At 43.6% G+C, this 144,179-nt stretch overlaps 2 protein-coding genes, 1 long non-coding RNA gene and 1 other non-coding gene across 6 annotated transcripts in view; 2 read left to right on the top strand and 2 right to left on the bottom strand.

Moving 5' to 3' along the window:
• Positions 1-5,092, bottom strand: part of LOC138665346 (oocyte zinc finger protein XlCOF6-like) — a 16,313-nt gene extending 11,221 nt beyond the window's left edge. Inside the window, exon 1 of one of the 2 annotated variants that reach the window (XM_069752742.1) lies at positions 4,850-5,092. The gene's annotated coding sequence lies outside the window, so the exon portion shown is untranslated. Of the gene's footprint in view, positions 1-4,838 lie in introns of both variants that reach the window. The other variant, XM_069752741.1, reaches the window with a different exon arrangement.
• Positions 5,093-53,114: 48,022 nt separating this feature from the next.
• LOC138665345 (oocyte zinc finger protein XlCOF7.1-like) lies at positions 53,115-128,478 on the top strand. Of its 2 annotated transcripts, none has more exons than XM_069752739.1 (5): positions 53,115-53,167; positions 104,355-104,468; positions 104,907-105,101; positions 105,187-105,310; positions 126,007-128,478. In XM_069752739.1, exons 1-5 carry the CDS (start codon positions 53,153-53,155, stop codon positions 127,968-127,970), a joined length of 2,412 nt encoding a protein of 803 aa, XP_069608840.1. In that variant the 5' UTR covers positions 53,115-53,152; the 3' UTR covers positions 127,971-128,478. The 2 variants fall into 2 exon arrangements, with proteins under 2 accessions (XP_069608840.1, XP_069608841.1); XM_069752740.1 differs by lacking the exon at positions 53,115-53,167 and adding an exon at positions 82,334-82,559.
• Positions 61,354-61,426, bottom strand: TRNAT-UGU (transfer RNA threonine (anticodon UGU)). The gene has a single exon. It is a non-coding gene; the product is annotated as a tRNA-Thr (tRNA).
• On the top strand, positions 62,859-67,976 carry LOC138665349 (uncharacterized). The gene is made up of 2 exons (XR_011318451.1): positions 62,859-62,961; positions 66,591-67,976. It is a non-coding gene; the product is annotated as an uncharacterized lncRNA (long non-coding RNA).
• Positions 128,479-144,179: the final 15,701 nt, after the last annotated feature.

The raw sequence follows: 144,179 nt of genomic DNA, 5'->3' as shown, positions 1-144,179 counted from the left end.
TATGTCTTTTTACATCAACTAAGGAACTTGCCCCTCAGACTATGAGGGGTCATCACAACAGAACCAGACCCCAATCAGAGGACAATAAAACATTCCTTATCTAAGAACTGGTCCAATATTTATGGACATAACTGTTTATCACTCATGGTAATTCTGCTTCATGTCACCTGTCTTATCCATGTTTGTTTGTTTTTTTTCTGTGCTATGTTGTGCATAAATATGCGATTCTTCAGAATTTCTTTTAGTCTTTGCCTGATGAAGAGACCTTTATAGTCTCGAAAGCTTACAATTTCTTACCATCTTTTCAGTTAGCCATTAAAAAGGTATCAACCACTGAGGACTCGCAATTCTAAATATTTTTCTATCTACTGGCTAACACGCTACCAAGATATATATCTTTCCTGTGGCAATTATCAAGACACACTCAATAGAGGAGTGGTTCTGCAGGTGGGGACCACAGACAACATCTCAGTACCAATGCTTTCTGGCTGATGTTTTAGTCACTTTTGAATGTTGGTTGTGCTTTCACACTCGAGGTAGCATGAGACGACTCTACCACCCACACAAGTGGCTCAGATAGTGCAGCTCATCCAGAATGGCACATCAATGCGAGCTGAGGCAAGAAGATTTGCTGTGTCTGTCAGCGTAGTGTCCAGAGGCTGGAGGCGCTACAAGGAGACAGGCCAGTACACCAGAAGACGTGGAGGGGGCCGTAGGAGGGCAACAACCCAGCAGCAGGATCGCTACCTCAGCCTTTGTGCAAAGAGGAACAGGAGGAGCACTGCCGGAGCCCTGCAAAATGACCTCCAGCAGGCCACAAATGTGCAAGTGTCCACAGATGGGGGTTGTGCTCACAGCCCAACACTGTGCAGGATGCTGAGCATTTGACAGAGAACACCAGGATTGGCAAATTCGCCACTGGTGCCCTGTGCTCTTCACAGATGAAAGAAGGTTCACACTGAGCACATGTGACAGACGTGACAGAGTCTGGAGACGACGTGGAGAACAATCTACTGCCTGCAACGACTTCAGGATGACATGTTTGGCAGTGGGTCAGTAATAGTGTGGGGTGGCATTTCTTTGGAGGGCTGCACAGCCCTCTATGAGCTCGCCAGAGGTAGCCTGACTGCCATTAGGTACCGAGATCAGATCCTCAGACCCCTTGTGAGACCATATGCTGGTGCGGTTGGCCCTGGGTTCCTCCTAATTCAGGACAATGCCAGACCTCATGTGGCTGTAGTGTGTCAGCAGTTCCTGCAAGATGAAGGCATTGAAGCTATGGACTGGCCCGCCCGTTCCCCAGACCTGAATCTGAGCACATCTGGAACATCATGTCTCGCTCCATCCATCAATGTCACGTTGCACCACAGACTGTCCAGGAGTTGGCGGATGCTTTAGTCCAGGTCTGGGAGGAGACCATCCGCCGCCTCATCAGGAGCATGCCCAGGCGTTGTACAGTAGGGAGGTCATACAGGCACGTGGAAACCACACACAATACTGAGCTTCTTTTCCTTGTCATGAGGCATTTCTACTGAAGTTGGTTCAGCCTGTAATTTGATTTTCCACTTTGATTTTGAGTATTATTCCAAATCCAGACCTCCATGGGATATTCATTTTGATTTACATTGATAATTGTTATATTTTATTGTTTTGAACACATACCACTATGCAATGAATAAAAATTTGCAACTCGAATATTTCGTTCAGAGATATCTAGGATGTGGTATTTTAGTGTTCCCTCTATTTTTTGGGAGCTGTCAGTGTGATTTTACTGTACACCAGCGCTGAATTGCCGGCTTTTCTCTCTAACACTGCTGCGTATTTCTCGCAAGTCACACTGCTGGTCTGTGTGTAATCCTTATTTTTCTGGCCCCCATAGACTTTCATTGGCGGATTTTTTGCGCAATACGGTGACAAACGCAGCATGCTGCGATTTTCTACGGCCGTAGAAGACCGTATAATACTGATCAGTAAAATACGGCTGATAGGTGCTGGGCCATAGAGAATCATTGTACCGTATGCAATCCGTATTTTCTGCACCTCTCTTACGTCCGTAAAACTTGCTAGTGTGAGGCCGGCCGTACATATACGAGCAGGGATTTTTAGGAATAATATACTAGTTATACTGAATGATTCTCACAAGGCTATGTATAATTCTGCTCAGCTTCTTCTCTACACCATGATGGCCACCGGTCAGAATCATGTGTAACCTGACAGCTTTCCATCAAGTACACTGATGTTTGCTCTGGGTATGGTATGGGACAGATAGCAGTACCTGTTGGGGAGCAGGGTGGCATTACTTTGCCAGTATGGGGCATGAGACACCATAGCAGTACCTGTTGGGGAGCAGGGTGGCATTACTTTGCCAGTATGGGGCATGAGACACCATAGCAGTACCTGTTGGGGAGCAGGGTGGCATTACTTTGCCAGTATGGGGCATGAGACACCATAGCAGTACCTGTTGGGGAGCAGGGTGGCATTACTTTGCCAGTATGGGGCATGAGACACCATAGCAGTACCTGTTGGGGAGCAGGGTGGCATTACTTTGCCAGTATGGGGCATGAGACACCATAGCAGTACCTGTTGGGGAGCAGGGTGGCATTACTTTGCCAGCATGGGGCATGAGACACCATAGCAGTACCTGTTGGGGAGCAGGGTGGCATTACTTTGCCAGTATGGGGCATGAGACACCATAGCAGTACCTGTTGGGGAGCAGGGTGGCATTACTTTGCCAGTATGGGGCATGAGACACCATAGCAGTACCTGTTGGGGAGCAGGGTGGCATTACCAGTATGGGCAGCATAGCAGTACCTGTTGGGGAGCAGGGTGGCATTACCAGTATGGGGTATGGGCAGCATAGCAGTACCTGTTGGGGAGCAGGGTGGCATTGCCAGTATGGGGCATGGGCAGCATAGCAGTACCTGTTGGGGAGCAGGGTGGCATTACCAGTATGGGGCATGGGCAGCATAGCAGTACCTGTTGGGGAGCAGGGTGGCATTACCAGTATGGGGCATGGGCAGCATAGCAGTACCTGTTGTGGAGCAGGGTGGCATTACCAGTATGGGGCATGGGCAGCATAGCAGTACCTGTTGGGAGCAGGGTGGCATTACCAGTATGGGGCATGGGCAGCATAGCAGTACCTGTTGGGGAGCAGGGTGGCATTACCAGTATGGGGCATGGGTAGCATAGCAGTACCTGTTGGGGAGCAGGGTGGCATTACCAGTATGGGGCATGGACAGCATAGCAGTACCTGTTGGGGAGCAGGGTGGCATTACCAGTATGGGGCATGGACAGCATAGCAGTACCTGTTGGGGAGCAGGGTGGCATTACCAGTATGGGGCATGGGCAGCATAGCAGTACCTGTTGGGGAGCAGGGTGGCATTACCAGTATGTGGCATGGGCAGCATAGCAGTACCTGTTGGGGAGCAGGGTGGCATTACCAGTATGGGGCATGGGCAGCATAGCGGTACCTGTTGGGGAGCAGGGTGGCATTGCCAGTATGGGGCATGGGCAGCATAGCAGTACCTGTTGGGGAGCAGGGTGGCATTACCAGTATGGGGCATGGGCAGCATAGCAGTACCTGTTGGGGAGCAGGGTGGCATTACCAGTATGGGGCATGGGCAGCATAGCAGTACCTGTTGTGGAGCAGGGTGGCATTACCAGTATGGGGCATGGGCAGCATAGCAGTACCTGTTGGGAGCAGGGTGGCATTACCAGTATGGGGCATGGGCAGCATAGCAGTACCTGTTGGGGAGCAGGGTGGCATTACCAGTATGGGGCATGGGTAGCATAGCAGTACCTGTTGGGGAGCAGGGTGGCATTACCAGTATGGGGCATGGACAGCATAGCAGTACCTGTTGGGGAGCAGGGTGGCATTACCAGTATGGGGCATGGACAGCATAGCAGTACCTGTTGGGGAGCAGGGTGGCATTACCAGTATGGGGCATGGGCAGCATAGCAGTACCTGTTGGGGAGCAGGGTGGCATTACCAGTATGTGGCATGGGCAGCATAGCAGTACCTGTTGGGGAGCAGGGTGGCATTACCAGTATGGGGCATGGGCAGCATAGCGGTACCTGTTGGGGAGCAGGGTGGCATTGCCAGTATGGGGCATGGGCAGCATAGCAGTACCTGTTGGGGAGCAGGGTGGCATTACCAGTATGGGGCATGGGCAGCATAGCAGTACCTGTTGTGGAGCAGGGTGGCATTACCAGTATGTGGCATGGGCAGCATAGCAGTACCTGTTGGGGAGCAGGGTGGCATTACCAGTATGGGGCATGGGCAGCATAGCGGTACCTGTTGGGGAGCAGGGTGGCATTGCCAGTATGGGGCATGGGCAGCATAGCAGTACCTGTTGGGGAGCAGGGTGGCATTACCAGTATGGGGCATGGGCAGCATAGCAGTACCTGTTGTGGAGCAGGGTGGCATTACCAGTATGGGGCATGGGCAGCATAGCAGTACCTGTTGGGAGCAGGGTGGCATTACCAGTATGGGGCATGGGCAGCATAGCAGTACCTGTTGGGGAGCAGGGTGGCATTACCAGTATGGGGCATGGGTAGCATAGCAGTACCTGTTGGGGAGCAGGGTGGCATTACCAGTATGGGGCATGGGCAGCATAGCAGTACCTGTTGGGAGCAGGGTGGCATTACCAGTATGGGGCTTAGTGTCTGATTTCAGCACCATGTATTCAGCACTACTAACACAATAGAGCAGACATGCACGTTAGTTGGTTACAGTGTCACATGATCATTCTGGGGCGGATTATATGAGGCACGGAGGTGATGACAGGGACATAGCAGTAGAAACCATACACGTACGAAATGAATAAAGCAGGACCGACCCGCTCTCTACCTCCAGTCCGTGCACTGCCATTCTAGCTCCCGGAAGTACTTCCTTTCACTCCTCCCCGGCACTTCCTGTTTGCGTTCCAAGCCTCAGTGTTGCATAGGTGCTGCGTTCCAACAGTAATGAGCTACTGGTTATAGATCCGCGATAACGATAAGCAGAGGAGGAGCAGTCACTATGGGAACCGGACATTCACAAACATTGGGTAGGATGTTAGCGCCAGCTCTCCCCTTTCCTAGGTCATGTGACGAGTTGGCGCAGGTGATGTTCTTCCTAAAGCCCCACCCCTTTCCCGTGACGTCATACCCAGGAGAACCATAGACGAGGAGGTCAGGATAGAGAGTCTGGGGTCAACAACTTGGGACGTTATGGTGGCACACACAGGCAGTGGCCGCAGATGGAGGTACATGGCCCCTATTGTCCCACTTGTTGGCCATGATACATGACAATGTGGCCTTATCACAACTTCAGATTTCCTTGTAATAACAAACCTCACAAATGTATGTCTCTCAGACATCAGCGGCGTCTAATTTTTGTAAAAGTAGCAAAAAAAAGTCAATTTGTCTCTTTACTAGAATGGCCAAGAAGGTTAATGTGTTTTAGTGCATAATGAAGGCTGCACATATGGAACCTGGTCAGAAGGATTTGTTACACTGCCCTATATTTCTATATTCGAAAATGACTTATGCAACTAACGAGCCCTCATACGGGTAAGGTGCGGAAAAACCCAATTATCATCGTTTGGAAAGATGGGATGGAGAATAACAAACTGGCTGTCACAGAAAGGGATCAAAGCTTTCCTGTGTAAGGGAAATTGTAAGAAAGCATGTTTCTGTTCATTTCCAGCAAAATCTAGGAATGTATTGTTAATTATTCTGGAGAAAGGAAGCGTTACGGCGACGTAATCCTGTGTGTGGCTTTCCTGGATCAGATTAAAGTCTGGTTAAAATCCATAGAGCAAAGTGGACAAGTGTTCAAGAACATTGACAAAATGGCTATGGATGGACTAGAAAAGAAGACGCACCTCACCTGTGGAGTTGGCTGTGAGCATTTACCAAGAGGATGTTCTATAGAGAGAGGAGAGAAGAGCATCATAAAGACGGACCGAGCGAAAACTTACTCTCCGGGAGAGAAACAAGAACTGTCCAGAGTACCGGTAAGTTGTGGAAGGCCAAGGATTGTATTACATAAGTATGTAAGCATGGCCATGAAGACGGGTCATGTCACAGAAAGTCTCCTATGAAAGCTCTAACCCTTTAACCTTCTGGCTATTACAGAAACCTGGATCCAGCATTCAGACACCACCGCCGCATCCGCTTTCTCGTTTGGTGGGCTGAAATTTTCACATACCACCAGACTTGAGAACAGACAGGGTGGAGGTGTTGGTTTGCTCCTTTCATCACAATGTGCTTTCCAGGTCATCCCCCTGGTTCCCTCACTTACATTTCCTTCCTTCGAAGTCCACGCCGTCAGACTCCTTAAGCTCTTCTCCTTGCGAGTGGCGTTTTTTTATCGCCCTCCAGGCTCCTGCATCCAGTTTCTAGACTTTGCCACCTGGCTTACTCACTTTCTATCCTGTGACATCCCCGCCCTCATCATGGGAGACTTTAACATCCCCATCAATGATCCCCTCTCCCAATCTGCCTCTCATCTTCTCTAACTTCTTCATTCGGCCTCTCACAGTTTACTAATTCTCCTACGCATGAGGACGGGAATACTCTGGACCTGGTTTTCTCCCGTCCCGGATTGCTGCACGACTTTACTAACTCCACTCTCCCGCTCTCGGACCACAACCTTCTTTCCTTCTCTGTCAAGAATTGTCTGCTCACCCGGGACACCCCCAGCTACCACACTTATCAGAATACACGTACCATTAATACCCAGCAGCTTATGGACAACCTCCACACATCTTTAGCCCCCATTTCCTCACTCTCCTGTCCAGACTTAGCATTGTCACAGTTCAATATTACACTGAAGAATGCCCTGGATGAAGCAGCACCTTCTACACGCAGAAAGACCCAACACAGACAACGGCAGCCCTGGCACACTATGCAAACACTCTTTCTTCAGCATTGCTCAAGGTGTGCAGAGCGTCAGTGGAGAAGAAGACTTAATTCCACTATAAGTTCATGCTCAAAACCTATAACTCTGCCCTTCATCTGGCCAAACAATCCTACTTCACCACACTCATCACCTCACTATCCAACAACCCAAAACGACTTTTTGAAACCTTAAACTCCCTCCTGAAACCTTAAGTACAGGCCCCCATCACCAACCTCAGCGGTGAGGATCTGGCCACTTATTTCCTTGAAAAAATCAACAACATCAGTCATGATATCTCATCCCAATCTCCTTGGGCATCTTTGAAGCTGCTTCAGAAGAAGAAGTTTCCAAGCTCCTAGCTTCTGTTCGGCCTACCACCTGCAATAGTGACCCCATTCCTTCACATCTCCTGCAGTCTCTCTCACCAGTGGTCACCACTCACCTGACTAAAATATTTAACCTCTCTCTTTCCTCAGGCATCTTTCCCTCCTCATTTAAACATGCAATCATAACCCCTTTACTTAAAAAGCCATCCCTGGACCAGAACTGCACGGCTAAATACAGACCTGTCTCTAACCTTTCCTTCATCCCTAAACTCCTGGAACGCTTGGTCCACTCCCGTCTGATCCGCTATCTCTCGGATAACTCTCTTCTTGACCCCTTACACTCTGGTTTCCGCTCTTTACACTCCAATGAAACTGCCCTCACTAAAGTCTCTAATGATCTAATAACAGCTAAATCCAAAGGTCATTGCTCTCTGCTGATTCTCCTGGATCTCTCTGCCGCATTTGACACTGTGGATCTCCAGCTCCTCCTCACTATGCTCCGCTCCATAGGCCCCAAGGACACAGCCCTCTCCTGGTTCTCCTCCTACCTCTCTGACCGCTCCTTCACTGTATCTTTTGCCAGCTCCTCTTCCCCTCCTCGTCCTCTTACTATCGGGGTTTTGCAGGGTTCAGTCCTGGGCCTCCTCCTCTTCTCTTTATACACTACCCCTATTTGACAAACAATCAGCAGATGTGGGTTCCAGTATCATCTCTATGCTGACGACACCCAATTATACACTTCTTCCCCTGACATCACCCCTACCCTAATTCAAAATACCAAGGATTGTCTGTCTGCTGTTTCTAACATCATGTCCTCCTTCTATCTGAAACTAAATCTCTCCAAAACGGAACTTCTTGTGTTTCTCCCTTCTACTAACCTCACTCTACCCAACATCGAAATTACCCTGTAGGGTTCAACCATAACTCCCAAGCAGCATGCCCGCTGTCTTGGGGTCATATTCGACACCGAACTTTCCTTTACTCCCTATATCTGATCACTCGCTCTTCTCACCTGCATCTTAAAAACATCTCCAGAATCTGACCTTTTCTCACCTTTGAAACTGCTAAGACTCTTACTGTTGCTCTCACTCATTCCCGTCTGGACTACTGCAACTCTCTTCTGATCGGTTTCCCTCTTTCCAAACTTTCTCCTCTCCAATCCATCTTGAATGCGGCAGCCAGGGTCATATTTCTGTCCAGCCGCTTCAACGATGCCTCCATCTTGTGCCAGTTATTACACTGGCTTCCCAATCGCTAGAGGGTCCAGTATAAACTCATCTCCCTCACCCACAAAGCTCTCCACAGTTCTGCACCGCCTTATATCTCCTCTCTCATCTCCGTCTATCGCCCTACACGTGCCCTTCGTTCTACAAATGACCTAAGACTAACATTCCCCGTAATCCGAACCTCGCGCCTCCGTCTCCAAGACTTCTCTCGTGCTGCGCCAGCTCTCTGGAATGCACTTCCCCAGACAATTAGACTGATACCTAGCCCCGACCTATTCAATCGCGCTTTAAAAACCCAACTCTTCAAACAAGCCTACCACATCAACTACTCAGTAAACTAACTTTGCCCTGTTCCCTCCTTCCAAATATTATTCTGAATCTGCACCCTACTATTCGGCCGGCGTCACACTAGCGAGTTTTACGGACGTATGAGCGCATAAAATACATCCGTAAAACACGCATTACACACGGCCCAATGCTTCTCTATGCCCCTGCTCCTATCTGCCGTATTTTACTGATCTGTATTATACGGCTTGCTACGGCCGTAGAAAATCGCAGCATGCTGCTTTTGTCACCGTATTGCGCAAAAAAAACGCCAATGAAAGTCTATGGAAGCCCCAAAAATACGGATTACACACGGACCAGCAGTGTGACTTGCGAGAAATACGCAGCGCTGTTAGAGAGAAAAGCCGGCAATTCAGTGCGGTGTACAGTAAAATCACACTGACAGCTTACAGTAGAATAGGTGGAATAAATGTGTACACATAGAATAGGTATATATATATATATATATATATATGTGTCAGTGAGACACATATATGTATATATATTAATATTTCATACAGCGCTAGATAGCTTTAAAGCCGGTAATTCAATTGCCGGCTTTTGCGATCTCCTTCCTAAACCCGACATGATATGAGACATGGTTTACATACAGTAAACCATCTCATATCCCCTTTTTTTTGCATATTCCACACTACTAATGTTAGTAGTGTGTATATGCAAAATTTGGCCGTTCTAGCTATTAAATTAAAGGGTTAAATGGCGGAAAAAATTGGCGTGGGCTCCCGCGCAATTTTCTCCGCCAGAGTAGTAAAGCCAGTGACTGAGGGCAGATATTAATAGCCTGGAGAGGGTCCACGGTTTTTGGGCCCCCCCTGGCTAAAAACATCTGCCCCCAGCCACCCCAGAAAAGGCACATCTGGAAGATGCGCCTATTCTGGCACTTGGACACTCTCTTCCCATTCCCGTGTAGCGGTGGGATATGGGGTAATGAAGGGTTAATGTCACCTTGCTATTGTAAGGTGACATTAAGCCAAATTAATAATGGAGAGGCGTCAATTATGACACCTATCCATTATTAATCCAATACTAGTAAAGGGTTAAAAAACACACATTATTAAAAATTATTTTATTGAAATAAAAACAAAGGTTGTTGTAATAATTTATTCTACGCTCAATCCTTCTGAAGACCCTCGCTCTGTAACAAAGTAAAAATAATAAACCAACAATATACATACCTTTCAAAGATCTATAGAGAACTATGAAGACTCTGGATCACAAGATAAATTCTGAGTGGAGGGAAATATCGGGTGTCCTGAGGAAATATTGGCCAGTACTATTGGCAGATGAGGACGTGGCTTCACATATTTCGGATTATCCGTCTGTGACCTGGCGTAGATCAAAGAATCTGAAAGACATGTTAACCAACAGTCATTATGTGGCACCCCAAAAAACATTCTTTTCCGAAAGGATTGGACAAAGATGGGGCTCATTCCAATGTGGTGACTGCTCTGCATGTCAATTTATGGAGAGAATCTCCACATTTGGGAATAGTAGTGGCGATAAGATGTTTTCTGTTACCCATTTCATCAACTGCAGGACAAATAATGTAATTTACTATGCCACATGTGCATGTAATTTAATATATATCGGTATGACTACACGTGAATTACGTGTACGTGTCTTAGAGCATGTGCGGGACATCAAAAATGGGGCCGTGGCAGAGGATGTGGAGGCTTTGAAAACTATACCTAAGCACTTCAGAAAACACCATAATAGCAATCCAAAATATTTCAAAGTGAGAGGGATTGACCGGGTGCAATTAGGTATTAGGGGGGGCAACTACAAGAAGGACCTACTGAAAAAAGAGACCAGATGGACGGTTGTGTTGGACACTGTGGCCCCCAAAGGGTTAAACGAATATATTAGCTTCAAATCCTTCCTAAGCTAGCGCGAATTTTATATTGTTTTATTGGTGTTGTTGTTCATTTGTTTTTATTGTTAGGCCCGTGTCCCATTCCCCTGTTCCTTCCCCTCTTTCATTTGTATGCCCCTGGTGACTAAGATGCACCACTGGCTGTAGTGGTCAAATATATATATGATTTGTGAATAATTACAACTCTTTTTCTAGTGTTCGCTACAGTTCTTTTTTGACATCTTTCGGTGTTATCGGTCAAGCTCCATCTGATCAAGGGTTACCCTACAAGTGCTGACTGTACGACGGCCACCTTTGGACGATCGAGGCATACTCAAGGAAGACTGAAGAAGTCCCCTATGATTATATCATGATATGTCATGCCTTTGTATGGGGGCTGTATGACTTAAGATTGTATTATTTTATACATTTAGTATTATGTGCAATATCATTCATGCCTCTAGGATATTTCCGCAGGTCAGCAGTAGTAGTAGTTTATATATATCCCGTTTTGGTAGGGCATTTTTACATATTATTTCCTGTTTACTATTCCCTTTATATATCCATATGGTCCTGTCTGGATATGGGTCCTATTTCGTGTGTGCAGTTTATGGATTACTCATGGGTTAACATTTTGTATCGGGGGGAGGATCTTAGTTCTGGTGTTGCTGCGTTAGATTCACTATTTTGTATAGGCTTTTACACTATTTCCTATCGGTACCTGTGAGCGACGCTTAGCGCGGTCCCCTAGGTGACGCCGCAACATAGCGCCGGTGCGCCGCTGTACAGGTGCCGAACATTCACTCATTAGATCTATGATATAAGGGCTTTAACAACAATGGTACCTTACCTCCTGACGAAGCTGCTGTCGCAGTGAAACGCGCGTCGAGGTGCGCTCAGTCGGTACGACCCCTCTCTCCCTGGTTCCAACATGACCACAGGTAACTACCGCTCCTACCTGGGACTTACCATGTATTTAGTAGTACTAGGGAGTTGTTCACATGTTATGGTCACTTGTATGTTATGGTCATTTGTCATTTGACTTCTGATACATATTAGGGGTCCTACCAGTGTGTAGCTTCTGTTTCGATCCTGTATCCGTTTATTATAACGTCTCACCAGTGTGTTATTCAATTTATATGTATTTTTAGATGTTTTGTAATAAAAGTTGTGGTTTTAATATTTATCTTGTGATCCAGAGTCTTCATAGTTCTCTATTGGTGTGCAGTATCTACTTGTGAAGGGATCCTGTCATTAGATATGAGGGTGTATTGTTTTGTTACCTTTCGAAGATCTGTAAGGTCCCACGATGTAAATCCATCTGAAGGGGTTAAAACATTTTGCAGCCAGGAGCTCTGCTAATGCAGAGCTGCTCCTGCCTGCAAAACCCCGGAGAATGAAGGTAAAGTAGGTCAATGACCTATATTTACCTTCATTTGCGGTGAGGCGCCCTCTGCTGGTTGTTCCTGGAGCGTGGGAACTTTGCTAGAAAGCTCCCAGGCTCGAGTTCATATGAGGACAACCAGCAGAGGGCGCCTGTTGTGAATTCTGTTGTCGGGCTCCCTCCTGTGGTCGTGAATGGTACTTCGGCGAGTTCTGTCCATGGACTCCCTCTGGTGGCTGTGAGTGGAGCTGCTGCTTCTGAGGTTCCTTCCACAGGTGACGTGATTTATCCTTTGGTTGGCTGCTCTATTTAACTCCACTCAGATCGTTACTCCATGCCAGCTGTCAATGTTCCTGCATTTGTTCAGTTCGCTCTTGGATCTTTCTGGTGACCTGTCTACTCCAGCAGAAGCTAAGTTCCTGCCAGTTATTATTTGTTCATTGTTGCCTTGTCCAGCTGGATATCATGATTTTGCCTTACTAGCTGGAAGCTCTGGGATGCAGAGTGGCATCTCCGCACCGTTAGTCGGTGCGGAGGTCTTTTTGCACACTCTGCGTGGTCTTTTGTAGTTTTTTGTGCTGACCGCAAAGATACCTTTCCTATCCTCTGTCTGTTTAGTAAGTCTGGCCTCCCTTTTCTGAAACCTGTTTCATTTCTGCGTTTGTGACTTTCATCTTTACTCACAGTCAGTATATGTGTGGGGGCTGCCTTTTCTTTTGGGGAATTTCTCTGAGGCAAGGTAGGCTTTATTTTCTATCTCTAGGGCTAGCTAGCTCTTAGGCTGTGAAGAGGCGTCTAGGGAGAGTCAGGAACGCTCCACGGCTATTTCTAGTTGTTGTGATAGGATTAGGGGTTGCGGTCAGCAGAGCTCCCACATCCCAGAGCTTGTCCTGTGTCAGTTTAACTATGAGGTCGTGCCGGGTGCTCCTAACCACCAGGTCCATAACAGTACAGCTGGCCCAAAGTATTAATGCATCTCAATAGAGGGATAAGAGAAGTTCTGAGACCATTTTTTTTTTCTTTGCACTGTGTTTTGTCTTTCTTTTCCCCTAAACCTTTGGGTGGTTCAGGACACAGGTGTAGATATGGACATTCAAGGTCTGTCCTCTTGTGTGGATCATCTCACTGCAAGGGTACAAAACATTCAAGATTTTGTGGTTCAGAATCCGATGTTAGAGCCTAGAATTCCTATTCCTGATTTATTTTCTGGGGATAGATCTAGGTTCTTGAATTTCAAAAATAATTGTAAACTGTTTCTAGCTTTGAAACCCCGCTCCTCTGGTGACCCCGTTCAACAATTAAAAATCATTATTTCTTTGTTGCGTGGTGACCCTCAAGACTGGGCATTTTCCCTTGCGCCAGGAGATCCTGCATTGCGTGATGTTGATGCGTTTTTTCTGGCGCTTGGATTGCTTTATGATGAACCAAATTCAGTGGATCAGGCAGAGAAAATCTTGCTGGCTTTGTGTCAGGGTCAGGATGAAGCGGAGGTGTACTGTCAGAAGTTTAGAAAGTGGTCTGTGCTTACTCAGTGCAATGAGTGTGCCCTGGCGGCAATTTTCAGAAAGGGTCTTTCTGAAGCCCTTAAGGATGTCATGGTGGGATTTCCCACGCCTGCTGGTCTGAATGAGTCTATGTCCTTGGCCATTCAGATCGATCGGCGCTTGCGTGAGCGCAAAGCTGTGCACCATTTGGCGGTATTCTCTGAGCATAGGCCTGAGCCTATGCAGTGTGATAGGACTTTGACCAGAGCTGAACGGCAAGAACACAGACGTCGGAATGGGCTGTGTTTTTACTGTGGTGAATCCACTCATGCTATTTCCGATTGTCCTAAGCGCACTAAGCGGTTCGCTAGGTCTGCCACCATTGGTACGGTACAGTCTAAATTTCTTTTGTCGTTACTCTTATTTGCTCTCTGTCATCCTATTCTGTTATGGCATTTGTGGATTCAGGCGCTGCCCTGAATTTGATGGACTTGGAGTTTGCCAGGCGCTGTGGTTTTTTCTTGGAGCCCTTACAGTATCCTATTCCATTGAGAGGAATTGATGCTCCGCCTTTGGCCAAGAATAAGCCTCAGTACTGGACTCAATTGACCATGTGCATGGCTCCTGCACATCAGGAGGATATTCGCTTTTTGGTGTTGCATAATCTGCATGATGTGGTCGTTTTGGGGTTGCCATGGCTACAGGTCCATAATCCAGTGTTGGATTGGAGATCTATGTCTGTGTCCGGCTGGGGTTGTCAGGGGGTACATGGTGATGTTCCATTGTTGTCAATTTCGCCTTCCACTCCTTCTGAAGTCCCTGAGATTTTATCAGATTACCGGGATGTATTTGAAGAGCCCAAATCCGGTGCCCTACCTCCTCATAGGGATTGCGATTGTGCTATTAATTTGATTCCTGGTAGTAAGTTTCCTAAGGGCCGACTGTTTAATTAATTTATCTGTGCCAGAGCACGCCGCTATGCGGAGTTATATAAAGGAATCCTTGGAGAAGGGTCATATTCGCCCATCGTCGTCACCATTGGGAGCAGGGTTCTTTTTTGTGGCCAAGAAGGATGGCTCTTTGAGACCTTGTATTGATTACCGCCTTCTCAATAAGATCACAGTCAAATTTCAGTATCCTTTGCCGCTGCTGTATGATTTGTTTGCTCGGATTAAGGGGGCTAGTTGGTTCACCAAGATAGATCTTCGAGGGGCGTATAATCTTGTGCGAATTAAACAGGGCGATGAATGGAAAACAGCATTTAATACGCCCGAGGGCCATTTTGAGTACCTGGTTATGCCATTCGGGCTTTCTAATGCTCCATCTGTGTTTCAGTCCTTTATGCATGACATCTTCCGAGAGTACCTGGATAGATTCATGATTGTATATTTGGATGACATTTTGGTCTTTTCGGATGATTGGGAGTCTCATGTGAAGCAGGTCAGAATGGTGTTCCAGGTCCTTCGTGCAAATTCCTTGTTTGTGAAGGGGTCAAAGTGTCTCTTTGGAGTTCAGAAGGTTTCATTTTTGGGTTTCATTTTATCCCCTTCTACTATCGAGATGGACCCTGTTAAAGTTCAGGCCATTTATGATTGGACTCGGCCGACATCTGTGAAGAGCCTGCAGAAGTTCCTGGGCTTTGCTAATTTTTACCGTCGCTTCATCGCTAATTTTTCTAGTATTGCTAAACTGTTGACTGATTTGACCAAGAAAGGTGCTGATGTGGTCAATTGGTCCTCTGCGGCTGTAGAGGCTTTTCAGGAGTTGAAGCGTCGTTTTTCTTCTGCCCCTGTGTTGTGCCAGCCAGATGTTTCGCTCCCGTTTCAGGACGAGGTTGATGCTTCTGAAATTGGAGCAGGGGCTGTTTTGTCGCAAAGAAGTTCTGATGGCTCGGTGATGAAACCATGTGCCTTCTTTTCTAGAAAATTCTCGCCTGCTGAGCGCAATTATGATGTTGGCAATCGAGAGTTGTTGGCCATGAAGTGGGCATTCGAGGAGTGGCGACATTGGCTTGAAGGAGCTAAACATCGCGTGGTGGTCTTGACGGATCACAAGAATTTGACTAATCTCGAGTCTGCCAAACGGTTGAATCCTAGACAGGCTCGATGGTCACTCTTTTTCTCCCGTTTTGATTTTGTGGTTTCATACCTTCCGGGATCTAAGAATGTGAAGGCTGATGCCCTGTCAAGGAGTTTTGTGCCTGACTCTCCGGGTGTTCCGGAGCCGGCGGGTATTCTTAAAGAGGGGGTAATTTTGTCTGCCATCTCCCCTGATTTGCGGCGCGTGCTGCAGAAGTTTCAGGCTGATAGACCTGACCGTTGTCCAACGGAGAAACTGTTTGTCCCTGATAGATGGACTAGTAGAGTTATCTCTGAGGTTCATTGTTCGGTGTTGGCTGGTCATCCTGGAATCTTTGGTACCAGAGATTTGGTGGCTAGATCCTTTTGGTGGCCTTCTTTGTCACGGGATGTGCGTTCTTTTGTGCAGTCCTGTGGGACTTGTGCTCGTGCTAAGCCCTGCTGTTCTCGTGCCAGTGGGTTGCTTTTGCCCTTGCCGGTCCCGAAGAGGCCCTGGACGTATATTTCCATGGATTTTATTTCTGATCTCCCTGTTTCTCAAAGGATGTCGGTCATTTGGGTGGTTTGTGATCACTTCTCTAAGATGGTCCATTTGGTACCCTTGTTTAAATTGCCTTCCTCCTCTGATTTGGTGCCATTGTTTTTCCAGCATGTGGTTCGTTTGCATGGCATTCCGGAGAACATCGTCTCGGACAGAGGTTCCCAGTTTGTTTCGAGGTTTTGGCGGTCCTTTTGTGCTAAGATGGGCATTGATTTGTCGTTTTCTTCGGCTTTCCATTCTCAGACTAATGGCCAAACCGAACGAACTAATCAGACTTTGGAAACATATCTGAGATGCTTTGTTTCTGCTGATCAGGATGATTGGGTGTCCTTCTTGCCTTTGGCTGAGTTCGCCCTTAATAATCGGGCCAGCTCGGCTACTTTGGTTTCTCCTTTTTTCTGTAATTCTGGTTTCCATCCTCGTTTCTTTTCAGGGCAGGTTGAGCCTTCGGACTGTCCTGGTGTGGATACTGTGGTGGACAGGTTGCAGCAGATTTGGACTCATGTGGTGGACAATTTGACATTGTCCCAGGAGAAGGCTCAACATTTCGCTAACCATCGGCGCTGTGTTGGTCCCCGACTTCGTGTTGGGGATTTGGTTTGGTTGTCATCTCGTCATGTTCCTATGAAGGTTTCCTCTCCTAAGTTTAAGCCTCGTTTCATTGGGCCATATAAGATTTCTGAAGTTCTTAATCCTGTGTCATTTCGTTTGGACCTTCCAGCTTCTTTTGCCATCCATAATGTATTCCATAGGTCGTTGTTGCGGAGATACGTGGCGCCTATGGTTCCCTCCGTTGATCCTCCTGCCCCGGTGTTGGTCGAGGGGGAGTTGGAGTATGTGGTGGAGAAGATTTTGGATTCTCGTGTTTCGAGACGGAAACTCCAGTACCTGGTCAAGTGGAAGGGTTATGGTCAGGAAGATAATTCCTGGGTTTTTGCCTCTGATGTTCATGCTGCCGATCTAGTTCGTGCCTTTCATTTGGCTCATCCTGATCGGCCTGGGGGCTCTGGTGAGGGTTCGGTGACCCCTCCTCAAGGGGGGGGGGGTACTGTTGTGAATTCTGTTGTCGGGCTCCCTCCTGTGGTCGTGAATGGTACTTCGGCGAGTTCTGTCCATGGACTCCCTCTGGTGGCTGTGAGTGGAGCTGCTGCTTCTGAGGTTCCTTCCACAGGTGACGTGATTTATCCTTTGGTTGGCTGCTCTATTTAACTCCACTCAGATCGTTACTCCATGCCAGCTGTCAATGTTCCTGCATTTGTTCAGTTCGCTCTTGGATCTTTCTGGTGACCTGTCTACTCCAGCAGAAGCTAAGTTCCTGCCAGTTATTATTTGTTCATTGTTGCCTTGTCCAGCTGGATATCATGATTTTGCCTTACTAGCTGGAAGCTCTGGGATGCAGAGTGGCATCTCCGCACCGTTAGTCGGTGCGGAGGTCTTTTTGCACACTCTGCGTGGTCTTTTGTAGTTTTTTGTGCTGACCGCAAAGATACCTTTCCTATCCTCTGTCTGTTTAGTAAGTCTGGCCTCCCTTTTCTGAAACCTGTTTCATTTCTGCGTTTGTGACTTTCATCTTTACTCACAGTCAATATATGTGGGGGGCTGCCTTTTCCTTTGGGGAATTTCTCTGAGGCAAGGTAGGCTTTATTTTCTATCTCTAGGGCTAGCTAGCTCTTAGGCTGTGAAGAGGCGTCTAGGGAGAGTCAGGAACGCTCCACGGCTATTTCTAGTTGTTGTGATAGGATTAGGGGTTGCGGTCAGCAGAGCTCCCACATCCCAGAGCTTGTCCTGTGTCAGTTTAACTATGAGGTTGTGCCGGGGGCTCCTAACCACCAGGTCCATAACAGTACAGCTGGCCCAAAGTATTAATGCATCTCAATAGAGGGATAAGAGAAGTTCTGAGACCATTTTTTTTTTCTTTGCACTGTGTTTTGTCTTTCTTTTCCCCTAAACCTTTGGGTGGTTCAGGACACAGGTGTAGATATGGACATTCAAGGTCTGTCCTCTTGTGTGGTTCATCTCACTGCAAGGGTACAAAACATTCAAGATTTTGTGGTTCAGAATCCGATGTTAGAGCCTAGAATTCCTATTCCTGATTTATTTTCTGGGGATAGATCTAGGTTCTTGAATTTCAAAAATAATTGTAAACTGTTTCTAGCTTTGAAACCCCGCTCCTCTGGTGACCCCGTTCAACAAGTAAAAATCATTATTTCTTTGTTGCGTGGTGACCCTCAAGACTGGGCATTTTCCCTTGCGCCAGGAGATCCTGCATTGCGTGATGTTGATGCGTTTTTTCTGGCGCTTGGATTGCTTTATGATGAACCAAATTCAGTGGATCAGGCAGAGAAAATCTTGCTGGCTTTGTGTCAGGGTCAGGATGAAGCGGAGGTGTACTGTCAGAAGTTTAGAAAGTGGTCTGTGCTTACTCAGTGGAATGAGTGTGCCCTGGCGGCAATTTTCAGAAAGGGTCTTTCTGAAGCCCTTAAGGATGTCATGGTGGGATTTCCCACGCCTGCTGGTCTGAATGAGTCTATGTCCTTGGCCATTCAGATCGATCGGCGCTTGCGTGAGCGCAAAGCTGTGCACCATTTGGCGGTATTCTCTGAGCATAGGCCTGAGCCTATGCAGTGTGATAGGACTTTGACCAGAGCTGAACGGCAAGAACACAGACGTCGGAATGGGCTGTGTTTTTACTGTGGTGAATCCACTCATGCTATTTCCGATTGTCCTAAGCGCACTAAGCGGTTCGCTAGGTCTGCCACCATTGGTACGGTACAGTCTAAATTTCTTTTGTCGTTACTCTTATTTGCTCTCTGTCGTCCTATTCTGTTATGGCATTTGTGGATTCAGGCGCTGCCCTGAATTTGATGGACTTGGAGTTTGCCAGGCGCTGTGGTTTTTTCTTGGAGCCCTTACAGTATCCTATTCCATTGAGAGGAATTGATGCTCCGCCTTTGGCCAAGAATAAGCCTCAGTACTGGACTCAATTGACCATGTGCATGGCTCCTGCACATCAGGAGGATATTCGCTTTTTGGTGTTGCATAATCTGCATGATGTGGTCGTTTTGGGGTTGCCATGGCTACAGGTCCATAATCCAGTGTTGGATTGGAGATCTATGTCTGTGTCCGGCTGGGGTTGTCAGGGGGTACATGGTGACGTTCCATTGTTGTCAATTTCGCCTTCCACTCCTTCTGAAGTCCCTGAGTTTTTATCAGATTACCGGGATGTATTTGAAGAGCCCAAATCCGGTGCCCTACCTCCTCATAGGGATTGCGATTGTGCTATTAATTTGATTCCTGGTAGTAAGTTTCCTAAGGGCCGACTGTTTAATTTATCTGTGCCAGAGCACGCCGCTATGCGGAGTTATATAAAGGAATCCTTGGAGAAGAGTCATATTCGCCCGTCGTCGTCACCATTGGGAGCAGGGTTCTTTTTAGTGGCCAAGAAGGATGGCTCTTTGAGACCTTGTATTGATTACCGCCTTCTCAATAAGATCACAGTCAAATTTCAGTATCCTTTGCCGCTGCTGTATAATTTGTTTGCTCGGATTAAGGGGGCTAGTTGGTTCACCAAGATAGATCTTCGAGGGGCGTATAATCTTGTGCGAATTAAACAGGGCGATGAATGGAAAACAGCATTTAATACGCCCGAGGGCCATTTTGAGTACCTGGTTATGCCATTCGGGCTTTCAAAAGCTCCATCTGTGTTTCAGTCCTTTATGCATGACATCTTCCGAGAGTACCTGGATAGATTCATGTTTGTATATTTGGATGACATTTTGGTCTTTTCGGATGATTGGGAGTCTCGTGAAGCAGGTCAGAATGGTGTTCCAGGTCCTTCGTGCGAATTCCTTGTTTGTGAAGGGGTCAAAGTGTCTCTTTGGAGTTCAGAAGGTTTCATTTTTGGGTTTCATTTTTTCCCCTTCTACTATCGAGATGGACCCTGTTAAAGTTCAGGCCATTTATGATTGGACTCGGCCGACATCTGTAAAGAGCCTGCAGAAGTTCCTGGGCTTTGCTAATTTTTACCGTCGCTTCATCGCTAATTTTTCTAGTATTGCTAAACTGTTGACTGATTTGACCAAGAAAGGTGCTGATGTGGTCAATTGGTCCTCTGCGGCTGTAGAGGCTTTTCAGGAGTTGAAGCGTCGTTTTTCTTCTGCCCCTGTGTTGTGCCAGCCAGATGTTTCGCTCCCGTTTCAGGACGAGGTTGATGCTTCTGAAATTGGAGCAGGGGCTGTTTTGTCGCAAAGAAGTTCTGATGGCTCGGTGATGAAACCATGTGCCTTCTTTTCTAGAAAATTCTCGCCTGCTGAGCGCAATTATGATGTTGGCAATCGAAAGTTGTTGGCCATGAAGTGGGCATTCGAGGAGTGGCGACATTGGCTTGAAGGAGCTAAACATCGCGTGGTGGTCTTGACAGATCACAAGAATTTGACTAATCTCGAGTCTGCCAAACGGTTGAATCCTAGACAGGCTCGATGGTCACTCTTTTTCTCCCGTTTTGATTTTGTGGTTTCATACCTTCCGGGATCTAAGAATGTGAAGGCTGATGCCCTGTCAAGGAGTTTTGTGCCTGACTCTCCGGGTGTTCCGGAGCCGGCGGGTATTCTTAAAGAGGGGGTAATTTTGTCTGCCATCTCCCCTGATTTGCGGCGCGTGCTGCAGAAGTTTCAGGCTGATAGACCTGACCGTTGTCCAACGGAGAAACTGTTTGTCCCTGATAGATGGACTAGTAGAGTTATCTCTGAGGTTCATTGTTCGGTGTTGGCTGGTCATCCTGGAATCTTTGGTACCAGAGATTTGGTGGCTAGATCCTTTTGGTGGCCTTCTTTGTCACGGGATGTGCGTTCTTTTGTGCAGTCCTGTGGGACTTGTGCTCGGGCTAAGCCCTGCTGTTCTCGTGCCAGTGGGTTGCATTTGCCCTTGCCGGTCCCGAAGAGGCCCTGGACGTAAATTTCCATGGATTTTATTTCTGATCTCCCTGTTTCTCAAAGGATGTCGGTCATTTGGGTGGTTTGTGATCGCTTCTCTAAGATGGTCCATTTGGTACCCTTGTTTAAATTGCCTTCCTCCTCTGATTTGGTGCCATTGTTTTTCCAGCATGTGGTTCGTTTGCATGGCATTCCGGAGAACATCGTCTCGGACAGAGGTTCCCAGTTTGTTTCGAGGTTTTGGCGGTCCTTTTGTGCTAAGATGGGCATTGATTTGTCTTTTTCTTCGGCTTTCCATCCTCAGACTAATGGCCAAACCGAACGAACTAATCAGACTTTGGAAACATATCTGAGATGCTTTGTTTCTGCTGATCAGGATGATTGGGTGTCCTTCTTGCCTTTGGCTGAGTTCGCCCTTAATAATCGGGCCAGCTCGGCTACTTTGGTTTCTCCTTTTTTCGGTAATTCTGGTTTCCATCCTCGTTTCTTTTCAGGGCAGGTTGAGCCTTCGGACTGTCCTGGTGTGGATACTGTGGTGGACAGGTTGCAGCAGATTTGGACTCATGTGGTGGACAATTTGACATTGTCCCAGGAGAAGGCTCAACATTTCGCTAACCACCGGCGCTGTGTTGGTCCCCGACTTCGTGTTGGGGATTTGGTTTGGTTGTCATCTCGTCATGTTCCTATGAAGGTTTCCTCTCCTAAGTTTAAGCCTCGTTTCATTGGGCCATATAAGATTTCTGAAGTTCTTAATCCTGTGTCATTTCGTTTGGACCTTCCAGCTTCTTTTGCCATCCATAATGTATTCCATAGGTCGTTGTTGCGGAGATACGTGGCGCCTATGGTTCCCTCCGTTGATCCTCCTGCCCCGGTGTTGGTCGAGGGGGAGTTGGAGTATGTGGTGGAGAAGATTTTGGATTCTCGTGTTTCGAGATGGAAACTCCAGTACCTGGTCAAGTGGAAGGGTTATGGTCAGGAAGATAATTCCTGGGTTTTTGCCTCTGATGTTCATGCTGCCGATCTAGTTCGTGCCTTTCATTTGGCTCATCCTGATCGGCCTGGGGGCTCTGGTGAGGGTTCGGTGACCCCTCCTCAAGGGGGGGGGTACTGTTGTGAATTCTGTTGTCGGGCTCCCTCCTGTGGTCGTGAATGGTACTTCGGCGAGTTCTGTCCATGGACTCCCTCTGGTGGCTGTGAGTGGAGCTGCTGCTTCTGAGGTTCCTTCCACAGGTGACGTGATTTATCCTCTGGTTGGCTGCTCTATTTAACTCCACTCAGATCGTTACTCCATGCCAGCTGTCAATGTTCCTGCATTTGTTCAGTTCGCTCTTGGATCTTTCTGGTGACCTGTCTACTCCAGCAGAAGCTAAGTTCCTGCCAGTTATTATTTGTTCATTGTTGCCTTGTCCAGCTGGATATCATGATTTTGCCTTACTAGCTGGAAGCTCTGGGATGCAGAGTGGCATCTCCGCACCGTTAGTCGGTGCGGAGGTCTTTTTGCACACTCTGCGTGGTCTTTTGTAGTTTTTTGTGCTGACCGCAAAGATACCTTTCCTATCCTCTGTCTGTTTAGTAAGTCTGGCCTCCCTTTGCTGAAACCTGTTTCATTTCTGCGTTTGTGACTTTCATCTTTACTCACAGTCAATATATGTGGGGGGCTGCCTTTTCCTTTGGGGAATTTCTCTGAGGCAAGGTAGGCTTTATTTTCTATCTCTAGGGCTAGCTAGCTCTTAGGCTGTGAAGAGGCGTCTAGGGAGAGTCAGGAACGCTCCACGGCTATTTCTAGTTGTTGTGATAGGATTAGGAGTTGCGGTCAGCAGAGCTCCCACATCCCAGAGCTTGTCCTGTGTCAGTTTAACTATCAGGTCGTGCCGGGTGCTCCTAACCACCAGGTCCATAACAGGCGCCCTCATATGAACTCGAGCCTGGAAGCTTTCTAGGAAAGTTCCCACGCTCGAGGAACAACCAGCAGAGGGCGCCTCACCGCAAATGAAGGTAAATATAGGTCATTGACCTACTTTACCTTCATTCTCCGGGGTTTTGCAGGCAGGAGCAGCGCTGCATTAGCAGAGCTCCTGGCTGCAAAATGTTTTAACCCCTTCAGATGGATTTACATCGTGGGACCTTACAGATCTTCGGAAGGTATGTATATTGTTGGTTTATTATTTTTACTTTGTTACAGAGCGAGGGTCTTCAGAAGGATTGAGCGTAGAATAAATTATTACAACAACCTTTGTTTTTATTTCAATAAAATAATTTTTAATAATGTGTGTTTGTTTTTTTTAACCCTTTACTAGTATTGGATTAATAATGGATAGGTGTCATAATTGACGCCTCTCCATTATTAATTTGGCTTAATGTCACCTTACAATAGCAAGGTGACATTAACCCTTCATTACCCCATATCCCACCGCTACACGGGAATGGGAAGAGAGTGGCCAAGTGCCAGAATAGGCGCATCTTCCAGATGTGCCTTTTCTGGGGTGGCTGGGGGCAGATGTTTTTAGCCAGGGGGGGGGGCCAATAACCGTGGACCCTCTCCAGGCTATTAATATCTGCCCTCAGTCACTGGCTTTACTACTCTGGCGGAGAAAATTGTGCGGGAGCCCACGCCAATTTTTTCCGCCATTTAACCCTTTATTTTAATAGCTAGAACGGCCAAATTTTGCATATACACACTACTAACAGTAGTGTGGAATATGCAAAAAAATGGTGATATGAGATGGTTTACTGTATGTAAACCAGGTCTCATATCATGTCGGGTTTTAGGAAGGAGATAGGAAAAGCCGGCAATTGAATTACCGGCTTTAAAGCTATCTAGCGCTGTATGAAGTAATAATATATATACATATATGTGTCTACTGACATATATATATATATATATATATATATATACAGTATTTATGTTGTTTTTTTGTTGTTTTTTTTACACATGGATCTCTTGTATAGCCGTATGTCGGTTTTGCAAGCCTGCGAGAAAAACACGCAGTACGGATGCCATACAGATTACATACCGAGGATGCCTTGCGCAAAAAACGCTGAAACACCCTGCCTACGGAGGAGATACGGACCACTATTTTGGGGACTTTTCAGCGTATTACGGCCGTAATATACGGACCGTATTGTCTTACGCTGAGTGTGACGCCAGCCTTCTTCTGTCTCCACACCCTCCATGCACACGATAACTGCACTTGATACTTGACTATTGCACTTAAACACACGGGCTGATGACCAGATCATGCAGCTTTATATGAAAATCCCTATCTACTATATAATTGTCTAAGGGTCACTTCCGTCTGTCTGTCTTTCTGTCACAGATATTCATTGGTCGCGGCCTCTGTCATGGAAATCCAAGTCGCTGATTGGTCGTGGCAAAACGCCCACGACCATTGCCACGACCAATCAGTGACGGGCGCAGTCCGGCGGCAACATGGCCGCTCCTTCCTCCCCGTATTCAGTGCCCGCTCCATACTCCCCTCCAGTCAGCGCTCACACAGGGTTAATGGCAGCGATAATGGAGCACGTTATGCCGCGGTGTAACGCACTCCATGAACGCTGCTATTAACCCTGTGTGACCAACTTTTTTACTATTGATGCTGCCTATGCAACATCAATAGTAAAAAGATCAAATGTTAAAAATAATAAAAAAAATAAAAAATCATCATATACTCACCTTCCGGCGCCTTTCCTGCTCGCAACGCTCCGGTGACCGGTCCATGCATTGCGATCTCGCGACATGATGACGTAGCAGTCTCGCGAGACCGCTACTTCATCATCTCGCGAGATCGCAATGCACTCCTGAGACCGGAGCGCGCGAGGTGCGTCGGTAAACGCTTCCTGGATCCAGGGGCCAACGGAAGGTGAGTATATAACTATTTTTTATTTTAATTCTTTTTTTTAACTGGGATATGATGCCCACATTGCTATATACTACGCGGGCTGTGCAATATACTACGCGGGCTGTGCAATATACTACGCGCGCTGGGCAATATACTACGCGGGCTGGGCAATATACTACGCGAGCTGGGCAATATACTACACGGGCTGTGCAATATACTACGCGGGCTGTGCAATATACTACGTGGCTGTGCAATATACTACGCGTGCTGGGCAATATACTACGCGCGCTGGGCAATATACTATGCGGGCTGTGCAATATACTACGCGCGCTTGGCAATCTACTACACGGGCTGTCCAATATACTAGGCGCGTTGGGCAATATACTACGCGCACTGGGCAATATACTACACGGGCTGTGCAATATACTACACGACTGGGCAATATACTACGTGACTGGGCAATATACTACGTGACTGGGCAATATACTACGTGGCTGGGCAATATAGTATGTGGCTGGGCAAAATACTACGTGACTGGGCAATATACTACGTGGCTGGGCAATATACTACGTGTCTGGGCAATATACTACATGGCTGGGCAATATACTATGTGGCTGGGCAATATAGTACGTGACTGGGCAATATACTATGTGGCTGGGCAATATACTACGTGGCTGGGCAATATACTATGTGGCTGGGCAATATAGTACGTGACTGGGCAATATACCACATGACTGGGCAATATAGTACGTGACTGGGCAATATACTACGTGACTGGGCAATATACTAAGTGGCTGGGCAATATAGTACGTGGCTGGGCAATATACTACGTGGCTGGGCAATATACTACGTGGCTGGGCAATATACTACGTGGCTGAGCAATATAGTACATGACTGGGCAATATACTATGTGGTTGGGCAATATACTACGTGGACATGCATATTCTAAAATACCCGATGCGTTAGAATCGGGCCACCATCTAGTTTATTATAATTGCCAGACCTGAAATAAGCACTTTTCACCTATTGTGTCCCCCCCATTTCCTTGTAGATTGTAAGCTTGCGAGCAGGGACCTCACCCCTAATGTCACTCTTTAAATTGTCTTAACTTGTATTGCATTTATTGTGTGTACATGTCCCCGCTTAACTGTAAAGTGCTGTGGAATATGTTGCCGCTATATAAATAAAAATTATTATTATTATCACATATTAGTTAATAAGATAAGACGAGCATGGTCATCTTATGTTGCTTTAATTATTGTATTGTTAACCCCTTCCCGACCCATGACGCCACGTAGGCGTCATGAAAGTCGGTGCCAATCCGACCCATGACGCCTATGTGGCGTCATGGAAAGATCGCGTCCCTGCAGATCGGGTGAAAGGGTTAACTCCCATTTCACCCGATCTGCAGGGACAGGGGGAGTGGTAGTTTAGCCCAGGGGGGGTGGCTTCACCCCCTCGTGGCTACGATCACTCTGATTGGCTGTTGAAAGTGAAACTGCCAATCAGAGCGATTTGTAATATTTCACCTATTATAACTGGTGAAATATTACAATCCAGCCATGGCCGATGCTGAAATATCATCGGCCATGGCTGGAAATACTAATGTGCCCCCACCCCACCCCACCGATCGCCCCCCCAGCCCCCCGATCTGGCCGGTACACTGCTCCGGCTCCCCTCCGTCCAGTGCTCCGCTCCCCCCCGTGCTCTTGTCCGCTCCCCCCGTGCTCCAATCACCCCCCCGTGCTCCAATCACCCCCCCTGCACTCCGATCCACCCCCCCGTGCTCCGTTCCACCCCCCCGTGCTCCGTTCCAGCCCCCCCGTGCTCCGTTCCACGCCCCCCGTGCTCCGTTCCACGCCTGCCGCGCTCCGATTCCCCCCCCATGCTCCGATCCCCCCCCCCCGTGCTCCCCCCCCTACCCCATCATACTTACCGATCCTGCGGGGCTCCGTCCGTCTTCTCCCTGAGCGCCGCCATCTTCCAAAATGGCGGGCGCATGCGCAGTGCGCCCGCCGAATCTGCCGGCCGGCAGATTCGTTCCAAAGTACATTTTGATCACTGAGATAGATTATATCTCAGTGATCAAAATAAAAAAAATAATAAATGACCCCCCCCCCTTTGTCACCCCCATAGGTAGGGACAATAAAAAAATAAAGAAATATTTTTTTTTCCACTAATGTTAGAATAGGGTTAGGGTTAGGGGTAGGGTTAGGGCTAGGGTTAGGGTTTCGGTATGTGCACACGTATTCTGGTCCTCTGCGGATTTTTCCGCTGCGGATTTGATAAATCCGCAGTGCTAAACCGCTGCGGATTTATGGCGGATTTACCGCGTTTTTTTCTGCGCATTTCACTGCGGTTTTACAATTGCGATTTTCTATTTGAGCAGTTGTAAAACCGCTGCGGAATCCGCACAAAGAAGCGACATGCTGCGGAATGTAAACCGCTGCGTTTCCGTGCAGTTTTTCCGCAGCATGTGTACAGCGATTTTTGTTTCCCGTAGGTTTACATTGAACTGTAAACTCATGGGAAACTGCTGCGGATCCGCAGCGTTTTCCGCAGCGTGTGCACATACCTTTAGAATTAGGCTATGTGCACACGGTGCGGATTGGCCGCTGCGGATTCGCAGCAGTGTTCCATCAGGTTTACAGTAGCATGTAAACATATGAAAAACCAAATCCGCTGTGCCCATGGTGCGGAAAATACCGCGCGGAAACGCTGCGTTGTATTTTCCGCAGCATGTCAATTCTTTGTGCGGATTCCGCAGCGTTTTACACCTGTTCCTCAATAGGAATCCGCAGGTGAAATCCGCACAAAATACACTGGAAATCCGCGGAAAATCCGCAGGTAAAACGCAGTGCCTTTTACCCGCGGATTTTTCAAAAATGATGCTGAAAAATCTCACACGAATCCGCAACGTGGGCACATGGCCTTAGGGTTAGGGTTGGAATTAGGGTTATGGCTACAGTTGGGATTAGGGTTAGGGGTGTGTTGGGGTTAGGGTTGTGATTAGGGTTATGGCTACAGTTGGGATTAGGGTTAGGGGTGTGGGGGGGTTAGTGTTGGAGTTAGAATTGAGGGGTTTCCACTGTTTAGGCACATCAGGGGGTCTCCAAACGCAACATGGCGCCACCATTGATTCCAGCCAATCTTGTATTCAAAAAGTCAAATGGTGCTCCCTCAATTCCGAGCCCCGACGTGTGCCCAAACAGTGGTTTACCCCCACATATGGGGTACCAGCATACTCAGGATAAATTGCGCAACAATTACTGGGGTCCAGTTTCTCCTGTTACCCTTGTGAAAATAAAGAAATGCTTGCTAAAACATCATTTTTGAGGAAAGAAAAATGATTTTTTATTTTCACGGCTCTGCGTTGTAAACGTCTGTGAAGCACTTGGGGGTTCAAAGTGCTCACCACATATCTAGATTAGTTCCTTGGGGGGTCTAGTTTCTAAAATGGGGTCACTTGTGGGGGGTTTCTACTGTTTAGGCACACCAGGGGCTCTGCAAACGCAATGTGACGCCCGCAGACCATTCCATCAAAGTCTGCATTTCAAAAGTCACTACTTCCCTTCTGAGCCCCGACGTGTGCCCAAACAGTGGTTTACCCCAACACATGGGGTATGAGCGTACTCAGGAGAAACTGGACAACAACTTTTGGGGTCCAATTTCTCCTGTAACCCTTGGGAAAATAAAAAATTCTGGGCTAAATAATTATTTTTGAGGAAAGAAAACGTATTTATTATTTTCACGGCTCTGCATTATAAACTTCTATGAAGCACTTGGGGGTTCAAAGTGCTCACCACACATCTAGATAAGTTCCTTTCGGGGTCTAGTTTCCAAAATGGGGTCACTTGTGGGGGGTTTCTACTGTTTAGGCACATCAGGGGCTCTGCAAACGCAACGTGACGCCCGCAGAGCATTCCATCAAAGTCTGCATTTCAAAACGTCACTACTTCAATTCCGAGCCCCGGCATGTGCCCAAACAGTAGTTTACCCCCACATATGGGGTATCACCGTACTCAGGAGAAACTGGACAACAAATATTGGGGTCAAATTTCTCCTGTTACCCTTGGGAAAATTAAAAAATTCTGGGCTAAATAATTATTTTTGAGGAAAGAAAACGTATTTATTATTTTCACGGCTCTGCATTATAAACTTCTGTGAAGCACTTGGGGGTTCAAAGTGCTCACCACACATCTAGATAAGTTCCTTTCGGGGTCTAGTTTCCAAAATGGGGTCACTTGTGGGGGGTTTCTACTGTTAAGCCACATCAGGGGCTCTGCAAACACAACGTGACGCCCACAGAGCATTCCATCAAAGTCTGCATTTCAAAACGTCACTACTTCACTTCCGAGCCTCGGCATGTGCCCAAACAGTGGTTTACCCCCACATATGGGGTATCAGCGTACTCAGGAGAAACTGGACAACAACTTTTGGGATCTAATTTCTCCTGTAACCCTTGGGAAAATAAAAAATTCTGGGCTAAATAATTATTTTTGAGGAAAGAAAACGTATTTATTATTTTCACGGCTCTGCATTATAAACTTCTATGAAGCACTTGGGGGTTCAAAGTGCTCACCACACATCTAGATAAGTTCCTTTCGGGGTCTAGTTTCCAAAATGGGGTCACTTGTGGGGGGTTTCTACTGTTAAGCCACATCAGGGGCTCTGCAAACGCAACGTGACGCCCACAGAGCATTCCATCAAAGTCTGCATTTCAAAATGTCACTACTTCACTTCCGAGCCCCGGCATGTGCCCAAACAGTGGTTTACCCCCACATATGGGGTATCAGCGTACTCAGGAGAAACTGGACAACAACTTTTGGGGTCAAATTTCTCCTGTTACCCTTTGCAAAATAAAAAATTGCAGGCTAAAAGATCATTTTTGAGAAAATAATTATTTTTTTTTATTTTCATGGCTCTGCGTTATAAACTTCTGTGAAGCACTTGGGGGTTCAAAGTCCTCACCACACATCTAGATTAGTTCCTTTGGGGGTCTAGTTTCCAAAATGGGGTCATTTCTGGGGGATCTCCAATGTTTAGGCACACAGGGGCTCTCCAAACGTGACATGGTGTCCGCTAATGATTGGAGCTAATTTTCCATTTAAAAAGCCAAATGGCGTGCCATCCCTTCCGAGCCCTGCCGTGCGCCCAAACAGTGGTTTACCCCCACATATGGGGTATCAGCGTACTCAGGACAAACTGGACAACAATATTTGGGGTCCAATTTCTCCTATTATCCTTGGCAAAATAGGAAATTCCAGGCTAAAAAATCATTTTTGAGGAAAGAAAAATTATTTTTTATTTTCATGGCTCTGCGTTATAAACTTCTGTGAAGCACCTGGGGGTTTAAAGTGCTCAATATGCATCTAGATAAGTTCCTTGGGGGGTCTAGTTTCCAAAATGGGGTCACTTGTGGGGGAGCTCCAATGCATAGGCACACAGGGGCTCTCCAAACGCGACATGGTGTCCGCTAACAATTGGAGCTAATTTTCCATTCAAAAAGTCAAATGGCGCGCCTTCCCTTCCGAGCCCTGCCGTGTGCCCAAACAGTGGTTTACCCCCACATATGAGGTATCGGCGTACTCGGGAGAAATTGCCCAACAAATTTTATGATCCATTTTATCCTACTGCCCATGTGAAAATGAAAAAATTGAGGCGAAAAGAATTTTTTTGTGAAAAAAAAGTACTTTTTCATTTTTACAGATCAATTTGTGAAGCACCTGAGGGTTTAAAGTGCTCACTAGGCATCTAAATAAGTTCCTTGGGGGGTCTAGTTTCCAAAATGGGGTCACTTGTGGGGGAGCGCCAATGTTTAGGCACACAGGAGCTCTCCAAACGTGACATGGTGTCCGCTAACGATGGAAATAATTTTTCATTCAAAAAGTCAAATGGCGCTCCTTCCCTTCCGAGCCTTACCATGTGCCCAAACAGTGGTTTACCCCCACATATGAGGTATCGGCGTACTCAGGAGAAATTGCCCAACACATTTTAGCATCCATTTTATCCTGTTGCCCATGTGAAAATGAAAAAATTGAGGCTAAAAGAATTTTTTTGTGAAAAAAAAGTACTTTTTCATTTTTACGGATCAATTTGTGAAGCACCTGGGGGTTCAAAGTGCTCACTATGCATCTAGATAAGTTCCTTGGGGCGTCTAGTTTCCAAAATGGGGTCACTTGTGGGGGAGCTCCAATTTTTAGGCACACGGGGGCTCTCCAAACGTGACATGGTGTCCGCTAAAGAGTGGAGCCAATTTTTGATTCAAAAAGTCAAATGGCGCTCCTTCCCTTCCAAGCCCTGCCGTGCGCCCAAACAGTGGTTTACCCCCACATATGAGGTATCAGCGTACTCAGGACAAATTGGACAACAACTTTCGTGGTTCAGTTTCTCCTTTTACCATTGGGAAAATAAAAAAATTGTTGCTAAAAGATAATTTTTGTGACTAAAAAGTTAAATGTTCATTTTTTCCTTCCATGTTGCTTCTGCTGCTGTGAAGCACCTGAAGGGTTAATAAACTTCTTGAATATGGTTTTGAGTACCTTGAGGGGTGCAGTTTTTAGAATGGTGTCACTTTTGGGTATTTTCAGCCATATAGACCCCTCAAACTGACTTCAAATGTGAGGTGGTCCCTAAAAAAAATGGTTTTGTAAATTTCGTTGTAAAAATGACAAATCGCTGGTCAAATTTTAACCCTTATAACTTCCTAACAAAAAAAAATTTTGTTTCCAAAATTGTGCTGATGTAAAGTAAACATGTGGGAAATGTTATTTATTAACTATTTTGTGTCACATATCTCTCTGGTTTAACAGAATAAAAATTCAAAATGTGAAAATTGCGAAATTTTCAAATTTTTCGCCAAATTTCCGTTTTTATCACAAATAAACGCAGAATTTATTGACCTAAATTTACCACTAACATGAAGCCCAATATGTCACGAAAAAACAATCTCAGAACCACTAGAATCCGTTGAAGCGTTCCTGAGTTATTACCTCATAAAGGGACACTGGTCAGAATTGCAAAAAACGGCAAGGTCTTTAAGGTTAAAATAGGCTGGGTCATGAAGGGGTTAATATTGTTACCTATGACTGTTGTGTTTGAAACTGTTAAACTGTAAAGCCCTGCGGAATATGTTGGCGCTATATAAATAATGATTATTATTATTATTAGTTATAGTCTATGATTTCATGATTTGGCTGAGAATACGGAGATGGGGAGCACATTCTCATCTCCCCCTTTATCAGTCAAGTTATTGAGCAGGATAACTTAACCCCTTAACGACCACCGATACGCCTTTTAACGGCAGCCGCTAAGGGTACTTAAACCACAGCGCCGTTAATTAACGGCGCTGTCGAAAAAGTAAATAGCGCCCCCCAGAGTCGGATTTTCTCCGGGGTCTCGGCTGCCGGGGGTAGCCGAGACCCCAGAGAACATGATTCGGTGTTTTTTTTACCGACCCCGCATTTGCGATCGCCGTTAATTAACCGTTTTTCCGGCGATCGCAAAAAAAAAAAAAAACGCGATATCTTTTTAATTTCTCTGTCCTCCGATGTGATCGCACATCAGAGGACAGAGAAATGGGGTCCCAGGTAGCCCCCAATACTTACTTGTCTCCCGCGGTGCTCCTCGTGGCTCCCGATGGGCCCCGCCATCTTCAAAATGGCGGGCGCATGCGCAGTGCGCCCGCCGGCCGGCACCGGGAGAATCTTTGGGGTCTCGGCTGCCGGGGGTAGCCGAGACCCCAAAGAACATGATCGGGGTCGGTTTTACCGATCCCTGTTCTGCGATCGCCGGTAATTAACTGTTTACCGGCGACCGCAAAAAAAAAAAAAGCAAAGTGTAATTCTCTGTCCTCTGATGTGATCGCACATCAGAGGACAGAGAAATAGGAGGATTCCGAGACCCTATTATACTCACCAGTGTCCCTGGGTCCTCCTGCTGCTCCTCCTGGTCTTCTTGGCAAAAGAAAATGGTGGGCGCATGCGCAGTGCGCCCGCCATCTGTCGCCATCTGCCGGCCGGCGGAAGAAGAGCAATTGGGGCTAAAATTAGGGTTAGGGTTAGGGCTAGGGTTAGGGCTAGGGTTAGGGTTGGGGCTAAATTTAGGGTTAGGGTTAGGGTTGGGGCTAAATTCAGGGTTAGGGTTGGGGCTAAATTTAGGGTTAGGGTTGGGGCTAAATTTAGGGTTAGGGTTGGGGCTAAATTTAGGGTTAGGGTTGGGGCTAAATTTAGGGTTAGGGTTCTTTCACACTTATGTCGGTACGTCGCAATGCGTCGGCCCGACATACCGACGCACGTTGTAAAAATTGCACAACGTGGGCAGCGGATGTAGTTTTTCAACGCATCCGCTGCCCAATCTATGTCCTGGGGAGGAGGGGGCTGAGTTACGGCCACGCATGCGCGGTCAGAAATGGCGGACGCGACGTACAAAAAAACGTTACATTGAACGTTTTTTGTGCCGACGGTCCGCCAAAACACAACTGATCCAGTGCACGACGGACGCGACGTGTGGCCATCCGTCACGATCCGTCGGCAATACAAGTCTATGGGCAAAAAACGCATCCTGCGGGCACATTTGCAGGATCCGTTTTTTGTCCAAAACGACGGATTGCGACGGATGCCAAACGACGCAAGTGTGAAAGTAGCCTTAGGGCTAGGGTTAGGGTTGGGGGCTAAAGTTAGGGCTACGGTTGGGGCTAAAGTTAGGGTTAGAGTTGGGATTAGGGTTAGGGTTTGGATTAGGGTTGGTATTAGGGTTAGGGTTGGCATTAGGGTTACGCTTGGGATTAGGGTTAGGTTTGTGATTAGGGTTAAGGTTAGGGTTGTGATTAGGGGTGTATTGGGATTAGGGTTAGGTTTGAGGTTAGGGTTGAGATTAGGATTAGGGGTGTGTTGGATTTAGGGTTTTGATTAGGGTTATGGTTAGGGTTGACATTAGGGCTGTTTTGGGGTAAGGGTTGTGATTATCGTTAGGGTTAGTGATTAGGATTATGGATCGGGTTGGGATTAGGGTTAGGGGTGTGTTGGGGTTAGGGTTTGAGCTAGAATTGGGGGGTTTCCACTGTTTAGTTACATCAGGGGGTCTCCAAACACGACAGCCAATTTTGCGCTCAAAAAGTCAAATGGTGCTCCCTCCCTTCTGAGCCCAAACAGTGGGTTACCCCCACATATGGAGCATCAGCGTACTCGGGATAAATTGGACAACAACTTTTGGGGTCCAATTTTTCCTGTTACCCTTGTGAAAATAAAAACTTGGGGGCTACAAAATCTTTTTTGTGGAAAAAAAAAATATTTTTTTATTTTCACGACTCTGCATTCTAAACTTCTGTGAAGCACTTGGGCATTCAAAGTTCTCACCACACATCTAGATAAGTTCCTTGGGGGGTCTAGTTTCCAAAACGGGGTCACTTGTGGGGGGTTACTACTGTTTAAGTACATCAGGGGCTCTGCAAACGCAACATAACGCCCACAGACCATTCTATCTAAGTCTGCATTCCAAAACGGCGCTCCTTCCCTTCCAAGCTCTGCCGTGCGCCCAAACAGTGGTTTACCCCCACATATGGGGCATCAGTGTACTCGGGATAAATTAGACAACAACTATTGCGGTCCAATTTCTGCTGTTACCCTTGTGAAAATAAGAATTTGGGGGCTACAATATCTTTTTTGTGGAAAAAAAAATATTTTTTATTTTCACGACTCTGCATTCTAAACTTCTGTGAAGCACTTGGGCATTCAAAGTTCTCACCACACATTTAGATAAGTTCCATGGTGGGTATAGTTTCCAAAATGGGGTCACTTGTGGGGGGTTTCTACTGTTTAGGCACATCAGGGGCTCTCCAAACGCGACATGGCGTCCGATCTAAATTCCAGACAATTCTACATTGAAAAAGTAAAACGGCACTCCTTCTCTTCCAAGCTCTGCGGTGCGCCCAAACAGTGGTTTACCCCCACATATTGGGTATCGACGTACTCAGGAGAAATTGCACTACAACTTTTGTGGTCTAATTTCTCCTGTTACCCTTGTGAAAATAAAAATTTGGGGGCAAAAAGATCATGTTTGTAGAAAAAAATGCGATTTTTTATTTTCACGGCTCAACGTTATAAACTTCTGTGAAGCACATGGGGGTTCAAAGTGCTCACCACACATCTAGATAAGTTCCTTAAGGGGTCTAGTTTCCAAAACGGTGTCACTTGTGGGGGGTTTCCACTGTTGAGGCACATCAGGGGCTCTCCAAACGCGACGTGGCGTCCAATCTCAATTCCTGCCAATTCTACATTGAAAAAGTAAAACGGCGCTCCTTCACTTCCAAGTTCTGCGGTGCGCCCAAACAGCGGTTTACCCCCATATATGGGGTATTGGCGTATTCAGGAGAAATTGCATATCAAAATTTATGGTTACATTTCTGTTTTTACACTTGTGAAAATAAAAAAAATGGTTCTGAATTAAAATGTTTGCAAAAAAAAGTTAAATGTTCATTTTTTCCTTCCACATTGTTTCAGTTCCTGTGAAGCACGTAAAGGGTTAATAAACTTCTTGAATGTGGTTTTGAGAACCTTGAGGGGGGTGTTAGGAGTCAAGTTTCCTCTGCTGCACAGGGGGAATCTCGATCCGTGTCTGCTGCGGTCTCCCATTCAGTATCGGCCGCAGTGGGCTCTGCTCAGCGGAGACGTCGCTCCCAGCGTCTCGCTGGGGCTGATTCGGTGCATAGGGTCACTACTGCCTTTTCTGGCTTTCCTATGGTACCCTGCACTGATCTGCGGCGAGCGAGCCTCTCTGGGACTAAGTCCTTGTTTACTCACACTGAGCATGCCCAGGGCAGGGTCTCCCATTGGAGGTCGAGGGCCACATGTTCGGTCACATGCTCAGGTGCTGCAGTACATTCCATTGGTCCTTCTGGAAGGTCCTGAAAGGGCAAAACATGCTCAGGTACTGCAGCACTTTCCATTGGTCCTTCTGGAAGGTCCTGAAAGGGCAAAAACTTCAGTAGCGGCTTCCTGTGCTGCAACTATATAAACTGCGCATGACCGCACGGCCATGCGCTAGTATTGTCTGAAGTTATGTGCTTTGCGCCAGTGTGGTCACATGTGTGTGTGTTCAGGGACCCGGCTGAAATAAGCCCCTAGAATGCTGGCTCCTCCGGCGAGGAGATTGAGTCTGTTTGTATTCAGGGACCCGGCTGAAATAAGCCCCTAGAATGCTGGCTCCTCCGGCGAGGAGTTTTGTGTATTTGTGTGACCACTGACTGCTCTCTGTTTGGGCAGTTAGCCTGTGCCTCTGTGGAGTCTAACAGGGCACAGTGCTTTCCTTTCACGGCTACTCAGTGAGTTAACTGAGTTAGTCTATACCGCCATATAGCTCCGCCGTTTGCTAGCAGCAGGTACTCCTGCACGGTGGACCCCGGGCTGCGAACGCACCAATATCAATAAACATCTCTATTTATTCGGTGCGTTCCGCTAGCCCTAACAGGGGGTAGTTTTTAGAATGGTGTCACACTTCATTATTTTCTATCATATAGACCCCTCAAAATGACTTCAAATGTGATGTGGTCCCTAAAAAAAAAAAGGTGTTGTAAAAATGAGAAATTGCTGGTCAACTTTTAACCCTTATAACTCCCTAACAAAAAAAAATTGATGTAAGGTAGACATGTGGGAAATGTTATTTATTAACTATTTTTCGTGACACATCTCTCTGATTTAAGGGCATAAAAATACAAAGTTTGAAAATTGCAAAATTGTAAAATTTTTTGCAATATTTCTGTTTTTTTCATAAATAATCGCAAGAAATATCGAAGAAATGTTACCACTAACATGAAGTACAATATGTCACGAAAAAACAATCTCAGAATCAGCGGGATCCGTTGAAGCGTTCCAGAGTTATAACCTCATAAAGTGACAGTGGTCAGAATTGCGAAAATTGGCTCGGTCATTAAGTACCAAATTGGCTCTGTCACTAAGGGGTTAAAGGAGACTGCTTTGAATGCCATATTCTTAGAACAGGAATTTTATGGCATCTAAGGAGCACAGTTGCACAGACTCATCCAGGCTTCAATAAATATGGAACAGATAGACAGCACACCCATCAGCTGTACAGTCATGGACAAAAATTTTGAGAATGAGACAAATATAAATTTTTCCAAAGTCTACTGCTTCATTTTTTCTAATGGCAATTTGCATATACTCCTGAATGTCAGAGTGATCAGCTTAGCAGCAATTACTGTACTTGCAAAGTCAATATTTGCCCAGAAAATGAACTTTAACCCCCAAAACACGTTTCAACATCATTGCAGTCCTGCCTTAAAAGGAGCAGCTAACATCGTTTTAGTGATTGATCCATTAACACAGGTGTGGGTGTTGATGAGGACAGGGCTGGCGATCAATCAGTCATGATTAAGTAAGAATGACATCACTGGACACTTTAAAAGGAGGCTGGTGCTTGGTATCATTGTTTCTCTTCAGTTAACCATGGTTATCTCTAAAGAAACATGTGCAGCCATCATTGCACTGCACAAAAATGGCCTAACAGGGAAGAGTATCACAGCTACAAAGATTGCACCTCAGTCAACAATCTATCGCATCATCAAGAACTTCAAGGAGAGAGCTTCCATTGTTGTCAAAAAGGCTCCAGAAAGACCAGCAAGCGCCAGGACCGTATCTTAAAACTGTTTCAGCTGCAGGATCGGACTACCAGCAGTGCCGAGCTTGCTCAGGAATGGCAGCAGGCTGGTGTGAGTGCTTCTGCACGCACTGTGAGGCGGAGACTCTTTGAGCAAGGCCTGGTTTCAAGGAGGGCAGCAAAGAAGCCACTTCTCTCCAGAAAAAACATCAGGGACTGACTGATATTCTGCAAAAGGTACAGGGAGTGGACTGCTGAGGACTGGGGCAAAGTCATTTTCTCTGATGAATCCCCTTTTCGATAGTTTGGGACATCTGGAAAACAGCTTATTCGGAGAAGAAGAGGTGAGCGCTACCACCAGTCTTGTCTCATGCCAACTGTAAAGCATTCTGAAACCATTCATGTGTGGGGTTGCTTCTCAGCCAAGGGAATCGGCTCACTCACAGTCTTGCCTAACAACACAGCCATGAATAAAGAATGGTACCAGAATGTCCTCCAAGAGCAACTTCTCCCAACCGTCCAAGAGCAGTTTGGCGCCCAACAATGCCTTTTCCAGCATGATGGAGCACCTTGCCATAAAGCAAAGGTGATAACTAAATGGCTCATGGAACAAAACATAGAGATTTTGGGTCCATGGCCTGGAAACTCCCCAGATCTTAATCCCATTGAGAACTTGATGTCAGTCATCAAGAGACGGGTGGACAAACAAAAAACAAAAAATTCTGGCAAAATGCAAGCATTGATTATGCAATAATGGACTGCTATCAGTCAGGATTTTGTCCAGAAGTTGATTGAGAGCATGCCAGGGAGAATTGCAGAGGTCTTGAAGAAGAAGGGTCAACACTGCAAATATTGACTTGCTGCATTAACTCATTCTAACTGTCAATATAACCTATTGGTACTCATAATATGATTGCAATTATATTTCTGTATGTGATATAAACATCAGACAAACACTAATAAAAACCAGAGGGCAGCAGATCATGTGAAAATATAATTTTGGTGTCATTCTCAAAAATTTTGGCCATGACTGTAGTTATACCTTAAAGAAGTTGTCCACTATTTGGGCAACTTCTTCTCATACCCTGCGCTTGGCCCCATAAAATAATAAAGCCTATAATCACCTCCCGTGCTGGATCCGTTCCCACAATGTCTGCAGTCTGTCTCCCAGTCCTCCCATGCTGCTGTTGTGACACGTTATGCTGGTGTCACTATCCCCACCTCCTGTCAAATTGAGCAGGAAGAGGAAGTCCAAGATCAGGTGGAGCCCGGACTTCCGCTTCATGTACAATTTGTCCGAAGGTGGAGACAGTGACGCCAGCACTGATTGGGGTCACATGTCACAACACCGCTCAGGACAGTGACTGTCGACACTTCCGGAACGGCGCTGGCCCGGGTGGTGACTATAGACTTTATTATTTTATTGGCGCCAAACATTTGATCATGAAGGTGGTAAGGATGGAAAGAATTAATGAAATGGTGCTGACATCCAGAGCCACGCCGGTGTTATACTGGAGAACTCATGAGGCTTTTGTGGACATTAACCAGTTTGCTCAACTTGTCCTGCTTTTGATAATAAAGATGAATAATAATTACTGCTTAGCTACAACTGACAGAACAATAAAAGGCAATGACTATTGATTGAACCCTGCACCCTGGAGGAGAAATTACATTTTTTAGCAATGATCTTGAAGATGAGCAATTGTCTATATAAGTACAGGTGCTTCTTACAAAATTAGAATATCATCAAAAAGTTAATTTATTTAAGTTCAATACAAATAGTGAAACTCATTATATAGAATCATTACAAAAATGTCATCTATTTCATGCGTTTATTTCTGTTAATGTTGATGATTATGACTTACAGCCAATGAAAACCTAAAAATCATTATCTCAGTAAATTAGAAAATTAACAAAGAAATACCTGCAAAGGCGTCCTAAGCATTTAAAAAAGTCCCTTAGACTAGTTCAGTAGGCTCCACAATCATGGGAAAGACTGCTGACTTGACAGATGTCTAGAAGGCAGTCACTGACACACTCCACAAGGAGGGTAAGCTACAAAAGGTCATTGCTAAAGAAGCTGGCTGTCCACAGAGTGCTGTATCCAAGCATATTAATGGAAAGTTGAGTGGAAGGAAAAAGTGTGGTAGAAAAAGGTGCACAAGCAACCGGTATAACCGCAGCCTTGAAAGGATTAAGAAAAGGCCATTCAAAAATGTGGGGGGAGATTCACAAGGAGTGGACTGCTGCTGGAGTCATTACTTCAAGAGCCACCACACACAGATGTATCCAGGACATGGGCTACAAGTGTCGCATTCCTTTTGTCAAGCCACTCATTACCAATAGACAATGCCAGAAGCGTCTTACCTGGGCCAAAGAGAAAAAGAACTGGACTGTTGTTCAGTGGCCCAAGGTGTTGTTTTCTGATGAAAGGAAATTTTGCATTTCATTTGGAAATCAAGGTCCCAGAGTCTGGAGGAAGAGTAGTGAGGCACACAATCCAAGCTGCTTGAGGTCTAGTGTGAACTTTCCACAATCAGTGATGGCTTGGGGAGCCATGTCATCTGCTGGTGTAGGTCCACTGTGATTTATCAAGACCAGATTCAGCGCAGCCGTCTACCAGGAAATTTTAGAGCACTTCATGCTTCCCTCTGCCGACAAGCTTTTTGGAGATGGAGATTTCAGTCTCCAACAGAAGATGGCACCTGGCCACACTGCCAAAAGTACCAATACGTGGTTTAAAAACAACAGCATCACTGTGCTTGATTGGCCAGCAAAGTTGCCTGACCGTAACCCCATAGAGAATCTATGAGGTATTGTAAGAAGGAAGATGAGAGACATCAGACCCAACAATGCAGACGATCTGCTATCAAAGCAACCTGGGCTTCCATAACAACTCAGCAGTGCCACAGGCTGATCGACTCCATGCCACGACGCATTGATGCAGTAATTGATGCAAAAAAAGCCCCGACCAAGTATTGAGTGCATTTACTGAACATACATTTCAGTAGGCTGACATTTTGGATTTTAAAACCATTTTGGAAGCTGGTGTGCTAAAGTATTCTAATTTACTGAGATAGTGTCACCAGAATACTTGAATATGCAGTTGTATGATCTTTTCTACTATATGATGCATTATTTCAGTATTGCAATATTTAGTACAAATAACGATCTATTGATATGTTCTATTTAAAGGGGCTGTCTATGCTTGGGACAGCAGTTTACAGTCACTCTTTGTGACTGCAGATTGTGGGAATCATGACTGGGTCCAATGTGCACGGTGTCAAGATTTCCCAGTATCACCAGGACAAGTGGGCAGTCACGTGAATGGGTATATGCGATTTGCATAGTTACGGTCACGTGCCAACTAGATGTGTTCAGCTTCTCTTAATAGGACGAAATTGAGAGAGACTAGGTGAGACTAGTTGGCATGTGACCACAAGTATGGAAATCGCATACATATGGCGTGCCCACTGCATGCTGTCACAGTTCAGCAGTCTGAAGTCACTCTGTTTTGTCCTTAGCCTGTAAAACCCCTTTAACTGCAACTGACAAAAACTTTTAAAGAGTGACATATAAGTGGTTAAACAGCAGCGTTTAGGGCTAGCTTTGATCACAGATGTTAGCGGCAGGTGCCGATTGTATAACAGAGCTGGTACCTGTGCACTATAGAGCAGGCTCCAGAGCAAAATCTGTGACCTACTATTACAGCTTTGAGGATGGGGGGAGGTATTAAAGGGGTTTTTAAGTCTTAAAGTGGTTATACAATTTAGTAATTCTACTACACAAAGTTTGCCTGCAATCTTCATTACTTCATTCATACTCAGACGCCCTCATATGTAGTTGCAGCCGGATCCAAGTTTTAGATTTTTCTCTTGTGTTAGTGTCTGTATGTATCTCAGATGCTACTGTCTTCATTAGCACTTTCTTGCACTTAGTTCCCCTTAGAGTACTTTTCTCCCAATAGGTAGCATCCTGACATAAATTTTTCGCTTTGCATTCGATCACTGCATTGTAGAGATATTCACATTAGTTGCTTTTGGAGCGCAATATGTGAAATCTCTACTTGCAATTCAACTAAACATTTCTTCTGAGTTTTCTGTAGGTTCATTTGTGTTTACCCCTCCCAGAATCTGCCAATCACTGTTCTGCAGCATTTTAGATTACTAGATCAGTTGCTGAGCTGTGATTGGCAATGTCTGGGAGTGAGGGTTGAAATTGCAATATCCACAGAGAAGACTCTAAAGAAATGCCCAGTTGGTCTACAAGCAGAGATTTCACATACTGTGCTCCCGAAGAAATAAATGTGAATATCTCTGCAATGGAGGGCAGCTCCTCAGGAATTTTTGCAAAGTATTTAAATTACAGTAAATTTGTTAGACAAGGCACAGGTCCTATTTATGAAAGGTTTTATATTGTCAACTGCCAGTGGGGAAAAGAGGCTGATTCTGGCCACAACCCACAGCGCAGATTAGCAGCTTCACCAAGGCAAAGCAGAAAACCATTACATTTTTTAACCCTTTAACAACCATACTGATTTAAATGGCGGCAGTTAAAGGGTCTTATTCCCTCATTGCCGTTTTAAAACGGCGATCAAGAATAAGTGTATAGCGTCTCCCAGTGCCGGAAATTCTTCGAAGTGTCAGCTACAGAGGTAGCTGAGACCCTGGACAGCATGATCAGGGCCGTGTTTTCCAATCCCCGATCACTTGATGGCCATTATTCAATGAATAACAGCGATCGAGTAAAAAAAAAAAAGTGTGCTAGCTATTAAAACATCTCTCTGTGTTCTGACATGAATATATATTTCAAAGGAGAGAAATATGAGGTTCCCTGATCTCTTCAGCTCTTCCTGGAAAAAAATATTGGTTCATATTGATCACTGTGATAGGGTCTATCACAGTGATCAAAAGCCAATAATTAGTACATCATTCCCCCCTGTGTCATCCCCTTAGATTAATTTTTTATTTTAATTTTAGAATTTGTATTTCTTTCATTCATTTCCGTTAGGGGTAGGGTTAAGGTTGGGAGTAGGTTAGGGTTTTTTCAAAAGTTTAAAAAAAAAAATTATGACGACTAGTGTTGAGTGCAAGTGCTCATTACTTGAGTTTGCATCAGGGGCGTTCGAGCACCTATGATACTTGGCACATACCGTAGTGAGCACTCGCGCTCAACACTAACGATATATTCAATATGATGACCTAATGTTATCAAATTCTGTGTAGTATATCTTGGTTAAAATTCCTCACCATGCCCTGGATAAGATCTATGCGGGGTGTAGTTTCCAAAATGGAGTTAATTGTGTGGGGTTTCCACTGTTTAGGCACATCATGGGAGTTCCAAATGCGACATGACATTAACTCTTGATTCCAGCCATTTTTCCAACTAGTCAAAAAATTAAATGGCACTCCTTTCCTTTTGAGCTCCGCCGCGCACCCAAACAGTGGTTTTCCCCCACATCTTGGTTATTGCCTTACTCAGGAGAAATTGCACAACACATTTTGGATTCCATTTTCTCCTGTTACCCATGTGAAAATAAAAATTTGGAGCTAAAGCAACATTTTTTTTCCTTCCACGTTCCAATAATTCCTGTGAAGAACCTGAAGGGTTAATAAACTTCTTGAATGTGGTTTTGAGGGGTGCAGTTTTTAGAACGGTGTCACTTTGGGTATTTTCTATCAAATAGACCCCTCAAAGTGACTTCAAATGTGATGTTAATTATTTCGTATGGTATAACTATTAGTGATGAGCGAGTACACGCATTGCTCGGGTGGTCTCCGAGTATTTGTCAGTGCTCGGAGATTTAGTTTTCATCGCCGAAGTTGCATGATTTGAGACTGCTAGACAGCCTGAATACATGTGGGAATTCCCTAACAAACAGGTATTCCTCACATGTACTCAGGCTGTTTAGCAGTCGCAAATCATGCAGCTGCGGCGATGAAAACTAAATCTCCGAGCATGACGAAATACTCGGAGACCACCTGAGCGTGCTCGGGGAAAACCCGAGTAACGAGTACACTCGCTCATCACTAATTACTATCTGATTTAAGGGCATAAAAATGTAAAGTTTGAAAATTGTGAAATGTTCAAATTTGTTGTCAAATTTTCACTATTTTCATAAATTTAAGCAAGTGATCATATCGAACAAAATTTACCACTGTGTCACGATCTGTTGAAGTGTTCCAGAGTTATAATCAATTAAAGTGACACTGGTCAGAATTCAAATATTTGGCCTGGTCTGGAAGGTTAAAATTAGCTCCATCACTATTAAAGCTTTTTTGTTTTTGATTTTTTTGTTGTTGTTTGTTTTTAAACTACAGCAAGGAGCCATACTGAAAAGAGCAGAAAGAGAGGTACAGTATGTTCACCCCAGAAATCGGCTCTAGCACTAAAACTGCGATGGTCTTCTACGGACCACGAGTGATGATGTCATGACCACCAGTCATCTGACCTCTGCAGTCACTGGTTAGCAGCCTGGTAGTCAAGATGCCGCTGCTTCCAATCTGATGGAGACCGTTGGAGTTTTTTTTGCAGGGAGCAGATTTCCTTAAAAAGTAGCACTATACAAAACTGATATAGCGAACTGGTGCAAGCCTCAGGGTACCGACCCAGTATTATCCATATACACAAAGCAAACAATGTCAGCACTCCAGATGTGGGATAGTGACAAAACTGTGGTCTTTATATACCAATGTATGTGCGACCTTTTCGGCTCTTCAGCTACGGCTTGAGAAAGGCTCACAGGTTGAAGAGCCAAAAACACCACAGATACATTGGTGAATAAAGACCACCCATTTTCACTATCCCAAGTCTGCAGGGCTGCCGTTTTTTGCTGTATGTCTGCAGGGGTGTGCATAGCTTTTTTTCTTATTTCATCAGCATGTCTCCTATGGTGAATTAAAAAAAATATTAACCCCAATATTAGCCCCAAACCTCCTTTTTAACTAGATGCACTGTAATTTATTTTGGACAATTATTAATATTGTTTGAAGACTTTTTGAATGATTCACCTTATCCACCTTTCTCCAACACTTAGACCAAGGAATTTGTGAAGAGGACATCCACTCAAGACACGGAGCAAAGATTGACAGTCAGTGACTGGGAAGCGTTAAACCAGAAAGTGTTGAAGCTCGCCCTAGAGATCGTCTGCCTGCTAACTGGAGAGGTGGGGCAGTCTGGGAATTCTGACCCCACTATTATCAGTATGATCGATGGAGTGACATAAGTAGAGAGATGAGAGAGTAACGACTCGTCAATGTTTCATTAGGGATGTGAGGCACATTGGGAAATGTAACATGACCTCACTATTTAGCATTTCATTCTTTTAGACATTTTTAAACATTAAGACCCTGATTTAGACCCACCCTACACTCACACACACTCCCTTTCTTTCATCTTGTGGCATTCGCTGACTTTTTTCACCAAATTCTTCAAAAGGGCAAACATGGTTCATAAATTTGGTGCAAAATAAAAAATGCCTTTTACTTTCTGGTTATCTGTCAGCAGGTTTTTGCTATTTGAGAGCAACATGATTTAGTGGCTGAGTATCTGATTCCAGTGATGTGTCACTTACTAGGCTGTGTTTTGTTGGTTTCAATAATATCAGTGTTTTATCAGTAGAAGATTGTCACTAGAGAACTGGATTTCTCATTTCTCTAACTCGATCACACCCCAAGCACCGATTGGCAGTTTTCTGTGTTCAGTGTATATTGACTGAAAGCTGCTAATCATTGATTTGGGAGGGGTTATTCACAACTCAGCATTCCGAGCTCTGCTAGATCTGCAGCAGAGAAAACAGTGATTGTGTCTCAACTGCTGCACCCAGTAAACTAAGTTTAGACTGACCGACCAGCAGCACAATCATTGGTTGTTTGAATGCCTGGCAAATGAAAGCAAACGATTCTCACTGGGCGATTTATACAAAATCACTCAGTGTGCATAGGCTGCCATTGTTCTCGGCAGTGCAAGTCCTGTTTACACAAAACTCCTTTAAAAAAAACTGACCGTCACATCAAAACATAGACTAGGTGTGAACAGGTGCTAACCTAGAGTCACCAACTCATAAACAATCAAACAAAGCAGCACTCTGTAGCGTCATAGCTTGCAAACATGAAATATGAAAATTGAATTGCATTACTGCACTAGAAATATGAAAAATTGAGAAAGTTTAGCGCATAGATTGGGCAATTCATGTGTACCTGGTAGCCACAATAAGGCATTTCTTGTTACCGCCCCTTAGCTTCAGGCGTTTTTAATCAAAGCGGGACCACTACCCTTCCACAGAGATATAGATTTCAGTCTAAGAGAGGACTCACAGGTTCCCATACAGATGAAGACTTTATTCTAAGAGAGGATTGGCATTGATAGGTCCTGGTAACGAGAAACGCCTTAATGTGGCTACCAGGTACACATGAATTGGTCAATTTATGCACCAAGCTTTCTCAATTTTTCATATTTCTATTGCAGTAATGCAATTCAATTTTCAGATTTCATGTTTGCAACCTATGGAAAAGTTAGCTTGCTACATCAGACCTGTTACCAATCATACTTAATCCTTAGTATTCATAGTGTAAAACAACTATTTGGAATGAAATTACATTTATTCTAGTGGTTTTTGTTGTTAAAATTATTTTTCTCTGGATTTTAGATCTAAAAATTGACCGCCAGTACGAGACCTGCTTTTACATTCGACATGCCAACAATGATAATGAATTCTCTGTGCTTATAAAATAATGAATTTGAAATGAAATTTAATGTATTTTATATAACTTTTTTGCTGCTACTTTCATGTAACAGGATCTTGGATCCAAAAACTGCTTAATACTGTGAACAATACATCGTTTATATTGTATTTCTATCCAGCCAAAGTACCTGTTTTTAATCTGTATCACTCTCATGTGTTTTCAACTTGTTCAGCAATCATGTTAATTAATTACTATACCGGTGTGTTTACCGGCTCTTAGTATAAAAGTGTAAGACAAGCTACACATTGGATATCATGACTAAGGGTGCTTGGTCACCAGAAACGCGTTGATATCGCATTTTATTCTTTGTTATTGCTGATGTTTTTATCCTCCACTGAGCACATTTTCTAAGTGAAATAAAGAAAAGGTTTTTTTCACTATCTCGTTGAGCTGGATTCCTCATCATTCCTTTGATACTTCTACGCCCTGACACAGCGGCTCCGTGCTCCGGGTTTCCAAGGATGTCGACCATGGTGAGCTGGACTTTGTTTGATTTCGAACCTATGGCGCTACAGAGTGCTGCCTTATTTATTTGACTGTTTACACAAAAATACACACCGCCGAAAATTATCTTTTATGCTGTATAAAACATTTTTCAGCCGGACTTAGTGACAGAGAGAGTTTATGTATAGAGTTCATCCATTATTATTATTATTTATTTATATAGCACCATTGATTCCATGGTGCTGTACATGAGAAGGGGTTACATACAAATTATAGATATCACTTACAGTAAACAAACTAACAAATACAGACCGGTTACAGAGGGGTGACAACCCTGCCCTTGTGGGCTTACATTCTACAGGATGGTGGGGATGGAGACAATAGGTTGAGGGTTGTAGGTGCTCCGGTGTTGGTGAGGCGGTAACTCCGGTAGTGGTGAGGAGGCAGCAGGGTTAGTGCAGGCTGTAGGCTTTCCTGAAGAGGTGGGTTTTCTGGTTCCGTCTGAAGGATCCGACTGTGGTTGATAGTCAGACGTGTTGGGGCAAAGAATTCCAGAGGATGGGGGATATTCGGGAGAAGTCTTGGAGGCAATTAGGTGATGAGCGAATAAGTGTGGAGGAGGGAAGAGAATGGCACTCCTCATTCCCAGTCTGTGAAATGTAAGGACCACATGCATGGCACAGAGCGACTTTGTCGATGCTGCTGTGGACTTTCCTCGTAGAGTAGTCTCACATGTCATGACTTTAGCGTGGAGGACCTCTGTACAACGTATGGGGGAGGTGCTTAATTTAGTGGACATAGGGAAGGGGGCACTCTTGATTTAAAAATAAATAAATAAAATAGACCCTATGTCAAGATGGATTGCTACTGGGATCCTAGAGCATCTGTAACAGTCACAATCTTGACATTTCACAAATGTAGACTCTGACACACAGTTGACAAGGGCTCGCTCACTAACAGTAATTGATCCCAACCATCGTGCTGGAGCCTGGTAGTAGTGGCAAAAAGTAGGTCCCAAACCTTGCCTGGGCTCCTAGTAAGTTGCAATCTGCATTGCTTTCACTGCAGGCCGCCTGCCAATACAGAGCACCTCTTTAATACTAAACCTACCAGATACAGTACTATTGATAGCATAAAATAAAACCTTTTTTTGTGGACGGAAGGCATTCTGGGAGCAGGGTTGCCAACCGACCAGAAATTCCATGACAATCCATAAAAATAGTGCACTTTTTTGCCCTGTTCATCACATTTTTTTTTAGCCCCTTAACAGTCAATGGGCTCCCTCTCTCACCTCCATCGGCACTCCTGTGACAAAATCACAGGGAACCATCGATTGTCATGGCACCCGGAGGTTCAAACAATGGCCTGGTGTGCCAGGTATGATGGCCTGTTAGACCCAGCCATAGGCGGGGTTTAACAGACGATCTGCCTGTTTAACCCCTTCCCAACATGCGCAGTATGTGTACGCCGCTGCAGGAGCTGCGTTCCTGCAAACCGTTTTAAAAAGAAAACAAAGTAATAGAAACATTTACTGAGGGCATGTTCTGTAAGTGCTTTGTAATGTAAGAGTATGAATGTAGAGATTAAGCACGTCACCTTATAAGTGGATGAACTTATGGGCAGGAATAGTTGAATAGCTTGGAAGTGATATTGATGAGAATGTCTCTTATTTAGGATTATATTGTTGTTAAGAAGACCTCTAACCAACATCTGACACTGAGCTCTACCAAGAAGCCGTCATCTCAATCACTGATCCATGAGAAGAGCACTGACCTGAAGATTCTAGACCTCACTAACAAGATCATTGAGCTGCTAACTGGAGAGGTGAGCGCTGCTGGGAATACTGGGACATTATACAGTAACACAATAGTTAAAGTGGTTGTCAACTTGTTTTAACTAATCACATGTCCTCAGAATAGGTGATAACTTACTGATCATTGCAGGGAGTTTGACTGCTGGAACCTGGACCGATCATTACTCCATTCATTCTCTTCAATCAGTCCTGCTGATCAGTGTGGGTCCCAGCAGAGTAACCCCCACCGATCAATAAGTTTTTTTATAGGTGGCCCACCTATTGAAACTCCACCACGTACCTGGAAATCTTGTCCTGACAATGAGAAACTGAACCCAGATTTTTCCAGAAAGTTAAAGCTCTTCAATGGCAGAGAGTTCAGCAATGAGTTTCCTAATACAGTAAGAAATATCACCAAGGTCTCTTGTGATGATGATGGAAGTATCCAAGGAAATACAGATCTAGCACAACAATCATCTTTATATATTAAAAAGGGACAGGAAGAGTTTGAGTATACAAATGTTTCAGTAAATGAAGAATTGTGTTCTGATGAAGAAGGTGTTACAGACTGTACATCCAGTTATATGTCCACAAAGTCCACACAACATCCAGATGCTCATACTAAGGAGGAACCACTCTCACTTGATGACGAACAGCTCATACATAATGCATATATACCTACAGATCATACTTACCATATAACTACTCAGCTAAGGTGGAAGCATCCTCATGTGATATGGACTACAACAGTGATAAAACCACAGATAATACACAGCAGTGCCAAACTACACATATTACAGAGGGACTGAACCTCACAAACCCCAACAATGATGCACTCATAGACCATAGACTACATCCTCCAACTGTCAAGGAAGAACCTGACCCATGTGATGGAGAAAACACCACAGATCCATTCGTTAATCCGTGTACAAATTGTTCATCTCCTCATATTAAAGAACCAGTTTCATGGGATGGAGGACTGTTCATAGATAACTCTTACATGTCTACAGATCATACTTACCATATGACTACTCAGTTTAAGACAGAAACATTCTCATGTAATGAGGGGCAATTTATAGACTACAACAGTAATACAGCAACTGATAATATACACCAGTGCCCAACTACACATGTTACAAAGGGACTATACTCATTAGAGGGCATGAACCTCACAGACCCCAACAATGATGCACTTATAGACCCTACATTAGCTCCTCCAACTATCAAGGAAGAGCCTCACCCATGTGATAGAGAAGACATCACAGATCATTCCTTTAATCTGCCTACAAATTGTTCTTATCTTCATATTAAAGAACCAGTCTCTTGGGATGTAGGACAGCGCATAGATAACTCTTACATGCCTACAGATCATACATACCGTATGACTACTCAGATTAAGATGGAAACATTCTCATGTGATGAGGGGCACTTCATAGACTACAACATTAATACAGCCGCGAATAATGCACACCAGTGCCCAGCAACATATGTTAAAGAGCAACTAGCCTCACTTGATGGCACAGACCCTTACAATAACACACCCATAGATGATACACAACATCATCCAACTATTAAGGAAGAACCTGATTCATCTGATCGAGAAAACATCACAGATCCATACTCTAATCTGCCTACAGACTTTTTATGTCCTCATATTAAAGAGCCAGCTCCATGTGATGGAGAACAATTCATAGATAAGTGCTGTATGATTAAAGATCATGCATATCATAAAACTACTCAGATTAAGATGGAATCATTTTCGTTGGATGAGGGACATTTCATAGACTTCAGCATTAATAAAGACACAAAAAATTCACAGTGGTGCCCAACTACACATTTTAAACAGAAAAAAAGCCTCATTGGGTGGAGTGAACCTCACAGACCCAACCATTGATAAACTCACTGATCCTACACAACATCATCTAACTACTAAGGAAGATCCTGGCTTGCGTGGTGAAGAAAGCATCACAGATTCCTTCTGTAATCTGCCTATAAATTGTTCATTTCATGCTAAAGAAGAACAGGTTTCAGGGGATGAAAGAAACCCCACAGACTCCAACATTTACCATCCCCAAAATTATACACCACAATATCTGCCTAATGTTAAGGAGGAACCAGACTCATGTGAAGTCACAGCGATGGAATGTAACATGGTTTCCATTAAGGAGGTAAAAAAGGATGTTCTAGACAACGACCACAGAAATACTCTCAGAAATCCTGTACATTCACCATCTATAGGTCAAAGTGATGAAAAACCAAACAGTATATCCTTTGTGAGGAGCACAGAAGTGGCACTAGGTCACTTACATCCGATGGCTCAAAAAAAACAAAGTAATGCAAACTACACACACACTAATTCTCAAGGTCAGTCTTGTGCTGCGAGCACATCAACTTATATGCATGACCTTTGGGAGAGCAGACTGAAACATTTATCTTTCCAAGATAATCCTGAAAAAACATTTGGTAATATTTCCAATCTTACAAAATACTTATGGGAAAACTGTAGTATGAAAACCCCCCAATATTGACAAATCCTCAACTTTGAAGACCATATAAGAATCCACGCAGGACAGAATCTATTTGTGTGTGTAAACTGCAGCAAATATTTTTTGAACGGTGATCAACTTGTTGAACATTAGAAGACCCTCAATGGAAGTTTTGAATGTTCATTTTGTGGGACAGGAAAGAACCACTGAGGACTCTCAATTCTAAATATTTTTCCATTTTGTGGGAGAAATTTCGATAATGCGACAAGTGTTGTAAACCATCAACTGGTTCATGACAGAGAGAAGCCATACCGGTGTCCTGAATGCGGCAAATGTTTCAGCATTTACTATGAGCTCTATCTACATAAAAAGACTCACACCGCAGAAAAAAATATCAATGTTCCAAATGTAGGAAATCCTACAAATCAAAAGTCCAGTTTGATTTACACATGAGGACTGACACTGTAGACGCTTTAAGGACAGAAAGATGTTGTTCGCACATCAAATGCTCCACACTGGGCTAAAACTTCATGGATGCCCTGACTTCCTTGTGGATAAAACTACAGTGTTTTGATACATTTCAATCTATTGTAAAATAAAAATTGCTGCTTAGTTTTAACCATACAACTTTCTATATGTTATTATAAGAAAGCTCCATCCAAGAGATGCTTACTAGTGATGAGTGAGTGTACTCGTTGCTCAGGTTTTCCCGAGCACGCTCGGTTGATCTCTGAGTATTTGTTAGTGCTCAGAGATTTAGTTTTCATCGCCTGCAACTGAATGATTTACAGCTACTAGCCAGGCTGAGTACATGTGGGGGTTGCCTGGTTGCAAGGGAACCTCCACATGTAATCAAGCTGGCTAGTAGCTGTAAATCATTCAGCTGAGGTGATGAAAACTAAATCTCCGAACACTAACAAATACTCAGAGATCAACCGAGCGTGCTCTGGGAAAACCCAAGCAACGAGTACACTCTCTTATCACTAATGCTTACTTTCTGGGGCACCGCAGATGACTGGGCTGTGTCTCTCTTCCTGAACAGAATTTCTGAAGGGGTTCTATGAAAAAAACATATGAAAATTACACACTGGAAAAAAATCACAGTCATATAGGCACATAAAAAAAATGCAGACACAGAACAGTACCCAAACAGAAAATTGTGCTTACAGAAAATTAACTTTTTTCTTAGTTACTTCTACGGGTTCTTTTATATAGTGCTGTAGCTAAGTTGTGTATTGCAGGGTTAACTAGAAAGAAACACATATGTAAAAGGCCACATAAACAATCCGCACAGAAAAAAAGCTATCGTTTTTCCATGCAGAATTTGTTTTGTGCACATATGCATTGAAATTTTGGGGGGTCTACGGTATAATTTTTATTGTGGGATTTTTTCATGTTTTCTTTCCCATGACAGCACCACCTGAGAGAGGGTATCCGCCCGTCAAAGACCGTAAACCTACTTAATAAAAGGCTGGTACCTCTCCTCTGCACCAGTTTTGGTTTCCTGTCCATGAGGCAACCTAGAAGAGCCTTATAGTTTGGACTTACTCTGGTGAGTAGGGTGTCCATGGACAGGATGCTTTCCGAACTAGAGATGCCACTGCTGTCCCGGAGATCGTGGTGTGCAGCGTGTGCAGGCAGAGACCTCTTGGTAAAAGTCTATTGCTGACACGAGATCCTGGGTCTGCACACGCCACTAATGCTGAAATGCTGAGTGCGCCGGGACATGCTACCGGGCTACACACACGGAGTGTGTTAGTGAAAGATCCAGCGTGACCCTGTGACAAGCACGCTGGAAAGCAGTGGGGCGCCCGGGTCTGTGCATGTGCAGGGAGCGTGAAGGAATATCTGGTGTACCCTGAAAACGCAGCTTGCCAGAAAGTAAGTGACAATCCGAGTCTGCGTATGGGCAGGGCTACGAAGCTCCCTGCACACAGGGCGCCGGACCAAGTCTGACAGGGAAGGAGCCGGAAGAGAAGTGATGTGGCAGGACCGTCCCTCAAGTATATATGGAGGAATGGTCACAAGATATGGAGGCTTGCAGCAGCTTCATCCTGGATAATGGATGCATTTCAGGAACAGCAGCCACCCAGCCAGAAGAACAGAGCAGGACATGAGTCCATCACCTCCAGGGTAGAATGATCATGTAAACTGATCCAGCCTCCATATCCGGTACCCTAGAATGAACGACAGAGTGGTGAGTGATCTTTGTGAAAGTTTACCATGTTATTATTATTATTTATTGCTATAGCGCCATTTATTCCATGGCGCTTTACATGTGAGGAGAGGTATACATAATAAAAACAAGTACAATAATCATAAACAATACAAGTCATAACTGATGCAGGAGGAGTGAGGACCCTGCCCACGAAGGCTCACAATCTACAAGGGATGGGTGAGAATACAGTAGGTGAGGATAGAGCTGGTCATGCAGCGGTTTGGTTGATCGGTGGTTACTGCAGGTTGTAGGCTTGTCGGAACTGGTGGGTCTTCAGGTTCTTTTTGAAGGTTTCGATGGTAGGCGAGAGTCTGATGTGTTGTGGTAGAGGGTTCCAGAGTAGGGGTGATACGCGAGAGAAATCTTGTATACGATTGTGGGAAGAGGAGATAAGAGGGGAGTAGAGAAAGAGATCTTGTGAGGATCGGAGGTTGCGTGTAGGTAAGTACCGGGAGACGAGGTCACAGATGTATGGAGGAGACAGGTTGTGGATGGCTTTGTACGTCATGGTTAGGGTTTTGTAGTGGAGTCTCTGGGCAATGGAGAGCCAGTGAAGGGATTGACAGAGGGGAGAGGTTGGGGAATAGCGGGGGGACAGGTGGATTAGTCGGGCAGCAGAGTTTAGAATAGATTGGAGGGGTGCAAGAGTGTTAGAGAGGAGGCCACAGAGCAGGAGGTTTCAGTAGTCAAGGCGAGAGATGATGAGGACATGGACTAGGGTTTTTGCAGATTCTTGGTTGAGGAATGTACGGATTCGTGAAATATTTTTGAGTTGAAGTCGGCAGGAAGTGGAGAGGGCTTGGATATGTGGTTTGAAGGAGAGATCAGCGTCAAGGATTACCCCGAGGCAGCGAGCTTGTGGGACTGGGGAGAGTGGGCAGCCATGCACTGTAATGGATATGCTCGTTGGGGGGGTCGCGTGAGATGGGGGAAAGATGATGAATTCTGTTTTGTCCATGTTAAGTTTCAGAAATCTAGCGAAGAAGAAGGATGAAATAGTGGACAGACATTGAGGGATTCTGGTTAGTAGGGAGGTGATATCTGGTCCAGAGATGTAGATCTGTGTGTCACCAGCATAGAGGTGATACTGCAAGCCATGAGATTCTATGAGCTGTCCCAGGTCAAAGGTGTAAATGTAGAAGAACAGGGGCCCAAGCACTGAACCTTGTGGGACTCCGACAGATAGGGGGCGAGGTGAGGAGGTGGTGTGTGAGTGGGAAATATAACCAGCAGAAAGAAAAGTATCACTCCAGTTATGCACACCACGTATAAACAATGAAAACATAATGTAGGAAAAAACACAAGATTTTATTGACACACAGCATAATAAAACATACTTAAAAACAGAAAGGCAAGGCCCTGTCCATAACACTCAGTAAATACAGAGTACAATAATATATATAACCCATAATAAGCATACTGATAACCAATACTATAAGCCTGCCTGTACCCTAGGACTAGATGCAGACCATACGTGGCCAGCTCACAGGACAAACTAACCAACCCAGGCGGATGTATACAAAATCCTAAGTGGCCAGTAAACATCCAAATAGTGCATTTAGCCTGAACGGCTCATGGGACAAAAATATCTACCCTAAGCCAGTAAGGCAACAGGATCCCAAAATAACAGTGGGAGAAAAAAAAAAAAAAAAAGCACTGGAACCGCCAGGAAAAACCTCAGAGCACTAGAAGAAGGGGTTACCCAAGTGGTGACCAGAGCGGAGTCCGTGGGCAGCCAGGCAAGCAAGACAGGAACCAGAGCAGCTCTGGTTCCTGTCTTGCTTGCCTGGCTGCCCACGGACTCCGCTCTGGTCACCACTTGGGTAACCCCTTCTTCTAGTGCTCTGAGGTTTTTCCTGGCGGTTCCAGTGCTTTTTTTTTTTTTTTTTTTTTGTGGTTATCAGTATGCTTATTATGGGTTATATATATTATTGTACTCTGTATTTACTGAGTGTTATGGACAGGGCCTTGCCTTTCTGTTTTTAAGTATGTTTTATTATGCTGTGTGTCAATAAAATCTTGTGTTTTTTCCTACATTATGTTTTCATTGTTTATACGTGGTGTGCATAACTGGAGTGATACTTTTCTTTCTGCTGGTTATATTTGGTCGTTTTGTCACTCGCTTGCACCCCGTATTTATGGATATATTTTTTTATATTAGATTTATATGTTGGTAGTGCGCCCTATTTCATTGCTTATTCCAACGTGTGTGAGTGGGAGACGCTGAATGTCCGGTCTGTTAGGTATGATGAGATCCAGGATAGGGCCAAGTCTGTGATGCCAAGGGATGGGAGGATCTGTAATAATAGGGAATGGTCCACTGTGTCAAAGGCAGCCGACAGGTCGAGGAGGAGGAGGACAGAGTAGTGTCGCTTGCTCTTGGCGGTTAAGAGGTCGTTGGTGACCTTATTTAGGGCAGTTTCAGTAGAATGGTGTGACCGGAAGCCAGATTTAAGCGGTCAAAGGGGGAGCAAGAAGAAAGATGGGAGGACAGTTCAAGGTAGACGTGTTGTTCCAGTAGTTTGGAGGCATAAGGGAGAAGTGATATAGGGCGATAGCTAGATACAGAGGATGGGTCTAGAGAGGGCGGTCCTGCTCCGATGGGTGTCTCAGGTCCGCTCCGGCACCTCCCATCTTCATTCCATGACGTCCTCTTCTGGTCTTCACGCCGCGGCTCCGGCACAGGCTTACTTTGTCTGCCCTGTTGAGGGCAGAGAAAAGTACTGCAGTGCGCAGGCGCCGGGCCTCTCTGACCTTTCCGGCGCCTGCGCACTGCAGTACTTTCCTCTGCCCTCAACAGGGCAGACAAAGTACGCCTGCGCCGGAGCCGCAGCGTGAAGATCAGAAGAGGACGTCATGGAGTGAAGATGGGAGGCGCCGGAGCGGACCTGAGACACCCATTTGACCAGACCGCAGCGGGACCGCCCCTGGGTCAGTATAATCTAACGTCTTTTTCTCCTCTTTCAGGTAACATCGGCGGCTTATCTACAGCATTACAGAATGCTGTAGATAAGCCCCTGATGACGGTGAGCTTACCTCACCATCGATTTTGGGGGTGACAGGTTCCCTTTAAACTCGAGAGAAGACTTGTCTTCTACCGGGAGAAAAGAAGAACAAAGTCATGGCTTTAGTATCAGCGGCAGTCACAAAACCAGTTATGACTCTAAAGGCCCCTTCACATTAAGCGACGCTGCAGCGATACCGACAACGATCCGGATCGCTGCAGCGTCGCTGTTTGGTCGCTGGAGAGCTGTCACACAGACAGCTCTCCAGCGACCAACGATCCCGAAGTCCCCGGGTAACCAGGGTAAACATCGGGTAACTAAGCGCAGGGCCGCGCTTAGTAACCCGATGTTTACCCTGGTTACCAGCGTAAAAGTAAAAAAAAAAAAACAGTACATACTTACCTACCGCTGTCTGTCCCCGGCGCTCAGCTTCTCTGCACTCCTCCTGTACTTGTTGTGAGCACAGAGGCCGGAAAGCAGAGCGGTGACGTCACCGCTCTGCTTTCTGGCTGACCGACGCTCACAGCCAGTACAGGAGGAGTGCAGAGAACAACACTGTTCTTACTTGAACATGCGATCATCTGATCACTTGTACTATGAACAGCAATATCACAGTATCGCTGCACACAGTAATAATCATGGTCTCCTTTGAAGCCTGTTCACAAGTGGGGTTTCAATGGAGCTACGTAATGACAAGCACAGAGGTTTTCAACAGACCCATGGCTGTTATAGTAACCCATTGGCGACCAAGATCACATCACGAGCACTCTGGTAGTCGCATAGAAAGATACCTCCTTCTGCCGGCATGTTGTTAATGTAACTGTATCGGCGCGCTGTGCACGCCAATACAGTTACATAGCGTAGCTCTGGGTGGGCCCCCTCAGAGCGCGGGGTCCTGGGCCACCGACCCCTCGGCCCCCTATAGCTACACTACTGTATCCACTCCTTAATACGTGATGTAACCAGAAAAGAGGAATTACTGTTTTAGCTAATGCTAAGCGGTGGGTTAACAGGTTAGATTTTGATGGTTAGCAAGTATCAGATCCAAATGATTGAATATTTCAGCCAATACTCGATAGTTTTATCCACCAATATTCTGTAGTATTTGGTGTTGTTTCTATTGATCACCAAAGAGTTAAAACGCCAACAGATGTGCATCGAGCTCATTGCATAACATTTCCAACACAAGTTCTTTGAAAACTTAAAATGGTCTAAAAGTTCTTGTGTCTTATAGCATTAGGTAAAAGCCATGTTTACTATTTCCTGTGTTTTTGATGCTTTATATTTTCGATGTGCAAAAAAACGCTGCATCTTCCAGTTCTAGGAAAGTGGGATTTTTAGAAATCTCATGTCCACTGTGTTTTTATTATTATGCAGCGTCGACTGACCGACGGTGCGTGTTTGAAATTTGCAATATATGAATTCCTTTTGCAGTAACTATGCATTTTATTTGTGGATTTTTTCCATTGATTGGAATGAAGAAAACCTGCAGGTTGAAAAAAGCATATGCAGTTTTATTGTGTTTGTGCAAATGCATGTAACCCGCGTATTACTTTATCAATAAAGTTTTATCAAAGCCAGGTAACCAGAAGTATCCAAAACAAAACCTGTTTTATTTGAAACATTACATCGCAAAAAGGGACTGCAACTGAAAAAAACACAACAAAGGGAAACAAGTAAAAAAAACACAAAACAATGCAAGTAACTTTATGTAGCTAATTGGTATAGAAAATTTGCAACATCAAAAACTCACAAGATGCTCTTTATGCGAGCGTAGCATAAAATAATTGTTTTGTGTTCTCATACAGCAAGAGGGACCATGAGAGTTTTTGAGGACAAAGTTTGTGGTGGTTTTGTGCCCTCATTGGGTCTAAGGGGGAACCTTTCTCCTTGCCGAAGCATCCCCAGATCAACACCTGGTCGTCTAATGGTTAGACAGACATGGAGAAGTGTACAAGCCACAGTATCTTGCACCCACTGTGAAATTTGGTGGAGGATCGGTGATGATCTGGGGATGCTTCAGCAAGGCTGGAATTGGGCAGGTTGTTCTTTGAGAAGGACGTATGAATCAAGCCGCATACAAGGTTATCCTAGAAAAACAGTTGATTCCTTCTGCTCAGGCAATGTTCCCCAACTCTGAGGACTGTGCGCCATGCCACACAGCTAGGTCAATCAAGGTGTGGATGAAGGACCACCACATCAAATCCCTGTCATGGCCAGCCCAATCTCCAGACCTGAACCTCACTGAAAACCTATGGAATGTAATCAAGAGGAAGATGGAAAACCATCAAACAAAGAAGAACTGCTTACATTTTTGTACCAGGAGTGGCATAAGGTCACCCACAAGCAGTGTGAAAGACTGGTGGAAAGCATGCCAAGATGCATGAAAGCTGTGAATAAAAATCATGGTTATTCCACAAAATATTGATTTCTGAAGTCTTCCTGAGTTAAAACGTTAGTATTTTTGTTTCTAAATTGTAACATCCCTGCCGGCATCACTGCATGGCTTCCCATCTCTCATCTTACTCACCACTCCAGGTCATGCTGTGAGTTCTGTCCTCTGCCGGCTCCTTGCTGTGGGCTTCATGTCCTTGCTTGCTGCATACTTCCTGGCTGTATGCTTAGTACGGCAGCCCCGGCACTTCCTAATTCTTATTGAGACAGTGTGTACCTTCCTAAGGTGTCCCCAGCCAATTGCCAAGAGGCATCAGGTGCGACTTTTGTGTTTTGACATTTATGTGGCGAGGTTGGTGTATGTGTGGTGAAATGTGTGCTGAGGGTGGTATATGTGTTCAAGCACGTGGTAGTAAGTGGTGCATTTTGTGTGTGTGTTCATATCCCCGTGTGTGATGAGTATCCCATGTCGGGGCCCCACCTTAGCAACTGTACGGTATATACTCTTTGGTGCTATCGCTTTCATTCTTTAAGTCCCCCTTGTTCACATCTGGCAGCTGTCAATTTGCCTCCAACACTTTTCCTTTCACTTTTTCCCCATTATGTAGATAGGGGCAAAATTGTTTGGTGAATTAGAAAGCGCGGGGTTAAAATTTCACCTCACAACATAGCCTATGACGCTCTCGGGGTCCAGACGTGTGACTGTGCAAAATTTTGTGGCTGTAGCTGCGACGCCTCCAACACTTTTCCTTTCACTTTTTCCCCATTATGTAGATAGGGGCAAAATTGTTTGGTGAATTGGAACGCGCGGGGTTAAAATTTCGCCTCACAACATAGCCTATGACGCTCTCGGGGTCCAGACGTGTGACTGTGCAAAATTTTGTGGCTGTAGCTGCGACGGTGCAGATGCCAATCCCGGACATACATACATACATACACACACACATTCAGCTTTATATATTAGATTATATGGGGCATATTTTAATATGAAGCATCTTATGGAGCCATCATAAACTTTATGGAGCATTATATGGGGCTCCTGATTCAATATGGATATTCAAAAACACTTAACCTACTGATGTCTCAATTAATTTTACTTTTATTGGTATCTATTTTTACTTTTGACATTGACCGGTAGCTGCTGCATTTCCCACCCTAGGCTTATACTCGAGTCATTAAGTTTTCCCAGTTTTTTGTGGCAAAATTAGGGGGGTCGGCTTATACTCGGGTCGGCTTATACTCGAGTATATACGGTAAGTAGTAAAATCTAGATTATATGTTTTTAATGTTTTTCTGTGTTTTCACATGGCCTAAACTCATACATAGTGTTGCTGTGCTTTTTTTTCCTATATAATGCAGTCTGGCAGCTTGCACATGTTCATACTTAGGAGGTGCTGGACAGTTTTTTTTGTATATTTTTCTATCTATAGATCTATCTATCTATCTATCTATCTATCTATCTGTCTATCTCTATGTGTGTAAACATTATTCTTCAATGGAGTATGTAAAAGAAGAGGTTGAACAAAGAAATTACATCACAATCCTTTTTTTTGTTAAATAATAGATCTTTATTTAGCTTACAAAAACGCATACAAATCTGCATGAAAAAAACGCATGAAAAACCATGCGAATTTTCAACTGCGTTTTCTGCCAAGAGAGGAAGAATCCCCGCAGAAAATTCCACAACGTATGCATATAGCCTAAACATTTTGCAGAGCATTAACAGGTTATTGAAAACATTGAAGAAAAGTCTCATGTCCCTTTCGTACAATCTTAACCCCTTAATGACCGCCAATACGTCTTTTAACTGACCTGAGATATAAGAGAATAGCCTCCCCATACAGGTGACAATCCAGCATCTGTCGGTTGTACACTATAGCTGACAACTTGCTGTATCAGCCAAGATCAGTATTTGCACCTTCTAAATCTGTTTAACCCCTTAGATGCTGCTGTCAATAGTGACTACATCATTATAAATGGTTAACAGAGTGTGGGGGCTTCTTCTTTATCCCAATTGGTGCCCTCAGATCATGATTTTGTTGTCCTGATGTTTGCGATGGCAATTCATGACCAAATAGCGGCCTTAGAGTCTGATGGCTATAGTAATCTGTTTAGAAGTTAGCAACATTTAGGTGGTAAAAATACACATTTTCATTTCTGTCATGCCACTTTGCATTAATTCCTGTAAAGCACCTGAAGGGTTAATAAACTACCTGACAGCAGTTTTCAATATGTTTGGGGGTGCTGTTTTTAAAATGGTATCACGTTTGTGGGTTTCCCAATATATGGGACCCCTAAAGTCACTTCAAACATGGATAAGTCCCTAAAAAAATAAATGTGGTAAATTTCTTTGAAAAAATGAAAAATTGCTGCTACATTTTTAAACCTCCTAAAATGCTAACAAAATAAAATAACATTTTACAAATGGTGCTGATGTAAAGCAGACATGTGGGAAATGTTATTTATTAATGGTTTGCTGTGGTATGACTATCTGGATTAAAGGGATAATCATTCAAATTTAGAAAATTGCTAATTTTTTAACATTTTTCTCACATTTTTTATATTTTTTATAAATTAACACAAAAAATGTTGAACTAAATTTACCATTATCATAAAGTATAATGTGTCACGAAAAAACAATCTCAAAATCACTGGGATTTGTTAAAGCGTTGCAGATTTATTACCACATAAAGTGACACTGGTCAGATTTCAAAAATTTGGCTCGGTCACTAAGGGGTTAAAATAATATAATTAAAAACAGAGTTGAGGCCCCAGCGAGAATTGAACTCGCGACCCCTGGTTTACAAGACCAGTGCTCTAACCACTGAGCTATGGAGCCTGCTGTAAGAGATTACTTTAAGGCTAGTGAGTCAACATACTGGAACTGTAGACAAGGTGCAGCTACACCCAACTGGCAAAAAACCTGTTGGACAACTACTGGGAGAAAATGTATCAAGGACATCACTGATTAGATGTGTTGCGATATAACTGCAGCCAAGTTCTCCAGCATATGGATTATGTATAGGATATGAAACAGGTTGTGCTGTGAAAAAAAAAAAGTTCATGAGGAGTGCAAAATAGAGAAAAACGGATCTTAAAGATAACTTGTCACCAGTTTTAACCCCATAAACCATAACCATCACCCTTAAAAACATATATCTGGGGTTCCTACAACCCCTTTATACAATCAGAGGTGCCCTTCCAAACCTTCGAAAAAGTGCATTATTCATGTCCCATGCTGCATGTACATTGTGAGGTCCGGTCCGATTGGCAAATCCAGATTGTGCTCAGCACCACCCCAGTCCCTTCAAATGCCTCCTCTTCTATCTGGACTTCAATTCGACATCACCAGCTCCCTGGTTGTTGAATAGAGCAGAGTGAGACGCACATCCATCTGCAGACATTAGATGCCCGATTGGAAGCACTGACGTCAGTTGCTCCAGCCCAAGTTGCAGCAGCTACGGTTCAATTTAAAACATGCTCCTGGAGTGAAACCTGTCCTGTCTAATCTGTCACAGTACTATGGGGATCCGAAGCAGTGCCATAGGTTCCTAGAGCAGTGCATGCGGCACTATGAAGTTTGGGGTCATCGGCTTTCTTCCGAATGGGTCAAGGTGAGATTCCTAATGTGTTACCTAGCTGGAGATGCCCTAGCATGGCCCAACCCCCTATGGAAAAAGGGGCTCCTATCACCTCGGACCTGCAGGCCAGGCCTTCCTGCTGGTCTTCTGAAAGGTCTTCGATGAGCTAAATCTGGAATCTTCTGTGACATCTTCCCTTTCCCAGCTTCCAGGAGCAGATCAGACAGGTGACGCATGTGACAAAACCGTCATGTCTGGCCTTGTCCTTCCAAAAATCACCCATTTCCAAGCCTGCTGAGGCAGCTACCCACGCAGAATTAATGAAGGTCAACTGAGTTTGGCAAGCTAAGCAGTCATGTGAAGGGATTGCGAAAGACAGTTAGGATGTTCCACACAACCACAGTGATGTGTCCTGTGAAGTGTAAAAGATTCCAAAGCCCTAGGCCAGTAGGAGAGTATCAGGAGAAACCACCAGGTGGCACTTCCCAGTGGTTTATGCTGCCCTGACAGTGAGAACCCAGAGTCTCAGACAGCCTGTGACAGCTATACTCACAGCACCCGAGAGCTGGGCAAGAAAACACCGTAACAGCTGAGCTGGAGTGAGCAGAACGCCAAGTAGTGAATGTACTGAATGGAACTGTGGTCACGTGACAACGGGGGGCGGGGCTTAGAGTCCTGTAGCAGGAGTATGCAGGATACTACAGGAACAAAGGGTACAGGAGAAGGGAAAGGGAGTCACCGGACACCAGGGAAAGGATGAGGCAGAGGGAGGCGCAATCCAAGACAAGCCGAGGTCAGTAAACGGGAACGGAAACGCAGTACACAAGGAGCAAGGAAATAAAGAATAGTCAGGGACGTGGCAGGAGTCAGAAAACCAGAGAAGCAGATACACAGTACAGAATCAGAAGGCAAAATCACACCAGGGAACAGAACTGAGTCAGAACCATACAAGCAAGCTACAATACTGGCACAAGGCACAAGCAAACAGAGGTCAACACACTCAGCCAATAGCAAAAGTATAACTGACAGAGATTGAAGCTTCCCAGGACTATAAGAAGCTCACCCCGAACCAAAGAGAGGCCAATAACAAGCCCCAGGTGTGCAGGTCAGAGCCTGCACTAATCAACACATTAACCCCTGGCGTGCAGGTGAAACCCAGCACTGGGATCATGACAGAGAGTCTGTCCTTGACAGGAGTGTTCCCTCTTCATCGATCACTGTATCCATGGCAAGTGGAAACTTCAGTTCAGCGGGAAAGTTCTTGCTACATTGTTTCCACACGAGTTACTCGAGAGGGACCTTGCTTCTAATTCAAAAAGCTCAGATGGGAGGTTTAGGTCGCCTACAAAGATCCAGAAGGGGGATTTGTTTTGGTAAATTCCATGATGAACTCCAAGGAATTTTAGTATAAATCATTTTATTGGTCACAGCAATAAAGATTAAAGGTAAACATTACAAACTGGTAAATCTGTGCAATGGTAGGCGGTAATTACAAGTCGAACAAGAAGAGCATTGTTGTAACAATTAAATCTTATACTTTAACTGTCTGGTTAATAATGCTATTGGCTGACCCGAGAATATGAGATAATAATAATAGAAAACATCCGGGATAGCTGGTAACCGTTGATATGTTCTTTTGTATTCATTTAAAATACTATATATATATAATCAAACTGCATATGGGGAAGACAAACATAGAAAGTCAGAAAAGGGGAAAGGAAGAAGGACAAGAAGAAGGGAGGAATGGAAGAGGGTGGGCGAAATTCGGGGAAGGAGTGTGGCTGCCTCCGTATCCTAGCGGACAGAACACACGTCAAGAAACGGCCCGGATGTACACGAGAACAAGCTATACAATGTGTCGGGTTCTGGAAACCCAGAGGTCTAGTTCAGGAGTTTCCCTAAAAGCGATCCAGGGGGCCCATATGTTGTAGGTTTTTTCTGCGTTACCTGGTGACTGGTTTATCAGCTGCTCCATTCTATAGATGTTATTAAGTTCTGCCACAAATTCTGTACGGGAAGGAAATTTTTCTTGTTTCCAAAACCGAGGAATTAGATTTCTGACTGCAGTAAGAAAGTGTCTAAGGATACCCTTCTTGAACCTAGATATTGACAAGTCGCATAGAGACAACAATGCTATACTTGGTGAAGGTTGGATCTGTATGATAGACAGCTTGTTATGAAGTTCAAAAACAGCCAACCACAAATCCTTTATGGGGGGGCAGTCCCACCAGATATGCATGTAAGAGCCTATCTCCTTTAGACATCTCCAGCAGGTGTCAGGGGTCGTGGGGAACACCGCATGTACCATGGAGGGGCATCTGTACCATCTTGCTAGAATCTTATAGCTCCTCTCCTGTGATACCGCGCATAATGACGATCTAGATGAGAAGAGAAGAATTTTTCCCCTATCTTCAGATGACAAGGACCTTCCCAGATCGTCCTCCCACTTCGAGAAAAACAATGGCCAACCCTGCAGTGGAGCCCTCCCCTCTTGGAAGATTTTATACAGCAGCGAGACAGTATGATCCGGGGGATTTGCTGATATACAAAGCTTCTCAAAGGGAGTTAGCGGTCTGCTGATATTGGCTTGTTTAGAGATTGAGTGGATATAACTTTTTAGTTGTTCATAGAAGAACCAATCAACAGAGTGTGATTCCTCCTCTGGGAATAGTTCCCGAAGGGTCTTCATACCAGTTTCTTTTAAGTAGTCATGGATGATGGGATTGGAATCTTTTCTCTTATGTAGAAATGTCTCTCTATTCAGCCCCGCCGGAAAAGCAGAATTGTCATAAATTGGAATTAAGGGGCCCGGGAGAGTTGTGATCTGAAGGTCTTTGTTTCGGTTTTTAATAAGAAGCAGTATGTTTCGTGTGAGGAAGGGTATGTAAGTGCCTGGTCCTGGCCCCCTGTCTCCTGTCCAAAGAACAACTCGGGAGTCGCATCCGTTAAGATCGTTTTCTAGGTTTACCCATTTTTTGTTGTTTTTACTGTGATAAAGGTCTAGAATACAAGTTCCCATTGATGCGTAGCTATAAATTGCGAGATCCGGGAGACCCAATCCACCCGTCAGTTTAGATCTACTTAACTCCAAGGAATTTTTAATGTTCGGTATTTACACTCCACACCCGGCAAATTTAACAATTGTCCAAAAGGCAGTGAGCTATGCGCTGAACTACCCAGATGCTTATGTTTTATGTATGGGTTATTATGGACGATAGTCTAAGACAAGACGATAACCCTCAAATGATTCCATCCTTTTCTAATGTTCTATCAAGATATATGGAGGGTAATAGCTGAATAGATCTGTATTAGAACCACAGAAGCACTATAATTTACCTAAATAAAATATATAAAACACTGATAAAAAGTAAATATACGGTATATAAAAATATATACATATATAATTCTCTCTTACACGCAACATCTTCTCATCCCCCTGCAATGACAAAATTCAATTCCCATAGGGCAATTTCTGCGGCTAAGGAGGATCTGTTCGGATGATATGGAATTCGAAGAACAGGCCATAGAGTTAAAAGAAAGATTCCTGGAACGCGGGTATAGTCGACGGTCAATAAAAAGGGGCTATAATCGAGCAAAAAACACCACTCGGCATCAGGCCCTGTATGGTAGTATGCCATCGAAATCCAACCAGATAGTTAGATTTATCATCCAATATCATTGTCAAATGGATGTGATGATGGCCCAATTATCCAAATCATGGGGAATACTGAGAGCGGATCCTATTTATCACAATATGTTGGAGAAAGACCAAATATCACATGCAGAAGATCTAGGAACTTGAGGGATTGTTTAGTGAAGAGCCATTACCAATTTAACCCTACCCATGTTACATTTTTGAACAATGCCAAGCAACAATTGGGGTGTAAGCCATGTGGCAAATGTGTTGCCTGCCCTAACATCACGAAGGCCCATACTTTTAGTGATTCTAAGGGGACAAAAACATTTAGAATCAGACATGCCATAACATGCACGTCTAAGGCCGTGATTTATTATGCCACATGCCCGTGCCTACTAATTTATGTAGGTATGACGACAAGGCAACTTAAAGTAAGAGTTCGTGAACATGTGTTGGGGATACAGGCTGCAAAAGATATTGATGATATTTTAACATTAAAGACTATCCCTAAACACTTTAAGACCCACCACAATTGTGACCCATCCCAATTGAAAGTCATTGACATTGATACTATTGTACTAACTGAAAGGGGTGGGGAAATTGGTATATCTTTAGCTAAAATGGAGACTAAATGGATCTGGACTCTAGATACGGTATCACCAAAGGGTCTGAATGAGAATCTAAGCTTTGTTCCCTTTCTTTAAAAACCACCAATTCATTTTGTGATTTTAACCAGTATTTTAAAGCCATTGTGATTTTAACCATTTTTATTTTTATCATTTTAGTCATTTTTATCATCTTGTGCAAATCTATTTTTGGGATATCTGATGGACCGGTACTCCTTGATGGACTGTGCTCGTGTGCCTTGGTTCATCTATGAAGAAGGAATTTCCTATATAATGCATTCGGATTATATTTGTATTCTTTGCGATTTAGTAATAATTTTTTGTCTGTACTCTTTAATCATCGTTTGTAATCGCTCCATATGATCTGATTGGACTACATTTGGGAGCAATGGTATATGTTTTTTATTTATAATCCAAAGATATCTCTATCACCTAGTAAGTTGTTTGTATTTATTTATTTTATTGTTATTTTCTATATATTCCCCATTTCTATTTATTTCCCCTTTTTCATGCTGCATTTGTGTGTAGCACATGTTGGTATGTAGCTACATATATATATATGTATGTGTTTATATATATATACATATACTGTATTATATGTAAAAAAAACTTTTTTATATTGGTCCTTATTAGATTGTACACTTTCTGTACTTAATTTATGCACTGTCGGTATATTAGAATAATCCCCATGTAGCTCGGTGATGGATATAATTTGTGTATATATATATATATATGGTTATATTGTAATATCCACGACTCTGTGTAATCCAGCTAGATCGCATAGGAAGCCAGTATGTAAGACTTATGTGGATATGCCGTGGCTTCTGAGATTTGCACACACTCCCTTCAGCTCTCCTAGACCGGGCCCCTGGTAGTGCGCGTGCGCTGCCTGTGGTCCGGAGTCCTGGCGCATCGCGTCCCCGCGTCCTTGGCAACGTCGGGTGCGCAGTCCCCATACGTCCAGTCACGTGGCGCGAGCGCCTGGACTTCCAGATCCTCCTGACCGTGCACGCGCCGCAAAAGCCTGGGCCACGGCGCTAGGTGGTTGATTCATATAAAAAGCCCCCAATTTGTACAATAGCCACACCCTGATGAAGGACAAAAGTCCAAAATGTGCGTAAGGGTGCATAATACTGGACGTGGCGACCCCTTAAGGTAGTACTCAGTACATTCTCAGCATTCCTCCTCTTTTTTTGCACTGTGCACTTTGATTTAATTTTAAACATTTTTTGGTATGTGATGTACTTCTGTATATTGATAATGATGTGACACATGGCACTTTAGTTCTCTTATATATATATATATATATGGCACATATCCCATGCATTTAAGGTCTGAATATAAATTTTTACACTGTTGCACTTTCACTATTTGCACTTTTTTGTACTTCTGAGTGAATTGCTTATATGTAAGGAAGGGTCAGCCATTACTACTTGCACTGGAGCAATTACATGTGTTGACTCCGAGTCCTATTATGCGCACTAATGCTTGTTTATATATATTTTTTAATTTTGCCATATATATTTAATAAAGGCATTTAATCGATTCCCTGTATGGTGCTTCTCTGGGGATCCATTGTCTGGTTGGTTGGGCTGTTTTCTGAATAGATCTGTGGAGACTACATCACCCAGGTGTCAAAGCATATACATGTCATTCATCAAGTAGATTTACAGTGTCAAGACTGGATTACATATTTGGGTCTAGTAATGTGGTGATATGGGGGTAAAGCATGGAACCTGGGATTAGGGGAATTTCAGACCATATTCCTGTAATGTTAATTCTCAGATTGGATCCGATGTTGAGTAGGCCTCAATGGAAGCTTAATCCTTTTTGGTTAAAATTGATAGGTCCAAATGACAGGATCCCTAATCAGTTGGAATGTTTTGCGGAAGCACATTCTATGCCAATAGATGCTGTAACGGGCTGGGCAAGTCCAAACATGCTCGGCTGGTACAGGACTGGCACAATTGACACACGGGCTGGTACTGGCTGACACAAAAAATATCCTGCCAAGCAAGTGCCGATGGGCATGGCTGACGGACAACGGGTGGGCATGGCAATAAGCAGGCTGGCACAGCTTTAGTGCAGGTCTGGTAAACAAGTACTGGGACGTGAGAACTAGTAAGCATGTCAGACATACAAAAAACGTTATTCAGACACCTCCATTCTGGAGGAGGTGCCTGAAATAGTAGGAGTCCTCCAGCTATTAGCTGGGGACATTTTAGGGAAATGCACACGGCCCCTTTAAGAGAGGGAAAGCATGCGCAGGCACACCAGAAGCATAGTGCCCAGGGATCTGCACTCAGTGTGCGCGTAGGCAGGAGAACCAAGTTGATGGTCTCTCCTGCTTATCTGTGCCGAACCCGTCAGGGCTGTCACCAGTGTTGCAGGGTGAAGAGAATGCTGAATGGAGCAGTACAGGGTACGTGACTGATGGAGGCGGGTCCGACATAATAGCAGTTTGAGCGGGAAGACAGGACACTTGGCGGGGACCGAGCTTGTGAGTAGTAAGACGGTTAACTCTCTCTTCACGGACCCACGCATGCTAGCTGTGCCTATACCGCCAGCTAGTCAGACTGCCGAAGCTTCCTACCCTCAGCCCAGAGATACTTCCTCACCGGATAGTGACCAGGATAGAATGCGGACTTTCGCTCCGCTCAGCACCACGGAGGCACTGCTTATTCCCATCCTTGCGGTGCCTGCTGAGGACGGGCCCGTGCCTGTGGCTGTGTCTGCTGGACTGTGTGCTCCTACTTCGGCCTTACTCACTGAACTCTCTGCTTCTTCTTCTGTGCCGCCGACCATCACCTCTGGCTCACCGTGTGCACAGATCAGGAGATTGCATGCCGAAGAACCTGGAGGATTCGTCGTCGCAAGGAGAAAGTCCATCGCTCATCTGCGGGATCAGATTGGAGACATCTCGCGCCGCCTGAGGCACCGTCGTGGGATCTTCCAGCCGCCTTCATCCAGCGCACAGAAACTGATAAGTTAACCTGTTAGACTATATTGCATTTGACTTTCCCCCTATCCTCCAATCACATTCCTTACCCCCCTGCTTGTACCATTAGGCTATGTGCACACGTTGTGGATTGTATGCGTTTTTGCCGCATTTTTTCCCCACGAAAACGCATAAACAACACAACCCATTGAATTCAATGGGATTCCGCAATGCTGTGCTAATGTTGCGTATTTTTCCGCGGCGGAATTGCATCGCGGAAAAATACGCAGCATGCTCATTCTTTGTGCGGAATCGCGGTGATTCCGCACACATAAAAATGCATTGATCCGCTTACTTTCTGCATAGGGCTATGCCCACCATGCGCAAAGTAATCAGATCATGTGCGGATGGTACCCAGGGTGGAGGCCCTTAAAAAAAGAATTAAAATAAAAAATAGTTATATGCTCACCTTCTGGCGGCCTCCGGATCCAGCCCAGGCCTTACCGATGCTCCCGGCAGCTCCCGTTCCCATTGATGCCTTGCGACAATGACCTGTGATGACGTAGCGGTCTCGCGTGATGCTATGTCATCTGGGGTCATTGTCGCAAGGCATCGCTGGGAACGGGAGTTGCCGGGAGCATCATGAGGATCGGATAGGCTGCGGGGGCTGCCGGAAAGTAAGAATATCACTTTTTTATTTTTTTTTTATTTTTAACATTATATCTTTTACTATTGATGCTGCATAGGCAGCATCAATAGTAAAATGTTGGTCACACTTGTCAAACACCATGTTTGACAAGTGTGACCAACCTGTCAATAATTTTTCCAAGCGATGCTACAGATCGCTTGGAAAACGCTAGGATTCTGCAAGCTAATTAAGCTTGTAAAACGCTAGTGTTCTCATGCCAATTCCGCATGCATATTTCCTGCGGTAGGGAGTTGAGGAATTGCTGCGGAAATTTCCGCGGCAATTCCGCAACGTGTGCACATAGCCTTACTATTCCTAAACATAAAGTACATGTTAACCCTTTTTCTGCCTCCTGTGTGTCACTGCATCCTACGCACCTGCTAGCATTCTACAAGTGGCGTAGACGGCAGGATGCAGTCCAATAGCATGCAGGCAGCAGACCAAGTATTTGGGGGTGGCCTCAGGACTCACCTTTCCTTGGGGTCCATGCTGAGTAATTTGCCCAAGTTCACAGGGAGCAACACTATGCTTTGGAGCTGGACTGAGTGCTTTAGAGGCATGATGAGAATGCGCCCCATGACCCCAGCGCTGGAGGCTGAGGTGGCCATTATGGCCCTAGACGGAGAAGCCAGGGATTCAGTAATGTTACGGACCCCATGAGATCGGGATACCTTTAATAAGGTGCTACAGATCTTGGAGGAGACCCACGGGGATCCCACAGATGTAGGGGAACTGAGAACATGACTTTTTAGTAGGATGCAGAAGGAGGGGGAGACCGTGACCCAACATATGAATGCCTTGCAAGAGCTACACACCGCAATTATTAGGAAAGACGGCAGGGGAGTAGGACCCACAGATGTAATGCTACGAGACCTCCTAGTGACAGGCTTGAGACGTGCTGACAAAACAAGCTCTGCGAGAACGTGTATGGGTGAACCCCCAAATGACTTTACCTGAAGTAGGGAGTGAGGCACGCATGCGTGAACAGGAGCAGACTGTGACAGTCCCGGTTGGGGAGGACCAGAGCGTGGGGGGGTCTGTAAATGCTATTGCTAAACCCCAGTGAGTAGAAGAACTGAGAAGAGAACTTCTGAGTGTGAAAGTAGAACTGGCTGACATCAAGAGAGGCTACTAGTAACCCTTCAGATGGCAGGGAGGGCACAGAGCCCCACCATGACTCCAGAATACAGAATATTTCGCCGGCCGAGGCTTATCACGTGTTACAACTGTGGAGAGAGCGGACACATTGCACGGGAGTGCACTCGCTGCAGAAGAGTGGCATGTCGTCGCCTGTTAAACTACAGGGCTCTGAGCTGGGGGGACGCCACCCGGAGCCAGAACAAATAAGGAAGAGTAGTGGAAGTCCTGCAAGTTTAGTGTCAACATGCCACCTCATATGGGCAGAAATGGACAGATGTGCAGTGCGATGCCTGCTGGACAAGGGCTCGCAGGTGACAACGAAGTCAGAGGCTTATTACAGGAAGCATTTTCCCTGGGCAAAAGGACCCAAATGGGACTCTGAGATAAAGTTAATGGTGGCCAACCAACTACCCATCCCGGTCGCAGGGGTGGTTTGGGTGCAAGTATCCATCTGTGGAAAAGACCTGGGGCGGAAAGGTGTGGTACTGACACAGGGAGAGGTGAACTATGGACCCGTCGTCACCTTGACGATGAATGTGCTGAAGGAGTTTGGAAGCCTTCTCCTCAGAGACCCCTCTAATGAGACTTTGAAACAATGGGGCCCACACACACCACAGGGAAGAATTTTCGAGCAACTGACACGAGTGGCACAAGCGCAGGAGTCTAACTGCGAGGGGGGTTTGTTAGGAAAAGTAGTTGTTCCGGCCTCCACCAAGATTGTACTTTCACCAGGACAAATAGTGCTGTCCCTGCCCGTTCATGCTTGTGTCCCCTTGGAGGGGGTTGAGGTCCAAAGTGTACATCCTCTTTTGAACAACTATCCATGAGACTCCTGGTGGCGCATATGTTGGCCATTGTAAGGGAAGGAACTGTTCCGGTGCGGTGCAATAACTTAGAAGATCAGGACATTACTATCGTTCCCAGAAGTGTGGTGGCCCGAATCATGAACCTACCGGAAGAAGTAATGCCCTCTCAAACAGTGTAATTGGAGGTACAACCTGGAGACCCCTGGACTGTGTCAGTGAACTCCATCTCAGTGTCAGAACCTCATTACATCAAGGAAGGCCGGCCCATATTGGAACAAATGCTGGCTGAACTGGCCAAACTCAAACCCGCTCAGGCTTAGGTACGACAGGTATAAGTTCTGCCGGGGAAGTATAAGGAAGTCTTTGCCCTCCACAAAGATGATTTTGGCTGCACCACAGCCACTGTGCACGATATACCAACTGGAAGTGCCACGCCCATACGAGAGCATTACCCACAAATTCTCCCACAGTTGTACCAGGAAATGAAAAACATGCTGAATCAGATGTTGCAGGCCGGTGTGATAGGGGAGAGCCAGAGTCCGTGGGCTGCCCCAATTGTGTTGGTGCGAAAGAAAGACGGCACCTTGCGGTTTTGTGTGGACTACCGAAAACTTAATGCCTGTACGGTGAGGAGTCCCTGTCTGCTCTGGGGAAAGCCAAGTTCTTCTCTACACTGGACCTCACCAGCAGCTACTGGCAAGTCCACATGTCTGAACAAGATCGAGCAAAGACTGCCTTCATTCTTCCCATGGGTCTGTACGAGTTCAACCGCATGCCATTTGGCCTAGTCAACGCTCCCAGATATTTCCAACGTCTCATGGAGAGGTGCCTGGGGGACTTGAACTTTGAGTCGACACTCATCTATCTGGATGACCTTATAGTCTTCGCAGTTTCATTTGAGGAACATATGCAATGTCTGGAACAAGTGTTGGCCCGCCTTCTGAAGCACGGGCTAAAGGTGAAGCCCCAGAAGTGTCATTCGTTCCGCACACAGATTGAATACCTGGGTCATGTTGTTTCTGCCGAAGGGGTGGAACAGTCCAGAGAGAAGGTTGCTGTGATTCAAGACTGGCCCACTCCAAAGACCGTGAAAGATGTGCGGGCGTTCCTGGGACTGACTGGTTATTACAGGCGGTATGTGAAGAATTTCACTTAAGGGGCAAAGCTCTTACAGGATCTGTTGAAAAAGGTACCCCCTGGTGGCAAGAAGTGGAAAATCTGTTGGCAGGAGCCTCAAGAAGAAGCCTTTCAAGATCTCAAAAGTAATGTCTTCAAAGGGAGATATGTAGTTAAAATTCTGCGCTGCCGCATGTGTCAATGTTGACCTCAGTGTGGGCCCAGTCCTTTTTTCTGCCCTTATTCACACTGAGGTCAACATTGACACATGCGGCAGCGCAGAATTTTAACTACAAATCTCCCTTTGAAGACATTATTTTCTCTAGTCGGTGAAGACCTGTGGATCTGCAGCAGCCACTATCTATATGCTCTAATCTCATCCTAACCAGGTGAGCAAATTTGGTGTATTTTCTACTCTGTGTAACGTGGATAAGACCCTATTGAGCTCTTTGTCTCTCCATTGTTTTGCAAAAGATCTCAAAAAGGGCACTCACTGAAGCTCCCATCCTGGCCTACGTGGATTTCTCTCAGCCGTTCATTCTCCACACTGACAGGAGTTTGCTGGTACTTAATAATAATAAATAATCTTTATTTTTATATAGCGCTAACATATTCCGCAGCGCTTTACAAGTTACACACATTATCATCACTGTCCCCGTTGGGGCTCACATTCTAAACTCCCTATCAGTATGTCTTTGGAATGTGGGAGGAAACCAGAGTACCCAGAGGAAACCCACGCAAACACGGAGAGAACATACAAACTCTTTGCAGATGTTGTCCTTGGTGGGGTTTGAACCCAGGACTCCAGCGCTGCAAGGCTGCTGTGCTAACCACTGTGCCACCGTGCTGCCTGTACTTGGGGTTGTGTTGTCACAGATGCAGGATGGAAGAGAGAGGGTGATCGCTTACGCCAGTCGATCCCTTCACAATTCCGATCCCAATCCGGACAATTACAGTTCTTTCAATTAACCAAAGAAATAAATGGCCTAGGCGTGGTACTTCCAAAAAAAATAATAACCTACAAAATGGGGAAGCTTACACCAAAGTAAAAAGATATAATTTTTATTAATGTTGAAACACATAAAAATACATTAAAAAATGGATGGGAACAAAGTTGCAAAGACAACCACCCACAGAAATTCAGGTAATTTATCAGTTAATAGCTGATGCTAAAATAGTCCGTCAATATTCAAAAAAAGATAAATGACATAGTGTCTATATAAATAGCGTTTCTAATAAAAAGAAAAATTATTTGTATTTTTTTATATTATATATTGTAGTATTAGGACAGACTTCCCCTGGGATAAAGCTAACGCGAAACGTGCGTCGGGGTCTGACTGTGCCGCCCACAGATTTTTTTCAGGTTAGTTCATATTTCCAGCACTTGCTGTGAATCACTTCATGTACCTTTAGGTTGAACTTTAGTTTTTTTGCATCTGCTGCAAGTATCAATGCACTTGCACTATTTTACTCCTGGCTACAAGCTTGGCTTAAACTCTCTTGGTTTGGTAAGGTTATCTCAGCCTACTACAAACCTTGCATGATACCTATCATCGCTATTTTTCTGCCTAGAGTTTCTATAAATATTTTTGATTTATCTAAATAATCTTTAGTATTACATCACTTTGACTTATCATTTTTTTATATTGATCAACACTATATAAAAAAATACAAATAATTTTTCTTTTTATTAGAAAATCTATTTATATAGACACTATGTCATTTATCTTTTTTTGAATAATGATGGACTATTTTAGCATTAGCTATTAACTGATAAATTACCTGAATTTCTGTTGGTGGTTGTCTTTGCAACTTTGTTCCCATCCATTTTTTTACTGTATTTTTATGTGTTTCAACATTAACCCCTTCCTGACATCTGACATACTATCCCGTCGAGGTGGGGTGGGCCCGTATGACCACCGACGGGATAGAACGTCATACGCGATCGGCCGCGCTCACGAGGATAGTGCGGCCGATCGCGGCCGGGTGTCAGCTGCCTATCGCAGCTGACATCTGGCACTATGTGCCAGGAGCAGTCACAGACCGCTCCCGGCACATTAACCCCGGCACACCGCGATCAAACATGATCGCGATGTGCCGGCAGTACAGGGAAGCATCGCGCAGGGAGGGGGCTCCCTGCGGGCTTCCCTGAGCCCCCCACAGCAACGCGATGTAATCGCGTTGCTGCGAGGGTCTCCTCACCTCCCTCCCTGCTCCAGACCCAGATCCAAGATGGCCGCGGCATCCGGGTCCTGCAGGGAGGGAGGTGGCTTCACAGAGCCTGCTCAGAGCAGGCACTGTGAAGCCTGCAGTGCTGTAAGTAAGATCAGTGATCTGACAGAGTGCTGTGCAAACTGTCAGATCACCGATTTCCAAATGTGTAAAAAAAACACACAAAAAAAGCCTAAATAATGAAAAAAAAAAATATTATTCCCATAAATACATTTCTTTATCTAAATAATAATAATAAAAAAAACAATAAAAGTACACATATTTAGTATCGCCGCATCCGTATTGACCCGACCTATAAAACTGGCCCACTAGTTAACCCCTTCAGTAAACACCGTAAGAAAAGAAAACAACGCTTTATTATCATACCGCCGAACCAAAAGTGGAATAACACGCGATCAAAAAGACGGATATAAATAACCATGGTACCGCTGAAAACGTCATGTTGTCCCGCAAAAAACGAGCTGCCATACAGCATCATTAGCAAAAAAATAAAAAGTTATAGTCCTGAGAATAAAGCGATGCAAAAATTATTATTTTTTCTATAAAATAGTTTTTATCGTATAAAAGCGCCAAAACATAAAAAAAATTATATAAATGAGGTATCGCTGTAATCGTACTGACCCGAAGAATAAAACTGCTTTATCCATTTTACCAAACGCGGAACGGTATACACGCCTCCCCCAAAAGAAATTCATGAATAGCTGGTTTTTGGTCATTCTGCCTCACAAAAATCAGAATAAAAAGCGATCAAAAAATGTCACGTGCCCGAAAATGTTACCAATAAAAACGTCAACTCATCCCGCAAAAAACAAGACCTCACATGACTCTGTGGACCAAAATATGGAAAAATTATAGCTCTCAAAATGTGGTAACGCAAAAAATATTTTTTGCAATAAAAAGCATCTTTCAGTGTATGACGGCTGCCAATCATAAAAATCCGCTAAAAAAAAACGCTATAAAAGTAAATCAAACCCCCCTTCATCACCCCATTATTTAAGGAAAAATTAAAAAAATGTATTTATTTCCATTTTCCCATTAGGGTTAGGGCTAGGGTTAGGGCTAGGGTTAGGGTTAGGGCTAGGGTTAGGGTTAGGGTTAGGGCTAGGGTTAGGGCTAGGGTTAGGGCTAGGGTTAGGTTTGGGGCTAGGGTTAAGGCTACAATTAGGGTTGGGGCTAAAGTTACGGTTAGGGTTTAGATTACATTTACGGTTGGGAATAGGGTTGGGATTAGGGTTAGGGGTATGTCAGGGTTAGAGGTGTGGTTAGGGTTACTGTTGGGATTAGGGTTAGGGGTGTGTTTGGATTAGGGTTTGTTATAATTTGGGGGGTTTCCACTGTTTAGGCACATCAGGGGCTCTCCAAACGCGACATGGCGTCCGATCTCAATTCCAGCCAATTCTGCGTTGAAAAAGTAAAACAGTGCTCCTTCCCTTCAGAGCTCTCCCGTGTGCCCAAACAGGGGTTTACCCCAACATATGGGGTATCAGCGTACTCAGGACAAATTGGAAAACAATGTTTGGGGTCCAATTTCTCCTGTTACCCTTGGGAAAATACAAAACTGGGGGCTAAAAAATAATTTTTGTGGGAAAAAAAAAGATTTTTTATTTTCACGGCTCTGCGTTATAAACTGTAGTGAAACACTTGGGGGCTCAAGGTTCTCACAACACATCTAGATAAGTTCCTTGGGGGGTCTAGTTTCCAATATGGGGTCACTTGTGGGGGTTTCTACTGTTTAGGTACATTAGGGGCTCTGCAAACGCAATGTGACGCCTGCAGACCATTCCATCTAAGTCTGCATTCCAAATGGCGCTCCTTCCCTTCCGAGCCCTTCCATGCACCCAAACGGTGGTTCCCCCCACATATGGGGTATCAGCGCACTCAGGACAAATTGAACAACAAATTTTGAGGTCCAATTTCTCCTGTTACCCTCGGGAAAATACAAAACTGGGGGCTAAAAAATAATTTTTGTGGGAAAAAATTTTTGTTTTATTTTTCCAGCTCTGCATTATAAACTTCTGTGAAGCCCTTGGTGGGTCAAAGCTCTCACCACACATCTAGATAAGTTCCTTAGGGGGTTTACTTTCCAAAATGGTGTCACTTGTGGGGGGTTTCTACTGTTTAGGTACATTAGGGGCTCTGCAAACGCAATGTGACACCTGCAGACCATTCCATCTAAGTCTGCATTCCAAATGGCGCTCCTTCCCTTCCGAGCCCTCCCATGCGCCTAAACAGTGGTTCCCCCCCACATATCGGGTATCAGCGCGCTCAGGACAAATTGGACAACAAATTTTGGGGTCCAATTTCTCCTGTTACCCTCGGGAAAATACAAAACTGGGGGCTAAAAAATAATTTTTGTGGGAAAAATTTTTTTTTGTTTTTTTCCGGCTCTGCATTATAAACTTCTGTGAAGCCCTTGGTGGGTCAAAGCGCTCACCACACATCTAGATAAGTTCCTTAGGGGGTCTACTTTCCAAAATGGTGTCACTTGTGGGGGGGTTCTACTGTTTAGGCACATCAGTGGCTCTCCAAACGCAACATGGCGTCCCATCTCAATTTCTGTCAATTTTGCATTGAAAAGTCAAACGGCGCTCCTTCCCTTCCGAGCTCTCCCATGCGCCCAAACAGTGGTTTACCCCCACATATGGGGTATCAGCATACTTAGGACAAATTGTACAACAACTTTTGGGGTCCAATTTCTTCTCTTACTCTTGGGAAAATAAAAAAATTGGGGGTGAAAAGATAATTTTTGTGAAAAAATATGATTTTTTATTTTTACGGTTCTGCATTATAAACTTCTGTGAAGCACTTGGTGGATCAAAGTGCTCACCACACCTCTAGATAAGTTCCTTAGGGGGTCTACTTTCCAAAATGGTGTCACTTGTGGGGGGTTTCAATGTTTAGGCACATCAGTGGCTCCCCAAACGCAACATGGCGTACCATCTCAATTCCTGTCAATTTTGCATTGAAAAGTCAAACGGCGCTCCTTCCCTTCCAGGCTCTCCCATGCGCCAAAACAGTGGTTTACCCCCACATATGGGGTATCAGCATACTCAGGACAAATTGTACAACAATTTTTGGGGTCCAGTTTCTTCTCTTACTCTTGGAAAAATAAAAAATTGGGGGCAAAAATATAATTTTTGTGAAAAAATATGATTTTTTATTTTTACGGTTCTGCATTATAAACTTCTGTAAAGCACTTGGTGGGTCAAAGTGCTCACCACACATCTAGATAAGTTCCTTAGGGGGTCTACTTTCCAAAATGGTGTCACTTGTGAGGGGTTTCAATATTTAGGCACATCAGGGGCTCTCCAAACGCAACATGGTGTCCCCATCTCAATTCCAGTCAATTTTGCATTGAAAAGTCAAATGGCGCTCCTTCGCTTCCGAGCTCTGTCATGCGCCCAAACAGTGGTTTACCCCCACATATGGGGTATCGGTGTACTCAGGACAAATTGTACAACAACTTTTGGGGTCCATTTTCTCCTGTTACCTTTGGTAAAATAAAGCAAATTGGAGCTGAATTAAATTTTTTGTGAAAAAAAGTTAAATGTTCATTTTTATTTAAACATTCCAAAAATTCCTGTGAAACACCTGAAGGGTTAATAAACTTCTTGAATGTGGTTTTGGACACCTTGAGGGGTGCAGTTTTTAGAATGGTGTCACACTTGGGTATTTTCTATCATATAGACCCCTCAAAATGACTTCAAATGAGATGTGGTCCCTAAATAAAAATGGTGTTGTAAAAATGAGAAATTGCTGGTCAACTTTTAACCCTTATAACTTCCTAACAAAAAAAATTTTTGGTTCCAAAATTGTGCTGATGTAAAGTAGACGTGGGAAATGTTACTTATTAAGTATTTTTGTGACATATCTCTGTAATTTAATTGCATACAAATTCAAAGTTGGAAAATTGCGAAATTTTCAAAATTTTCGCCAAATTTCCGTTTTTTACACATATAAACGCAGGTAATATCAAAGAAATTTTACCACTATCATGAAGTACAGTATGTCATGAGAAAACAATGTCAGAATCACTGGGATCCGTTGAAGCGTTCCAGAGTTATAACCTCATAAAAGGACAGTGGTCAGAATTGTAAAAATTGGCCCGGTCATTAACGTGCAAACCACCCTTGGGGGTGAAGGGGTTAATAAAAATTATATCTTTTTACTTTTTAAACCATAAATTTTTATTGAAGTTTGCATATATGATACAGGAAAAGAAGAAACTTTAGTATTATCATATAGTACATTGCATCATAACAAGGGGGTAACAGTCCTTCATTTATGTTCTGATAACTGGCAACAAACTTAAGACGAGTCATATCAAAGGCCGAGTGTAACAGCGACAAAAACACACACAAAATGGTGGGCAAGGGTTAGGGGAGGGGGAAGGGAAGGGGGACCCGAGAAGAGGTTATAATGAATCCATACCCATTTGGGTATTTTTAATCAGAAGCCTGAGGACTACGGTTAGATAGTCGAGATACTGGAATAGCGAAAGGGGTGTGGCTGGCGTATTCCGCCCAGGGGAGCCAAGTAAGTTCAAATCTCTCTACTTTGTCAGTGAGTATAGCTGATAATATATCTTTTTACTTTGGTGTAAGCTTCCCTATTTTGTAGGTTACTACAGTTCTTCCAAGTGGGAGCTGTTAGCGTTGGTATGGGCTATGACAGAGAGATTTGTGGAATATCTGTCTGGCTCTGAAGTGCTGGTGCGGACAGATAACAACCTGCTTGCGCACCTGGAGAATGCGAGACTGGGGGCTTTGGAACAGCGGTGGGTAGCCAGGATGGCGAAATAACGTTAAAAAATCGCCTACAGGAGGGGAGCAGAAAATACCCACGCCGATGCCTTGTCCCGGAGGAAGAGTACCAGACCCGAGCGGGACAGAGACGAAGAGCTAGAGGATAAAGAGGTCCCTAGATTTTGGAGGTCCACCAGGACGGTGGTGGCAACACAGGGACAGATACATACCCCAGCCCAAGATGACATACTGGGGCGAACTCGAGATGAGTTGGTTCAGCTTGAACAGAAAGATGGTGAACTAGATTTACTAACTTAGACGATGTGTGGCTTCTCAGAGACTACCGATCTCGTCGGAAAGTGGGACCTTGTTCCCGGAGGCGTTGCGGATTCTATGACAGTGGGAACAACTATGAATGAAGAACGGATTACTATATTGAAAAGCACAACTGCGGACCGAGCCGGATGTGACCTGGCAAGTCATCGTTCCAACAACGTCACAATCTGAAATTGCCATCGCTGCACACGAGCAAGGAGCCCACTTCGGTCCGGAGAAAACCTTCCAATGGCTACAACGGTTCATCTTCCATCCTCAGTTGAAGGCGAATGTGCCCGAGGCCTGTGAAAAGTGCTGAACATGTGAGCTGGCTAAGCCGCCAGAACAGAAGGCTTTGAGAAAGAACATACCATTGTTCGAAACACGTTGCTTGCTACTCACTACTATGTAATTTATTGGACTGGACTTTGTATTTTATTCTTAATAAATTTGTACGTTTTTGGAAGCTTTTTTTTTTTTTGCTGGAGAACAGAAGGCTCCCATTCAGTCTATTATAACCTCTGCTCCTCTGGAACTCCTGACAATAGAGTATCTGACCATCGGCCTGGCCCATCAGGTCTACGAACGCTGCATGGTAATGGTGGATCATTTTACAAAGTTCGCCGTGGTGACTCCGACATGGGATCAGACTGCAGAGTCCGCTGCATATGCAATATGTAAGAACTTCATTCAACCCTATGGGTGTCCGAAGAGAATTCACTCCGATCAGGGAGCTTGTTTCTTGGGAAAAGTAATGGATAAATTGCACCTTATATACCAGATTGACAAATCCCACACCACACCGTACCACCCTCAAGGTAATGGTGCATGTGAACAATTCAACCGTACACTGATCCAGATGTTAAGGACTCTAGAGGAAGATCGGAAGGCCCGGTGGCCAGAATATCTCTCGGAACTGGTGTGGGTGTACAATAATCGAATACACCGAACCACGTGATATACACCTTATTCCCTTCTGTTCGGCCGAGACGGAAAAGGAATCACCGAGTTGGCACTGGACCCAGAAGAGGACTACCCAAGCATTGGGAACCTTGATACCTGGAGCGCTCCCGATAGTCAGCTGTTCGGCACCGCAGCTGCATGTGTCACGGCTGTGTGACAGTCACAACACACGCATGGAGAGCCTGTTTGTTCATTTAATAATTAGATTTAGGAAACAATCAAAGATTCAGGATGAAAACATTTGCTGATATCAGTTGTGTGATTAGTTGAAAACAAAATTGCATATCAACAGACAATGGGAGCCAAGATCATTAACCAATTGTTTGCTGGACTCCAAGTCACCCCGAAAATCATGGTAAAAATTTGAAATTACAGGTGCATCTAATTTACTTGAATTTCAAGAGAGCAAGCTCTTCATTTGACTCAGCGGCCGGTCATTAGCCTGTAATCGTTCACATCTATCACATGCTCTCACCCGGGCCCGACATGCCAGTTCTGGTGGGGTTTTTTTTGGCAAGTGAGGCTCCAGTAAAGTTTTGAGCAGATGTTCCAGTCCAGGACATCAAGCCTTCATAACACGCTCATAGAGCCTGGTTTCTAACAGTTTCAATCAAAAACTTGCACACCAGTAGTACAGTAGAATTTTCAGAAAACTGTATTTTTGACAACCCATGCTCCCTTTAAGCCCCAATCTGTACATGAACACATTTTATATATTAAAAAAATCCTTCATCTATTGAAAACTGGATGAAATGTAGATCATTTAAAAAACTTATTGGGATTTTTCTTTAGTTTGATGTAATTAAGTATTTGTGTATTGCAACCAAAGTACAAAGTCTAGAGTGGCTGCCATGTTGCTGTAGCCTTGCAGCTGTCTCTTCTGACCACTAGAGGGAGCAATGTCCACACACGACGTCATGTGTGTAGAAATACTAGAAAAGCTGAACTGTCAGGTAACCAGTGAGGGGTGCCGGGTGTCTCCGGGTGGTCGCGGGGTGTTCAATGCTATCTGTCATTTTACGGAAGCTCTAGGAGGGACAGCAGTACAACACATCCATAGCCCCTCTCAACTGACAGTGCCAAAGATCACATGACTCCTCCCAGAATCCTCTGCACCAACTGTTACTTCCGTGTTCTAATCTCACATCTACTGGAGCAAAGGACTGAGCTGAATGATAACAAAAGGTACAAAAACCTGTAATATAGTGTATAATGTACAGTGCTGTGTAATAACCTGTAACATAGTGTATACTGCTGTGTAATAACCTGGAATATAGTGTACACTGCTGTGTAATAACCTGGAATATAGTGTACACTGCTGTGTAATAACCTGGAATATAGTGTACACTGCTGTGTAATAACCTGGAATATAGTGTACACTGCTGTGTAATAACCTGTACTATAGTGCATACTGCTGTGTAATAACTTGGAATATAGTGTATACTGCTGTGTAATAACCTGGAAAATAGTGTATACTGCTGTGTAATAACCTGAAATATAGTGTATACTGCTGTGTAATAACCTGTAACATAGTGTATACTGCTGTGTAATAACCTGGAATATAGTGTACACTGCTGTGTAATAACCTGGAATATAGTGTACACTGCTGTGTAATAACCTGGAATATAGTGTACACTGCTGTGTAATAACCTGGAATATAGTGTACACTGCTGTGTAATAACCTGTACTATAGTGCATACTGCTGTGTAATAACTTGGAATATAGTGTATACTGCTGTGTAATAACCTGAAATATAGTGTATACTGCTGTGTAATAACCTGTAACATAGTGTATACTGCTGTGTAATAACCTGGAATATAGTGTACACTGCTGTGTAATAACCTGTACTATAGTGTACACTGCTGTGTAATAACCTGGAATATAGTGTACACTGCTGTGTAATAACCTGTACTATAGTGCATACTGCTGTGTAATAACTTGGAATATAGTGTATACTGCTGTGTAATAACCTGGAAAATAGTGTATACTGCTGTGTAATAACCTGAAATATAGTGTATACTGCTGTGTAATAACCTGTAACATAGTGTATACTGCTGTGTAATAACCTGGAATATAGTGTACACTGCTGTGTAATAACCTGGAATATAGTGTACACTGCTGTGTAATAACCTGGAATATAGTGTACACTGCTGTGTAATAACCTGGAATATAGTGTACACTGCTGTGTAATAACCTGGAATATAGTGTACACTGCTGTGTAATAACCTGTACTATAGTGCATACTGCTGTGTAATAACTTGGAATATAGTGTATACTGCTGTGTAATAACCTGGAAAATAGTGTATACTGCTGTGTAATAACCTGAAATATAGTGTATACTGCTGTGTAATAACCTGTAACATAGTGTATACTGCTGTGTAATAACCTGGAATATAGTGTACACTGCTGTGTAATAACCTGTACTATAGTGTACACTGCTGTGTAATAACCTGGAATATAGTGTACACTGCTGTGTAATAACCTGTACTATAGTGCATACTGCTGTGTAATAACTTGGAATATAGTGTATACTGCTGTGTAATAACCTGGAAAATAGTGTATACTGCTGTGTAATAACCTGAAATATAGTGTATACTGCTGTGTAATAACCTGTAACATAGTGTATACTGCTGTGTAATAACCTGGAATATAGTGTACACTGCTGTGTAATAACCTGGAATATAGTGTACACTGCTGTGTAATAACCTGGAATATAGTGTACACTGCTGTGTAATAACCTGTACTATAGTGCATACTGCTGTGTAATAACTTGGAATATAGTGTATACTGCTGTGTAATAACCTGGAAAATAGTGTATACTGCTGTGTAATAACCTGAAATATAGTGTATACTGCTGTGTAATAACCTGTAACATAGTGTATACTGCTGTGTAATAACCTGGAATATAGTGTACACTGCTGTGTAATAACCTGGAATATAGTGTACACTGCTGTGTAATAACCTGGAATATAGTGTACACTGCTGTGTAATAACCTGGAATATAGTGTACACTGCTGTGTAATAACCTGTACTATAGTGCATACTGCTGTGTAATAACTTGGAATATAGTGTATACTGCTGTGTAATAACCTGGAAAATAGTGTATACTGCTGTGTAATAACCTGAAATATAGTGTATACTGCTGTGTAATAACCTGTAACATAGTGTATACTGCTGTGTAATAACCTGGAATATAGTGTACACTGCTGTGTAATAACCTGGAATATAGTGTACACTGCTGTGTAATAACCTGGAATATAGTGTACACTGCTGTGTAATAACCTGGAATATAGTGTACACTGCTGTGTAATAACCTGTACTATAGTGCATACTGCTGTGTAATAACTTGGAATATAGTGTATACTGCTGTGTAATAACCTGAAATATAGTGTATACTGCTGTGTAATAACCTGTAACATAGTGTATACTGCTGTGTAATAACCTGGAATATAGTGTACACTGCTGTGTAATAACCTGTACTATAGTGTACACTGCTGTGTAATAACCTGGAATATAGTGTACACTGCTGTGTAATAACCTGTACTATAGTGCATACTGCTGTGTAATAACTTGGAATATAGTGTATACTGCTGTGTAATAACCTGGAAAATAGTGTATACTGCTGTGTAATAACCTGAAATATAGTGTATACTGCTGTGTAATAACCTGTAACATAGTGTATACTGCTGTGTAATAACCTGGAATATAGTGTACACTGCTGTGTAATAACCTGGAATATAGTGTACACTGCTGTGTAATAACCTGGAATATAGTGTACACTGCTGTGTAATAACCTGGAATATAGTGTACACTGCTGTGTAATAACCTGGAATATAGTGTACACTGCTGTGTAATAACCTGTACTATAGTGCATACTGCTGTGTAATAACTTGGAATATAGTGTATACTGCTGTGTAATAACCTGGAAAATAGTGTATACTGCTGTGTAATAACCTGAAATATAGTGTATACTGCTGTGTAATAACCTGTAACATAGTGTATACTGCTGTGTAATAACCTGGAATATAGTGTACACTGCTGTGTAATAACCTGTACTATAGTGTACACTGCTGTGTAATAACCTGGAATATAGTGTACACTGCTGTGTAATAACCTGTACTATAGTGCATACTGCTGTGTAATAACTTGGAATATAGTGTATACTGCTGTGTAATAACCTGGAAAATAGTGTATACTGCTGTGTAATAACCTGAAATATAGTGTATACTGCTGTGTAATAACCTGTAACATAGTGTATACTGCTGTGTAATAACCTGGAATATAGTGTACACTGCTGTGTAATAACCTGGAATATAGTGTACACTGCTGTGTAATAACCTGGAATATAGTGTACACTGCTGTGTAATAACCTGTACTATAGTGCATACTGCTGTGTAATAACTTGGAATATAGTGTATACTGCTGTGTAATAACCTGGAAAATAGTGTATACTGCTGTGTAATAACCTGAAATATAGTGTATACTGCTGTGTAATAACCTGTAACATAGTGTATACTGCTGTGTAATAACCTGGAATATAGTGTACACTGCTGTGTAATAACCTGGAATATAGTGTACACTGCTGTGTAATAACCTGGAATATAGTGTACACTGCTGTGTAATAACCTGGAATATAGTGTACACTGCTGTGTAATAACCTGTACTATAGTGCATACTGCTGTGTAATAACTTGGAATATAGTGTATACTGCTGTGTAATAACCTGGAAAATAGTGTATACTGCTGTGTAATAACCTGAAATATAGTGTATACTGCTGTGTAATAACCTGTAACATAGTGTATACTGCTGTGTAATAACCTGGAATATAGTGTACACTGCTGTGTAATAACCTGTACTATAGTGTACACTGCTGTGTAATAACCTGGAATATAGTGTACACTGCTGTGTAATAACCTGTACTATAGTGCATACTGCTGTGTAATAACTTGGAATATAGTGTATACTGCTGTGTAATAACCTGGAAAATAGTGTATACTGCTGTGTAATAACCTGAAATATAGTGTATACTGCTGTGTAATAACCTGTAACATAGTGTATACTGCTGTGTAATAACCTGGAATATAGTGTACACTGCTGTGTAATAACCTGGAATATAGTGTACACTGCTGTGTAATAACCTGGAACATAGTGTACACTGCTGTGTAATAACCTGGAATATAGTGTACACTGCTGTGTAATAACCTGGAATATAGTGTACACTGCTGTGTAATAACCTGTACTATAGTGCATACTGCTGTGTAATAACTTGGAATATAGTGTATACTGCTGTGTAATAACCTGGAAAATAGTGTATACTGCTGTGTAATAACCTGAAATATAGTGTATACTGCTGTGTAATAACCTGTAACATAGTGTATACTGCTGTGTAATAACCTGGAATATAGTGTACACTGCTGTGTAATAACCTGTACTATAGTGTATACTGCTGTGTAATAACCTGGAATATAGTGTACACTGCTGTGTAATAACCTGTACTATAGTGCATACTGCTGTGTAATAACTTGGAATATAGTGTATACTGCTGTGTAATAACCTGGAAAATAGTGTATACTGCTGTGTAATAACCTGAAATATAGTGTATACTGCTGTGTAATAACCTGTAACATAGTGTATACTGCTGTGTAATAACCTGGAATATAGTGTACACTGCTGTGTAATAACCTGGAATATAGTGTATACTGCTGTGTAATAACCTGTAACATAGTGTATACTGCTGTGTAATAACCTACTCTGCTGTGTAATAACCTGTACTATAGTGTACACTGCTGTGTAATAACCTGGAATATAGTGTATACTGCTGTGTAATAACCTGTAATATAGTGTACACTGCTGTGTAATAACCTGTACTATAGTGCATACTGCTGTGTAATAACCTGTACTATAGTGAGCACTGCTGTGTAATAACCTGGAATATAGTGTATACTGCTGTGTAATAACCTGGAAAATAGTGTATACTGCTGTGTAATAACCTGAAATATAGTGTATACTGCTGTGTAATAACCTGTAACATAGTGTATACTGCTGTGTAATAACCTGGAATATAGTGTACACTGCTGTGTAATAACCTGGAATATAGTGTATACTGCTGTGTAATAACCTGTAACATAGTGTATACTGCTGTGTAATAACCTACTCTGCTGTGTAATAACCTGTACTATAGTGTACACTGCTGTGTAATAACCTGGAATATAGTGTATACTGCTGTGTAATAACCTGTAATATAGTGTACACTGCTGTGTAATAACCTGTACTATAGTGCATACTGCTGTGTAATAACCTGTACTATAGTGAGCACTGCTGTGTAATAACCTGGAATATAGTGTATACTGCTGTGTAATAACCTGGAAAATAGTGTATACTGCTGTGTAATAACCTGAAATATAGTGTATACTGCTGTGTAATAACCTGAAATATAGTGTATACTGCTGTGTAATAACCTGTAACATAGTGTATACTGCTGTGTAATAACCTACTCTGCTGTGTAATAACCTGTACTATAGTGTATACTGCTGTGTAATAACCTGTAATATAGTGTACACTGCTGTGTAATAACCTGTACTATAGTGCATACTGCTGTGTAATAACCTGTACTATAGTGAGAACTGCTGTGTAATAACCTGTACTATAGTGTATACTGCTGTGTAATAACCTGGAATATAGTGCATACTGCTGTGTAATAACCTGCACTATAGTGTACACTGCTGTGTAATAACCAGGAATATAGTGTATACTGCTGTGTAATAACCTGTAGTATAGTGTACACTGCTGTGTAATAACCTGGAATATAGTATATACTGCGGTGTAATAACCTGTAATATAGCGTATACTGCTGTGTAATAACCTGCACTATAGTGTACACTGCTGTGTAATAACCAGGAATATAGTGTACACTGCTGTGTAATAACCTCTAATATAGTGTATACTGCTGTGTAATAACCTGGAATATTGTGTACACTGCTGTGTAATAACCAGGAATATAGTGTACACTGCTGTGTAATAAGCAGGAATATAGTGTATACTGCTGTGTAATAACCTGGAATATAGTGTATACTGCTGTGTAATAACCTGGAATATAGTGTACACTGCTGTGTAAAAACCTATAGTATAGTGTACACTGCTGTGTAATAACCTGGAATATAGTGTATACTGCTGTGTAATAACCTGTAATATAGTGTACACTGCTGTGTAATAACCTGTAACATAGTGTATAATGCTGTGTAATAACCTGCACTATAGTGTACACTGCTGTGTAATAACCAGGAATATAGTGTACACTGCTGTGTAATAACCTTTAATATAGTGTATACTGCTGTGTAATAACCTGGAATATTGTGTACACTGCTGTGTAATAACCAGGAATATAGTGTACACTGCTGTGTAATAACCTGTAACATAGTGTATAATGCTGTGTAATAACCAGGAATATAGTGTACACTGCTGTGTAATAACCTGTAACATAGTGTATAATGCTGTGTAATAACCTGGAATATAGTGTACACTGCTGTGTAATAACCTGTAATATAGTGCATACTGCTGTGTAATAACCTGTACTATAGTGTACACTGCTGTATAATAACCTGTAACATAGTGTATAGTGCTGTGTAATAACCTCTAATGTAGTGTACACTGCTGTGTAATAACCTGTACTATAGTGTAAACTGCTGTGTAATAACCTGTAACATAGTGTATAGTGCTGTGTAATAACCTCTAATGTAGTGTACACTGCTGTGTAATAACGTGTAATATAGTGTACACTGCTGTGTAATAACCTGGAATATAGTGTATAGTGTACACTGATGTGTAATAACCTGGAATATAGTGTATAGTGTACACTGATGTGTAATAACCTGGAATATAGTGTAAACAATTGTGTAATAACCTGTAACATAGTGTATAGTGTACACTGTTGTGTAATAACCTGGAATATAGTGTATAGTGTACACTGATGTGTAATAACCTGGAATATAGTGTATAGTGTACACTGATGTGTAATAACCTGGAATATAGTGTATAGTGTACACTGATGTGTAATAACCTGGAATATAGTGTACACTATTGTGTAATAACCTGTAACATAGTGTATAGTGTACACTGTTGTGTAATAACCTGGAATATAGTGTATAGTGTACACTGATGTGTAATAACCTGTAATATAGTGTACACTGATGTGTAATAACCTGGAATATAGTGTAGACTATTGTGTAATAACCTGTAACATAGTGTATAGTGTACACTGCTGTGTAATAACCTGTAGTATAGTGTACACTGTTGTGTAATAACCTGGAATATAGTGTATAGTGTACACTGATGTGTAATAACCTGGAATATAGTGTATAGTGTACACTGCTGTGTAATAACCTGTAGTATAGTGTACACTGTTGTGTAATAACCTGGAATATAGTTGTCAGGATTCCCCTGACCACTGCCCCCAATTGTCACGATTCACACCGTGACCGTCACCCCTACGTCACGGGTCGGGGTGACTTTGGGCCAACAGACGGCTATCACATGTGCAGGGGGGCTTATCTTAGTTATCCCTCCACTGCTAGCAATGTGGTGAGAAAACACATACAAGGCTATTGACCTCTTAGTTTACAGCAGGGGCTTATTCTAGGTATCCCACTGCTTTCAATATACCACAAACTGCAGGGATTTATGTATATCCCGCTTACAGTTCCACTTAACACCTGCAGCTCTCTGGCACCCCCTTTACTCTCAGGTCAGATTAGGTACTGCACCCTGGGTAATTAGTCGCCAGAAAGGCTGCCTGCTATGTACTGGCTATTGGGCACGCTGCAGCGACGCGATAACTACTCCCACTCAGGCAGATACAATAATTATCAACGCCGCAGTCGCTACAGCATCACTCAACAGTCAGCACACTCTCGCTGCCACCAGCTTCGATTAAACGGGTCCGAAGCTAACCCAACACAACAGTAGCGTATTTCCCTTCAGAAGACTTAGGGTACGGTTTAGAACAGGAGAACGAACTAATATTAAATATTATATTCCATAAAAATTAGGCAGTGCTTTATCAAAAATATTTTATAAAGATGTTACAAATGAGACAATTGCAAATATGTACAAGGGTAATTATGAAATAAACAGGGAATAAATGAGAAAAAGTAACACTCACATGTTCAAAGCATGGCAGGCAACCATACGTCCCAGCTCATTGGACATGCTGCTGGCTTCAGGAGAAGACAAGAAGTCAAGAAGAAGAAATCAAGCAGAAGACTGAGCTGGGGAGCCTGCCACAAACTTAAAACTTTAAGGCTGTGACATCACAGAAAGGCTGGCTTATCCAGACCCTCCTCTCTCTACATTCTGAGTAAACTTTTAAACTATTTTCTCTAATTTCTATAACTACAAAACATGTCAGAGTCATAACAAACCTATCATTCATCTCGGATTAACGTGAGCATTCTAATGAGATCAAATATGTCCTATCTGGGATACATATTTACAGAGAAAACCCTACTTCTTTACCAGACGGAGTTAGAAGCCCGAGTTTCAAGGGATGGGTAGATACACCGAGTGAGAATACGAATATATATTTTCGTGTTCCTAACGTAAACATGGTGCATAACATCGTACAAAAACCAAACAAAGAATCTCATGGATTTCTGGAAAATTTTAAACAGTTCTCTGCAGTTCTCTGCTAGAGGAGATTTGAGCCTAGTCGTATAGTGTATAGTGTACACTGATGTGTAATAACCTGGAATATAGTGTATAGTGTACACTGCTGTGTAATAACCTGTAGTATAGTGTACACTGTTGTGTAATAACCTGGAATATAGTGTATAGTGTACACTGATGTGTAATAACCTGTAATATAGTGTACACTGCTGTGTAATAACCTGTAATATAGTCTGCACTGATGTGTAATAAACTGTAATATAGTGTATACTGCAGTGTAATAACCTTTAATTTAGTGTACACTGCTGTGTAATAACCTGTAATATAAAGTGTAATAACCTGTAATAGTGTACGCTATTGTGTAATAACCTGTAATATAGTGTACACAGCTATGTGATGATCCATAATACACTCTATGTAATAACTTATAAGTAATATGTAAACTGTATGCTTCAGTGGAATAGTCCCTACTATGCTATCCAGTATGTGCCACAGTGTAATAATATCCATATTACATTGTACAATATACGGTACGTGCTATGTGGAATGATAAATATATTCTGGTATGTAGTATATGCTGCTGTGTAATATCATGTTATAGGCCGTATATACCTATGGTGCTGAGTAATAATCTGAAATGATCCAGTATTCACCATGTGTAATATTAATCCATCATATATGCTAGTACCCTCTGTTTTACATAGTATATGTGATGTTACATAGGTTCTGGTATATAGTATACGCTGCTATGTAATAACATGTTATATGCCATATACTCTTCCTTACCAAGAAGGAAAAGTTGTGGAGATACGGAAATCGCAGGATGGATAGACATGTTACTTATATACAAATGGTGAAAATGGAAACAACATTTTCAAAACCTCTCACTTTATTTAGTATGGAGTATGAGCACCACATGCAGAGATGCACGCACACACCTGGACATCATATCAGGGAGGTTATTAAAGAGAACCTGTTGGCATGATTTTGTATTGTAGCATTAAGTCATGGCTGTAATACTGATCATAATGACTCCTTTGGTGAAGAAATCCGCTTTTTGCTTCTTCTGTAATCACCATGAGAAGTTTTCATCTAATGCGCTTTTGGTGCACAGAGCCGGACTGTGCACTGGTCTTCTCCGCCTACCTCCGGTGTTTCATCGACAGGTCACTGATTTCCCAGTCACTTGCCTCCTGTTCTCATACTCTGTGCTGAATATTGATATTTTGAATATTTTATTTCCATATTTTACATAACAGGAACGTGTGTATTCATTCTGTGATGTCCATAATTCCACAACGTTTCCTGCTTGATGTTGCAGATTCAGTGATCAGGAGTTATATAGTTTAACGAGTCTGCAGTGCACCATATAGTATATATCATGTCTAATAACCCATCATTATGCAGTACATGGCAGTATATTATATATATTCTATCTAATATGATCAATATGTTCATGGATATTGTTATGCCATATGAGTGTACGTTTCCATATAACCCATAATTTGCTGTAGTATGTGTCTGTGTAATCCTCTGCCACATGCCATGTACTATATACTGCTATGTTATAACCTGTTACATTGGGTACGTGCTATGTAATATTGAGTGGTTTGTGATGTATAGTATCACAGAGGCAAATGTCAAATATTTCCCCAGTATCCATAGAGTTAAAATCACTCCACATTTATTGGTGTCTTTTGAAAATAGATGAGCTTAAGTCTGAATTCAGATGTCCGATATTTACGGTCCATGTTCAGAGCAGACACGCGTTTCCTGGCCCTTATGTTATTTGCAGTATCTCAAATTTGAAATACTGAGTAGTACATAATGACGAAAGCTTCTTATTTATGCATGGAAATATTACTTTATCTTATAACGATTCCAAGCTTAAAGGGAACCTGTCACCCCGTTTTTTGAGATTGAGCTATAAATACTGTTAAATAGGGCCTGCGCTGTGTGTTCCTATAGTGTATGTAGTGTACCCCGATTCCCCATGTATGCTGAGAAATAACTTACCAAAGTCGCCGTTTTCGCCTGTCAATCAGGCTGGTCAGGTCGGGAGGGCGTGGTGACATCGCTGGTTCTTCCTCAGCTTTACGTTGGTGGCGTAGTGGTGAAGACACAGCGCGCGATCTGCGCTGTCATCCCTTTCGTCCGTGGGGGCGGCCATCTTCCTGGGGCCGCGCGTGCGCAGATCGAGTGCTCTGCTGCACGGGGCTTCAGGAAAATGGCCGCGGGATGCCGCGCGTGCGCATTAGAGATCGCGGCGGCCATTTTCCCAAAGCCGAGTTTGCATCTCGGCTTTGGGAAAATGGCCGCCGCGATCTCTAATGCGCACGCGCGGCATCCCGCGGCCATTTTCCTGAAGCCCCGTGCAGCAGAGCACTCGATCTGCGCACGCGCGGCCCCAGGAAGATGGCCGCCCCCACCGACGAAAGGGATGACAGCGCAGATCGCGCGCTGTGTCTTCACCACTACGCCACCAACGTAAAGCTGAGGAAGAACCAGCGATGTCACCACGCCCTCCCGACCTGACCAGCCTGATTGACAGGCGAAAACGGCGACTTTGGTAAGTTATTTCTCAGCATACATGGGGAATCGAGGTACACTACATACACTATAGGAACACACAGCGCAGGCCCTATTTAACAGCATTTATAGCTCAATCTCAAAAAACGGGGTGACAGGTTCCCTTTAAAGGGAATCTGTTAGTAGGATCAGCCCTCCTAAGCCGTTTACATGGGCATGTAGGTCCTAGGAAGCTGAATAAAATGATACCTTGATTTCTGTGATCCAATGTCTTATTCCAGAGAAATCCACATCGTTCTTTGTATGTAAATGAGCTGCTAAGACCTATGGGCTGGACATAGATCTCCCTGAGAATCTGCCTCCAGAGCTTATTTTATATGAAAGGGGGCATTACCAGTGTGAGACATGTAACGACTGCTCTCGGCTCTCCACATGTCACTGCAGAGCTGTGTGTGATTATAACTAACCCAGTAAAGCAGAGCTGAGCTTTGTTTCTTTACAAACATATCCCTGTTTCCAGCAATGTGTCACTTACTGGCTTGCATGCTGATATTTTGATATAGCTACTGTTTTCTCTGCTGAACACCCAGCAGTAAGCTGAGCTCTTTGTAACCCCGCCCCCACCACTGATTAGCAGCTTCCTGTGTACCCTGTACATGTATAGAAAGCTGCTAATCAATGGTGGGGGCGGGGTTATAAAGAGCAGGACGACTACGTGGCAAGTGACATCTAGTCCTCTACTAATAATCTCCTGCTGATAAAACATTGATTTTATTGAAGCACACAACCCAGTAAGTGATGCATCGCTGGAATCAGAGTCTCAGCCACTACATCATGCAGCTCTCAGATTAAATAGCAAAAACCTGCTTACAGATTCCCTTTAAATTAAGCTCTGGTCGCAGATTCTCAGGCGGACCAGTGTTTCGGCCATAGATCATAACAGCTCATTTACATATAAGAAAAACATGGCTATCTCTGGAATAAGACATTGGATCACAGATATCAAGGTATCATTTTATTCAGCTTTCTATGACCTACATGCACATTTAGAAGGACTCATCCTAATGAGATTCCCTTTAAATAGACAAATGAGGCCATTCTAATCCAATATTACGTCGTACACTAAATATAAGTAGAATACAGCGGGCTTCATTGTCAGAGCCTGTATTCTTGGTGGTCCCAGTCCCCTGCGGGCTGTTTGAGGGTTACTGGTGTATGTGCTCTGCTTGGTCATAGGAGCAGAACAACTATAAATGTTGGACGCGAGGTCTCATGACAGACTCTAGTGGCACCAGACGGACTCCATTGACTATGATGTGATCAGGTTTCAATCATGGTGTCTATCCATTTACCAGACAAACAATATACTGTATTGTATTTTTAAAACCTACAAGTGAAAAGTAAGCAAAAACCCTGATGTAACTAAGTAAAAAAGCAAAAGTGCTTTTAAATAACACAGAGTTTTTAGTAATACTGTTTTTTTTAATCAAAAAATAGCACAAAAGCCATCCCACCGCGTCAAGGTAACTCTGATCAGGACAGTCCTACACTGTCTAATATTAAAACCTTACCATGTGTTACCTAGTTACATCAGGGTTTTTGCTTACTTTTTCTCTTGTAGGCTTTAATGTTTTGTGGCCAATGTGAACATGCGTTTAACTTCTGCATGTGTACCAACTCAAGTTAAGCTCAATTTTTGTGCATTGTATTTTTAGCCTGATCTGATCAGCGCTTATATTGGGTGCAATTCACCCATGTACAAAATGTTTAATAAAAGAGTAATAAGAGCAGATGGTGACGGGGAAAAGAAGACGAAAGCTCGTGAATAATTCATGTGAATTTGATCTAATATGAACTCTGTGATGTGGACATATAATTACTTGTGCCATATAAAATGCATTTATGTCACTGAAAAGTCTAATGGTGTGAGTGGGTTTGGGGAAGGAGCTAGATTTTTTTTTTTTTTTAATATTTATGATTGTTTTTCTTTGACATTTTTACTGTGTGATCTTCTCCCAGAGGATTGCTGGGAAGACACAGATTATGTCCACCCAGCATGCTCCTCTCCTCCAGACACATCGTAGTTGCCTGTATGTAGACAGACCACTTCCTGCAGTCCTGGTCTATTTGCTTCAAATATATGGGACAACTTTGGGGGCATTTTGTATATATTTTGGGCTAAAAATATTTTTTGTAATTAGATTTCTTTCTTTTCCACCATTTGACTGTTAAGACCATTTTTCACCCTGCTCCGCAATGCACGGACTAGCTGCGGTTCTCCTGACTCGAGCGTGACAGCTTCATTTATTTTATGAGGCTGTCACGCTCAGGTCGGGAGAGCCGCAGCTTGTCCGTACATTGCGGTCCGATCTCGGACAAATTTACACGGATATCAGAATGCGCCCTTAAGCTGACTTCATAGATTTGTGTCTCCCTGACCTGAACTCGACATATATGCCTATGAGGCCGTCAATTAACAGTTGAGAGACCCTCAGGCAGTCAGTGCATCAGACCACGAAAGATACTGATTACATCAAACCAGGAATATTAAGAACCTGTTTGCATTCTGATGGAAGTTTTTATCTGTCTTTTATTGACTTTCTATCAGCTCATCTATCGCCACAGAAAACATTAAAAAGGAAAGTGGAACTTTCATATAATTATCACTCAGATGAGAGAAACTCCTTAAAAGACAGATAATAAGAGTGAAAGCACATTTAACTTGCATAATTATCGTGATCACTCGTTTCCTGGTAATCTTGTAGTGTGAACTGGTTGCCAATCACCTGACTGAGCAAAATGGTCGTTCGTTGGGTGAAATGATCTTTTTGGTTTGTTTAAAGGGAACCTGTCACCCCCAAAATCGAAGATGAGCTAAGCCCACCTGCATCATTCTTTCATGCTGTAGATAAGCCCCCGATGTATCCTGAGAAATGAGAAAAAGAGGTTAGATTATATTCACCTGGGGGGGGCGGTCCGATCCGATGGGCGTCGCGGTCCGGTCTGGGGCCTCCCATCTTCATAGAATGATGTCCTCTTCTGGTCTTCACGCTCCGGCGCAGGCGTAATTTGTCTGCCCTGTTGAGGGCATAGCAAAGTACTGCAGTGCACAGGCGGCGGGAAAGGTTAGAGAGGCCCGGCGCCTGCGCACTGCAGTACTTTGCTCTGCCTTTAACAGGACAGACAAAGTACGCCTGCGCCGGAGCCGCAGCGTGAAGACAAGAAGAGGACATCATCATAAGAAGATGGGAGGCCCCGGACCGCGACGCCCATCAGACCGGACCGCAGCAGGACCGCCCCTGGGTGAGTATAATCTAACCTTTTTTTCTCATCTTTCAGGTTACATCAGGGCCTTATCTACAGCATTACAGAATGTAGATAAGCCCCTGATGCTGGTGGGCTTAGCTCATCTTCGATTTTGGGGGGTGACAGGTTCCCTTTAAACGATCACTGTTCTTGGCAACACGTCCTGTGTAAACAGTACTCGCGCTTCTGAAAACATTGATAGCCTATGCCCACTGGACGATCTAAATAACTTTTGCCTGCCAAGGTCTCATTTATAATGTCACTTTAAGTAGACTGTGAACGGGCACTCCCGTGATTTCGTCGCCTGCGTTGAAACATTATATTGCTTATGTCATATATTCCTGCACCATTTCACGTATGTGCTAACATCTGAGTTTCTACTCGTGTAATATTCCTCTGCTGATTCCCCCATGGTCCCTGCATGTCTTACAGTGAGGACATCCTTTATTTTGGAACATACTCATCTTAATTTTTTTTAAGTTCTGGAAAACTCCTTTAAGGGAATATTCTTACAATCCCTAAATATTTCTTACCGATTGTTGAGGTCTGACATTTGGGAGCAATCCCCCATAAATGCCTAGAAAAGGGTTTTGCCTCCATGGAACAGCAATGTGCCGTGCTTCTCAAATGCAATATAAAGCAATCAAAATGTCTTCTATACCTCCAATTACACTGTGTGCAGAATTATTAGGCAAGTTGTATTTGGATCACATGATACTTTTTATACATGTTGTCCTACTCCAAGCTGTTCAGGCTTGAGAGCCAACTACCAATAAGTAAATCAGGTGATGTGCATCTCTGTAATGAGGAGGGGTGTTGTCTAATGACATCAAAACCCTATATAAGGTATGCATATTTATTAGGCAACTTCCTTTCCTTTGGCAAAATGGGTCAGAAGAGAGATTTGACGGGCTCTGAAAAGTCCAAAATTGTGAGATGTCTTGCAGAGGCATGCAGCAGTCTTGAAATTGCCAAACTTTTGAAGCATGATCACCGAACAATCAAGCGTTTCATGGCAAATAGCCAACAGGGTGGCAAGAAGCGTGTTGGGCAAAAAAGGCGCAAAATAACTTTTCATGAATTGAGGAAAATCAAGCATCAATGCCGTTTGCCACCAGTTTTGCCATATTTCAGAGCTACAACGTTACTGGAGTAACAAAAAGCACAAGGTGTGCGATACTCAGGAACATGGCCAAGGTAAGGAAGGCTGAAAAATGACCACCTTTGAACAAGAAACATAAGATAAAACGTCCAGACTGGGCCAAGAAATATCTTAAGACTGACTTTCCAAAGGTGTTATGGACTGATGAAATGAGAGCGACTCTTGAAAGGCCAGATGGATGGGCCAGAGGCTGGATCAGTAAAGGGCTGAGAGCTCCACTCCGACTTAGACGCCAGCAAGGTGGAGGTGGGCTACTGGTATGGGCTGGTATCATCAAAGATGAACTTGTGGAACCTTTTCGGGTTGAGGATGGAGTGACGCTTAACTCCCAGACCTACTGCCAGTTTCTGGAAGAGAACTTCTTCAAGCAGTGGTACAGGAAGAAGTCGGTATCGTTCAAGAAAAACATGATCTTCATGCAGGACAATGCTCCATCACATGCCTCCAACTACACCACAGCGTGGCTGGCCAGTAAAGGTCTCAAAGAAGTAAAAATAATGACATGGACCCCTTGTTCACCTGATTTGAACCCCATAGAGAACCTGTGGTCCCTCATAAAATGTGAGATCTACAGGGAGGGAAAACACTCCACCTCTCGGAACAGTGTCTGGAGGCAGTGGTGGCTGCTGCAAGCAATGTTAATCGTAAACAGATCAAGAAACTGACAAAATCTATGGATGGAAGGCTGTTAGTGTCATCATAAAGAAAGGTGGCTATATTGGTCACTAATTTTGGGGGGTTTTGTTTTTGCATGTTAGAAATATTTATTTCTAAATTTTGTGCAGTTATATTGGTTGATGGTTGACCTGGTGAAAATAAACAAGTGTGATGGGAATATATATATATATATATATATATATATATATATATATATATATTATTTTTTTTTTTTTTTTTTTTTTTTTTAAGTTGCCTAATAATTCTGCACAGTAATAGTTACCTGCACAAACAGATATCCTCCTAAGATAGCCAAATCTAAAAAAACCCACTCCAACTTCCAAAAATATTAAGCTTTGATATTTATGAGTCTTTTGGGTTGATTGAGAACATAGTTGTTGATAAATAATAAAAATTATCCTCTAAAATACAACTTGCCTAATAATTCTGCACACAGTGTAGTGTCAATAAAAATGTCAACTCACCACATGAAAAACAAGCTTTCACACATATGTAAAAGAAACAAAAAATGTCAATAAAAACTGTCTCTAAATATTCACCTACGAGTCTGAGCCGCTAAGGCTACGTTCACATTTGCGTTCTGCCGGGCTGCGTCGGGCTCAGCCGCGGCGACGCATGCGCCCCTATATTTAACATGGGGGCGCATGCGTTTTGCGATGCATGCGTCTTTTTTGCCGCAAGCGTTAGGGCGCAGAGGATGCAGCAAGATGCATTTTTTTGCGTCCAAAAACCGGCGAAAAAGGACGCATGCGTCGCAAAACTATGCGTTTTGCATGCGTTCTTGTTTGCGTTGTGCATTGCGTCACCGACACAGCAGCGCACAACACAAATGTGAACGTAGCCTTAGAGAGAGATTCAAAACTAGAGGTGCAACTCAGTCCATTAGCACGTCAGTAATCTGTGACTGCTGGATGGGAGCCATGAGAACTGCCACGTATATGACGGCATTCATGGCTCTTCTTTTGATTAGCCGGCTTGGCATGACATCTTCATTGTGGCATGATACAAGTTACCGTATTTTTCGGACTACAAGATGCACTTTTTTCCCCAAAAATGTTAGAGGAGAATGGGGGTGCGTCTTGTAGTCTCAATATACCTACAAATCATGCGGCAGCGGCGGCGGTCCCGATGCAGCCTCCCTTCACATGCTGGTGTGGCTGTGGCTGTGCTGCGGGCAGGGGCTGTGCTGTGGGGCTGCGGGGCTGTGGCAGCAGCTCTCTGGGCTCAGTGGGGGCTCCGACGGCATTTTGAAAAAGCCCGGAGGTCCCCCGCTCATCCGTTAATGGCATGTTGCGGTGGCCTCCGAGAACTTGGCGCAGGGAAAATGGCCGCCGGGCCGACGCACGCTCAGATTCAAATCTCGTCAACGAATCTGAGCGTGCGCCAGCCGGCGGCCATTTTCCCGGCACCCATGTTCTCGGAGGCCACCGCAACATGACCATGCCATTAACGGATGAGCGGGGGGCCACCGGGCTTTCACGAAATGCCGTCGGAGCCCTCACTGAGCCCAGAGAGCTGCTGCCACAGCACAGCCCCTGCCCCGCAGCACAGCCTCGGTCCCTGAGCCCAGCCTCGGTCCCTGAGCCCAGCCCCTGCCCCGGAGCCCAGCCACTGTTCTGGAGCACATCCCCTGCCCTGGAGCACAGCCACTGTTCTGGAGCACATCCCCTGCCCTGGAGCACAGCCACTATTCCAGACCACAGCCCCTGCCCCGGAGCACAGCCACTGTTCTGGAGCGGAGCACAGCCCCTGCCCCGGAGCACAGCCACTACCCCGAAGCACAGAGCCTCCACCCCTACCCAAGCACAGAACACCAGCCTGGGATGGGATTTTCTGGAGGCCAACGCACCAGCCTGGACCACCGAAAGACCCCTGTGACCACTTCTCCACCTGTGCCGATCCCTTCACTGATAAGCTGAATTCAGACTGTAAGACGTACCGCCATTTGAAACATTTTTTTTTTCCCTTATTTTTATTCTGAAAATTTGGGCTGCGTCTTATGGTCCGGTGCATCTTATAGTCCGAAAAATACGGTACGTTGCGAGGCCAGCTAATCAAAAGAAGATCTGTTTTGTTGTCAAGTATTAGGTGATGTAGATACGGAGACACTCTTGAGGCTGGCTTCCTCAGGGAAAATGAGTCAACGGCTCACACTCCAAATTTGATCTATAAAATCTGGGATGGGGCAAGGTCATTCTCCGTATCAAGGGATTCACAAACTATTCCCCTCTGTGGCACAATCCTAAACTAAGTTAAATAGCTAAACTAGAGGGCTTCGGTGAGAGGGATTTTGCTATTGATCCCAATAATACGTGATGGATCAATCCAAAGTTTTAGGCTATTATTACTTTGTATCTAGATAAGCATCCCATGTTGGTCAGATCAAAGTGGGAAGAAGAGCTTGGCCCATAGCTGAAGAACAATGGACAGAAATACTAGAAACAACACTTATACTATCTTTATCTAAGAATGTCCCAAATTTTCCTTATCCACAGGGTATATAAGACACCTAATATATTGTTTAAAATTGGGTCTCGGACTGAAGACTCATGTCCGAGATGCGGTACGAATGGGGCCCATCTGATGCATGTGCTATGGGAATGTGTTGATATAGGCCACTACTGGGTGGGGGTGACCTCTCTGATTAAACAAGTATTCGGGATACACATACAACTTGATTCTAGAGTGTGCATACTGGGCCTTCTGGGGGTAGGGGTATATTTAAGATCCCCTGTGACTACCGCCATTCTGGGCATGCTGTTCCTGGCCAGGAATTTGTTAACATTGCACTGGTTAGACCGTAATCCCCCAACATTGGAGGAATTGAAAGCTAAAATTAATAATACCATATGCTTGAAGAGAGGTACTTACATTAAAAGGAACTCAATAAAAAGGTTTATAAATATATGGGAATGGTGGCTGGTAACCCCTGGGGTGGCATCTGTGGACCTACTCAGAATAACTGTACTAGACCGGTTGGCTATTTGGGCTTTTTAATTATTGTATGTTGAGGACATATAGATACCAATTATTTTCTGTTCGTAAACATCTTGTTAGTGAACATAGTAGTTTCGGTATAATCCCTGCATTTAATAGTGTGTCACCAGGCTTTGGGAAAATCTTCATTTGGACAAAATTGATAACTCTGGCATGGAATACCTTGGCAGATATAGGACTATGTAAACTGTAAGGGTTAAACTTGTTTATTGTGTTTGTACTATAATGTATAATGTATGTACAGCCAAACGGGAAAAATTGAGAGGATAGCGCCACACCACTGATGAAAAAAAAAAACTTTATTCAAGCATAGCAAGCCATATTAAAAACATGAAAAGCCTTACGCGTGTCAGGTGCATGCAGCACCCTTAGTCATAGGATCATGCTGCATGCACCTGAAACGCGTAGGGAATTTCATGTTTTTAATATGGCTTGCTATGCTTGAATAAAGTTTTTTTTTTCATCAGTGGTGTGGCGCTATCCTCTCAATTTTCCTGTTTGGCTGTGCTCACTAGCCGTGCGAGCACCCACCTGCCTTCTGATTTGGCTCCACCCATCTGGTGCTGCATGTGGATCCCGTTGAAGCTCCAAGACCTCCTTCTCCTGTATAATGTATGTCATTGTTTATGAAATTGAATGATCAATAAAAATGATCTGATTTAAAAAAATAAATAAATAAAAATGACGGTTACACTTTAAAGAGGTACTCCCTTCTTAGCAAGCTATCATTCATTTAAAGCATAGGTGATAACTTGATGATCGCTGTGGGCTCTCCCCAATCCAAAGAACAGCCCTCTGAAGTCACAGCCTCACTTGAAGTGATGGTCGTGCACGCGCCTCACTGTTCCATTGTCTATGGGACTGCTGGGCATAGTTGAGCGCTATTCAGCTACGTCTGGCAGACCCATATAGGCCATGTGCACACGCTGCAGAATGGTGTGCTGATTTTTCCGCACTGATATTTGTAAATCCGCAGGTAAACCACACTGCGGATTTACCGCGGAATTACCGCGGTTTTTGTGCGGATTCCACCTGCGGTTTTACACCTGCGGATTCCTATTGAGGAGCAGATGTAAAATGCTGCGGAATCCGCACAAAGAATTGACATGCTGCGGAATATAAACCGCTGCGTTTCCGCACGTTTTTTCCCGCAGCATGTGCACTGCGGATTTTGTTTTTCATAGGTTTACATGGTACTGTACACCTCATGGAAAACTGCTGCGGATCCACAGCATCAAATCCGCTGTGCATCCTCAGCAAAATCCGCAGGGTGTGCACATAGCCATACACTAAAACTGGAATGGTGGCAGGAATGGACAACAGGGCATTGCATAGAGACCTCATTCTCAGATTTGGTGGACATGTCGGCAATTAATAAGTTACCATCTTTCATTTGGATAGGTAAATAGATAAATAGCCAGGATGGGATAACACAAGTCCAGCTACAGGCTGACTGTGTAGATTGGTATTCTTCATATTCATGGTTACCTGGAATGTATGCATTTTACTCTAGTAGATTTTGTTCTGTATTATATGGTTAGTATCAGTGTGTGTTTTAGTAGAGAAGAATAGTGATGAGTGAGTGTACTCGTTACTCGGGTTTCCCCGAGCACGCTCAGGTGGTCTCCGAGTATTTGTTAGTGCTCGGAGATTTAGTTTTTGTCGCTGCAGCTGCATGATTTGCTACTGCTAGACAACCTGAGTACATGTGGGGGTTGCCTGTTAGGGAATTCCCACATGTGTTCAGCCTATCTAGGAGATCACCCGAGTATGCTGGGGGAAACCCGAGTAAGGCTATGTTCACACCTTGCGTCGGGTCCCTGCGGGTTCTCCCGCAGCGGATTTGATAAATCTGCAGGGCAAAACAACTGCGGTTCTCCCTGCAGATTTATCGCGGTTTGTTCCGCGTTTTCCGCTGCGGGTTTCCGCCTATACTATTGATGCTGCATATGCAGCAATATGCAGCATCAATAGTAATGTTAAAAATAATAAAAATTGGTTATACTCACCCTCTGATGTCCGGATCTCCTGGGCGCTGCACCCGGCGGTCCGGTTCCTAAGATGCTGTGGGAGAAGGACCCTTCGTGACGTCACGGTCATGTGACCGCGACGTCACCGCAGGTCCTGGTCGCACAGCAACTCTGACCGGACGGCCGCGTGCAGCGCCCAGGAGCTCCGGACATCAGAGGGTGAGTATAACCAGATTTTTTATTTTTTAACCCCAAATATGGTTCCCAGGGCCTGGAGGAGAGTCTCCTCTCCTCCACCCCGGGTACCACCCGCACATTATCCGCTTACTTCCCGCAACGTGGGCACAGCCCCATGCGGGAAGTAAGCGGTTCAATGTATTCCTATGGGTGCAGAATCGCAGCGATTCTGCACAAAGAAGTGACATGCTGCGGGTTGTAAACCGCTGCGTTCCCGCGCGGTTTTTCCCGCAGCATGTGCACAGCGGTTTGCGGTTTCCATAGGGTTTACATGTTACTGTAAACGCTATGGAAACTGCTGCGGACCCGCTGCATCAAAATCGCGGCGGTTCCGCGGTAAAAACCGCTAAGTGTGAATATAGCCTAACAAGTATACTCGCTCATCACTAGAGAAGAAGGTAATACAGGTGCTAACTTCATACTTTTTTCCTTTCTTTTTAGGAAATCTTCTTTATTGTCTACTTCATGATGGTGACCAGAATGGAGGTCACAAGTGAGGTGACAGAAGTTATATTAAATATCACCTTGGAAATCATCCATCTGCTAACCGGAGAGGTGAGGGTTTCCGGAAAAAAAGTCACATGAGCACATGACTATTAATAACACAAAGTAGTAGTAGAACAACCATGGCACTCAAATAGCCCTACAGTTAAGGGTAGAATTTTAGCATTAGCAGCCTGCTTATGAACCTACAAAACATTTTAGGATACAATCTGTGACCAAGGTCTGGGATAAATCAAAAAGTTGGCTATCCTTATTTTTACCATATCCCGGCTTGCCAATAAAATTCAAACTTTAGCTGCTTGTCTACTTGAGTCTAGTAGAGGTTCTTCTACTATTGTCTGGAGGGTCAATCCATACCACTGAGTACCGCCATTGGAAAGTTATGAATGTTAACCAGAATTTCAATATAGAGTAGAGATATGACTGGAAAGATGAGGAATTCTGGGAATGTATATAGTGATGTTTTACATAGCCTCTCTACATACACAGGATTGCGCAGTAGTGAGAAAGGCATCTGGAGAGTGTGTGACCTCCAGCAACTATCCTAATATAGCAAGAGGATGGCACATGGCACAGAAGCCTATCATAGAGAAGCCTCTGCCTCATTCACTGATCAATGTTAAGAACAATGAGCAGAAGATCCTAGAACTCTCCAACAAGATCATTGAGCTGCTGACTAGAGAGGTGAGTGCTGCTGGGAATATTGGGACATTATACAGTAACACAAGAGGTAATGTTTCCAAATAATGATTGTTTCTTTATGTGTCAGGTTCCTATAAGGTGTCAGGATGTTTCTGTCCATTTCTCCATGGAGGAGTGGGAGTACATAGAAGGACACAAGGATCTGTACAAAGATATCATGATGGAGGACCACAAGCCACTAACAATATTAGGTAATCATACCCCACTCCACCTAACCATATGTTTTTTTTACTTAGGCTTGTTCCACAAAATGCTTCGCCACGTGGGAGGACTTTATGTAAATTTTCATGAAAGTGAGGGTTTCTTGAGTGTTCCTAGGTGATTGGGGACATGGTTTAAGAGCTTTCCTTGACTTGCGATTACAAAGTTGAGAGGTATGAGTATGAAGTTATTTTTACCTAGTGTCCAGAATATAGCTTAGGAGAGTGTCATGCACAGTGTGGGAAGACTAAGTGCAACATGAGGGGAAAGGGGACCCAAACACTAAGGATGTGGGGAGTGGAGACCCCTAGGCAGCTCTAACATCCTGTCTGCCCTAAACGTCCCTATGTAGGTTCTACACCTATCGCCGAGTAGGAACCTAATCCCTGCCTGACCCTTAGCAATAGGCCCTGGTTAGGGAGAGGATGAGATGAGCAACTAGTCAGTCCCAACTAAAACGAAAGACAGGGTAGACGAATAAGGGGAATAGTTATCTTGAGCACATTCAGAGAGGTAACAACAGACGTCCTCCAACAGCACCAGAGAGGAAGATAACCGACTGCTATAGTTCTGTAACGGGGGCCAGGGTGGTAACCGTACAGAGGGATTGCTGCTGCTTCCTCATCACACCCCGACGCTCCACTACAGAAATATCATGTCCATTTTGTGGTGTGCTGTGTGTGTGTCAAGTAGTTCACCCACCTGTGAGTCAGAATCCTTCACAGCATACAGGGCTCCAATCCGTCGCAGACACACACAAATATTATCAAAGTCCCGATTCATTTTCAATAAAACTTTACTCAATTTGTGCATCTTTATAACAGACTTAATCCAACAATCTTCAAAAGATATAAGAACTTCTCCTCCTGCACTTTCCCTGGTCTTTTCCTTCAGCTTATCTTCTAGCACCGTGGCTTCCAGACCTGCAGTTCCCTGGGAATTCCAGTTTTCTCATACTAGGTGCTCCCCGTCCACTTTCCCCATCCTGGGCGAAAAATCAGGTTGCCTCTGCAATTCCTGTTCGGGCCGTAAGTCCGGGACGTCACGGGAGGTAACCCACAGACAAGCCACCGACCCTTCCAGACTGCCTCGCTTTTCACGTGCTTTAAGATCTAACATCTCCAGACCTGCTACCCTCAGTGCTTCTTCTGTCTCTTTCAACTGTAACTCACCACACAACTACTACCACTGCTTCTAGAACAATTCCTCTCACTCTGCTCTAGCTCCTCCCACTACCTGAAAATTACCTCAGAAAGCCACTCTCACTGCCACTACACTGGCTCCGCCCCTTTCTCAACTGTCACTACTCTGACTGAAACCAGTTCTCAACACAATCTAGTCTCCTACTCTACAGTGCCCCCTTAACACTAACCCACAACTACACTGCCATAACTGTTATGACCTGGTGGTTAGGACAACAATGGACCTGGTGGTTAAGAGCACTCAGAAAAAACCTGATAGTGACAAAAATACAGGACAAGCTCTGGGAAGTGGAAACTCTGCTGACCGCAATCCCTAATAATATCGCACACACTAGAAATAGCTGTGGATTGCGCCTAACGCTCCCTATGCAACTCGGCACAGCCTAAGAACTAGCTAGCCCTAAAGGAGGAAAACAAAGCCTACCTTGCCTCAGAGAAAATTCCCCAAAGGAAAAGGCAGCCCCCCACATATATTGACTGTGAAACAAGATGAAAATCACAAACACAGAGATGAAATAGATTTAGCAAAGAGAGGCCCGACTTACTGAACAGAGAGAGGATAGGAAAGGTAACTTTGCGGTCAACACAAAACCCTACAAAAAACCACGCCGAGGGTGCAAGACCTCCGCACCGACTCACGGGGCGAAGGCGCCCCTCTCGGCGTCCCAGAGCTTCCAGCAAGCAGGACAAAAATCAAATAGCAAGCTGGACAGGAAAATAGCAAACAGTAAAATTCAAGCAGGAACTTAGCTTCTGATAGAGTAGACAGGTCACCAGCAAGATCCTGGAGCGGACTAGACCAATACTGAAACATTGACAGGTGGCATGGAGCAATGAACTAAGTGGAGTTAAATAGAACAGCCAGTCAACGAATTAGCCTCGTCACCTGTGAAAGGAAACTCCGAAGCAGCAGCACCACTCACCGCCACCAAAGGAAGTTCATGGACAGTACTAGCCGAAGTACCATTCCTGACCACAGGAGGGAGCTTGACAACAGAATTCACAACAGTACCCCCCCCCTTGAGGAGGGGTCACCGAACCCTCACCAGAGCCCCCAAGCCGACCAGGATGAGCCAAATGAAAGGCACGAACCAGATCGGCAGCATGAACATCAGAGGCAAAAACCCAGGAATTATCTTCCTGACCATAACCCTTCCACTTGACCAGGTACTGGAGTTTCCGTCTCGAAATACGGGAATCCAAAATCTTCTCCACCACATACTCCAACTCCCCCCCAACCAACACCGGGGCAGGAGGATCAACGGATGGAACCACAGGCGCCATGTATCTCTGCAGCAATGATTTATGGAACACATTATGGATGGCAAAGGAAGCTGGAAGAGCCAAACGAAATGACACAGGATTAAGAATCTCAGAAATCTTATACGGACCAATGAAACGAGGCTTAAACTTAGGAGAGGAAACCTTCATAGGAACATAACGAGACGACAACCAAACCAAATCCCCAACACGAAGTCGGGGACCCACACAGCGCCGGCGGTTAGCGAAACGTTGAGCCTTCTCCTGGGACAATGTCAAATTGTCCACCACATGAGTCCAAATCTGCTGCAACCTGTCCACCACAGTATCTACACCAGGACAGTCCGAAGACTCAACCTGCCCTGAAGAGAAATGAGGATGGAAGCCAGAATTGCAGAAAAACAGCGAAACCAAAGTAGCCGAGCTGGCCCGATTATTAAGGGCGAACTCAGCCAACGGCAAAAAGGACACCCAATCATCCTGATCAGCAGAAACAAAGCATCTCAGATATGTTTCCAAAGTCTGATTAGTTCGTTCGGTTTGGCCATTTGTCTGAGGATGGAAAGCCGAGGAAAAAGACAAATCAATGCCCATCCTAGCACAAAAGGATCGCCAAAACCTCGAAACAAACTGGGAACCTCTGTCAGAAACGATGTTCTCCGGAATGCCATGCAAACGAACCACATGTTGGAAAAACAATGGCACCAAATCAGAGGAGGAAGGCAATTTAGACAAGAGTACCAAATGGACCATCTTCGAAAAACGATCACAAACCACCCAAATGACCGACATCTTTTGAGAGACAGGGAGATCCGAAATAAAATCCATAGAGATATGCGTCCAGGGCCTCTTCGGGACCGGCAAGGGCAAAAGCAACCCACTGGCACGAGAACAGCAGGGCTTAGCCCGAGCACAAGTCCCACAGGACTGCACAAAAGAACGCACATCCCGTGACAAAGACGGCCACCAAAAGGATCTAGCCACCAAATCTCTAGTACCAAAGATTCCAGGATGCCCAGCCAGCACCGAACAATGAACCTCAGAGATAACTCTACTAGTCCATTTATCAGGGACAAACAGTTTCTCCGCTGGGCAACGGTCAGGTATATCAGCCTGAAATTTTTGCAGCACCCGCCGCAAATCAGGGGAGATGGCAGACAAAATTACCCCCTCTTTGAGAATACCCGCCGGCTCAGAAACACCCGGAGAGTCAGGCACAAAACTCCTAGACCGGGCATCAGCCTTCACATTCTTAGAGCCCGGAAGGTATGAAACCACAAAATCAAAACGGGAGAAAAATAGCGACCATCGAGCCTGTCTAGGATTCAACCGTTTGGCAGACTCGAGATAAGTCAAATTTTTGTGATCCGTCAAGACCACCACGCGATGCTTGGCTCCCTCCAGCCAATGACGCCACTCCTCAAATGCCCACTTCATGGCCAACAACTCTCTATTGCCAACATCATAATTGCGCTCAGCAGGCGAAAACTTCCTAGAAAAGAAAGCACATGGTTTCATCACCGAACCGTCAGAACTTCTTTGTGACAAAACATCCCCTGCTCCAATCTCAGAAGCATCAACCTCAACCTGAAACGGAAGCGAAACATCTGGCTGGCACAACACAGGAGCAGAAGAAAATCGACGCTTCAACTCCTGAAAAGCTTCCACAGCCGCAGAAGACCAATTGACAACATCAGCACCCTTCTTGGTCAAATTCAGTCAACGGTTTAGCAATACTGGAAAAATTAGCGATGAAGCGACGGTAAAAATTAGCAAAGCCCAGGAACTTTTGCAGGCTCTTCACAGACGTCGGCTGAGTCCAATCATGAATGGCCTGGACTTTAACAGGGTCCATCTCGATAGTAGAAGGGGAAAAAATGAAACCCAAAAATGAAACCTTCTGAACACCAAAGAGACACTTTGACCCCTTCACAAACAAGGAATTAGCACGAAGGACCTGAAACACCATTCTGACCTGCTTCACATGAGACTCCCAATCATCCGAAAAGACCAAAATGTCATCCAAATATACAATCAGGAATTTATCCAGATACTCTCGGAAGATGTCATGCATAAAGGACTGAAATACTGATGGAGCATTGGAAAGCCCGAAAGGCATGACCAGGTACTCAAAATGGCCCTCGGGCGTATTAAATGCGGTTTTCCATTCATCGCCCTGTTTAATGCGCACAAGATTATACGCCCCTCGAAGATCTATCTTGGTGAACCAACTAGCCCCTTTGATACGAGCAAACAAATCAGAGAGCAGTGGCAAGGGGTACTGAAATTTAACTGTAATTTTATTAAGAAGGCGGTAATCAATGCAAGGTCTCAAAGAACCATCCTTCTTGCCCACAAAAAAGAACCCTGCTCCCAACGGTGACGACGACGGGCGAATATGACCTTTCTCCAAGGATTCCTTTATATAACTCCGCATAGCGGCGTGTTCTGGCACAGATAAATTGAACAAACGGCCTTTAGGAAACTTACTACCAGGAATCAAATTAATGGCACAATCACAGTCCCTATGAGGAGGTAGAGCACTGGACTTAGGCTCATCAAATACATCCCGGTAATCCGACAAAAACTCCGGAACTTCAGAAGAAGTGGAAGACGAAATTGACAAAAAGGGAACATCACCATGTACCCCCTGACAACCCCAGCTGGACACAGACATAGACTTCCAATCCAATACTGGATTATGGACCTGTAGCCATGGCAACCCCAAAACGACCACATCATGCAGATTATGCAACACCAAAAAGCGAATATCCTCCTGATGTGCAGGAGCCATGCACATGGTCAATTGGGTCCAGTACTGAGGCTTATTCTTGGCCAAAGGCGTAGCATCAATTCCTCTCAATGGAATAGGATACTGCAAGGGCTCCAAGGAAAAACCACAGCGCCTAGCAAAACTCCAAGTCCATCAAATTCAGGGCAGCGCCTGAATCCACAAATGCCATTACAGAATAGGACGACAGAGAGCAAATCAGAGTAACGGACAATAGAAATTTAGACTGTACCGTACCAATGGTGTCAGACCTAGCGAACCGCTTAGTGCGCTTAGGACAATCGGAGATAGCATGAGTGGAATCACCACAGTAAAAACATAGCCCATTCCGACGTCTGTATTCTTGCCGTTCAGCTCTGGTCAAAGTCCTATCACATTGCATAGGCTCAGGCCCATGCTCAGATAGTACCGCCAAATGGTGCACAGTTTTACGCTCACGCAAGCGTCGATCGATCTGAATGGCCAAAGACATAGACTCATTCAGACCAGCAGGCATGGGAAATCCCACCATGGCATCCTTAAGGGCTTCAGAGAGACCCTTTCTGAAGATTGCTGCCAGGGCACATTCATTCCACTGAGTGAGCACAGACCACTTTCTAAACTTCTGACAATATATCTCCGCTTCATCCTGACCCTGACACAGAGCCAGCAAGATTTTCTCTGCCTGATCCACTGAATTAGGTTCGTCATAAAGCAATCCAAGCGCCAGGAAAAACGCATCAACATCACGCAATGCCGGATCTCCTGGCGCAAGGGAAAATGCCCAGTCTTGAGGGTCACCGCGTAACAAAGAAATAATGATCTTTACTTGTTGAACAGGGTCACCTGAGGAGCGAGGTTTCAAGGCAAGAAACAATTTACAATTATTTTTGAAATTCAAGAACTTAGATCTATCACCAAAAAACAAATCAGGAATTGGAATCCTAGGCTCTGACATCGGATTCTGAACCACAAAATCTTGAATGTTTTGTACACTTATAGTGAGATTATCCATCAAAGAGGACAGACCTTGAATGTCCATGTCTACAACTGTGTTCTGAACCACCCAGATGTAAAGGGGAAAAGAGAAACAAAACACACTGCAAAGAAAAAAAAATGGTCTCAGAACTTCTCTTATCCCTCTATTGAGATGCATTAGTACTTTTGGCCACCTGTACTGTTATGACCTGGTAGTTAGGACAACAATGGACCTGGTGGTTAAGAGCACTCAGAAAAAACCTGATAGTGACAAAAATACAGGACAAGCTCTGGGAAGTGGAAACTCTGCTGACCGCAATCCCTAATCCTATCGCACACACTAGAAATAGCTGTGGATTGCGCCTAACGCTCCCTATGCAACTCGGCACAGCCTAAGAACTAGCTAGCCCTAAAGGAGGAAAACAAAGCCTACCTTGCCTCAGAGAAAATTCCCCAAAGGAAAAGGCAGCCCCCCACATATATTGACTGTGAAACAAGATGAAAATCACAAACACCGAGATGAAATAGATTTAGCAAAGAGAGGCCCGACTTACTGAACAGAGAGAGGATAGGAAAGGTAACTTTGCGGTCAACACAAAACCCTACAAAAAACCACGCCGAGGGTGCAAGACCTCCGCACCGACTCACGGGGCGAAGGCGCCCCCTCGGCGTCCCAGAGCTTCCAGCAAGCAGGACAAAAATCAAATAGCAAGCTGGACAGGAAAATAGCAAACAGTAAAATTCAAGCAGGAACTTAGCTTCTGATAGAGTAGACAGGTCACCAGCAAGATCCTGGAGCGGACTAGACCAATACTGAAACATTGACAGGTGGCATGGAGCAATGAACTAAGTGGAGTTAAATAGAACAGCCAGTCAACGAATTAGCCTCGTCACCTGTGAAAGGAAACTCCGAAGCAGCAGCACCACTCACCGCCACCAAAGGAAGTTCATGGACAGAACTAGCCGAAGTACCATTCCTGACCACAGGAGGGAGCTTGACAACAGAATTCACAACACATAACCCTTACCAATGCTGACCTACCACTGCCATTGACTGTCCCTATTCCTGTCCCTAACACACAGATATCAGAACAGCGTCAGCCATTATCATATTAAACAGTGTCAACTATCATAAAATACACAGGGCACACAGCAAACACAAAACATACCCAGTTTCATTAGGTAGGCATGCACAGGAATGTAGGGCTCAAACCAGCCGCCTGCACACCCCCTTACAGTTCCAAGCCTTCACAAGGGAGAAATATGAATATTACCGGAGATTCACAGAAGGAGCCTTGGAGTCTATAAACACCCAGGTCCAGGTGTATCAATTAGAGTCAGAGGGAGGTTGGCACTGTGTCCAAGAGTCAGAAGGATTAAGTAGGCATCTGCAAAGCCAAATGCAGTGACCTTCTGCAGCCAGATGAAAAGCGACACTGCATCATCTGACAGACTAATGACAGAAAGTTGTCACTATAAAAAACTAAGCGTTCATTCATGTCTCTAGTCATAATATTAAATATGGCTAGAAGTCTCCTTGTGGCCTTATTCCCCCTGTGGTCAGATTTTCTGCTTCTACCTTCTAGTATTACATGCAATTCTGAAAGCCGCATAGTGACCACCTATACAATTTAAAACTTGAGTTGAGATATAAGTGAATAGTTTTCCCGACTGGTGAAAATGCACTATACACTATGTACACTATAGCTGACATCCTGCTGCATCAGTACCAATTGGTTTTGGCACCAACTATAGCAGTTTAACCCATTATATGCTCCTGTTTATAGCGACTACAGCACTTAAATGGTTAACAAAGTGTGGTGGCTCCCTCTTTAATCTCATCTGCACCCTGAGATGATTGTGTGGTCCTGATAGTTGCCATGGCAATTCACAGCCAAATAATGGTCTTGGGGTCTGCAGTGACCTGTTCCGAAGAGAGAAACATTTAGGTGGTAAAAATATCATTTTTTTTCTCTTCCACTTTGCATTAATTTCAGAAAAGCACCTGGAGGATTAATAAACTAACTGACAGCAGTTCCTCATGTGATGAGGGTCACTGTTTATAAAATCTTATCACTTTTGGGGGTTTCCAATATACATGTCTCCCAAAGACACTTCAAAACTGAATAGGTCCCTAAACAAATAAGTCTTGTAAATTTCCTGGAAAAAAATGAAAAACTACTGTTGCAATTTTAAAGCTTCTAAGGGTATGTGCCCACTAGGGTGCCAAGGAAAATGAACTTTGCAAATTGCTAAGTCTTACCCTTCAAATTTGTTCCTTTTGGCATAAGGATTCACCATGTAAAATATGTTGACATTAAATGTAGATTTACCACTTGCTCAAGGCATGTGAATTATTCCATGTTTCACATTTTCCACAATATTGTACACACAATAACCACTCAGTTTGTCATCATATCTTTAACTGGATATACTATTTATAAAAAATCTAAAAGTTCAAATCACCCCCCTTTCGCCCCATTGAAAATTAAAGGGTTAAAAAAAAACCACACATTTGGTATCGCCGCGTTCAGAAATGCCCTCTCTATCAAAATACAAAATCAATTAATCCGATCGGTAAACATACCATACATAACGCGGGATATGCATGACGATAAATACTAAACAAACATTTAAAACTGAAATGTGATGTGCCATTGAGCAACCAGTAAATGATAACTAATCTTAAAAAAAGAAAATAATAAAATATCTATGACCAAAAAGGAACAAAATTAGGAGGTAAGACCTTCAAAAACTTGCTACTTAATTTTTACCATGCATTTCCTTGGCACGTAGTCCCTACGGTCAGGAATCAGCAGCGCTTTGAACACAGCACATGTCCGCTGTGTCCAAAGCGCTGCCGGCTATTGAACGCAGGTGATTCCGCATGTCTTCATTGAACCGTGCGGAATCACCGCGTCTAATACATTGTACGGATGACATTTATCTTGTGGAGACTCGCTTCTCCGCAAGATAAATTGACATGCTGCGGTCTGGAGAGACTTGCTGCATGTCCTTCTGCACAGGCGATCCACGGGCGCCGGTGCACACAGTGGGGATGGGATTTCTTGAAATCCCATCCACTATGCTGTCACATCTGAACTCTGTGGGTTGAACGCGGCGGATGTACCCAGCGTCCAACCCGCATCTTTTACTGACTGTGTGAACGTACCCTAACATCCTAGCAAAATAAAAGAACATTTTACAGTTGATGCTGATGTAAAGCAGAACTGTTGGAAATGTTGTTTATCAGCTATTTTGTATGGTAGGACTATCTGGATTAAAGGGATAATCATTAAAAAATTATTTGAAAATTGCAAATTTCTGATATTTTTTTTCCATAAATAAATGCAAAACATAACGACCTAAATTTACCATGATCATAAAATATAATGTAAGTATCAAAAAATGTAGTAAGGCCGCACCCTATAGTTACATTGTTTCTATGGACATCAGGGCGCACGTCCTCACCAGGAGGTCCATCCCAGAAGGAAGATCCAAATTCAAATGAAGAGAAGGACAAGATGTGACGCTGTCCTTCTCTTAATTTGAACATAAAATATAATGTGTCACGAAAACACAATCTCAAAATCACTTTGATATGTTGTAGCATTCTAGAGTTATTTCCACATAAAGTGGCACGTCACATTTGGAAAATTTGGCCTTGCCACTAAGGAGTTAAGAAATCAGTCTATAGAATTTTGTGTCTATACACTGTCTGTAAACATGTAAGCCCTTCTAGTCTTAAAGAAGTTGTCCTCTACTTGGACAACTTCTTCTCATACCCCTCACTTGGCCCCGATAAAATAATAAAGCTTATACTCACTCAGGAAGCGGAAGTGAGAGATCAGCTGCAGCCAGGACTTTCGTTTCATGCTTGATTTGTCTGAAGGCGGGGACAGTGCTGATTAGGCGCCAGCATCACGTGTTACAGCAGCAGCATCGGAGCCCCAAGACTGCAAATGCCTACATCGTAGGTACAGCGCTGGCACGAGAGGTCAGTATAAGCTTTATTGTTTTATGGGGACCAAACATTTGAATCAAGAAGGGGTTGTCCTTGTAGTGGACAGCCCCTTTAAGCCCTTTCTGACATTAGACGTACTATCCCGTCGAGGTGGTCTGGGCCCCTATGACCACCGACGGGATAGTACGTCCTCACCGATCAGCCGCACTCACGGGGGGAACGCGGCCGGGTGTCGGCTGATTATCACAGCTGACATCCGGCACATTAACCCCCGGAACACTGCGATCAAACATGATCGCAGTGTTCCGGCGGCATAGAGAAGCATCACGCAGGGAGGGGGCTCCCTGCGTGCTTCCCTGAGACCCTCGGAACAACGCGATGTGATCGCGTTGTTCCGTGCGTCTCCTCCCTGCAGGCCCCGGATCCAAAATGGCCGCTGGGCTTCTTCCGGGTCCTGCAGGGAGGTGCTTTGCAAAGTGTCAGATCAGCGATCTGACACTATAGCATGATGTCCCACCCTGGGACAAATAAAAAAAAAAAATATTTACATGTGTAAAAAAAAAAAAAAAAATCTTAAATAAAATAAAAAAAAATATATTGTTCCAATAAATACATTTCTTTATGTAAATAAATAAAAAAAAACAATAAAAGTACACATATTTAGTATCGCCGCGTCCATAACTACCTGACCTATAAAAGTGTCCCACTAGTTAACCCCTTCAGTGAACACCGTAAAAAAAAGAGAGGCAAAAAACAATGCTTTATCCTCATACCGCTGAAGAAAAAGTGGATATAAATAACCATGGTACCGCTGAAAACGTCATCTTGTCCAGCAAAAAACGAGCCACCATACAGTGTCATCAGCAAAAAAATAAAAAAGTTATAGCTCTCAGAATAAAGCGATGCAAAAATAATTATTTTTTCTATAAACTAGTTTTTATTGTATAAAAGCGCCAAAACATAAAAAAATTATATAAATGAGGTATCGCTGTAATCGTACTGACCCGAAGAATAAAACTGCTTTATCAATTTTACCAAACGCAGAACGGTATAAACGCCCCCCCCCCCCCCCACCCAAAGAAATTCACGAATTGCTGGTTTTTGTCATTCTGCCTAACAAAAATCAGAATAAAAAGCGATCAAAATACAGGTCCTTCTCAAAAAATTAGCATATAGTGTTAAATTTCATTATTTACCATAATGTAATGATTATAATTAAACTTTCATATATTATAGATTCATTATCCACCAACTGAAATTTGTCAGGTCTTTTATTGTTTTAATACTGATGATTTTGGCATACAACTCCTGATAACCCAAAAAACCTGTCTCAATAAATTAGCATATTTCACCCATCCAATCAAATAAAAGTGTTTTTTAATAACAAACAAAAAAAACATCAAATAATAATGTTCAGTTATGCACTCAATACTTGGTCGGGAATCCTTTGGCAGAAATGACTGCTTCAATGCGGCGTGGCATGGAGGCAATCAGCCTGTGACACTGCTGAGATGTTATGGAGGCCCAGGATGCTTCAATAGCGGCCTTAAGCTCATCCAGAGTGTTGGGTCTTGCGTCTCTCAACTTTCTCTTCACAATATCCCACAGATTCTCTATGGGGTTCAGGTCAGGAGAGTTGGCAGGCCAATTGAGCACAGTAATACCATGGTCAGTAAACCATTTACCAGTGGTTTTGGCACTGTGAGCAGGTGCCAGGTCGTGCTGAAAAATGAAATCTTCATCTCCATAAAGCATTTCAGCCGATGGAAGCATGAAGTGCTCCAAAATCTCCTGATAGCTAGCTGCATTGACCCTGCCCTTGATGAAACACAATGGACCAACACCAGCAGCTGACATGGCACCCCACACCATCACTGACTGTGGGTACTTGACACTGGACTTCAGGCATTTTGGCATTTCCTTCTCCCCAGTCTTCCTCCAGACTCTGGCACCTTGATTTCCGAATGACATGCAAAATTTGCTTTCATCAGAAAAAGTACTTGGGACCACTTAGCAACAGTCCAGTGCTGCTTCTCTGTAGCCCAGGTCAGGCGCCTCTGCCGCTGTTTATGGTTCAAAAGTGGCTTTACCTGGGGAATGCGGCACCTGTAGCCCATTTCCTGCACACGCCTGTGCACGGTGGCTCTGGATGTTTCCACACCAGACTCAGTCCACTGCTTCCTCAGGTTCCCCAAGGTCTGGAATCGGTCCTTCTCCACAATCTTCCTCAGGGTCCGGTCTCCTCTTCTCGTTGTACAGCGTTTTCTGCCACATTGTTTCCTTCCAACAGACTTACCATTGAGGTGCCTTGATACAGCACTCTGGGAACAGCCTATTTGTTGAGAAATTTCTTTCTGGGTCTTACCCTCTTGCTTGAAGGTGTCAATGATGGCCTTCTTGACATCTGTCAGGTCGCTAGTCTTACCCATGATGGGGGTTTTGAGTAATGAACCAGGCAGGGAGTTTATAAAAGCCTCAGGTATCTTTTGCATGTGTTTAGAGTTAATTAGTTGATTCAGAAGATTAGGGTAATAGGTCGTTTAGAGAACCTTTTCTTGATATGCTAATTTATTGAGACAGGTTTTTTGGGTTATCAGGAGTTGTATGCCAAAATCATCAGTATTAAAACAATAAAAGACCTGACAAATTTCAGTTGGTGGATAATGAATCTATAATATATGAAAGTTTAATTGTAATCATTACATTATGGTAAATAATGAAATTTAACACTATATGCTAATTTTTTGAGAAGGACCTGTATGTCATGTGCCTGAAAATGGTACCAATAAAAACGTCAACTCGTCCTGCAAAAAACAAGACCTCACATGACTCTGTGGACCAAAATATGGAAAAATTATAGCTCTCAGAATGTGGTAACGTAAAATATATTTTTAGCAATAAAAAGCGTCTTTTAGTGTGTGACAGCTGCCAAACATAAAAACACACTATAAATAGTAAATCAAACCCCCCTTTATCACCGCCTTAGTTAGGGAAAAATAATAAAATAAAAAAAATGTATTTATTTCCATTTTCCCATTAGGGTTAGGATTGGGCTAAAGTTAGGGTTGGGGCTAAAGTTGGGGTTAGGGTTTAGGGTTTGGATCACGTTTACGGTTGGGTTAGGGGTGTGTCAGGGTTAGGGGTATGGTTAGGGTTGGGATTAGGGTTAGGGGTATGTTGGGGTTAGGGGTGTGTTTGGGTTGGGATTAGGGTTAGGGGTGTGTTCGGTTTAGGGGTGTGGTAAGGGTTGGGATTAGGGTTAAGAGTGTGGTTAGGCTTAGTGGTGTGTTGGGGTTAGGGTTGGAGTTAGAATTGGGAGGTTTCCACTGTAGGCACACCAGGGGCTCTGCAAACGCAACATGACGTCCGATCTCAATCCATACAATTCTGCGTTGAAAAAGTAAAACGGTGCTTCTTCCCTTCCGAGCTCTGCCATGCTCCCAAACAGTGGTTTACCCCCACATATGGGGTATCAGCGTCCAGTTTCTCCAGGGCTAAAAAAAATCATTTTTGTGGGAAAAAGATTTTTTATTTTCACGGCTCTGCGTTATAAACTTTAGTGAAGCACTTGGTGGGTCAAAGTGCTCACTACACATCTACATAGGTTCCTTAGGGGGTCTACTTTCCAAAATGGGGTCACATTTGGGGGGTTTTCACTGTTTAGGCACATCAGGGACTCTCCAAACTCGACATGGTGTCCTATGTCAATTCGAGCCAATTTGCATTGAAACGTCAAATGGCGTTCCTTCCCTTCTGAGCTCTGCCATGCACCCAAACAGTGGTTAACTCCCACATCTTGGGTATCAGCGTACTCCGGACAAATTGCACAACAACCTTTGGGGTCCAATTTCTCCTGTTACCCTTGGAAAAATAAATTGCGGGCAAAAAATCATTTTTGTGAGAAAAAAAATAAGATTTTTTATTTTTACTGCTCTACATTATAAACTTCTGTGAAGCACTTGGGGGTTCAAAGTGCTCATCACACATCTACATAAGTTCCTTAGGGGTCTACTTTACAAAATGGGGTCACTTTTGGGGGGTTTCCACTGTTTAGGCACATCAGGGACTCTCCAAACTCGACATAGTGTCCTATCTCAATTCCAGCCAATTTTGCATTGAAAAGTCAAATGGTGCTCCTTCCCTTCCGAGTTCTGCCATGCGCCCAAACAGTGGTTTACCCCCACATATGAGGTATCGGCGTACTCAGGACAAATTGTACAACTATTGTGGTCCAATTTCTCCTGTTACCCTTGGTAAAACAAAACTAATTGGATCTGAAGTAAACTTTTTGTGAAAAAAAGTTAAATGTTAATTTAAAATTAAAAAAAACAACATTCGAAAAATTCCTGTGAAGCACCTGAAGGGTTAATAAACTTCTTGAATGTGGTTTTGAGCACCTTGAGGGGTGCAGTTTTTAGAATGGTGTCACACTTGAGTATTTTCTATCATATAGACCCCTCAAAGTGACTTCAAATGTGATGTGGTCCCTAAAAAAAATGGTGTTGTAAAAATGAGAACTATCAGTAGTTGGGTTGGGGGCTTAGAAGCACTTTGAGGAGTGTAAATGACTTAATATTTATAGTAAATGTGCTTGAATAAAATCAATGTATATTCAGAATCAGCATTAAGTAAAGTGCCACATGCCAGTGGAGATATATAGCTGAAGTCAGTGCTTCTGAAACCGAGAAGTTATAGTAACTACAAGTGTACTTAGTACTGTTGGTAATTATTTTAGTTTAAGGACAAGTGCCTAAAAAACAAAAGTGAGCTGCAAAGCAATCATCAGATATAGAGTTAGGGTACCGTCACACAGTGAAATTTTGATCGCTACGACGGCACGATTCGTGACGTTCGAGCGATATATCTGTGACGTTCGAGCGATATCGCAATGTCTGACACGCTCCTGCGATCAGGGACCCCGCTGAGAATCGTACGTCGTAGCAGATCGTTTGAAACTTTCTTTCGTCGTCTAGTGTCCCGCTGTGGCGGCATGATCGCATGGTGTAACATATATCGTATACGATGTGCGCATAGTAACCAACGGCTTCTACATCGCACATACGTCATGAAATTATCGCTCCAGCGTCGTACATTGCAAAGTGTGACAGCAGTCTACGACGCTGGAGCGATATTGTTACGACGCTGGAGCGTCACGGATCGTACCGTTGTAGCGATCAAAATTTCACTGTGTGACGGTACCCTTACTTACATTAGTGTGCGCCCAACTACAGATGTGCCACAGCTACAACCCCGACAGCACCGTTTCGCCTAACAGGCTTCTTCCATTGAGGGCATGTTCCATTTATAGCCAACAATTTCTTGTAGCAGTAATACCATTGATCGCTACAGCTTAACTACTTGAATGCTTCTGTCGATCCTTGACAGCGACATTTAAATAGTGCAATCCCGGAGTGCCCACGTATCGGCTCCCATCTGCCTCAACGACACGACAGCAAGGGAACAATGGGTTTCTATGGCACCCGAAGGCCTGCTGATACTTCTCTAAAGCTCAGCTACAGGCTAAGTTTTTTAGTCCCCTTATAGGGAATGAAAAAAAATAGGTAAAAAATTAAAAATAAGAATTATAAAAAATATAAGTTTAAATCACCTTCCTTTCCCCAGTTTTCAAATTAAAAAATATATATATATTATCGGTAACGTTGCATCTGTAAAAGTCTGGTCTATTAAAAGATAACATTTTTTAAAAAACAAGTTGAACTCAGGAAACAAAACAAAATTGACAGATTTGTGGCTTTTCAGCCACAGCAAATTTCCCCCAAAATTCAATAAAATTGATCAATTTGTTGTATGTGTTCAAAAAATGAACCACAGTTTGGCACGCAAAATACAAGCTCTCTCCCAGCTCCATTGAAGGACAAATAAAGATACAGGTCTCAGAAAGCAGTGATACAATTTTTTTACACAAATTTTTCAACAGAATAGTAAAAACTTATGGCTCCTGGAAGAAGGTGAAGATAAAAAAAAAGCACGAAAAAGAAAAAATCAACTGTCGCCTGAGGAGTTTAACTAAGGGTATATCCAGGACTTTCCGAAAAACAAAAAATGTGCCTAAGCACTAACAAGAAGGTAGTTGCTACTTGCGTGAATCTTGTTCATGGCGCTGTTCTTCCTCGGCAAAATGTGGTCACAGACTGCTCCCGCCAGAGATTCAGCTGCCTATGCTGATGTCACGTCGACAGAGCTGCAAATTCATTTCCACTCGCTCTATCGACAGGGCAGGACTTCAAGTATGATTCTAGTTTGCAGCCAGATTCCTGCTGCCTAATTGGGGGTGCCGGCTGCCAATCATAATGAGGTCGGAAGTTAAGCTTTTCCCACCACTCTGTCAGTGTGACGTCAACAGAGGCAGCTGAATCACTGACAGGAGCCGTTTGTGACCAGTCTGTGCCAGGGAAGATCAGAGCTGTGCAAGAGAAGAGCAGTGCTGTGCACAACAGGCAGATAAGTAGCACCTGTCACTAATAAGTAACTACCTGTCTGTTAATGTTTTCAGAACATTTTGTTTTGTTTTTCAGAAAGTCCGATATACCCTTTAAAGGGTAAAGTCTGCAGTTATTCTATGTGACTACAGACAGATGAATCTTAACATCACGCAGGCTGTGAGAATTCTCCAGCGGCAGGCGCTTCATCACAAGTATGTGATTTGCATACATGCAGTCATTTGCCGACTAGATGCGCAAGTTGTTCTATGTAAGTGTATTGAGTGAGGTCAGACACGAATAATCGGAATACAAAACCTACAAGAAACAAAATGAGCAAAAACCCTGCTGTAACTAATAAGTAAAAAGCAAAGTGCATTTAAATAACACAGAGTTCTTGGTAATACTGTTTTTGATCAAAAATAGCATTAAAGCCATCCCACAGTCGGCAAGGTGACTCTGATCGGGACTGTCCCATGCTGTCTAATATTAAAAACCTTACCATGTGTCAGAGTTGACCTCAGTGTGTGAATAAGGGCAGACAAAAGGACCGGGTCTCAACCAGTGGACACCATTCTGGGAAAGCCTTTAAATGTAATTTCTAGTTCATGAGATGGAGGCCACACCCCGGCTTGCACAGAATGCAAAAATTCAAACAAAAAGCACAAAAATTGAGCCTAGTTTGAGTTGGTATACATGCAGCACATAAACACATTTTCACATTGGCCATAAGACATACAAAGCCTACAAGAAGCAAGTTGTTCTATGCAAGTGTATTGAGTGAGGTCAGACATGTATAATCGGAATACAAAACCTACAAGAAACAAAATGAGCAAAAACCCTGCTGTAACTAAATAGGTAAAAAGCAAAAGTGCATTTAAATAACACAGAGTTCTTGGTACTACTGTTTTTGATCAAAAATAGCATAAAAGCCATCCCACCGTGGACAAGGTGACCCTGATCGGGACGGAACATATACTGTCTAATATTAAAAACCTTACCATGTGTCAGAGTTGACCTCAGTGTGTGAATAAGAGCAGACAAAAAGACCAGGTTCCAACCATACAATGAAAAAACACAACAAATGCGGCTTGAAGTATTCAAATTGTATAGTTGTGGTCACATAGTCGCCTGCTCAAACGAATCCTCCCAGTGCACATAGAGTGACTGTAGACGTATAGTTTAAGGCTGGAAAACCCCTTTAAGGGTCTCAAAATGACGACACCAGAAGAGAAAAATGACTTTTTTTTTAATAGAATGTATTTACTCTTATAAAAATAAGAGAACATAAATAAAACTATATAAATTTAGTATGGCCATAATTGGACTGACTTACATAATAAGGCTAACACTTTCTTTGTGTGGCATATGAAAAGTGTAAAAAAGTAAAAAACAACAGCAAATTACTGATCTTTTTTTGTTTTTCTCCAAAAATGGTCCAAATATCAACTACAATTCATGCCATAATAAAAATAAAACCCTCATACATCTACAGTGGGGGGGGAGTATTTAGTCAGCCACCAATTGTGCAAGTTCTCCATCTTAAAAAGATGAGAAGAGCCTGTAATTGACATCATAGGTAGACCACAACTATGAGAGTCAAAATGAGAAAACATCTAGGAAATCACCTTGTCTGATTTGGTAAGATTTATTTTGCAAAATTTGGTGGAAAACAACTGTCCACAACCTCGAACAGTCACACTCCAAACTCCACTATGGTGAAGACCAAAGTGCTGTCGAAGGACAACAGAAACAAAATTGTAGCCCTGCACCAGGCTGGGAAGACTGAATCTGCAATAGGCAAGCAGCTTGGTGTGATGAAATCAACAGTGGGAGCAATAATAAGAAAATGGAAGACGTACAAGACCACTGATAATCTCCTTCTATCTGGAGATCCACGCAAGATCTCACCCCATGGGGTCAAAATGATCACAAAAATGCTGAGCAAAAATCCCAGAACCACAAGGGGGGACCTAGTGAATGACCTGCATAGAACTTGGACTACCGTAACAGGCTACCATCAGTAACACACTACGCCACCAGGGACTCAGATCCTGTAGTGCCAGACGTGTCCCCCTGCTTAAGCTAGTACATGTCCGGGCCCATCTGAAGTTTTCTAGAAAGCATTTGGATTATCCAGAAGAGTATTGGGAGAATGTCATATGCTCTGATGAAACCAAAGTAGAACTGTTTGGTAGAAGCAAAACTCGTCGTGTTTGGAGGAGACAGAGTGCGGAGTTGCATCCAAAGAACACCATACCTACTGTGAAGCATGGGGGTGGCAACATCATGCTTTGGGGCTGTTTCTCTGCAAAAAGGACCAAGACAACTGATCCGTGTACATGAAAGAATGAATGGGGCCATGTATCGTGAGATTTTGAGTCCAAACCTCCTTCCATCAGCAAGGGCATTGAAGATGAAACATGGATGGGTCTTTTAGCATGATAATGATCCCAAGCACACCGCCAGGGCGGTTTACCTGCGGATTTATAAAAACAGGTGCGGAAAAATCCGCAGAGATCCCACCTACGTGTGCACATACCCTAAGGGTAAGTTCACACAGGGCGTTTTTGCTGCGTTTTTTTTTGCAGCAAAACCTGATCATCTTGGCAGGAAAGAAGCTGCGCCAAAAATGCAGGTTTAGGTGCAGTTTTTGGTGCGTTTTTTTTTCATGCATTTTTTTTCTCTTTGTTAATGCCAATAAAGTTGAGTGCACACAGAGAAAAAACAACAACTTCCTGTAGATAGATAGATTGACAGAATGGATAGAATGAATAGATAGAATGAAAATGGATAGATTGATAGAATAGATACATTACCTGCGGTATCCTTTTCCCTGGCATTTTCCCACGGTGCAGAGGTTACCTCAGGTCAGGCTGTGAGGGAGCGCAGGCTCGGTGACGTCACCTCTAGTTACCGAGCCCTCGCCCGCTGCATCTCCTTCATTCCCCAGTACTTACAGCCAGGAGCGGTCGCATTAGCAGCACTCCATGGTGTAAGCTTTATCTCCCCCAGATACTGCGTGGGACACTCGTTATATTGGACTACAACGGATCAGGAAGTATACTTTTGCTTTTTTATTTTATTTTTATTACAGAAGATTGATGGCTTCGCTTTGGAATGGCAGAACAATAAAAAGATTGTCAAAACTTTGTGGTGTTTTATTTCATTAAAAGACTTTTTTGACTCTCATAGTTGTGGTCTATGAATGATGTCAATTACAGGCCTCTCTCATCTTTTTAAGTGGGAGAACTTGCACAATTGGTGGCTGACTAAATACATTTTTCCCCACTGTATGTGGGCTTAAAATGGAAGTATAACCCCAAAACATGGCAAATGGAATGTGACTAAAAAAGATGTTTATTAAGGCCAAATTAGGCCTGGTCTATAGGGGTTAACATAATATTAGAAGTTAAGGGTGCTAGGTCTTGAAGATGCGACTTTGGTCCAGCGATTTTATTCTGATTGCCATACACTGATATATGAAAAGGAATTTTGCTCCTTATTCTGTATGTACCAATTAACATCTGTCTTTGGGTTCTTTAGCCTACCTCTATATCAAAAGTTAGTACCCTGAATTATCATAGTGTTTTCACCAGATTCTGATAAGTTGCAAAAATTTTTTGCACAACTTGTGGTTGTGCAAAAATGTTTTGACTTTGTGAAATCATGTCAGTTTCACACAGCTCTACCAAAATGGGTGGGATGGAGGCATGATGCCACATGATGTCAGTTAAAATGAGCTGTGGCGCACTTTATGCCAGAGCTCTAACTACTGTCCCTGACTGGAGTAAGATTTGTGTAAAGATGCAGGCTACTTCTCAGATGCATTCATGCACCTCTTAATGAATCAGGAGCATTTGACTTCAGCTCCCCCAACCCTTCCCCCATCAAGATTGGCATGAGCAATGCAAGTCCTGATGTATTGGGGTCTAGGTTTAAAGGCTGGACTTGTAGAACCAATGTCTTATTTTTTTGTTTGATTTTGTTTGTTTTCTTTCAACCTTATTTTTAAAACACTACAGGATTAAACAAAATAAAATTAAAAAACAATTTAATTTATATTTTACAGGTTGCATTCATGACAACACATCATCACATAAAGACAGTTCTTGTTTCTCTACCCAACCTAATGACTTTATTTGGAGCAATTCAAGAAATGAGATGAAGAGTTCCATAAAAAATATAACCAAAGTTTCATGTGATAGAAGAACTTTAAAATACACCAGCAATTATGCACCCATAAATGCAGCGGAAAATCCATTTACTGTGGAGGAACCTGTCTTGTGTATTGAAGGAACCCTTATAGACACTATTGTTTCTTCACCCATAGATCATACACAAAAGTATCCTTCAACAAATATTATGGATGAATCAGTCTCATGTAATGGAGGGACCCTGGGAGACTTTAATGTTTCTTCACCCATCGATGATACACAATATCCTACAAATATTATGGATGAATCAGTACCATATAATGGAAGAGCCCTCAGAGACATTATATCTTCAGCTTCAAATGATACACAGTACCCTACACATAATATGGATGAATCTGATTCATGTAAAGGAGGAAATCTCCAAGATGTTTCTTCACCCACAGATGGTACACAATATCTATCTACACATATGGATGACTCAGTCCCAAATAATGAAGATTCTCTCGGAGACATTGTTTTTTCACCCACAGGTGATACACAATATGCACCTACACATATTATGAAGGAACCAGTCTTATCTGATGAAGAAAACATTACAGATCCTGATATTCCTATACCTTCTGATAATACACAATTATGTCCTTCTTTTCATGTAAAAGAGGAACCCATGTCAGATGATGAAGATTTCATAGCATCAAACAGTTATACACCCACAGACTATTTACATTATCACTCTGCTGATATTAAGGAGGAACTAATCTCATCAGCTGAAGAAAACTTCACAGACTTCAACATTTATACAGATCATAAACAATATCCAGCTCCTCAAATTAAAGAGGAACAGGAAACCTGCAATGACCCCAACAGTTATACACCCACCAATCGATATGCCTTTATTAAAGAGGAACCAGACTCCTATGATGGTGGAAACATCACCCATCCTCAGATGTATACACCCAGAGTCCATGAACATAATACATTAAATCATGTTAAAGAAGAACCAGTGTCATGTGAAGTTGGAAACATTTCATACCCCAACCATTATGTACCCACATACGCACAACAATATCCATCTGCACATATTAAGGTTGAACCAATGTTATCTGATGTAAGAGACTTCACACACCTCAGCCATTACCGTACACAATATCAATCTTCACTTATTAAGGAGGAACCAGTGTCATGTCGAGGCAATACCAATTGTCAATTTGATCAGCCGCATGAAGAAACAATTTCCAGTCAATTAGGATACCTTAAAGAGACTGATTTGTACAACTCTACAGAAAAATGTCCGCCTACTTCTTTTAAGGATACATGTGCTGACCAACATTCGCCATCTTTAGTTCACACAGATGTAAAACCAGAAGACTCATCACCCACGAAGGTTATAGTACTAGCTCACTTAGTAGACATCAATGAGACTAAACCAGGTAGCACAAGTATATTCAGATATCGTTCTAGGTCATTAAAAATTCCTGAAGAAGGTAAAACATTTGGTGACATTTCCAATCTTACAAAATATTCAAGGGCTCACTCCAAAAAGAAGACCCTCCAATGTTCAGAATGTGGACAATATTTTTTAAGGAAGCTGCAACTTGAAGCCCACCTAAGAATGCACGCAATGCAGAAGTCATTTCAGTGTTCAGAATGTGGAAAATACTTTTATGATACTAAACTATTGGATCGAAAGAAACACCCTGGAGAAGTCAAATTTCAGTGTCCTGTTTGTAGGGAACGTTGTGACACTAAACTAAATCTTCTTACCGATGAGAAAAATCAAAAAGGAGAGAAACCATTCCAATGTCTTGAATGCGGCAAAAGTTTTAGCATCTACTATCAACTCTATGTTCATAAAAAGACTCATACAGAAGACTTCTAATATCGGTGATATTCTGAAAGAATGGACAAACCTTAGCTGGGCGTTCCACACGGGTATTAAACCATGTGAATGTTCAGAATGTGAGAAAGATTTCAGAAATAATTATCTAGAAAGTCCTCACCAGTCAACTCGCAGAAGACCACCTGGTACTGCCTAAAATTCGGGAAAGACCCAAGGTCGAAAGGATCTATAAGGAAGATGTTTTAGTCTATGTGGGCTTCCATCCACAACAGAAGTCACAATGCTCTGCTGGATCTGTCATATGTTGTTGTGATATCAGTTGTGTTCATGGGAAAAATACCTCTTTCCATTTTGAAATGTAGGACTGTGTGCAGTGGGAGCTATATATATTAAAATTATGTACTGTTCCCACTGGTATCTGAAAATGGCCTTGTTGGGAACAGTAAACACTATACAAAGCTTAGTTTTGAACTGTTAAGTGAAGTCCATTATATAGATTTCTTCTTTACAATATGGTATTAAATAACTTCATATTGTATTTTTTTAAGTATGTCTAATCCTCCTTTCCTTTCATCACAAAGTATGTCTAATCCTCCTTTCCTTTTATCACAGGGTTACTAGGTTACTATTCTAATTTGTGGAATTTAATGTTTATAGTAAACTAAACCCTTATGGGAAATACAAGTGTATTGGAAATACTGTATATGATTTTGATATTGCCAACATTGTCTTCAATTCAATAAGAATTGGGTAGCTGACATGCGTTTAAGCTGGTATTAATAGGGCCATCTTGGTTGCACCTCGTGTCTGTGGTGCTATGTTTCTGGCACTGTGTTTCCAGCAGATATGCCATATTCATCAAACCTCTTTGAGACAGCTGAAAAAAATTACAGTGAAAAATTATGTTTAGAACAGTAATCCCAATCCCCAATAATTACTGAGGTGGAGTACTCCAAACAATATATCCAAAACAAAAGAAAAAAGAGTAGCAAGAAACCCACCAGATAATAAATAAGTAGATTTTATTGAATAATCACATATAAAATCAGATTTGACATAATACAAATACATATAAGAAAAATGAGGAGACATGAAAGTAGGCAAGGAAGAAACTGTGGTTCAAAATAGGACTTGGACAAGCAGGAAAAAGAATAATTACATTAAGTGTGCTCTGTAAAAACATAAGCTGGCTGAAGCTGTGGATGGCTGTAGGATATACAGTACAGACCAAAAGTTTGGACACACCTTCTCATTTAAAGATTTTTCTGTATTTTCATGACTATGAAAATTGTAAATTCACACTGAAGGCATCAAAACTATGAATTAACACATGTGGAATTATATACTTAACAAAAAATTGTGAAACAACTTAAAATATGTCTTATATTCTAGGTTCTTCAAAGTAGCCACCTTTTGCTTTGATGACTGCTTTGCACACTCTTGGCATTCTCTTGATGAGCTTCAAGAGGTAGTCACCGGGAATGGTTTTCACTTCACAGGTGTGCCCTGTCAGGTTTAATAAGTGGGATTTCTTACCTTATAAATGGGGTTGGGACCATCAGTTGTGTTGAGTAGGGTTGAGCGACTTTTACTTTTTTAGGGTCGAGCCAGGTTTCGCGAAACCCGACTATCTCTAAAGTCGAGTCGAGTGAAATCGGCCGATTATGGCGTTAAGTCGGGGATCGACCGAAACACGAAACCCAATGCAAAGTCAATGGGTATTTTTTTTTTCTCTCTCTCTCTCCCCCTCTCTCTCTCTCTCTCTCTCTCTCTGTCTCTCTCTCTCTCCCCCCTCCGTCCCTGAACAGAAAAACTGGTGTTGCACATTTCAAATCGCTACAGCGCACAAGCGACAAGATGACGATAAGCGTCCACGCCCCTAAGACCTATGTCATCACTCTGCCCACGCTCCTTCATTGGCTGAAAAAATGGCGCCAAGCGCATCATACGAAACGCGACTTTGGCGCGAAAGTCGCGTACCGCATGGCCGACCCCACACAGGGGTCGGATCGGGTTTCATGAAACCCGACTTTGCCAAAAGTCGGCGACTTTTGAAAATGAACGAACCATTTCGCTCAACCCTAGTGTTGAGCAGAAGTCTGGTGGATACACAGCTGATAGTCCTACTGAATAGATTGTTAGAATTTGTATTATGGCAAGAAAAAAACAGCTAAGTAAAGAAAAACGAATGGCCATCATTACTTTAAGAAATGAAGGTCAGTCAGTCTGAAAAATTGGGAAAACTTTGAAAGTGTCCCCAAGTGCAGTGGCAAAAACCATCAAGCGCTACAAAGAAACTGGCTCAAATAAGGACCAAACCAGGAAAGGAAGACCAAGAGTCACCTCTGCATCTGAGGATAAGTTTATCCGAGTCACCATCCTCAGAAATCGCAGGTTAACAGCAGCTCTGATTAGAGACCAGGTCAATGCCACACAGAGTTCTAGCAGCAGACACATCTCTACAACAACTGTTAAGAGGAGACTTTGTGCAGCAGGCCTTCATGGTAAAATAGCTTCTAGGAAACCACTGCTAAGGGCAGACAACAAGCAGAAGAGACTTGTTTGGGCTAAAGAACACAAGGAATGGATATTAGACCAGTGGAAATCTGTGCTTTGGTCTGATTCCAAATTTGAGATATTTGGTTCCAACCACCGTGTCTTTGTGCGATGCAGAAAAGGTGAAAGGATGGACTCTACATGACTGGTTCCCACCGTGAAGCATGGAGGAGTAGTAGTGATGGTGTGGGGGTGCTTTGCTGGTGACACTGTTGGGGATGTATTCAAAATTGAAGGCATACTGAACCAGCATGGCTACCACAGATCTTGCAGCGGCATGCTATTCCATCCGCTTTGCGTTTAGTTGGACCATCATTTATTTTTCAACAGGACAATGACCCCAAACACACCTCCAAGCTGTGTAAGGGCTATTTGACCAAGAAGGAGAATGATGGGGTGCTATGCCAGATGACCTGGCCTCCACAGTCACCAGACCTGAACCCAATCGAGATGGTTTGGGGTGAGCTGGACCACAGAGTGAAGGCAAAAGGGCCAACAAGTGCTAAGCATCTCTGGGAACTCCTTCAAGATTGTTGGAAGACCATTCCCGGTGACTACCTCTTGAAGCTCATCAAGAGAATACCAAGAGTGTGCAAAGCAGTCATCAAAGCAAAAGGTGGCTACTTTGAAGAACCTAGAATATAAGACAAATTTCCAGTTGTTTTGTTAAGTATATAATTCCACAATTCATAGTTTTGATACCTTCAGTGTGAATTTACAATTTTCATAGTCATGAAAATACAGAAAAGTCTTTAAATGAGAAGGTGTGTCCATACTTTTGGTCTGTACTGTACGAATATACCAACATAATGTAAAGTCATATAATAAAGTACCCGATTACTCTTAGTGGGTCCAGACTAGAAATAGGCTTCCCTGCGACCCCTGGCTCGCGTTTCGCGCGCTTGCTTTATCAAAGGGGGATAAAGAGAGCACATGAAACGCGCTTCAAGGGATTTACTGTGCACACTTACTGTGATTATTCTTTTCCCTGCTTGTCCAAGTCCTATCTTGACCCACAGTTTGCTTCATCCTTGCCTACCTTCATGTCTCCTCCTTTTCCCTAATATGTATTTGTATTATGTCAAATCTGATTTTATATGTAATTATTCAATAAATTCTACTTACGGTATTTATTTATTATCTGGTGGGTTTCTTGCTACTCTTTTTTCTTTTGTGTTTAAATTTGCTGCAGTGTAGCTTTTGTCTGCATGGAGCAGCACATTGTGTGGCTTTATCCTAAGAAAATTAAAAATTAATCACAGAAAAAGCTCATCCATTGGTGAATCACCCTTTTTTTTATAATTGTTAGAAATATTTCACCAGACATTTATTTTTAGCCACGTATATTACCAATTTGGAAAAAATGAGTGACATAGACTTTAGAAAACTACGATCACCACCACTGTAAATATTATTCTAACTGGATTGAATATTGTGATTTGCTCCATGGCTATTTCCTAAGATAAGAGGACTGGTTTGCTGTAATTTCTCTTAGTGGGGAAACCTACGAGAAAGCTGCCCATGTGGCTGGTAGGATGCCAGGATTGTAATAATGGCATTCATTTTCAATGCACAGGGTGGACCTTTCCTGACCTACAACCCAAATCCCAAAGAGATCGGATGCTGCGTAAAATGTGAGAACAAAAATGCAGTAATTTTGAAATCTCTTTTAGCCATCCGTGTATTATTCAGAACAAAATATAGAACAGAGATCAGAAGATGAAAGATAATTTTCCATGTACCGTAATTTGAAAAAATTATCTCATTTAAGAAATTGAGAGCAGGAATACTTCTCACAAAGAGTTGGAACAAGGTTTCCAAAAGCATGGAAAAGTAGGTGGTACTAATGAAAAAAGCTAGAGGGACAACTTTCATCTATGTCACAAGACTGTGTATAAAAACAGCATATTGAAGTGGCAGAATCTCTAGGAATCAAAAATGATCAGAGTTTCACCATTTTCTGGAGAACTGGATCTAAAAATAATGGAACAATTTCAGAAAAACTTTCCTCAATGTAAAATTGCAAAGACTTTGAATATCTCACCATCCACAGTGAATAATGTCAGCAAGAGATTCTGAAGAAATCCGAGTGCACAAGAAATAAGGCCAACAGTCCATATTAGTTGCTCATGATCTACGAGATGTGTTGCTGCCATCAATTTCTAAACTTGATAATTTTTTAAAATGAAATGGGAAAAAAATCTCTTACTTTCACCTTCTGATCCATGTGCTATGTATTGCTATCAATAAAATATAGCTATAAGAGATTTCCAAATCATTGCATTCTTGTTTTCTGTACATTCAATCTGTATAAATTTGAATTCTTATTAGATGAAGCAGATCAGGTGATGAGTAATTGTGTAAAAAGGGAGATTTTGGCTTAAGGATAGATATTACCACTGTTTATCAAGGTGTGCAGAGTTATTAGGCAGCTTGTTGTTTGTCAGGCAAAATGGTACAAAAAGAGATTTAACTGACTCAAAAAGTAAAACACCAAAGTTACTTACCAGTAGCCATTTTTTCCAGAACCCATGACAGCACACCTGAAAGAGGGATTTGCCCACCAAATGACAGGAAACCTACTGAAATAAAAGGACGGCACCTCCTCCCACATCAGTTGGGTTACAGAGCATGAGTGGACATCCAAACAGATTATACACATAACCGCCACATAAAAAAAACACCCAATCTATTGTGCACACCCATATGGTGAGAAAAAGGGGGAGGAATACATGGGTGCTGTCATGGGTTTTGAAAAAATGGCTATCGGTAACGAACCTTATTTTTTCCCTTCCCCCATGATAACACACCTGAGAGATTTCTGGAGAATTTAAAAACCTTAGGGAGGAACCACTGCTTACAGCACCCATCTATCAAAAGTTAGGTCAGAAGAGGAGGATAGATCCAGTCTGAAGTGTCTAAAGAAAGTAGTTGTTGAGGACTAGTTAGCGGCCTTACAAATCTGCTCAATCGATACCTCCGATTTCTCTGCCCAGGAGGTCGCCATGGCTCTCGTGGAGTGATCATTGAGGCCATCAGGAACTGGAGCACCACTAGCAGAGTAGGCTAAACTAATGGCCTCCCTGATCCACCTTGTAATGGTACTTTTGGATACCTTGTATCCCTGCCTGCTAGCCTCAAAGGCTGCAAACAGGGAGTGGGCTTTCCTCCACTGACTGGTCATAAGCATATCCTGAAACAGTGTTTCTCCTTCCCTGGATTCCTAGGGTTCTCACAAAAGGAGGACAGGATAATTTCTTGACTCCTATGAAACTTTAAGGCTAACTTAGGAAGATAAGCCGGATCAAGTTTCAGTATAACCCTATCCTCATACTGTATATCTGTGTATAAGGAGGACTTGCAGTTAGTGCCTTTATATTGTTCACCCTGCTGGCCAATGTCAGTGCTACCAATATGATAGTTTTAAAGGTAAGATGCTTAGCCGACAATTCCTGTAGGGGTTCGAATAGATCTTTAGTCAATGCTTCTAGCATTAGATTTAGTTCCCATGGTGGATCCTTTGGGATTGGGACTGGCCTGGACCTATCACAGGATTTTTATAAATCTTGAAACCCATTTATTGACCGCGAGATTACAACTGTACTCCCAAAGCTGACATCTGAACGTTGAGGGTACATGTAGCTAATCTTAGCTCAAACCCCAACTGGAGGAATTCTAGGATGAGACTGACAGGACCCTTTTGTCCAAAAGCTTTTCCTGAGAATTCCCCCCAAAATTTCCATGTCCTGCCGTAAATCTTTGTTGTTGCAGGCTTTCTACTTTTTAGCAAGGCGAAGACTAACCCTGGCGAATAGCCCTTCCGGCTCAGTTATTGGCCTTTCAAATTCCACGCTGCTGGATGGAAGCCCTTCACTTAAATCCGCTGCCTCGGAGTAACCCTTGACTCTGCCCTGTCCTTCAAACCTCACATCCAAGCTCTTTCCACCTCCTGTCGCCTCCAGCTTAAAAACATCTCCAGAATCCATCCTTTCCTCAACCGTCAATCTACTAAAATGCTTGTGCATGCACTCATCATCTCCCGCCTCGACTACTGCAATATCCTTTTCTGTGGCCTCCCTGCTAACACCCTTGCACCTCACCATCCTTAACTCTGCTGCCCAACTAATTCATCTCCTCGCTACTCCTCCGCTTCCCCCCTCTGCAACCTCTTCACTGGCTCCCATTCCCTCAGCGTATGCAGTTCAAATTACTAATACTGAGCTACAAAGCCACCCATAACCTGTCTCCTCTATATATCTCTGAACTAATTTCCCGATATTTTCTCACGTAACTTAGTCCTCCCAAGACCTCATTCTCTCCTCCACACTTATTCGCTCCTCACCCAACCGCCTCCAAGGCTTCTCCCGAAAATCCCCCATCCTCTGGAATTCTTTGCCCCAACACGTCCGACTATCAACCATATTTGGATCCTTCAGACAGAACCTGAAAGCCCACCTCTTCAGGAAAGCTTACAGACTGCACTGACCCCGCTGCCTCCTCACCACTACCGAAGATACCGCCTCACCAACACCGGAGCTCTTGCAACCCTCGACCTACTGTCTCATTCCCCACGATCCTGTAGAATGTAAAGTTGCTTTCACACATCAGTTTTTTGCCTGTAGGCACAATACGGCGAATTTTGAAAAATAATATCCGACAAAAGTTGCCGCCAGATCCGTTTTTTTTCTCAGACTTGTATTATTATTATTAATTATTTATATAGCACCATTGATTCCATGGTGCTGTACATGAGAAGGGGTTACATACAAGTTACAAATATCACATACAGTAAACAAACTAACAATGACGGACTGATATAGAGGGGCGAGGACCCTGCCCTTGCGGGCTTACATTCTAGCGACGAATTGCGATAGATGGCCTCACGTTTCATCTATTTTTTGCCGGATCTGTTGAAAATTGGTTTTCCGGAAGCCAGAGAAAACGGACATAGTAGCTTTTTTTGTGTCCATCGAAAAAACGGACAGCGACGGATCCGTCATTTTCTACAATGGAACCCTATGGCGCTGGATCCATCAAATGATGGAATCCAGCGACGGATTCCGTTTTTTTAAAACAGCATGCTCCAATTTTTTAAGGATCCAATTAGCTGTATCAGCTAGTCAGATCTGTCGAAAAAACGGATCCGTCGCATCAGTTTTTCACAATCTGCGACGGATCTGTTTTTTTTTCAACATTCGATGGATTGTGCCTGACGGCAAAAAACTGATGTGTGAAAGCAGCCTAAGTCCGCAAGGGCAGGGTCCTCACCCCTCTGTATTAGTCTGTAATTGTTAGTTTGCTTACTGTAAGTGATATCTGTAATTTGTATGTCGCCCCTTCTGATGTACAGCACCATGGAATCAATGGTGCTATATAACTAATAATAACTGTAGAATACTGGACCCTGAGAAAGAAGGTTAGGGATCTCCAGTAGGAGCCATGGATCTGACACTGACATTGCCTTCAATAGGGAAAACCATGGACTTTTAGGTCAGATTGGGACAATCAGAATAACTCATCTGATCCTCCCTGATCTTTTTCACAACTGCTGAATCATCGCTATCAGAGGGAATGCATAAGCAATCCTGAAGATCCAGGAGTTTGAAGGGCATATACCGCATATGGGTTTTCCCTTGGATTTAGCGAACAGAACCTTTTTACTGTTCTGTTTGTGGGCAAACAAGTCTATTTCTGGCAGTCCCCATGAGCAAACTATCCGCTGAAGCTCCAGAGAGTTTAGAGTCCATTCCTCTTGTTTCAGCCTGTTGTGGCTTAGGAAGTCCTCCTTCATATTCTCTGCCCCCTTTATGTGCAGTGCAGTTAGGGACAAAAGGTGTTGCTCTGCCAGTTGGAAGAGTTTGCCGCTTCCATTATTGGAATAAAATTCCCTTCCTTTTTGTTCATCTGGGTTCTCACACAAAACCTGCTTTATCAGGCCCAAGATCTTTGACTCTAGAGGCTGTTCTTCCCCTGAATTCCTAGGGGGTGTCACTACGAAGGTTTGAGGCAGCAGATGACAAAATTATATTTTCAGGCATTTTCTTACTCTATCCAGAACCCAGGTGCTAGTGGAGATATCTCCCTGGCCTGGATGAAGAAGGAAAGCATCCCCCTTCTGCTAATCTGGCATCATTGTGAGGATTTTTTTGATCTTGAAGAGGGACCCCTGAAGATAAATCCGTCCTTGTTCCTATTTTTAAACTCCCACTTCCTTCTCTTACCTGGAGGACTAAGATGTCATCCAATTCCTTCCCGAACAAAAATTGTCCATCGCTTGGTAGAGAGCACAGTTTATTTTTTGACTGAAAATCCCCCGGACAGCCCTTGAGCCACAAAGCCCGTCTTGTCGCATTCGATAATCCAGCAGACCCAGGCACTAGCCTCACCGAGTCTGCAGATGTGTCTGCTAAGTATGCTGCGACTCCGTGTTACAAAGGCATGTTGGCCAAAATCTTATCCCTTGAGGTTTTATCTTTGAGCTGTTCCTACACCTGTTGCAGCCATCTCATAAGGGAATGGGCAGTACAAGTTCCTGCAATCGCTGGCTTCAGGCTCCCTTCTGCCGTTTCCCATGTGTTCTTTAGTTATCCATCCACTTTTTTATCTAACGGATCTCTAAGCACTCTAGGTTCTTCAAAGGGTAGGGCTGACCACTCTGAGGATTTTGATACAACCCCATCAATCCAAAGGACCTTATCGCATAACTCTGAATCCTTTTCCTCAAATGGATATCTTCTTTTTGTAGCTGAGGGTGAGGCACTGTTTTTCTCCACTTTTTGTTAATGAGCACATTGATTTTACTATTAATCGGAAAGGAACACTTCTTTCTTTGCTCCAACCCTCCGAACATCACATCTTCTAAGGACTTAGCAGTCTTCTACTCTCTTAAGCCCATTGTTGATCTAACGTCTATAATTAGCCTACCTGTATGCTCCACTGGAAAATATGGTCTGCCCCCATGTCACTGTCAGATGCGGATGAAGACTCACTGTGGTATTCTCCCTCTGATAACGGAGAAGAGTCAGAATCAGTAGATACTTCTCTAGGTTTTTTCTTCCCTTTTTTAATAGGGTTTTTAGGGAATCTTCCACCTCGCCCTGATGACGGATCTAAGGCTTGATGCATAGTCTTGGGTCTACTCACTGTTTTGTGGGTGTTGTCTGAGCAGAGATTTTTCACTACTAGTGGGGTCTTACTTCCTGTTTCTGGTAGCTCCAGTTCTTTTAGGTATCTCCAAATGATTTAAACAAAAAAACAAGCTGCCATATTAAAATGGTGACATTCACGAAGATCACTTACCACTCGCTGGCACTTTAAGAGTGACCGATTCGGAGGCTGTTCTGGAATAAGTAAAGCATCCGCTCTGGACACCAAGGAGTCCTGAGACACTTTGCTCCTATGGCTGGGATGGCTGCCCCCTTTACTGTGAACGGCTGCCCCCTTTACTGTGACCACGCTGGAAGTTACTGCTGCCATTTCTGATCCTCCATAGTAGTCAGGGAGGAGAGGTTGAGCTGGAGCATAGGAGCCAACCTTGTGGACTGTTCCCCTTTTAAATTGGGATCCACAGTGCTGCCTTCCGCATCCGCCTCCGCTCCCTCCAGGCTATTGCCCTTCAAATTCCCCCCACGAGAGCCAACCCGGATGCGCTATATCCTGACATGCCGCTGCCAGCGATGCTCCTTTAGGACGCCACCATTGTCTTTTGCCGTGCTCCCTGTGATGTCATTTAGGCACACCACACGCATCCTGGCCTCCCCATCACTGAGCGGACAGCAGGGAGAGCGGCGCAGCGGTCTGAGACATGCCATGCATGCCCATCTCTGCTGCCCACACATACACTAGAGCCTCCTTTGCACCCGTGAACGGCGCTTCTGGGACTTTGAAGGCGGCGCCACAGGCATGTAGCCTGCTTTTTTGGACACCGGGACAGGGCTGAGTAAGAACTTTCCTTTTTTTGTCTTCACTGCGGATTTCAGCACGAAGTTCCCATCAAGGACAGGAAACAAACTGATGCAGGGGAGAGGTGCCGACCTTTTATTGCATTAACTTTCCTGTCCTTCGTAGATCTCTCTTATGTGTGCTGTCATGGGTGAATGGAAAAAACTGATACAAGTCTCACAGATGTAGATATTAAGATATTAGAACGCGGTTACCATTAACTGCCAAATATTTGAGAACAATTAAACATAAAGTGACCAAGAACACATTATCCTCCAATGTGATCATATTCCAGAACTGCATCTCCCTGGAGTGCCAAGAAGCATAAGGTGTTCAGTGCTCAGAGACATGGCCAAGCTTAGAACCTCTTAAACCTGACCAGTACTGAAAATATGCAGAAGTTGAAACGTTAAGACTGAGCTAAGAAAAATCTGAAGACAGAGTTCTCAAAGGTTTTATCGACTGATGAGATGATAGTAAATCTTGAAGGACCAGTTGTTGTCTGCCGTCTCCATTCACTGAGCCACTGGAGATCCTGTCGCTGTCCAGGTGCTGATTTGGCTTTTGTCAATCCTTTCTTACAGCAGGTGTTTTCTATTTACTATTTGGCCTATCCTATTACTCTGCAGGGCCTTCAATTTAAACCTCACCGCTTCCTCTATTCCCTTCTTGTGATAGCTTACAACTACCCAGTTTGGTGATGGTGACAGTTGGTGCTTACTGTAGGAGTTTTCTGTGTGGTTTTTGTAGTGTGTGTATTTCCTTATCCTCTCCCATTTGGTTGGTCGCTCCTACTGGTCCCTTGTTTTACTCTTTGTTGTTGCTTCAGTGTTCTTGTATGATTGCAGATTCCTTTTATCCCAGTCTGCTTCCCCTGTTTGTCTGGTTTGTGTTATCCATTTCTTGTCAGTCCCATACCTCCCTTGGTGGGAGACAAATTAGTTCAGTGTGCATTCAGGAGCATATTAGAAAGCAGCAAAGAGAAAAAGTGAGGGTCATATATAATGTGGATCACCACACATTGGATTTAGCAAAATAGAACAATTATTATTACACTGAAAAACAGATGAAACAAGCAATACAGAAAACAGACAGTTAAAAACAATTAAAAAAGCAACACACTTGTTCCTTAGAAACAAAGCCCATAATAAGGCCTACACCTGCGCTAAAGCGAATAAGGTAATATCCAATAGAAAAAAATGCCTATATGGACACCACTGTGCATACACTAATGATACAGATGAGAAGACCCATATGTAAGTATATGAGATGTAGACAATAAGGGACAATCCTATACCACAATAATACTAATACAGTTTTCTCCCCAAAATACTGCCGAAAATACAGCCACAAAATACTGACCCTCAAAAGAGCAAGTCCCTTACTTTAGCATGCACAGAGGACTGAAGCCTCAACAATATCCTTCAGTAGGACAGCAGGCAAGGGAGCCTGCACAGAGTCCTATGTGCAGCCATGAGATACAATACCATAAACGTGTAAGACACAGTCAGTAGCGCAGGTGGAGCGGAGACCCGACGCGTGTCGCCCCACAGAGGAGGCTTCGTCAGGAGCATAGTAAGTTTGGAGACCCAGGCCTCTCTACCTTCAAGAGTTCCCCTGGGACAGGGATAATCAGGGCCCCAAGCTCCAGGGACAGTTGCAGGTCCCTCCTCCTTCAGACTGGCACATCCATTTGACTCAGGCGCCAGCAAGGTGGAGGTGGGGCATTTCTTTGGGATGGTATTATTAAAGATGAGCTAGGTGGACCTTTTTGAGTTGAAGTTGGACTCAAAATCAACTATCAAACCTACTGCCAGTTTTTAGAAGACACTTTCTTCAAGCAGTGGTACCGAAAAAAGTCTGCATCTTTAAAGAAAACCATGATTTTTATTTCATACAATGCTCAAATGCAGCATCAAAGTACTCAACTGCTTGGCTGCCAGTAATGATATAAAGATGAAAGAATAACAAGGCCCATCCTTACCTCACCTGGACTTTATTCAGAACATGTAGGCCCTACTTATATGGGAGATTTACGATGAAAGAAAACAATGCACCCCTCTGACCAGTATCTGGGAGGCTGTGGTTGGTGCTGGCCAAAAACGTGATCATTGACAGATTAAGAAACTGACAAACTCCATGGATGGAAGGCTTATGACTTATGATGGTTTTTAAAAGACATGCAGCTATATTGCTCTTTATATATATATATATATATATATATATATAATCTGTTTACAAACGTACGCGTGAGATGGACCATTTATACTGTCTTTGTGGGTTTCTTTTGGCCATCCATGTGCACCGTCCGTGTGACATGTACTGGTGTAGAATGCAGAATAGAAATGACCTGTTTAGGTGTTAAAGATGTGAAAAAAAGATAGAAAGATAGATACCCATCCCTTGTAGATTGTGAGCCTTCGCGGGCAGGGTCCTCTCTCCTCCTGTACCAGTTATGACTTGTATTGTTTAAGATTATTGTACTTGTTTTTATTATGTATACCCCTCCTTACATGTAAAGCGCCATGGAATAAATGGCGCTATAACAATAATAATAATACCCCTGTGATAAATAGTGCCTTGCTTATGTACTTTAGTGTACGTGTTTTAAGCTAATAAATAAATAAAAGAATGAAAAATTACCTTAATTTCCCCTAGCCAGCAATCGTTTCCTATCCTAAAAATACCAGCTAGCACCCACCCCAAAAGTGGCGCATCACATTAGATGCACCAATTCTGGCACTTCACCTTTTCTTTTCCCGATTACTCTGGTGCGCTGGCAATCAAGGTTATGGATCTTGGGTTTGATGGGTTTGTCAAAAATCCCAGCTGGCATCAAGCCACGGTGTAAGTAATGGAGAGTTGTCTATCAGACACCCCCATTACTAACCCAGTAATCAAAAAAACACACACAAAAAATAACCTTTATTTGAATAAACACTTTCCCTGGTTCCCCAATATATAAAAAACAAACCCATGCAGGTCCGATATAGTCCACAAATGGAAACCAGAAGAACATAAAAATAAAGTAATAAAAACAAGACTCTGTCCCTCGTTTACCAATTAGAAAAAATTTTTCTCACACAGGTCCGACCTAGTCCTGCATTTCCCACGACGTTCCTCGAATCCGGCGACTGCTAATAACAGTAACGTTACTGACATTACTGCTCATCACAGTCGCTGTGTACTGATGTCCCCACTCATCAGAATCACCGGCTCATGCTGTGCTCAGCAAGAATCGGCGACTGTGAATAGCCATAACGTTACTGCTATTCACATTCGTCAGGGCCAGATTCGGGAACGTCGTGGGAATCGCTGGACTGCGTTGGCCTGTGTGGGAACATTTTTTCTAATAGGTGAACGAGGGATAGTGTCTTGTTTTTTTCTTTTATGATTTTCAGGTTTTCTTTTGTGGATAACTCAGATTCCGTGGACTACGTCGGACATCCATGTTTTTGTTTTTTTTCTTATAAATTGGTAAACCACTTTATTCAAATAAAGTATTTTTTTGTGTGTGTTTTGGATTTTTGATTACTGGGTAAGTAATGGGGGTGTCTGATAGATACTTCTCCACTAGTAACACCAGGGCTTGATGCCAACTTTGATTTTTCCCAAATTACAGCTGACATCAAACCCAACCCCATTACCGTGATTGCACTGGTGCGTTGGCAATCGGGAAGAGCAAAGGTGATGTGCCACTTCTGAGACGATTGCAGACTGGTATTTTTAGGCTGTGAAGCGCCCAATAACATGGACATTTCCAGTTTGATAATATCGGCTCACAGCTGTCTGCTTTACCTCTGCTGGTTATTAAAATATGGGTGTCACGATATGGTATGAAATATCATATAAGTTTAGTTGCTCGTCAGCTCATGAGGTGGGCTAAACCCCCCCCTTCACTAGCTGACTCTACTTGTTTCTCTCTGGGCTACGGACTGTATGCTAGAAGGGGGTTTTATTGCCCTGGGGTCGTAAATTCCAGGCTCAGAGGAAAGTCCCTCACCCCTCCCACCTTCACTAGTCAGAACTGGTAAAGTGGCTCCAAAATTCATGAAAGATCCTTTGTTTGGTTTTGGTACGATATTATGCACCATGTTTAAGCTAGGAACATGAAAATATATATTCATAGTCTCACTCGGTGTATCTACACCTCCCATGAAACTCGGGTTTCTAACTCCGTCTGGTAAAGAAGTAGGGTTTTCTCTGTAAATATGTATCCCAGATAGGACATATTTGATCTCATTAGAATGCTCACGTTAACCCGAGATGATTGATGGGTTTGTTAGAACTATGACGTGTTTTGTAGTGAAGTTATAGAAATTAGAGAGAATAGTTTAAAGTTTAGGCAGAATGTAGAGAGAGGAGGGTCTGGATAAGCCAGCCTTTCTGTGATGTCACAGCCTTAATGTTTTAAGTGTCTGGCAGGCTCTGAGGAGTCACTTGCTGCTTGATTTCTTGTCTTGTCCTGGAAGAGCCCTGCTCACGTCCAAATGAGCTGGGACGTATGGGAAAAACTGCCCTAGCCTGGTTGCCTGTCATGCTTTGAACATGTAAGTGTTGCTTTTTCTCATTTATTCCCTTTATGTTATAATTACCCTTGTACATATTTGCAATTGTCTCATTTGTAACTTCTTTATAAAATATTTTTGATAAAGCACTGCCTAATTAATTTCAATGGAATATACAATTATATATTAGTTCGTTCATCCATGCTCTAAACTTACCCTGTCTTCTGAAGGGAAATACGCTACTGTTACTGTTGTGTTGGGTTAGCTTCGGACCCGCTTAATCGAAGCTGGTGGCAGCGAAAGTGCGCTGACTGTTGGATTATGCTGAAGCAACTGCGGGTTTGATAATTATTGTTCCTGCCTGAGTGGGAGTAGTTATCGCGTCGCTGCAGCGTGCCCAATAGCCAGTACATAGCAGGCAGCCTTCCTGGCGACTAATTACCCAGGGTGCAGTACCTAATCTGACCTGAGAGTAAGGGGGCGCCAGAGAGCTGCAAGGGTTAAGTGGAACTGTAAGCGGGATATACATAAATCCCTGCAGTTCGTGGTATATAGAAAAGCAGTGGGATACCTAGAATAAGCCCCTGCTGTAAACTAAGAGGTCAATAGCCTTGTGTGTGGTTTTTCATCACATCGTGGAGTGGAGGGATAACTAAGATAAGTCCCCCTGCACATGTGATAGCCGTCTGTTGGCCTGAAGTCACCTCAATCCGTGACGTAGGGGTGACTGTCACGGTGTGAATCCTGACCCATTGGTGACAGCGGTCGGGAATCGTGACAATTGGTGGCAAGGCGGTGGGATATCTTAGAGCATTGGTGATTTGGTTTGAGTAATCATTCCTCTCACTAAAAACTTGCAGAAAGTTCTTGCGAGGACTCTGCGCAAATAAGTTTGGAGAACGAACTCAGTGCTTTTTAGTTGTGAGACAATTGCGTACTGGTAATTATCCCCTCCCTTTCTCTTCGTTTTTCTATCCTATCTTTTATTTGGCAACCATAGTTGTGCTGGGAGAAACCTTCTATGAGCAGCAGACCAGAGACACCCTTGTCGCCTTATCACAAGTCAAGTCACAGCACATTGACTTTGCAAGCAAAAACAAAGCCCAACTGATCGCAGATCTGGTGCAATGGGAAGCCGCTCGAGACCAATCTCAGAGCTCAGAGGCCGCAGAAGCCAGCACCAGCGAACATGGTGCTGCAGCAGAGGTCCAACCACTGAATGCTGGCCCTGTTAGCGATCCGG

Source organism: Ranitomeya imitator, chromosome 2 (genome assembly GCF_032444005.1).
Source record: "Ranitomeya imitator isolate aRanImi1 chromosome 2, aRanImi1.pri, whole genome shotgun sequence".
Classification (NCBI taxonomy): Eukaryota; Metazoa; Chordata; class Amphibia; order Anura; family Dendrobatidae; genus Ranitomeya; species Ranitomeya imitator.
This window is presented reverse-complemented; position numbering and strand designations above follow the sequence as displayed.

What these genes read in the sequence shown, in the direction of transcription:
- LOC138665345 (XM_069752739.1), top strand. An exon ending in TTGAGCTGCTGACTAGAGAG is followed by an intron (nt 105,102 to 105,186) that starts GTGAGTGCTGCT and finishes TTTATGTGTCAG; the next exon opens with GTTCCTATAAGGTGTCAGGA. An exon ending in CAAGCCACTAACAATATTAG is followed by an intron (nt 105,311 to 126,006) that starts GTAATCATACCC and finishes TATATTTTACAG; the next exon opens with GTTGCATTCATGACAACACA.